Consider the following 144,179-nt stretch of genomic DNA (forward strand, 5'->3'; position numbering starts at 1 on the left):
TTATACCGAAATCAAATATAGTGAAAGCAGGGGTTATAATGTGGGGGAGGGACATACAAAGCTACAATGAAATAATCTTATAAATGAGTTAGAAAAAAATGCACGAAAGAAAAAAAAACATTTAAATACATATTTAAGGGTTCATTTTCCTAACATCACATTATCTGACCTTTCCTGCTTGTCTCATACATATACTAGATATTGCAAATAAGGGAAAGCATGGGACTTATGTTTCTTTGGGCTTTGATTACTTCATGTAATATATTTTTTTCCAAGCCTTTCCATTTCCTAACAAATGGGGAAATGTCATTTTTTCTGATGGAGGCATAGAATTCCATTGTGTATATATATACCACCTTTTCTTGATCCATTCATCTACTGAGGGGCATCTGGGTTGGTTCCAGAACTTAACTATGGTAAATAATGCTGCAATAAACATAGTTGTGCCGGTAGCTTTAGTGTGGTCTTGTTTGTAAACATTTGGGTAAATGCCCAAAAGTGGGATTGCTGGGTCATAGGGGAGCTCTATGTGAAGTCTTTTCAGGAACATCTATACTGCTTTCCAAAGTGGTTGAACAAGTTTACACTCCCACCAACAATGAAGTAAGGTTCCTATCTGTCCACATCCCCTCCAGGATCTGTTGTTTTTAGAGTTCTTGGTTATAGCCATTCTAACTGGGGTGAGGTGGTACCTCAATGTTGTTTTGATTTGCATTTCTTTTATGGCTAGGGAGGTGAGCATTTCTTCATGTGTCTATTGGCCATCCTTCTCTCTTCTTCAGAGAAGTTTCTATTCAAGCCATTAGCCCACTTATTTATTGGGCAGTTGTTTCTTTGAGGATTTGTTGTTAGGGGGTTTAATTTTTTGAGTTCCAAGTATATTTTAGATATGAGACCCTTGTCCGTTACATGGCTAGTGAAGATCTTCTCCCAATCTGTGGGCTCTCTATTGATCTTGCTAGCTATGTCCTTTGCCATGCAAAAGCTCTGCAACTTTATGCAATCCCATTTATCCAATCTTTCTTTGATTTGTTGTGATTCCAGTCTCTATTAAGAAAATTTCGGCCAGAGCCAAGGAGGCCTAGAGATTCTCCTATTTCGTCCTGTAATGTTTTCTTAGTGTCTGCTTTGATTCTGAGGTCTTTGATCCATTTGGAGTTGATTCTGGTGCAGGGTGATATATAAGGATCTAGTTTAGTTTTCTCCAAGTAGTTAACCAATTTTGCCAGCACCATTTACTGAAGAGGCTGTCTTTCTTCCATTCTAATATTTTAGCTTCCTTATCCAAGATTAGTTGGCATAGGTCTGTAGGTTCATTTCTGGGTTTTCAATTCTATTCCATTGGTCCTGAGGTCTCTTCTTATGCCAGTACCAAGCTGTTTTGATTACTATAGCTTTATAGTAGAGCTTGAAATTTGGTATTGATATTCCTCCAGCAGTATTCTTTCCGTTGAGGAGCGTTTTTGCTATTCAGGGTCTTTTATTGTTCCACATGAATTTTTGGATTGCGCTTCTATTTCCTTGAAGAATGAGGTTGGAATTTTGATAGGTATCGCATTGAATTTGTAGATAGCCTTGGGAAGTATTGCTATTTTCACGATGTTAATCTTTACAATCCAGGACCATAGGAGGTTTTGCCATTTTCTAAGTTCTGTTTTTATTTTCTTTTTCAAGGTTTTAAGTTTTCACATTGGACGTCCTTCACTTCTTTGGTTAAGTTAATTCCTAGGTATTTTATATTTTGAGGGGCTATTACAAATGGAGTTAATTTCCTAATTTCAGCCACACTTTTCTCATTGTTGGCATACAGAAAAGCCATTGATTTTGGGGGGTTAATTTTATAACCTGCTACTTTGCCAAAGGTTTGAATCAGCTTGAGTAATTTGGGAGTGGGGTCTACGGCATTCTTTAAATACAAGATCATGTTATCTGCAAAGAGGGAGAGTTTTATTTCTTCTTTCCCTATTCAGATCAACTTTATGTTTACATCTTGTCTTATTGCTGTAGCTAGACATTCTAATACCAGAATGAATAGAAGTGGAGAGAGTGGACATCCTTGTCTTGTTCCTCAGTAAAGAGAAAATGGCTTTAGTTTTTCACCATTAAGTATAAGGCTGGCTGTAGGTTTGTCATATACAGCCTTTACTGTATTGAGGAATGTTCAATGGATTCCTAATTTTTCCAAAATCTTCATCATAAAGGGGTCTTGGATCTTGTTGGACCTTTTTTCTGCATCTATTGAGATAACCATGTGGTTCTTATCCTTGCTCCTCTTGATGTGATGAATAATATTAATTGATTTCCGTATATTGAACCAGCTTTGCATCCCTGCAATGAATCCTGTTTGATCTCGGTGTATGATTTTTTGGATGAATTGTTGAAGTCGATTGGCCAAAATTTTGTTGAGAAGTTTTGCGTCAATGTTCATCAAAGAACTGGGTCTATAGTTCTCTTTCTTTGATGAGTCCCTGCCTGGTTTTGGGATGAGGGTTATGATGGCTTCATAGAATGTGTTCGGTAGTGAACTTTCTCTTTCAATATCATTGAAGATTTGGAGGAGTATTGGTGTGAGCTCTGCTTTGAAGGCCTTGTAGAGTTCTGCTGTAAAACTATCTGGTCCTGGACTTTTCTTAGCTGGCAAGTGTCTTATTGCTGTTTCTATTTCAATGCCTGATATGGGCCTGTTAAGCTGGTTTAACTCATCTTGGTTTAGTTTTGGCATGTCAATATTTGCTAGGAAAAGGTCCATTTCTGTCAAGTTCTCAAACTTATTAGCATAAAGTTTTGAGAAGTATTCCCTCATAATGTTCTGAATCTTGTTTTTTTTCGTGTTGATGTTTCCATTCTCTTCTCTAAGTTTATTTATTAGGATGTGTTCTTTTCTTTTTTTGATAAGATTTGCTAAGATTTGTCAATTTTGTTAATTTTTTCGAAGAACCAACTCTTTCTGTTGTTCATTCTTTCTATAGTTTTTTTGGATTCTAATTCATTCAATTTTAATTATTTCTTTCCATCTACTGGATTGGGGTTTTCTTGCTGCTCTTTTTCAAGTAGGTTCAGATGGCTCATTAAATTGTTGGTTTCCGATCTCTCCAATTTGTTAATGTAGGAGCTCAGAGCTATAAACATGACTCTGATTACTGCCTTTTCTGTTTCCCTGAGGAGCTGGTAATTTATGTGCTCATTTATGTTGAATAGCATGAGCATTTGAATTTCCTTTCTAATCTCTTCCTTGACCCACTCATGATTCAGCAGTGTACTGTTCAGCCTCCATGTTTTATCAGACTTTCTTTGGTGGATTTTGGTTTTGAGTTCTAATTTTATTCCCTTGTGCTCCGCGAGAATGCAGGGTATAATGTCAATGTTTCTGAATTTGGACAAGTTTGCTTTGTTTCCTGAAATGTGGTCTATTTTAGAAAATGTTACATGAGGTGCTGAGAAAAACGTGTATTCTGATGCTGCTGGGTGAAATATTCGGTAGATGTCTGTTATATCTAGTTGATCTATGCAGTTGTATAGAAGAACAGCGGTTTCTCTGTTGAGTTTTTGCCGAGTTGATCTATCTAGTGCGGAGATCGGTCTGTTAAAATCCCCAACAATTATTGTCTTTGGATCTATGTGTGATTTGTGGGAAAATAGTGTTTCTTGGATAAATTTGGGTGCTCCGTTGTTTGGCGAATATATATTTAGAATTGTAATATCCGCCTGAAGGAGAGATCCCTTAATTAGTATTTAGCCATCTTCTTTATCTCTTCTCACAAATTTTAATTTGAAGTTTATTTTATCTGATATTAGTATTGCAACTACCGTTTGTTTATGGCTGCTGTTTACTTGGTAGATTTTGTTCCAGCCTTTAACATTGAAAATGTGTTTGTTTTTATGGGCAAGATGTGACTCCTGAAGGCAGCAGATAGAAGGACCTTGTTTTTTAATCCAACTAGACAGTCTATGCCACTTAATTGGAGAGTTAAGTCCGTTAATGTTAAGATACAGGACTAAGAGGCATTTGGGAGTTCCTGCCATGTTATCCACTTTCTTGGGGGTTGCGAAAACTGGGTGCCTCCTATGGTTCTTGGATTCTCACTTTGGGTGCAATTTCTTGATCTTTATTGTGTTCTTGTTGGTGTTCTATGTGTAGGACGTCTTTAAGAAACTTTTATAGGGCTGTTTTGGTGGAGATGTATTGTTTCAATTTTTCTTTGCTATGGAAGGCTTTTATTTGGCCTTAAATTATGAAGGAGAGTTTAGCTGGGTACAGAATTCTTGGTTGATAGTTGTTTGTTTTTAAGGCATGGCATACATCATTCCAGGCTCTTCTTGCGTTGATTGTCTCTGCTGAAAAATCTGAGGTGATTCGAATTGGTTTCCCTTTATAGGTGATTAATCTTTTCTCCTTGACAGCTTTAAGGATCTTTTCCTTGTTCTGAGTTGATCCGGTGTGGATTATAATGTGGCGGTGGGATGTCCTATTCTGTTCTGGTCTATTTGGGGTTCTAAAAGCTTCTTGTACTTGAATAGGCCTATCTTTTTGCATTTTTGGGAAGTTCTCTGCTAGGATCCTGTTTAACAAATTTCCTAGACCATTAACTTCTGTTTCTAGGTGATCCTCTACACCCATTATCCTTAGATTAGGTTTTCTGATGATGTCTTCCAAGTGTTGGATAGATCTCTCATATTTTTTGGATTTCTCTTGGATGGTTGTAAGTTCTTTCTCTATAATGTCTAGGCTGTCTTCAGTACCCGAGATTCGATCTTCTGCCTGGTTTAAACTGCTGTTGAGAATTTCTACTTTGTTTTTTATTTCTTTTCCTTCTAATTGGTCAGCTTTGATGGCTTCAAGTTCTTTGTTGAAGTTTTGCTTTAGATATTGTATGAACTTCTTTACTTCCTTAATTTGGTGTTCAGTGTTTATTCTCAGATTGTTTATGGTTTCCTTGGACTCCCATTCCTTCTGTTGGGTTCCATTCAGCATTCCCTTTGTGGTCTCCCTGACTTTCTTCAGCTTTTTTTTAATGGATCCAATGAATGCCTTTAGTGATCTTTGTGTATTCTCATCCTGCTTTCTCAATTCCTGTATTACTCTTTGATTAACTTCCTCCCTTTCATGCCATTCTTGTAGTTCTCTTTGAGTGTTCTTAGCTGTCTCACACCATTCCTCCCTTTCTCTTTGAGTATTCTTAAGCTGCTCATGCAAATCCTGTATCAGTTTTTGAGTAGCTTCCTCACACTTATGATATTCCTGTATAGACTTTAGGATTGCCTCCTTTCCTTCTCTATCACGCTCATACAGAGTCCTTTTTATGTTTTCAATCTTTTCATTTATCATGTTTGCCAGCAGTGTTTGTAGAGCTATTTGGGAAATCTCCTCTGGATTATTCATTATCTCTTCTGTCCCCTGATTATCATGAGTGTGAGTTGAGGTACCCATACTTGCCATTTTTCTTGTGTTTCTCTGGCTTACTCTGCCCATTTGGGATGAAATTAACACCAGTTTTGTGCTAGAACACTCTCTTTAGGCAAGCATTAACCAAAGTCTGTATTTGCACAGTCAATAGTCTGCAGGTACATTCTAGTTCAACAGATACATCTATTCAACATCAAACAACTATATATTAATGGGCTACGAACTGCAAAGAAGAATTTGGTAAACTAGAAATTATTAGGTTTAGGAAGCGATGTGCGTAAAAAATAGTAGTAGAGTGATGTGGGAAGGCACAGGGAGAGTTAACTAAGTCCTAATCTCAAATAGGTTGGATAGGATGTAAGTAGAGAGAGAGAAAGAAAAGAAAAGGAACAAAAAGAGACCAGAAGAAATAGTAAGGTAAAAATTAGATATATTTTACAGAATTGAAAACAAACTATTCAGAGAACAACATGAATATAATGAGAGAAGGGGAGGGATATAAAGGACATGTGAAAAACTTAAAAACAAAATACTTAAAATATTATAAAGCTATAAAGATGTTGTACTGCTATTAAGGAATTTAAGTCTAAGAGGTTTTGAATTGAGTAATAAATTTGTGGATTAAGTGAGTATACAATTGGGGATAAGGTCTAATAATCGAATACGGGTTTATCTGAGGATGTGCAGAGCAGCAATTAACTCACATAAAGAAGAACGAAAGAGAAGAAAAGGTGAAAAGGATAAAAATGTAAGAAAAAAGATCAGAAGGTCAGTAGAGCTAAACAAAAAACAAAACAAAACAAAAACAGAAACATAAAAAAGAAAGAAAAACGCACACACACTTATACCCCTAAAATAAAATTTTAAGAGGAAAAAAAATTACTAGAAAACAATTTTTTTCTAAAAAGGTAAAAATTAAAGATTAAAAATTTTTTTTAGAAAACAAAATTATAAAAGGTACAAAAAAAAGTTCTTTGATTTTTTTGGGAGGGGTGGGAAAAATCCTGTGTCTCCCTTGTGTCCATAACCAGCCTCTTGTTGTAGTCTCTGGTCTGCTTGTGTTCCTGTGGCTTGGTTGGTTACTTAAGTCAGTTTCTTTGAACAGGCAGAAAAATGCTCTGTGATCCTCCTCCCAGGTTAGTTCAATGGGAGGGAGATCTGCTTTGAGTATCACAAAAGAGGAAGATGGCTTTTTTCTCGAGTTTGGAGATGCTGCGATGAGGCTAGGTTCTGGGTAGAGTTGAGGCCTTTCAGCAAACAGTAGCTTTTCCTGGGGGCTGGTTTGTGAGAAACTCACGGATCCCAGCCTGGAGCCACTCTCACGGTTTCTGTTTACTGAATTTCAATTGATTGTCGATGCTGCTAAAGGGAGGGGCAGCCTCTGGCTCTGATTACCCAGTGAAGAAAGCCACTCCTGGAGCTGGCGCCCGAGCTGGGTGACTTTTCCCTGGGTAGAGCTTAGTCTGGTAGGACAAGTTAGGCTCTTGTGACCTGCTAGATGACTCTAGATTTATTCCAAGACCTGAGTTGGAGCTAGCAGCTCTGCCGAGCTTTGTCAGTATCCAAGATGGAGATCTCCATTACTGGGGGTGGTGGAGGGCTGGCCTTCCCTCCTCTGCTCCCTGAGAAGGAGTGAGGACGTTAGGCTTATACTCACGCTGAGTCTTGGTTCCTGGGTCGTCTCTGGTCTGCGAACTGCAGGATGAAATTTCTTCTTGTTGGTTCTTCCTGGTGTTGAGTAGAATCTGCTCACCTGCCGGGTCTGGCTCCTTCGTCCCGGACTCTCTGTGATTCAGGTATGGTGGCTGCAGTTTCTGCCGCCACCCTTGGGATTTCTTTAGATGATGTACAGTCAGATGCCTTTTCTTGAGAATACGAAAGTGAGGGATACAATTTTAAGTGTGGGGTTAGAAATGCAGCTAAGTGATAAAGAGCTCGCTCAGCATGCATGAATACCAGGGTTTTAAACCTCAGTGACACATACTCAGAAAAAGCAGAAGCTGTGGTGTGGGTCAAGTGCCTAGCCTTGCGAATAAGAAGCTCAGAGACAGTACCAAGGCCCTAAGATCAAGCCCCAGGACTGTCAAAAACAATAGGCCAGATGCCAGTGCTCACACCTGGAATGCTAGCTTCTCAGGAGGCTGAGAGCTGAAGACCACTGTTCAAAGACAGCCTAGGCAAGGAAAGCCTATTAGACTCTTATATCCAGTGAACCACCAAAAAACCCATGTAGCGCTGTGGCTCAAGTGGTATAGTGTTCGTCTTGAGCTGATGGGTTCAGGGACAATGCCACACTTGAGTTCGAGACACACAATTGGAAAAAAGTGAGGCTTAATCAAAGAAATTTTCCTATTTGCTAATTACGAGAACATTCTTTGGAAAATGAACACTGATGGACACCAGAATAGAACTAGAGCTGCAGGCTCAAGTGTAGCAGATCCATATGCCCAGCCTCTCAGACTCTAGCATTGTAACCTTGTGTCCTACTGGGTTCTGAAAGGTCCAATGTTGAAAGGTTTAATATGTTCCTCAAACCCTTTGTGATAAGCAGTTGACTTGTATTGTCAATGTCATTGCAATTCTGAACCAAGCCGAACACCAGTAGCTCAGTCCCGTCACCCTAGCTCAGGAGACTGAGGTGCCAGGATCACAGGGTGAAGCCAGCGAGGGCAGAAAAGTCTATGACACTAAGATTTCCACTTATGAAAGGTCAGATGTTCAAGAGCTTCCTTAGTTTCCTTTGGTGATGAGAAGTACTTGTACTCTAAATGTTTTTAGAGTTCTTGAGCTATAGAAGCAGGAAAGAAACATTATTGACCTATCCTGGGTTCAAATGAAGTTCTCAGGACCCAAACCCTAGCTATGTTTGCAGGAAGAACTGCAGTGTAACACTGTAATTGAAGGCAGAAAACAGTTTCAAAGCCAAGCTAGATGAAGAGAGTAGGCCTACAGGATTAGGAGGCAGAATGTGTACTCATCATGGAAGGGAGCTGCAAAATCACTTCATTCATTCCAGGAACAGCCACCAATGGGGGGAAACCTGAAACAATTGTTAGAGTTAAACTAGGGTAAGGCTTTTCTCTGCCTCTTCAAACAATGACTAATTAACCTTCCTCAGTCAGGTGATGGGAACCTCAGCCTACCTTTAATTTACTAATAGAGAGCCAGTTTAGTAGGTAAGAGGGGAGGAACAGAGTAGAAAAACACTGCTCTCTGGTCTTAAGGAGTGGGTTTTTCACTCTCCATCTGTCTGATTTGAAGGCCCTTCTTCTATCTCTGCCAGTACTTTCTCCTTCCTTCATTCTCCACGTCATTAATTCAAATCTCCAATCCCTGAGTTAGAACCTAGGTCTGCCTGTTTGACTCTGGGGCCGTTGGCTGCCTGAGAAGTGGAAAAGAGACAGTCTTCCTGCCCTGTGGTCGTGTGAAGGCGATGCTGGTGTCCTGGCACACTGCAGAAGGCCTCATGACTGGGAATTGTTCCCTTCTTTCCTCCTGACATCCAAGACCAGATTCATCTATCATCTTTCTATCTATCTATTGAATCTATCTATGGATCTATGTATTTGTGTATGTATGTATGTATGTATGTATGTATGTATGTATGTGCCTATATCTATCTATCTACCCACCTATCTAGATATCTCTTTGCCAGTTCTTGGGTTGAAATAAAAGCCAGGACATTAATCTCTAGCACTCTACTACTTGAGCCACAGCACCTATTCTGACTTTTTTTGTGTATGTGCTCCCAAGGAATCGTACCCAAGGCTTCTTGCATGCTAGGCAAGCACTCTCTCAGTAATCCACATTCCCAGCGTCCTCATCTTTTCCTTAATGGTAGTTTTTACATAAGTATGCTCCCATTTTACGTCCCCAAGTTTAATTTTCTGAATACTGGTTACTTCTATGAAACCTGATCTTCTCTTCCCCTGTCTGATTTGTGACTATTCTTGCATTGGTCCCATACTAAAATGTAAATAAAGGCTGCTGAGAGCTTCAGGATGCATCATATAAGGACACATGCCTGGAACCCTGGAAGAGAAAAGCTATGGGCCTGAAATGAAGACAATGATGCGGTATGTGCAAGGAGTATATCTGAAAAATAATCCAGTAAATAAAAGGAGACGAATTGCATATGGTCTGTTTGCACTCAGGGAGGTAATATACACACATAATTGCATCGGGCAGTGATACATAAACTTGGCCTTCTCTTTTTGAAATTTTTTTGTGGCCATCCCAGGGCTTGAAATCAGGGCCCAATGCATTCCAGAGCTGTTTTTCACAAGGCTGAGGCTTTACCACCACCACAGATACACTTCCACCCATCTGGTCATTAATTGGACATAAGCGCCTCCCAGGCTTTCGTGCCTGATCTAGCCTCTGTCTCCTGCTCAGCTTTCTCTCTCAAAGCTGGAGCTCTACCCTCTGGGCCATTGCTCCACTTCTGGTTTTCTGGTGGTTTATTGGAGTTAAGAGTCTCACAGACTTCCTGCTCAGGCTGACTTTGAACGGCGATCTCCCAAGAGGCTTCAAGGTGCTTTCCTTAGGGATTCACCGAGTAGCCCCTCCACACAAGCCCTTAATCTAAATTTTAAGAGGCACTAGAGAAAAAGAGATACATGAAGATGCTTCTAGTGTGTTCTAGATACTTAAGGTTAGAGACACACAACACTCATAATTATTAGATCATTTTATAGGCAAAAGGTGCAATGTAGACAGTATGAGGATTGCTCCAGCTATCGGTCCTCTCATCCTGAGACAGTAAATTCACTGCAGCTCAATGCTAAGTGACAGGGCTATCATGTCCTGTGGACATTTGCTGCCAAATCCTGTGATACTCACTTCTCAATTTTGGCTTCAAACCTGTGACCAGAGAAGATGAGGAGAGAAAATCCTTCTCAGTGAAAGCAGCTATAAAGAATAATGTATAGTTAATTTATAAATTCAAGCCATTGGAATGACCCTGTTAAGAAGTCAGATTGTCTAGATTAAAAAATGAAGAAGAAAAGAAAGAAGGTGCCAGCGGGCTGGGTGCCGGTGGCTCACGCCTGTAATCCTAGCTACTCAGGAGGCTGAGATCTGAGGATCGCGTGTCAAAGCCAGCCCGGGCAGGAGAGACCGTGAGACTCCGCTCTCCAATAAACCACCAGAAAACCGGAAGTGTCGCTGTAGCTCAAGTGGTAGAGCACTCGCCTTGAGCTGAAGAGATGAGGGACAGCGCCCAGGCCCGAGTTCAAGCCCCACGGCCGACAAAAAAAAAAAAAAAAAGAAGGTGCCAGCGGCTTCTCACTTTAATACCAGCTCTTCAGCGGCTGAGATGTAGAGAATCTGAGTTTGAATCCAGCCAGCATAGGAAAGTCCATGACACTGTTATTTCTAAGATATCACAGAAAAACCCAGAGGTGGGGCTGTAATTCAAGGTTAATGCACTACCCTTGAGCCAAAGGAGCTCAGGGACAATGCTCGGCTCATAGTTCAACCTCGGACATGCCACCTCAAAAAGAGCCTGTACTTCCATGTGTTTGGGTATGTATGGATGTATTCCTATAGGTGAATTTCCAGAGTAGCTATGATGAACATCACCAAGCTAGGAAATTTTTATTCAAGAAAATGATTTCATAACAGAGACTGCATTCATGTAAGTGCATGTTCCAGGGCTCCCTTCACTGTTCTCAGTGTAGCTTGAGGATTTCTCTGCATCCCAGGCCTGTTGAAAGAAGTCTCTCTCATTGTCTGGACAGGCAGACAAAAGCCTCACTCCTGTACAGCTGTGTAACAAACATCTCTATCCAGGTCAGATAGTGAGAATAATTTTGGGCGGGCTCTAAAAGTCAGGAGAAAAAGGTCTCTTTGTACCCAAAACTATCTCTCTCCCCAGTGCTCTGGTTTGACAGGAAGTCTTCATTTGTGCCACCTCCTGTGGCAGGCCAAGTTCTGTGCACTTATCCTGCCTTTGGAGACTATATTCCAGTATTTAGATACAGTGCTCAATATAATTCAGGATACGTTCTGGCAGACAACCAGGGCACTGAACCTCACGAAATGTTTCATTGAGGGCGATGATGGGCATATGATGCCTCTCTTAGGTTTCTAGAAGCTTGGAAAATCTAAGCACGTATCTGATATCACAAAGCTTCCTGTCATTTAGGGCTGGTGAATCTCATCAGGTTTTGAAACTTTTGACCTCTCCCAGTTGGTCCTGGGTGGCTAGGTTTGGGGGATGAACACAGGGCTGGGGTGCTGACCATGAGCTCAGTGAAGTAACCCACTGCTTTACCATTTTGTGTAACAGCATCACTTCTAGTCTGTGTGTGTGTGTGTGTGCTTGCACATGTGCTCTGGTTCAAATACCATTCCTGGAAGTTGAATTCAGAACCTGAGCTCTGTACCTGAGCACTGTAACTAGTTTCTCTTGTACAAGGATAGCCCTCTTCCACCCCTCTTCCACTTGAGCCAGAGCCACTTCAGGCTTTTTTTTTTTTTTTTTTTTTTAGTGATGTGGTCCTGAGAAATCAAACCCAGGGTTTTATATATGAAAAGAACTCTACTCCAAAGGCATATTCCCAGCCCTCTACTTCAGGTTTGTTAGTTTGTTTCTGTCTTTTTGTTGTTGTTGTAGGAGTTGAAGTCTGGGCCTGGGTGCTGTCTCTGAGCTCTTCAGCTCAATCTTATGCTCTACCATTTGAGCCAAAGCACCATTTCAGTTTTTCTGGTGGTCCATCGTTGCTTAGTGTCTCAAGGACTTTCCTGCTCAGGCTAGCTTTGAACCATGATCCTCAGATCTCATCCTCCTGAGTAGCTAGTATGACATCCATGAGCGACAAGCATCCAGCTTCAACTTCAGGTTACTTAGTGGTGAATTGGAGATGATAGTCTCATGGGACCTTTTGTGTCTGAGATAGTTTGGAACCCAGATCCTCAGATCTCAGCTTCCTGAGCAGGCAGGATGACAACCTCAGCTATCAACCCCTAGGTGGCACTCTGCCGCAAGAGGGTCCTTGGCTCCACGTGGTGGAGTGCTAGCCCAAGTGGTAAGGGGCAGCACTCAGGCCCCTAGTTCAAGGTTCATGACTGAGAAAAAACAAAACAAAAAAATTGAAGAGACAACTCATTACTTTTCAGTAATACATAATTTTTTCTCTGACATGGGGACATATCTGAGCCTCAATATTATTGTCTGCATAATCATCTCAGTTGTGGAGCTCTTACAAGGACCTGATGAAAGAATGCACCCTGTGAAGAACACAGCACATGGCACTCTTTGCATGACTCAGCACACAGCATCCTGTGAAAGACTCAGCACACAGCACAATGCAGGACTCAGCACACTGCACTTTGTGAAGGACTCAGCACATAGCACCATGTGCAGGACTCAGCACAGAGCACCTTATGAAGGACTCAGCACATAGCTCTATTCAACAAGCTGCCATTAGAATTAGGGTGCTCTCATCAGTATCACCATTCTTTGAGGAACATTTCACAAACCACACAAGTTCACATCTAATGGTTATTGGGGTGTTGTTTTTCTTGTTGGGGGGGGTTAGCCATGGGGCTTGAACTCCAAGCATAGGGTACTGTTCTAATACCATTTGCTCAAGGTTAGACCTCTACCACTTCAAGCCATATTTCAAAGAGTCTAGCAGACTTCCTGCCAAGTTTTAAACACACCGAGTAGTCGGGATGTTGGTGGTAAGCCAGGGTAAACCAGGATGACAGGGCTAACCCATGGAGCTGGGTTGCAACAGTTTACATCTGGCCAAGTCAGGTTAGGTGGCAGCTGTCAGCACCAGACTACTAGCTTTCTCTGTGATGAGGTCCTGTCTTTCTCTAGTTGCAGTTGAACATTCTACCTTTTTGTGGCGTCAGTCCTGGGGCTTGAGTAAGGGCTTTGACACTGTCCCTAAGCATTTGTGCTCCAGGCTAGCATTCAATTGATTGAAAGATATCAGAATGCCGCTGACTGGCTCTTTCGGGAAGACGGAGGACACCTAGTGGAGATAACTGGAACAGGTGGGGAGATGGCAAACAGACAACTCACACACAAGAGGAGTGAATGCTGAGTGTGATTTATTGCAGAGGATAACAAGCTTTTATAGATAAAGGTCTCCATGAGAAAGGGCAAAAGGTTACATAAGCTTGCTGCAAGGCTTTGTTCTTGGGTGGTTACCAGCTGGTCGCCTGATCTTGTATTTTGTATGACGAGCTATGATGATAGGCACTTGTTTCAGGCGTTTCCTCTATTTTTAAGAAATACAATTGGTTTCGAGATGTTTATCACCTATTAACCATTAACCAGAGCATATGGGCACGGTGCTGGACAGAAAGTCATGAACTCTAGTACTTTATTGTTACTTTTGTTGAGTTTTGTACTTTATGCATTTCAAATCTTTTCTAAGCAATTGTGCTTCTTTGCCATTCTTTTAGAGGGTCCCCAATTTGTGGCCAAAACTCATGATATTCAGTATACTTAGTTAAATCTGGCCATATATCAAATTCAAGCTCATAGTGTCTTCTCTGTAACCCTTTCACATAATCGTTTACTCTTCTCCATAGAGGCCTTAACTGTCTCATAAGATCTTTTTTATGTCTTCTTTGATTGTAAGCACCAAGGAGGCCTAGATCTACCAAGTCTCTCAGTAAATGGAAGAGAGTAATGGGAAGTTTTTTTTCTTAAGTAGTTTACCCAACGGTTGCCATCCTTATCATACACACCTGTAAAAGGCTATGGATCTGGGGGAAGTCTTTAGGGTCCTCTAGATAATGGAGGATCCTACCATTTTCCTCTGGAAAGCCATTTCCACCTTCCATCTACCAACCTTTTAGGAATCTTATTTAGCTTTTGGTCTAAATATCCCTCTACATAGTTCTTATCTACAGGATATCTATATGGGTCTATTGTATATGCTTCAGGATTAAAGGGAAGTCTCCAATAGCCATATACACTTTCTGCTCTAGCCGTGCCTACAGCTTCTTGTAAATCTCTTACAAACAATTCCTTCTGCTGAAGTGACGTCATGAAACCCCCAATACTTTTATATTTACTTATGACTTGTCTAATAGCCTCCATAAGAGGGGCTTTCAGGGTAGCACTTAACTCTGGTGAGTTAGTCATATTCTCAGGACACTCATCGGATGGTGGGGTCGTCATCACTTCCAAGAAAGAGCCCTGAATAAGGGAACGTTGAACATGAGAAAGTAGAACAAGCAGCAGGAACAGTAAAAGATTAATAGGCACTCCTATACAGCGAAGAAAAGAAAAACAGGACCAGGAACATATCTTTCCCAGGGCCTTGCAAGCCTTTCCAGGAGGTAGGCCTCTTTGAAGCCCCATTCTCTGAGGTAGACTTCTATGAAGTCCCATTCTCAGAGGTAAGCTTCTGTGAGGCCCCATTCTCAGATCTGATAGCAGGTGTTCCATGCTAAGCAGACTCCACTGGAGTAGGCGTGGCAGCAGAACTTCTGAGTTTTCTGTTTATATCACACTGAGGTATCGAACTCAGGGCTTCGTGCTTACTAGGCGAGCACTCAACCACCAGGCCCCAAGAGTGAATGAGGCATAGATAGAGATTGGTGTATATAAATATTATATACATAAAAAGATGTCTGTCTATTATTAATTTATATATTAATTTATATATTAATTACTACCAATTATTAGGTATTAAATTATGTCTCCATTTAATGATGTGTCCCAGTAAACAATTAATAAAACATTAATTAAAATTACTCAATATCCTATTATTGTTTATCACATATGTACATACATCATACATATAATCACATATTTTATAGAATGAGACAGATGTCTATATATTATTAAATTGTGCATTAGCTGTTATTACTAATAATTAGGTATTTATGTTTCCATGCAATTTTTATTCTGTTAATGCTTAATAAAATATTAAACTTAATGCATATCCTCTAATTATTGTGTCTATTTTATCCTAGAATGATTCATTACTAATTCAATCTTTTTTTCATTTATTGTAGTGACAATTCTTCCACTTATGACATTTTTTCCATTTATGACATCCTATTACATAGCTTATAAATTTGCATCTGAATTATACATCCTACATATAACCAAGTACTTTCAAAGAAAAAGAAAACATGTGTCACGCTTGGCTTCTCACTCCACAATTACATTTTTGGCAGTGCTGGGATCTAAACTCAGGGCCTAGAAGGTTCAATTCATGGATGAGTGACTGTCAGCACAGCAGCCTCTAGCCAATTCAGCTGCCAGGCCTTTCCTACACCCTGAGATCGAGCTCCAGATGTTGACCCCATGTGGAGCTTAGTATAGTTATTCATTTTATTTTTGTTTTATTCATTTATTTACCATTTATTTTATTGACTGTTATTACACATGAAATATTTATTACATTTATTACATGGGATATAGATTTGCCTATATATGAAACTTCACACCTGACACTCAGGAGTTTCACAGAAAAGGAAAAAAAATAAGTCACCATGGGCTTCTTAATCCACGATTCAATTTTTGTGAGTGCTGGCAACTGAATTCACAGCCTACAAGACCCAATTCATGAATGGGTGAGTATCAACACACCAGCCTGGGGCATATGGAGCTGACAAGCATTTCCAGTACCTGAGATCGAGCCCTAGGCATTGACAAAATAAGAACAGATTGACATGAAGATGGTAGTACACAAATAAATACAGATATTTATAGAGTGCCAGAGATGTCTATACATTCTTCAGTTACATAGACCACATTTCTACCAATTCTTGGGTATTTATTATGCCTCCATGTAATTAATATTATTGTTTTCATCCTTAATGAAATATTAATTAATTCAACCACGGTTTGGAAACTATTGCGTCCATGTAATTAATAGTATTCTTTGAATGTGTCAAAAAATACTCATTAAAATCCAATGGCCTCATAAAATCACTCTGTCTCATTGTACGGTAGTATTCAGAATCAACCAAATCCACCTTGCCATTCATAGTCTTCCATCAATATTCCTATGAATAAGAACGAGACTCTTAGGATTTCCCTCCATTTGTAGGGGACAGGAAGGGGCTTCTAACACAGGACCTATGTTGACCTGTTGGCTTATGGCTTTCCGGGTAGCCCGCCAGCCTTCAGCAATGCCAGGTTATCAACATTTTTCTGCCGTGTCATTCAGACACAGGATGGTCATCTTGCAAACCAAACAAATGTAAAACTGGCAGCCATCTACAAGTTGCCAGTTGTTTTTTTTTTTTTTTTTTTTCTGTGTCGCATTAATTTATTTTTTCCTGTCAACATTTGGGGCCCAGGAACCCAGGTTCAGCTGTGGGTCCAGAGGCTTCACCCCAGCCTAGAGTGATCAAATCTGAGGCAGAATTACCATGACCTGAGTTCAAGCCCTGTGCTTGACAAAATAAATAGAAATAAATAAGTACATACATTGATACATTAAAAATATTTAAAATATTATGAGGCTCCTTGTCTTGGAATTCATGCCCATTTATCTGCCAGCCCTAGGATTTGAACCCAGGCTCTGGGTAAATATGCAGCACTGTGGGGGATGGGGAAGTTCACCGTGCTGGAAGACAAAAGGCAGGCCTGTTCCTAGGGCCTGAATTCAAGTCCTAACACTCTAAAGACTAATATGTGTATACATTTTAAATATATGATTTATATTTACATACAAGTTTACTGCATAATGTGATTAGTGCAGTTATTCATATTATTTGTGTGAGAGGGATCTTCTCTGTTCTGCAGGCTGCTGCCCTTTTCAAGCTCTGCCTACCAGCTGGTGTGTGTTCAGAAAGCACAAATGGGAAAGGTCTGGCTTTTACCACCCAATTTCTGAAGGCTCTGATACACTACCCAGAGACCGGTGCTGTATCACACTCTGGAAGAGAGCACTCAAGGCTCAAGCAGTCTGGGGGCAACACATGGGACCATTTCTTTATGTGGGCTTGAACTGAGGATCTGGGACCTGTCTCTGAATTTTTGTGCTCAATGCTGGTGCTCTATCACTTGAACCACAGCTCCACTTCTAACTTTTTGGTGGTTCCATGGACAGTAGAGCCTCACTGGCTTTCCAGCTTATGGCTGGCTTAGAACTTTGATCCTCAGATCTCTGCCTCCCAAGTAGCCAGGATGTCAGGCACAAGCCTGAGCCAGAGGTGACAGGCACCAGAGCTTTTCTTTTGAGCTTCTGTTTATCTCATGTCAACTAGCAAGCCTTAGTTAAAATAGTCATTTACAGGGGATCAAGTTCCTCTCCTAGGTCAGTTAATCCAAGGAGGTAAAGTGTTTTTGGAAAAGGCTACTCTGACTTGGCCTAGGTGAGTGTGTGTGTGAGAGTATGAGTTTCGGGGATTCTTACCCCCATGTCTGCAGTGCCTCATCCTCCCAGTGGTGAGTAAATCCAGGATCCCCATCCCAAGGAGGAAAAGTAGGTGATGGTACTTAAGGTCATATCAAGAGGGATGATCTAAATACTATCCTGCAGCTCAAGCCGGGAGAGATAATAGACAGAAGGAGAGGTTTAGAGGAACATCAAGGGAAGCCCCTTACCTTTGGATTCAAGTACCAGAGAGAAGATTGAATCCATCCTTTTTGGTAGTAACATAACAGGTGCCCACCATTCATTTATTTTATTTTTTGTGAGTCCTAGGGCTTGGGTTCAGGGCCTCGGTGTCATCCCTGAGCTTCTTTTACTCAAGGCTGAGGCTCTACCACTTGAGCCACAGCACCACATCTGGCTTTTTTTTCTGGTGGGGGGAGGTGATTTATGGGAGATAAGAATATCACAGACTCTCTTGCCTGGGCTGGCTCTGAGTCATGACCATCAGACCTCAGCCACCAGCACCTGTTCACCACCATCCATTTATAATCCCCTGGGTCCAGTCCCAGGGCACCCACACTGCACCCTGCATGTTTTGAGAAAGCAGACATAGGCGGGTTTGATACTTCAACAGCCTACCTACGTTTGAGCATTTTTCTGGGTCAGTCTGATAGCGGCTTCTTTCTTATCCACAGCAATGACTTGGCTCTGTCACAAGAACAAATGTCCCCCAGGAGGTGTCAGGCCTGGGGTCTTTCCTCTGCACACTGCCCCCTCTCCCCAAAATGACACAAAGTGAAAGTAGACATAGAGTGAATTCATTTTCTTATCATCAGGGTCTGGCCCAATATGTGGTGGTGAGGATCAGAGGCCCGGGATCGTGCTTTGCAGTTGGAAAACGCGATCCCTCTTCATCCACTTTGGTTAGCAGAGAATAGTGGAGAAGGACTCAGCAGACAGACTGACAATGAATAGCCATCATGGTCTAGCCTGGGCACAGAGGGGCATACTTCAGGGAGCTAGTTCAACAGGCTGAGCAAGGCAGATCCTGACCCACAGCCCACCTCCTGTGAGAGAGAGAGAGAGAGAGACAGAGAAAGGGAGACAAAGAGAGAGAGAGAGACAGAGACAGAGACAGAGAGAGGAAGTTAAAAGTACACTTAAGCCATGTGCCGGTGGTACAGGCCTATAATGGTAACTACAGAGGAGGCTGAGATATGAGGATCATGGTTCATAGCCAGCACAGGCAGGAACACCTTTGAGACTCTTATCTCCAAAGAACCACCAGAAAACCTGGAGTAGTGCTGTGGTACAAGTGGTAGAACGCTAGACTTGATCTTAGGGGTTCAGGGACAGCACCCAGGCCCAGATTTCAAGCCCCTGACTGACAAGAAGTGTACTTCCTACCACAAGAATTGGACTGATTAGCACCCATAGTCTTAGGGAGCATGGAGAGAAGTCAGGCCGAGCTTCCTGTAAGCTGGGGGAAATGAGTAGGCCATCCAGCTTCTCCGTGCCTCGTTTTCCCCAGCAAAACTGAACACAGTGAAGGATCCCTTTCCTCATGGGGATAGAGTAAGGATGAAAGACAGCCATGTTTAGTTTCATAATCCCATACCTGTTGCACGATAAATAACTGGCCCCTTCTGAGCCCTTTCCAGCTATCTTCTTGTCATATGCTCACAGAATTGCCAAGAACTGAGCATGGCGCAACATGTCTACCATCCCAACTGCAGATGACCACGCATGGTGGCCCATGCCTGTCACAGGAGAACCGTGATCCAGCCCAGCCTGAGCATATATTGAGTCGCTATCTTGGAAATGATCAAGAAAGAAAAATTTAGCTCCCATTGTAGAAGACCTGACTGGAAAACCTAGGCCTTGAGTTCAAACTCTAATATACCAAAAAGAATCAGAGGCCTGGTGCCAGAGGCTCATGCCTATAATCCTTTCTACTCAGGAGACTGAGATCTGGAAATCACAGGTCAAGATTTAAAATAGGGTTGGCTCTCCCCTCAGACGTCATGATCAGAAGACCCAGAGTCTGACCGACGTCAATACACTCCATACTAACAGGACTCACATCCTTACTAAATGCTGGTCACACTCTCTGTCCCCCTGGGGACCCACCCCCTGTGGGCCCCACCCTCAGGTCCTCCCAAGCTCCCTCTGCCACCACCAGGCCCAAGTGAGTAGACAGTTCCAGGGCACAAAGATCCCTTGGTCTTATAATTTAATGGTGTTGAGTCCCCTTCAAGCGTCTCACCCTTCCAGGCCCCCAGACTTCAGCCACAAAGCCCATGCACCCCCCAAAAATTGTGGTTAGAAGTTACAAAAGGGCACAGTGCTCCTTGTTACAACCCACTTCCACACACACTCACTCACACACAAACATACAAACACACACACACACACACAAGGCCGGCACAGGTGGCTCCTGTCTGTCATCCTAGTTACTCAGGAAGGTGAGGTCTGAGGATCACTTTTAAAAGTCAGCCCTTGCAGGAAAGTCTGAGAGGCTCTTATCTACAGTGAACTACCAAATAGCCACAGAGGGAGCTGTGGCTACAGTGTCAGAGCACTAGCTTTGACCACAAAAGGTCAGGAAAACCACCTAGGCCTTGAGTTCAAGGCCCAGTTCTTGTACCTTTAAACACACACAGACACAGTTACAGACAGACAGACAGACAGACAGACAGACAGACACACACACACACACACACACACACACACACACACACACACACACACACACACACACACACACACAGATAGCCCAAGGGTTCAGCAGTCCCTGAAAACAGAACCATGAACTCATTCCATTAGGATCATATCCCACCCCGAAGAAGGTGGCACTACTGACCTCAGACCCACTGAAGACAAAACATTGAGCCTCTCATATATCTGGAATGTCTCATAGACAAGCATGGCATTTCATACCGTACACACTGCTATGCAGAAAACTTAGCCACCTCTTTTTCTGTTGTTGGTCATGGGGTTTGAACTCTGGGACAGGTCACTGTCCCTCAGCTTTTCAGCTGAAGGTGAGCACTCTCCCACTTAAGCCACAGCACCACTTCCTCTTATCTGGTGATCCATTGGACATCAAGTCTCACAGGCTTTTCTGCCCAACCTGGCTCTGAACCATGGTCTTCACATCTCAGCCTTCTGAGTAGCTAGGATGACAGCTGTGAGCCACTGGCGACTTCCGGTTTCAGCCACCTTCACATTCCCAGAGGAAAACCATCTTATAAGGCCACAAACTTCTTGCAACCCTTCACTTCAGATTTTGTCACCAAGCATCCAAATCCATCTTTATTGGAGAGAATACAGACACAGCAATCCCACCTCTGCACCCATTCGCCCACTCCCTGCATGCCACAAGCCATGTCCTCTTGAAGCTGTGGCTTCAAGCTGGGGTAAACTTGGGGAGTTCTTAGAAATGTCTGTACAGTGGGGCGAGCACCTGGTCTCCCAACCATAGCACCCCCCTCTTCTTCCCTCCCACACCTGAACCATCCTTTGCAGGCCAACATGTTTTACTTTGTTTCTTTTTTCAGTTGTGGGGCTTGAACCCTAGACCTGGGTGCTGTCCCTGAGCATTTCAGCTCAAGGCAAGCACTTTACTACTTAAGCCATAACACAACAACACTTCTGCTTTTCTGGTGGTTCATTGGAGATAAGAGCTTCAGGGTTTTTCCTGCCCAGGCTGGCTTTGACCCTGATCCTCAGATCTCACCTCCTGAGTACCTAGGATGACAATCATGAGCTAGTGCCACCTGGCCAAAGATACTTTTCCATGCCTCTCATCCTATCCCCTCAGGAGACTGAGATCTGATGACCACAGTTGGATGCCACCCTTGGCAACAAAGTCCATGAGAACTCTTTATCTCGAATTATAAACACCCAAACCAGTTGGAAGTGGAGCTGTGTCTCAAATGGTAGAGTGCTAGATTAGAGTATAAATGACAAGGGATAGGACCCAGTCCCTAGTTTCAAGCTTTGCTAGCAAAGACCCACCCAACAAAGGGAAGCAGGTGGGCATATGAGAGCTGAAAGCTCACACATAATACTCAAGACTCCCAGAACAGACCCCATCCTGCTCTGATTCTCTAGATTATATGTCCTACATCATGGTAATCTTAGATGGAACTTACCAAGCACCAAGTTAGGATATTCAAATACAACCGCATATTCAGGATCCCTTGACCTTATCAAAGACGCAAGATCTCTCACTGTCCTGCCTCTTCACTGGGTAGGGAGGTGAGGTCTAGTTATCCAACCACAGGATGTGGGAATGAAAGGATTTCTTGGTCAAGGCATGCAGATTCAAGGGCTCCAGGTCCCTCCCTCTCAGGAAGGAGAAAAGGGCTGATCTATTCCCGGAATGTTCCTGGGTTGTGAGTATCCTCAAAGACACAACCCTGCTCAGAGACCAGTGCCTCTGGTTTTCCCACCAGCCTCTATCCAAACCTGCCCCACCTTCAGTCTGCCCTCTCTGAACCTCAGATCTGCCACCTAGACTAAAGGCTGAGCCACCAAAGAGACCCATCTCTGCCTCTGAGAAAGGCAATCACGGGGTCCTAGCGCCCCATAGAGCAAGTCTGGGGCAACAAGGGTCCTTACTCCCACCCTCATTCCCTGGCTGTCTTGTGCTAGTGGCCAGCTTACTTCTGTCTCTGGAGGAGGAAAGAACAAGGTGGGTTGTCAACTTCAGATTGAGCCCTGGAAAGTCCCAGTCCCCAAGGATGTACTGCACAGGCATCCTGCAGTGGATGATAGCCAGGTGGTCAATGGAGAACCCATTGTGCCAGGACTCTTAATAGCAGTGTGGCTGGGTCAAAGGCCCTATCACTTTTGGTCTAGGTTGTCAGGCAAAGTCATGGCTCCAATGTCCTGACATTCCTGACCTGTGATCGTCCTCCCTCTTCATCTTCCTGCTTATCCTGCCCCCCCCCCCCGATACTCCCTCACACCAATACCTCCCTAGCCCTTGGGCAGCTTGTTCTTATGTGACCAGAAAATAAACTCATTGGCGCCAGGGATGATTGAAACCTGGTGACCCATCCTGAGTCCTCCCGAGGCTGCTTCCTTCTGCAGTCGGCTACCACACAGCTCCTGGATGTCAGAAAGTTGCTGAGGTGTCAGTAGCTTGGTCCTACATACTGGCTTTAGGCTCTTAAATTGTCCCCACATAGGTTGTGAATGGTTTGCTCCCTTGATCCAGGGACTCCAAACCAAGGCTCACATGTTCTCCCTTCTTCCTTCCTTTCCTCGTTTTCTCCATCTAGCCTTCCCTCCTCTTTCTCTCTTTCCTTCCTTTCTCTCATTCCTGGGCCTTGAACTCAGAGCCTAAGTGCTGTCCCTGAGCCTTTTTACTCAAGGCCAACAGACTACGGCTTGAGCCACACATCCACTTCTGGTTTTACTTTTTGCTAGTTAGTTAGAGATAAGAGTCTTACAGGCTTTCCTGCCTGGGCCTCAAGCATCAATCCTCCCATCACAGCCTCCTATGTAGCTAGGATGACAGGCATGAAGCACCGGCATCCAGCTCAAACCAAGGTTTCTTCCTGTGCTGTGGAACCAGCACTGGAAACTCTCATTGTCTATGACCCCTCCAGAGCCTGGCACACACTGTAATTCTTTGTTGGATAAATAAATGACCATCTGTCTACAAAAATACTACAGAAAAGTCCCATCCCATTCGTGAAAGCATCCTGGTGAACGAGGCAAAGCTTGATGTAGCTCTCCCACAGTTCTCCCTCCTCCCTCTTCCCACTATCCTGGTGCCACCAAACTTAACTGTTTTGGCTCTGAAGACATGATCCAGGGTGTACTCGCTGGATTCCGGAGCCTCTGGGATGCCTATCTTCTCAAAGATCTCTGGCCAGCGGCTGACCAGCTCTGTGGCACTCAATTCCTCACTCAGGTGTGAATGAGGTTGCCATGAGCTGAAGGCCAGCCTCAAGGGGCCTACTCTTCAACCGCTGGGGCCAGCCAGGATGGCCAACCATATCTGAACCCCCAAGTTTCATGTTACAGAGGAAGGATCCTTGAGGCATCTTGGGTTTCTAAATCTCCCAGAGTCCAGTGCAGGTGCTGAGAATCCTGTCTACTCTCAGCTGGCAGGCTAGGGATGGTGAGGTCACAATCTCTGCTCCCCATGACATCCTCAGTGTTATGTCTAGGTCACAGGACCCCCACCAAGAAGACCACCGAGAGTCAGACTCTACAGCTGTTTTATTTAAACGGGCTGCAGCTCAGGCCTTGTCCTACACTCTGACACAGCGGAGCCCAGGAGGACAGCCCCAAGCTAAGTATTTACAGGTCTTATGAAGGCACACAACTAGGTGCTTTAGCACCACGTGTTGCTCTGCTCTGAAACAAGGAACAAATGGTCACTGCCTCAAGTATTTTAACCTTCACTCAACTCTGGGGGTCACACTAGAGAGAGTTAGAGGAGAATCAACAGGAGCTGAATAAAAGCATTCAAGGCACGACGTTCATAGCAGGAGACCATCTGGCTTGGGAACTCTACTTGTGATGCTTTGAATGTCATTGATTGTTGGCTGAAACGGTCTGTCTAATTTGACCCATAATCCCAGGCGTTAGTGGAAATTGCCAGCTTCAAGAAAAAAACATGGAAAAGGTGACATTTCAGTTGCCCCAATCAAACTTAAAGGGTTCCAAGGTTAGTGGTCCCTTTTCTTTCCAGACAGCCCACAGCAGTTTACAGAAACGCATTCAGTAATCCCTAGCTAACTGCCATGTCCTGATACCAAGCAGGCTCCAGCAGGGGGAAATGAACTTGCCTACCACTGCCCAGCTGGAAACAGCACAGGCAGGACACAGATTAGAGTCTGCAGGACTCCAGGGAGGACTTCCTACCAGTGCACTCCCCCGGGAGGGAATCCACACCACCAGTGGGGTCCCAGAGCCCCTTGCCCAGATGCCCATGGTCACCGTCAATGCCCTGGGTAAGGTTGTCCTCTCATCCTCGGTAGTGGTGAATCATCTGCAATGTCCCACCGTTCACCATTTCCCAGACCCTTCTAGCTTCACAGCCCCTGCCCTACTCCCCCCTCCATCTCATTCCCTAATTACATTTGGCAGACACATTCCCAACCCTTGAATTCGCTCCAACTATACAAACGAGAGCAGACTGTCTGGCTGGAAGAGTGCGGCTGTGGTCACACTCATCTCACAAGCCTTCAGGCTTAAGGCAGAAGGTGTCCACTTTGGTCTGAGGGTCACACAGGCCTCCTAGGGGAGACCCACGCAGGCCCAGCAGCTACTGTGGGCTATAGGAAAGGGGGAAGAGAGAGGTGGAAAGGAACATCTACTGAAATCTTCCGCAAAGGAGCCATGAAACAGTGAAGGTGAAAACAAAAATTATGGCTGGTCTCACACTTGGCATTGAAAAAAGAACAACAAATACACACACAAATCCAGAACAGTGACTGTAGACTCATCCATGAAGCACCTGCAATTTGCCAACTGATCACTCACCTAAGCACAGTCAGGCTCTCTCTCTCTCTCTCTCTCTCTCTCTCTCTCTCTCTCTCCCCTCTCTCTCTCTCTCTCTCTCTCTCTCTCTCTCTCTCTCTCTCTCTCTCTCTCTCTCTCTCTCTCTCTTTCATGCACACACACACATATACATAGACTCAGAGTAGTGCCCATCCTGAGTTTGTTGGTTCCTCATCTGGGACAATGTACAAGCTGGAGCACGGGAGTTTCCTTGTTAGAACCAAGGACTCAACCCAAGGAAGCACCGCTCTAATGATGCTGAACCATCCTCCCTCTCCCTATATCCAGGGCCAGACACTTTCCCTTGGGAATAGCCAGCCTGACTCCCCATTCACCAGAACCCTAGGCCAGGACTCTAGGTAAAGGAGTCCTAAGACAGGAGGTTCTTCAGAGCATGGACTGAAAATAAGCAGGAAGTCATGGTGCCCCCAGAGAAGTGTCTGAACCGGGGTAGGGGCAGTGTTGGGGAAATGGATGGGGTCCTAAAAGCTACATACATGGATGAACTTTCTACTTCCAGCTAGATGCTTCTGGGTGACTTGGTGGATTCTTGGGGAGGATGAGGAAACCAGATGGACCTGGAGCACCAGCAGATGATGGCAGAGCTGGGAAATGTGATCACCCTGTGAAAGATGTTGACAGCTGGACTGGAGGGGCACAGGCAGGGTGTATGTGTGTTTGAGGGGCGTGTTCTTCCCAGACATTCACCTTCTATCTGACCCCTAGTGCCCCCACCTCCCTAGTGGGCCCTTCTGGGACTCTCCTCAGGGGAAAGTGTGACCGAGCACAAAAGACAAAGGGTCACACAGAAGGGGGGGCTATCTTCTGCATCCAACACTCCCCACCCCCAGAAAAAAGGAAAAATCTCAAGAAGGCAGGTGTGGAGGTGCTGCTCCCCACCTCTGACTAAAGCCACCAGGTTCCCCCAAAGGAGAGGAAAGGTGCAGATGCATAGCTCTGTGGCTCCCACTGCTCTAGGCAAGGGGCTAAGTGGCGCCTCCTCTTCCCTCATCCCTGCATCTGCCCTTTTCCTGGGACACTGGCCACTAGGGATTGGGGTAGGATCCCAGGATCAACATCAACTCCCCTACCCCCCCCACACACACTCCTGGAACGCATTTGTGGCAAAGTCAGGGCTGGCCTGCCTGGTGCTGGGGAGGGGCGTTTGGGACACAAGAAAGGAGGCAGGAGTCAGGGGTCTGAGTCCGTGGGGGGTGGGAGCTAGGGGGAGGTCGAAAGTTGCAGACCCGCGGGGTTTCAACTGGGGACCGAGACCCGGTCAGGGCAGCAAGGAGGCCAGGGGTGCACCATTGCTGGATGGCAACAAGAGGCGCTATGGGTCCAAGCTGGCAGCAACCTGTTTCAAACGCGGTGTCATAGGGAGGTCAGGAGAAGGGGCCGGGGCAGGGCCGGGCAGTTGGCAGGGCTGAGCTCGCCCCCTCCACAGCTGAGCTCCTGGTGCAGGGGCCTTGGACTCAGGGCCTACCTGGCCTCTGAGCCTCCCTGGGGCTGTGAGAGGTATGTGCCTGCTGTGCTGGCTTTGTGTCCTCTGTGCTCCAGGCCCAGACCTGTGCTCCTACAGCAGTGGAGGCCAGTCATGATGCTGCCACCCCTGGTGCATGTGCCTGCTCTTCTCTGTTCTCTCTCTGCCCCCACTTCTCACCCAGGCTGCCCAGCCCCTGCTGCGCAAGTATGCCAGCTCCCGTGTGCCACTGGCTGCAGCAACTATGTGCCCCTTCAGCCACGCCCTGTCCTACCCTCAGTCACACCCCTCCCAACCTCGGCCATGCCCCCGCCCTGGCTTTGTGCTGCTCTGACTCTGCCCTAAGGCTACCAGGCTATGGCAGAAGCAGCCTCACCTCAGCTCAGGGTTTCCCCCCATCCCCAGCAGCTGCCTGGGGGAACTGAAGATTCCCCTCAGCCAAACCACTGGGGGAGACTCTTCTCCATCCACCCCACACACGAAGCAGGTGCAAGGTAACGTTCCTTTTGTGTGTGTGTGTGTGTGTGTGTGTGTGCGTGTGTGTGTGTGTGTGTGATTGTTCTCTCAAGGACTCAGAGCATTTAATCTTTTGGGATGACAGCACACAGCACACTTTTTAAAAATGCACAAGGGACCCTGTGTAATGGATTCAGCACAATGTGCCTTTTGAAGGAGTCAGCACATAGCAACTTTTGGGATCCTCATGGTAATTTAATTACCAATAAGATGACAGGCCATTTTGACCTCACAAAACTTAAATATCATAATATTATGACATTATATGTCATAGTGACATTATAGACATATTGCGAATTCCTATTCTGTGATTTCATTCTATTACAAGCTAACAATATTGGTGGATATCAGAAATCCATTGTGACCTCAAAGTCATTGTGACATGAAAATCCCTTTGTGACATCACAGTGCCATTGTGATATCATTAACCTGTTCTGACATCACAAACCTGACCTGTCCATTGTGACCTCATCACCAATGTGCCATCACAAAGCCATTGTGATATCTCATTGCTATTGTGACATTACAATCACGTTATTGCCTCCCAAACCCATTATGACATCTTTAGCACCTTTGGAAAAACACATGGCCTTTGTGACATCACAGTCCCTTTGTGTATCCATATCCTCATTGTGAAATATCAATTGAGATCAGATAAGCCATTGTGACATCACAAAGCATTTACAATATAATCATTGATGTGATATCACATTGTCATTATGACAACATCAGGTCATTGTGACATCAAAAATCTGTAATGACATCATACCACTATGACACCCCATTGTCATTGTGACAACATTTATACATTATGAAGGCCTATTATGTGATTTCGATGCATTTCAAATGTGGGTTCATATCAAAAACACATTTTGACTTCATAACCATTGTGACTTGACAATTCTTTTGTGATATAATATTGCCATTGTGATATCTCTAAACAACTGTGACAACTCAAGCATGTCCTATCCTAAGTTTAGTGACATGTTACCACTGTGTTAGACCGATTGAGAGCTCAATCTATTTTCGACCTCATATTATTTCAGGTATGACATTAAATATTATATACTGTGAAATTAAGAAATATTGTGACATCAAACTGCTAGATGTAATGACCATTGTGTCACATTGTCACATCACAAATCTGTTCTGACTTAATCACATTTGTGCCAACAAATGACTTTGGAATCCTCAAAATAACATTCTAAACTCATGTACTTATTATGAGTTAATGACAATTGAGGCCTGGAATGCCATTTTCACATCACCAAACTACTGCGACATCACAAAACTATTTTGAACTCATCACTATTATGACATCACCAACTAATTGTGATATAACAACACTCTTATGACATTATAATTTGACACATATTGCAATTGTGATATTACTGAACCCTCATGCTTTCTTTTTTTTCTTTTTTTTTTGGGGGGGGTCCGGTCGTGGGGCCTGAACTCTGGGCCTGGGCGCTGTCCCTCAGCTCTTCAGTTCAAGGCTAACACTCTACCACTTGAGCTACAGCGCCACTTCCGGCTTTTTTCTTTTTGCTTATGTGGTGCTGAGGAATCGAACCCAGGGCCTCGAGCGTGCAAGGCAAGCACTCTATCACTGAGCCACCTTCCCAGCCCAACCCTCATGCTTTCACGAACCTATTATGATCTCATCACATCTTAGAAAATTATGGCCTTTGAGACATCAAGCTCCTTCTCTGAACTTGTATCATTGTGAACTTGTAGCAATTGAAAATTGAAATAAGATGTGATATTGCAAACTAGTTTTGACATCACTAACCCATTTTTATATCATGAACACTTTGACAACCAGTACCTGTTAGGAAACTTAGCACTTTTGACAAAAAAACATGACCTTTGTTTCATCACAGTTCATTTGTTTATGTCATGGTGACTTCATCCTCATATCCTCACTATAAACTAATGGCAATTAAGATCTGACATGCCATTGTGACATTGTGACATCATAACCAGTGCGACATCAGACTGTCATTATGACACCATCAGCTCATTGTGACATCACCAAGCTATAGTGACATCATAGCATTTTGACATCGCATTGCCATTTTGCTGACATAGACACATTGTGAACGTTTATCTCCTGATTTCATTCTATTTCAAATGTGGCATATCAGTTGATATCAGAAACACATTGTGACCTCATAACCATTGTAAGATAATAAACCCTGTGTGACATAATAACCAGTTTGACATTATATTGTTGTTATGACACTTTTAGCTTATGGTGGCATCACAAAATAATGACAGTATAGCATTTGGCATTGTCATTGTGAAATCATTGTCAGATTATGAATGGCAAATCTGTGATTTCATTGTATTTGAAATGTGGTATGTGGGTTGATATGAGAAACTCATGGTGATGTCATAACCATTGTCACATCAAAATCCCTTTTTGACATAAATTTGGCAATGTGACATCACACTAGCAATGTGATGCTAGTAAGGCATCGTGATATTACAATGGTCATGAACTCACAATGGATTTCTGGTATCAACCGACATGCCACATTAGAAATAGAATCAAATAACATAATAGGCAAACACAACGTGTCTATGACATCAGAATGACGATGTGATGTTACAATGCTATGATGTCATTGTAGTTTTACATGCCAAAATGAGCTGATGGTGTCATAATGGCAACATGATGCCACAATTATGATTATGTCAGAAAGGATTTGTTATGTTTCAATGGTATATCTGATGTCAATTTTCATTAGTTCCCCATGAGGATATGGATACAAAAAGGTTCTGTGATGTCTCAGAGGCCATGTGTGTTTTCAAAGGTGGTAAGAGATCATAATAGGTTTGGGATGGCACAATGTGATCCATAATGTCACAATGGAAATGAGATATGCCATTGGGTTTTTGATGTCACAGTGGTGATGAGGTCACAATGGTTTTGCGATGTCACAGTTTGTTTGTAATATCAGAATGATATATCAAATTTCAATGACATAATTCAATATGAGGATACCAGGTGATAGAAGAAGCTCCATAGTATGAGGTCATACTATGTGAAAACCCAATGGGACTGTGTTTTCACAATGACAATGTGATATCTCACCATCATGTTATAAGAATGTTTTGATGTCACAATTGGTGACGCAATATTGATGAGGAGATCGGAATAGATTTGAGATGTCCCAAGGGGTTGGTGATGGCACAATGGCATGTGGGATCTCAATTGTCCTTAACACACCATGAGTATATGAGTTTGGGAAAGGATTATGATGTCAGCAAAGCATATGTAGTCAAAAAGATGAAGAACTAACAGGTCTGAGATGTCACAAAGTGACACAATGGTTATGATGTCCAGCGGTGTGATATCATGATGTTACACTGGATTTTAGATATCTCATGTCATATCTGAAATACGAAGTCGAACTCACTAATATATCACAATGGCATGTCACAAAATTATGAGAACAGGAGAGGTATTTGATGTCACAGTGGGTTAGTGATATAACAAAGGCAATGTGCTGTGACAAAGAGATTTAGATGTCACAAAGGTTATGAGTTCACAATGGTTTCCTGATAACGCAGATGGCACATTTGAGATAGAATGAAATCAAAGAATAGGCATTCAAAATGGGTCTATGACATGGAAATGACAATGTGATGTCAAGGAAGCAATGTTTGACAGTATATGTACTCATTACCTTGCTCATGTAACTGTAATCCTTCTGTACACTGTATTTACAATAAAAAAAACTCACAGAAGAAAAAAACAAAAATATGGTATGTGTCATTGGGGTTTGGTGATGTCACAATGAATGGTGGTGTCATGATGACAATGTGATTTCACAGTGATAATTATTGCACAAAGTATTTGTGATGATACAATGCTACGAGTGATAAGAATTTTCATTAGTTCACTATGAAGATATGAGTACACAAAGGGTCTATGATGCCACAGAGGTCATGTTTTCTTTTTTCTTTTTTTCATGTTTTTTTTTATTGTGAAAAATACTGTACAGAGGGGTTAAAATTACATGGGCAAGATAATGAGTACATTTCTTATCAAGCATTGTAGCTTCCTCCTTTGTTTCATTTTCCCATCCTCCCCCTGCCCCCCCCACCCAATCCTCCCCACTCCCCCCTCCCCCCTCACACGAAAGTTGAAAAGTTCGTTTTCGACATAACGACTTGTACATTTCAAGAGTTCACAATAGCTTTGTGATATTACAATGTGATTGTGAAGGCACAACAGCAATGTGATATCACAATGGTTTTGTGATGTCACAGTGTGATAAGGTCACAATGAGTTTGTGATGTCACTATGACTTTGTAATATCACAATGACATGTACAATTTGAATTTCTACTAGTTCACAATGAGGATACAATTTCAAAGAAAGAATCTTAAGCTCCAAAGACCATTAGTTTTTAGTCATAACTTGTGCGATATGCTGCCATTAGGATATTTTAGGTCTTTAGTAAGCTTATAATCTGTTTTCAAACTCATAATAATCCAGGTATGAAATACGATATCAGAAATTAACTCTGACATGAACATTGTGACGTCACATTGATAGACATCAAGACCATGGTGTTACATTGTGAACTCACAAATTTGTTAGGGCTTCATCACATTTGTGCCAACACATGACTTTGGAGACAACACAGTCCCTTTGTGAACTCATATCTTCATTGCGAATTAATGACATTTGAGATCCTGCATGCCATTGTGACATTTCCAACCAATTGTGACAGCACAAACCTATTATAGTAGAAACACATTGTGATATCATAGCCATTGTGGTAGCGCAATCCCTTCATGACCGCACATTTCCATAGTGATATCACTAACCCAATATGAAATTGCAATCCTCTCATACCCAATCCAGGTATGAAATGTGATAACCGAACAGTGTGACATCTTGATCATGGTGACATCACACTGATAGGTGTTATTAGCATTTGGTCATATTCTGACAACACACACACCTGTTAGGACTTCATCACTTTTGTGACAATGCATGCCTTTGGAGACATCAGAGTCCCTTTGTGAGCTTATATACTCATTGTGGTTAATGACAATTGAAATCACATGTGTCATTTTGATATCACCAACCCATGGTGACATCACACACATATTGTAAACTCATCACGTGTGGCATCACCAATTGTGATATCAAGACATTATTAAGTCATCATATTGCAACATCATATTGCCATTGTGATGTCACTGTTCCACTGTGTTTTCAAAAACCTATTGTGTCTTCATAGCTTTTTAGAAAATTCATAGCCTTTTATACTTCAGTCTTCTTTTGTGAACTCATATCCTCATTGTGAAATAGTAGCAACTGAAATTGGACATGTGATTATGAGATGTGACTTCACAAAATTATTTAACTTCATCACCAATGTGACATCACAAACCCATTGTGAGCTTTCATTGCCATTTGACATTACTATAACATTGTGACATCCCAAACCTATTAGGACCTCTTAGCACCTTTGAAGAAACACATGGCCTTTGTGACATCACAGTCCCTTTGTGTAACTATCCCCTCTTTATGAACTGACAATTGATATCAAACATGCCATTGTAACATCAAGAACCCTTTGTGACATCATCAGTGTGACATAGTATTGTCATTATGGCAGCATCAACTACTTTTGACATCACAAATCTACAATAACAAAATAGCATTATGAGATCACATTGCCATTGTGATGTTATAAAAATATTATGAATGCCTGTTTTTAATCTTTTATTTTTTCAGTCGTGGGGCTTGAACTCTGGGCTTGGATGCTGTCCCTGTTCTTCAGCTCAAGGCGAGCACTCTATAACTTGAGCCACAGAGCCACTTCTGGTTTTCTACTGGTTTTCATTGGAGATAAGAGTCTCATAGACTTTCCTGCCTGAGCTGGCTTTGAACTGTGATCCTCAGATCTTAGACTCCTGAGTAGCTAGGTTTACAGGCATGAGCCACCGGCGCCTGGCTTTTTCATTCTATTTCAAATTTGACATGTGTGTTGATATCAGAAAAATAATGTGACCTCATAACCATTGTAACATCATAAATCAAAAGTGACATCAAATTGTCATTATGACACCATCAGGTCATTGTGACATCACCAAACAACAATGGCATCATAGAATTATAAATCACAGTGACATTGTTATGACTTAACAGTGTGAAGGCCTATTCTGTGAATTCACTGTTTCAGAAACCCCTTTTGACCATATAACCATTGTGATATCACAATCCTTTGTGACATCACATTGCCATTGTGATATCATTAACCTGCTGTGCCGTCACAACCAGTCTTGTCCTTGTAAGTTTTGTGACATGCTGCCATCATCATAACGTAGCGCTTTGTGAGCTCATAATCTGTTTTCAATCTCATATTTCTGGTATGACATGTGATATCAGAAATCCTTTATGACATCATACTGCCAGATGTCATGACCATTGTGTCATATTGTGACATCACAAAGCTGTTAGAACGGCATCACATTTGTGACAACACATGCCTTTGGAGACATTACAGTCCCTTTTTGAACTCATATATTCATTGTCAATTAATACAATTGACATATCCCATGCCACTCTGACATCATGAACCTATTGTGACATCACAAACTTATTGTGACCTCATCACGAGAATGGTATTAACAACTAATTGTGGTATCAAAGCATTATTTTGACATGATATTGTGGTATGGGCATTGTTATTTCACTGTCCCATTGTGTTTTTACAAACCTATTATGGCCACATCATATCTTAAAAGATTCACGGCCTTTGAGACTTCAAGCTCTTTCTGTGAACTCATGTACTTATTACCTCTAAGGCAAGGAGACAAACCATTGAGTCACATTTAATATAATAAACCAATTTACACTAGAAAGGAGACTGTGATTTCCTTATCCTGGACTGGATAACTAGGTCCAAGAGCAGCCTTGACCATCAAACCTCAGACCTCCAATGGGCAGCCCCGCCCTATCTTAATTGGTCTGCAAACCACCAGCCAAAAATTTATGATCTTCAAAGCTCCAAACCTCAATGGGCAAGGCTTTTAACTTTTCCATTACTCCCTCCTTCATTACAGACCTGTCATTCCTTTCTGGTCTTTCTCTTTTTCCCTTCCACCACTTTCTTCTTCTCTTCAGGCCTCTCCAGTCTCCATAGGCCTGCACTACTCTGCCCTAATGACCACTTTTCTGCTTCCTCTCTTCTCAGGTTTTTCCCTTCGTGCTGTATTACCACTTTCTTCCATCCGGTTAGCTCTCATTTTTATCTCCTCTTCCAGTGCTCTGAAAATGCAACTTATATATAGGTTGTACCCCTCCTCACTCCAACGGGTCTTCTGCCTAACAGTTTTCAACCGTCACTTTCCAAACTGCCCAATGTTCAATCACTTCTTTTCTTTTTTTTTTTTTTTGGATCCGGTCATGAGGCCTGAACTCTGGGCCTGGGCGCTGTCCCTCAGCTCTTCAGCTCAAGGCTAGCGCTCTACCACTTGAGCCACAGAGCCACTTCCGGCTTTTTGCTTTTTGCTTATGTGGTGCTGAGGAATCGAACCCAGGGCCTCTGGCTTGCAAGGCAAGCACTCTACCACTGAGCCACCTTCCCAGCCCTTCAATCACTTCTTGACAGCTCACCATGTGAGGCTTGACATCTCCACCTTTGGTGGATTTCCCCACACTCTCTGGTGGGCCAGACCAAGAATTTACAAAGATTAATGGCTCCCACAGATAATTCTGGCTCCACTGGTTATTACAGTATCCTCATAGTGAATTAGAAGAAATTGAAATTGTATATGTCATTGTTATATTACAAACTTGATGAGACATCACTAACCCATTGTGACCTCATCAGTGCGGTGACATCACAAACTCATTGTGATATCACATTGCCATTGTGCCAATATGATCACATTGTGACAACCCAAACCTATTATAACCTCAGAAGCTTTGATAGAAAGCATGGCCTTTGTGACATCACAGGCCATTTGTGTACCCATACCCTCATTTTGAGCTAATGACAATTGAGGTCATACATGCCATTTTAACATCGCAAAAACTTTGTGACATCATTACCAGTGTAACATCACATTGTCATTATGACAACATCAGCCAATTGTGACATCATAAAACAATGACATCATAGCATTATGACATCACATGGTCATTGTGATGTTACAGACACATTGGAATGCCTATTCTGTGATTCCATTCTATTTCAAATGTGGCAGGTAGGTTGATATCAGAAATATATTGTGACCACATAATTATTATGACATCACAATACCTTGATGACACCACATTGCCATTATGATATCACTAACCCACTGTTACATCACAAAACTGTCCTATTCTCATAAATTTTTTGACATGCTGCCAGTGTGATCTCTTTGGCATCACTGAGTTCATAAATTGTTTAACTCATACTTCAGGTATGACATGTGATATTAGAAATCCACTGTGACATCACACTGCCAGATGTCATGACCACTGAGTCACATTGTGAATCACAAGCCTGTTAAGACCCATTACACTTGTGCCAACATATGCCTTTGGATACATCATTATCCCTTATGAACTTACATATTCATTGTCAATTAGAGATCTGGCATGAGATTGTGAGATCACCATCCCATTGTGAAATCACAAACCTATGTGACCGCATCACCTGTATGGATCACCATTTCTGACTTCAAAACAATACTATCTCATTTAATGGTAACATCACATTGCCAATGGGATATCTCTGTCCCATTGCATTTTCACCAACCTATTATGTCCTCATAATATTTTTCAAAATTTATGGCCTTTCTGACTTCTAGCTCCTTATGTTAATTTGTATCTTCATTGTGATCTAGTAGAATAAAATTGGACTTATAGTGGTGATATTACAATTTCATTGTGACATCACTATCCAAGTGTGACCTTATCACCACTGTGACATCACAAACCCATTGTGACATCATATTGCCACAGTGATATCACGATCACCTTGTGATATCCCAAACCTGTTGTGATCTCTTAGCACCTTTGAAAAAGCACATGGTGTTTGTAACAACACAGTCCCTTTGGGTAACCATATTCTCATTGTGAACAAAAGACAACTGACATCAGACATGCCATTGTACCATTACAAACGCTTTGTGACATCATCTACATAGTGAGATCACATTGTTGTTAGGATACCATCAGCCCATTGTGACATCCCAAAATGACAATGACATCATAGCATTATGACATCACATTTACATTGTGAGGTCATAGAGACAATGTGATTGCCTATTCTGTGATTTCATTCTTTCTCAAATGTGGCATATAGGTTGATTTCAGAAACCCATTGTGACGACATCACCATTGCGACATTGCATTCCCTTTGTGACCTCATATTGATATTGTGATATCATTAATGCAATGTAACATCACAAACCTGTCTTGTCTTCATAAATTTCGCAACAAGCGACTACCTTGATATGGGCTGGAGCCCCAGAGCTAATTGCAGACTCAACTATGAAACCTCATACCTCCAAAAAGCAGCCCAGCCATTTGTTAACTGGTCTTCAAACAACCAACCCCCAAAATAATAATCTCCAAAGCTCCACACTTCAAAGGACAAGGCTTTTTCCTTTCTTTTCATCCTCCTTCTCTACAGACCTGTCCTACATTTCAGGTCTTTTCATTTTTTCCTTCCACCATTCCCTTCTTCTCTTCAGGTTGCTGTACTCTTGACAGGCCTTCCCTGCCCTGTCCAGGTGGCCAGTTGCCATCCTTCACCTCCTGCTCTTCCTCAATTTCCTCTCCTCCCAGGTCTTTATCCTCCTGCAGTCTCATCACTTCTTTCCTTCCAGGCCTTTCCCCTTTTTCTTCCCCCTTCTGCTGCTCTGAACATGCAACCTACATATAGGCTGTACCCTGCCCCCACTAAAATATGTTTCCTGCATTACAGTTTTCAATCATCACTTCCCAAATGTCCATGCCCAATAACTTCTTGGCAGCTAACCATGTGGGGCTTAACATCCTATCTCTTCAGCAGCATGTCCTGCCCACTCCAGCAACATGCACCCCCCTCTCTGGTGGTCCAGACCAGGAGTTCATGATGATTATCTGTTCACGTGGATTATAGGGGTACTGCTGGTTATTACAGTGTCCTCATGGGGAACTAATAGCGACTAAAATTGGACAAATAATTGTGATATTACAAACACATGACCTACCTAACCCATTGTGACCTCAAAACCACTGTGACATCATGAACCCATTGTGACATCACATTGCTGTTTAGACACCAGGATCACATTGTGACATCTCAAATCTATTATGACCTCTTATAACCTTTGAAAAAATACATATCTTTGTGACATAACAGTGCCTTTGTGTACCCAAACCCCACTGTGAAATATTGATAATTGAGAATCAGACATGACATTTTAACATCAAAAAGTTTGTGAAGTCATCACAACTGTGACATCACATTGTCGTTGTGATACCATCTGCTCATTGTGAAATCACAAAACTAAAATATGATAAAATTATAATTTCACATTGTCATTGTGATATCATCGACACATTATGAATGCCTTTTCTGTGATTTCATTCGACTTCAAATGTGGCATATAGGTGGATATCATAAACAAATCATGAACTCATAATCATTATGACATCAAAACCCCTTTGCAAATCACATTGCCATTGTGATATCACTAACAGACCGTGACATCACAAACCTATCCTGTCATCATAACTTTTGTGACATGCCTTTTATTCCCTCATAATCTGTTGGTGACCTCATTAGATTTCACATATGACATTTGATATCACAAATTCCCAGTGACATCATGATCATGGTGACACCACACTGCCAGATGTCATAACCATTGTATCAAATTCTGACATCACAAACCTTTTAGGATTTCAATATGCGACAACACAAACTTTTGGAGAAAACACAGTCCCTTTGTGAACTCATATACTCATTGTAAGTTAAAGACAATTGAGAACCATCATGTCATTGTGACATGGCCAGCACATTGTGACATCACCAATCTTTTGTGACTTCATCACCCATGTGGCATCATCAACTATTTGTGACACCAAAACAATATTCTGACATGATGTATGAGTTGACATTGCCATGGTGATATCACTGTCCCACTGTGTTTTCAAAAACCTAATATGACCTCACAATATTTAAAAAGATTCATGTCACTTAGGACTTCACGCTCCTTCTGTGAACTTGTATGCACATTGTGAAATAGTAGCAATTCAAATTGGACATGTGTTTGAGATATTACAAAATCATTATAGCATCAAAAACCCATTGTGACCTCATCACAACTGTGAATCATAAAGCTATCATGACCCCTAAGTACATTTGAAAACACATAAGGCATTTGTGACATCACAGTCCCTTTGTGTACCCATATCCTCAATTTGAACACATGACAATTGAATTCATATATGCCACTGTAACTGTGACCCCATCAGCAGTGTGACAACACATATTCATTATGACAGCATCACCTCCTTGCAACATCACCCATTTACAATGACCTCACAGCATTATGACATTATACTGTCATTGTGATGTTATAGACACATTGTAAATGCCTATTCTCTTATTTCATTCTATTTTAAATGTGGCATGTGGGTTGATATCAGAAAATCATTGTGATCTCATAGATATATGGCATCACAATCACTTTGTGACATCACAGTGCCATGGTGATATCACTAACACACTGTGACATCATAAACATGCCCTGTCCTCATTAGTCTTCTGACGTGCTACAACTGTGATGTCTTAGGCCCTTTATGAGCTCGTAATCTGTTTTCAAACATAATATTTCAGTTATGATATGTAATATCAGAAATCCACTGTGACATCATGACCATTGTGACATCATACTGACAGATATCATGACCATTGTGTCACACTATGACATCACAATCCTCCTAGGACTTCATCACATTTGTGACAACCATGCCTTTGGAGATACCACAGTCCATTTGTGAACTCATACTCTCTGTGATTTCATGACAACTGAGAAACTTTATGCCATTTGGATATCACCAACCAATTGTGACATCATAGACCTACTGTGACCCCTTACCTGTATGGCATCACCAACTAATTGCAACATCAAAACTTTTTGTGAAGTCACAATGTGACACGATGTTCATGACATCTGTCAGTTTGATGTCACAATGGTGATGATGTCACAGTGGATTTTTGGTATCTCATGTCACACATGAAATATGAAGGTGGAAACAAATTATGAGGGCAAAGGTGGAAACAAATTATGAGGGCAAAAAGTTCTAAGATATCACAATGTCAGCATTTCACAGAAGTTATGAGGATAGGAGAGGTTTGTGATGTTACATGGTATTAGTTATATCACAATGGCACTGTGATGTCACAACGTGATTATGATGTCAAAATGGTTATGTAGGCACAAAAATGTGTTTCTGATATCAACTCTCATGCCACATTTGAAATACAATGAAATCACAGAATAGGCATTCACAATGTGCTTATGAGGTCACAATGACAATTGTTATAATGCGATTATGTCATTGAGTTTGGTGATGTCACAATGAGCTGATGCTCTCATAATGAAAATGTGATGTCACACTGTTGAGGATGTCACAAACAATTTTTGATGTTAAAATGGCATGTCTGATCTCAATTGTCATTACTTAACAACAAGGATATGGGGACACAAAGCGACTGTAATGTTGAAAAGGCCATGTGAGTTTTCAAAGGATCTAAGAGGTCATAATAGATTTGAGGTATCACAATGAAATCATGATGTCACAATGACAATATTGTCACAATGGGTTTTTGATGTCATGCTAATGATGATGTCAAAATGGGTTTGTGATGTCACAATGAGTTTGTAATATCACAATCAAATTTCCAATTTCTATTGCTACTAGTTCACAAGGAGGATACTGTAATAATCAGCAGGGCCCCAGTAATCTATAGGGTCTGATAATCAGCGTGGTCCCATCTCCTGGCCAGCTTGAAAAGACAGGGTATTCTGTGGGAAGGGCTGATACATTAATCACCAAGTGTTGAGCAGTTAAGAAGTGATTGGGCTGTGGGGAGTTTGGGATGTGACAGTTGAAAACTGTTAGCAGTTGGAGTGGAGAAAGGGTACAGACTTTATATATGCTGCTTGTTCAGAGCAATGGAAGGGGAGATAAAAATTGAAAAGTCCTGGAAGGAAGGAAGTGGTGTGATAGCAGAAGGGGAAAGACCTGGGAGGAGAGGAAGTTGAGGGAGAGCAGGAGGTGAAGGATGGCAACTGACGACCCAGGCCTGTGGAGAGTAGAGAGGCCTGAACAGAAGAAGGAATTGGTAGAAGAGAAAATGGGAAAGACTTCAAAGGAAGTATAGGTCTGTAGCGAAGAAGAGACAAAGGCAAAGGGAAAAAAGGCTTGCCCTTTGATGTTTGGAGCTTTGGATATCATAATTTTGGGGGTTGGTGGTTTGGAGAACATTTATTATATTAAATGTATCCCGATGTATTCTCTTGAACAATAGAGGTCCGAATTTTTGGAGACCCCATGGAGATTAATCCGTTTGGGTGGCATCAGGCCTTGGCCCCAGGGGAAAATTCCCATAGTTGAGAGTGTCAGCTTTCAGGGCCTTGAGTGATTGTCTCCAGAGGACCAACATGGACAAAAGTCATATAGGTACCTCTAGGGGTGCGTCTGGGCAAGCTTGCCAGCCTGTTTTTGGGACCCCCTCTAGAGATCATTTGTGGCTTTCTTGGAAAGCCATTTGGGAACTCCCTGAGAGGTCATATGGGGCTTCCTTGGGAAGCCATCTGGAACCTCCTTGAGAGGTTATGTAGAGCTTCCGTGGGAAGCCTTCTGGAACTTCATCAAGAGTGCATCTGCAACTTCCTTGAGAAGCTATCTGAGACCTATCCTGGAGGTCATCTTGGGCCTTCTCCAGTGGCCATCTTGGACTTTCTTCAGAGGTCATCTGGGGCTTCCTCAGGAGGCCACCTGAGACCTATTCAAAAGTATTCATTGGGGATTCCTTAAGCGGCAATTTAGGACGACCTCCTGAGGTCATGTGGAGCTTCTGTGGGAGGTCATCTTGGGTTACCTTGATGAAAAATATGACTGTCTTCAGATGTCATCTGGGACTTCCCAGAGAAGCTATATGGGACCTTCTCTGGAGGTAATCTGTCGCGCTCTCAAGAGGGTTATCTGGTACCTCCTCTGGAGTCCGTATGTGGCCTCCTTGAGTGGCCATCTGGGAGCTACACATGAGGTAATCTCATCCTCATTGAAAAGACATCTGGAAACTCCTTTGGAGGTCAACTGACACTTCCTTGGGAAGCCATTTGGAACCTCCATGAGAGGTCATCTAGGGCCTTCTAGAGAGGATACATGAGACATCCTCCAGAGTTCATCTGCAGCATCCTCAAGAGGCAATCTGGGATGTTCTCTCTGTCAACTGGGATCTCTGTAGAGGTCAAAATTGAGTGGTGTGGGACATGTGTGTTAAGTGTCTGTGGTTCTTGGTCTGTGTGTGTATGCTAATAGTTCCATCTGTGTCCTGTATGTACCTCTGTTTACTCCTTTTCTCAGGATGGCAGAACAAGCCTAAAGTTGTCATATCCAAACACTATTCTCCCCCAGGGTTACAGAATCCTTCAGAGGAAGATGCACTGATGTACTCTCTCCTATTCTTTGCCATCAGTACCTCTAATCTAAAGTCCTCCCATACCAAAAGTGGTTACTTGTACCAGCCTGAGGTGGTACAATGTGGTATGTTACCCTTATTACCTTTGAGACAGGAACATGGAGGAGATGGTGGGCAGGCCGCCTTTCTAATATATTTTCCCTTTACAACTAGTAACCTGTATAACTGGAAACATCAAAACCCATCCTTTTCAGAAAAAATAAAACCAGGGGCTCATTACCTCATTAGAGACAGCAATTTTCACACACTAGCACATCTGGGATGAGTGCCTCCAAATTTTACAGGTGTGTTTCACCTGGTAGAAAAGGGAGTGAATCCTGCTCAGTGACTCAAAGCTGGTCCTTGGACCACACAGTAGCCCCACTACTGAACCAGACTATTTGGCTTTTTCTTTTTGGTAGTTAGTTGGAGATATGAGCCTTAAAGTCTTTCCTGCCTTGGCTTTATGCCTCTATCTTTTTAACTCAGCCTCCTTAATAGCTAGGATGACAAGAGTGATGCTCCAGCATCCAGCTCAAGCCAAGGTTTCTTCATGTGCTGTGGAACCAGCACTGGAACCTTTCATCGTCTATAACCTCCCCACACACTGGAACTTGGCACACTGTAACTCGTGGTTGGATAAATAAATGAGCATCTGCCTATGACAATACTACAGAAATGTCCCATCCCATACAGGTAAGCATCCTGGGTGGGGGGGAACCTGATGTACCTCTCCCAGTTCTCCTTCTTCCCTCTTTCCACCCTCCTGGTGCCACCGCACTTAACTGTTTTGGCTCCAAGGATGTGAGCCACGATGTACTCGCTGGATTCTGGGGCCTCTGGGATGCCTATCTTCTCAAAGATCTCTGGCCAATGGCTGACGAGCTCTGTGGTACTCAATTCCCTACTCAAGTGTGAACAAGGTTGCCGTGAGGTGAAGGCCTGGCTCAAGGGGCCTCCTCTTCTCCCCCCGGGGCCAGCCAGGATGTTCTACCACATCCAGCCCCCAAGTTTCATGTTGAAGAGAAAGGATCCTCGAGGTGTCCCGGGTTTCTGAATCTCCCAGAGTCCAGTGCAGATGCTGGGAATCATCTCTGTTCACAACCGGCAGGCTAGGGATGGCGAGGTCACAATCGCTGCTCCCCACGGCATCCTCGACTGTGGTGGTCACCCTAGAGAGAGCCAGAGGAGAATCAACAGCTGCTGCATAAAGGCCGTCAAAGCACGAAATTCATAGCAGGAGACCATCTGGCTGGGGAACTCTGCCTGTGCTGCTTTGAACGTCCTTGTTTGGTGGCTGAAGTGGTCTATCTAATTTGACCCATAATCCCAGGTGTTAGTGGAAATTGCCAGCTTCAAGAAAAAAAACCCTGGAAAAGGTGGCATTTCAGTTGTCCCAATCAAACATAAAGGGTTCCAAAGTCAGTGGTCCCCTTTTCCTTCCAGACAGCCTACAGCATGTTATAGAAACTGGCACTCAGAGAGCCTTAGCTAACTGCCACGGCCTGATACCGAGCAAGCTCCAGGAGGGGAAACACACTTGCCTACCACTGCCCAGCTGGAAACGGCCTTAAAGGGATGCAGATTGGAGTGTGAAGGACTCCAGGGAGGACTGCCCACCGATGCACCTCCCCAGGAGGGAACACGCCACCACTGGGGGCCTGAAGCACCCTGCCCAGATGCCCATGAACACCGTCAATGCCCTGGGTAAGGTTGCCCCCTCATCCTCGGTCGTGGTGAACCGTCTAATATGTAACAACGTTCACCACTCCCCAGTCCCTCCTAGCTTCACAGCCCCTGCCCTACTCCCCCACATCTCAGTCCCTAATTATGTTTTGTAGACACATTCTCAATCCTTGAATTAGCTCCAACTATACACAGGAGAGCAAATGGTCTCGCTGGAAGAGTGCAGCTGTGGTCACACTGGTCTCACAAGCATTCAGGCTGAAGACAGAAGCACAGGTGTCCACTCTGGTCTGCGGTTCACATAGGCCTCTTAGGGGAGACCCAGCAGCTACTGTGGGATACAGGACAGAGGGAAGAGATAGGTGGAAAGGAACATCTACTGAAATCTTCCCCCAAAGGAGCCATGAAACGGTGAAGGAGAAAAAAAATATGGCTAGACTCATACTTGGCATTGATGAAAAAAGAACAACAAACACACACACAAATAAAAGGCTTTTGCTCTTTTTAGACATGATGACTTAAATATATTTTCATTTTTTCTCATCTCCCTGCTCTCCCAACACACACACATACAGACTGTGACAGAAGACTAATCCATGCAGTACCTGCAATTTGCCAACTGATCACTCACCTAAGCACAGTCTACTTGTATAAGGGAAAGATGTTCTCTCTCTCTCTCTCCTCTCTCTCTCTCTCTTGCACACTCACACACACAAACACACACACAAACAGACTCAGAGCAGTACCTCTCCTGAGATTGCTTGTTCCTCCTCTGGGACAAGGTGCAAGCTGGAGCACGGGGGTTCCATTGTCAGAACCAGGGGCTTGATCCAAGGAAGCACCGCTCTAATGATGAACCACCCTGCCTCTCCCTTTCTCCAGGGCCAGACCCTTTCCCTTGGGAACAACCAGCCTTGACTCACCATTCACCAAAACCTCAGGTCAGGATGCTGGGTGTTGTGCTGAGATTGGTGGCTCCTCAGAGCCAGGACTGAAAACAAGCAGGGGGTCATAGTGTCCCAGAGGTGTGTCTGACCTGGGGTGGGGGCAGTGTTGGGGAAATGGATGGGATCCTAAAGGCTACATACATGAATGGACTCCCTACTTCCAGCCTAGATGAGTCTGGGTGACTTGGTGGATTCTTGGGGAGGACTAGGAGACCAGATGTACCTGGAACACCAGCAGATTCTGGCAGAGCTAGGAAATGTGATCACCCTGTGAGGACTGTTGACAGCTGGGATGGGGGGGAACAGGCCGAGTGTATGTGTGTGGGAAGGGGTGTGTTCCTCCCAGATATTCACCTTCTATCTGACTCCCAATGCCCTCACCTCCCTAGTGGGCTCTTCTGGGACCCTCCTCAAGGGAAAGGGTGACTGAGCACAAAAGATAAGGGCTCACACAGCAAGGAGGGCCTATCTTCTCCATCCAACACCCACCACCCCCAGCAAAAAGGAAAAAATCCAGAAAGGCAGGTGAGGTGCTGCTCCCCACCTCTGACTAAAGCCACCAGGTTCCCACCAGGGAGAAGAAGGGTGCAGATGCACAGCTGTGTTGCTCCCACTGCTCCAGGCCAGGGGCTCTGTGGCTCCTCCTTCTCACTCTTTCCTGCATCTTCCCGTTTCCTGGGACACTGACCACTAGGGATGGGGGTGGGATCCCCGAGTCGACACCCACCCTCACCCTCACCTGGGGAACATTTGTGGTAGGGCTATGGCAGACTGTGGGGTGCAACACAGGTGAGAGAAGGATGGGAGAGGGGAGGCAAGAGGCTTGGGTCCATGTCAGCAGGGGAAGAAGTGGGGCGGGAGGGTTCACAGGTTGTGGGCCCTTGGCAGCCACTCACCTGTGCTGCTGGGAGAAGCTGTAGGCAGTGGCTTTGTGTGCATGTGGGCCTGGAGTCCAAGGACTGAGGGCTGGGACCGGGTCAGGGCTGAAAACTGGCCAGGGGTGTGCCATCTCTTTTGGGCGACTGTGAGAGACAATGTGGGTCCAAGTTGAAAGCACTGTGTTTGACACACCATGCTGCTGGGAGGAGGCAATTGTATCTGTGGAAACATAGAGGAGCTGCACGAGGCCTCTGCTCCTCCTCCTCTTCCAAGGCCGACCCTGCCACCATCACCTCCGTGCTCACTACACCGGGACCTCAATCTCAGGGCTGCCATGACCACCGCGCCTCCTCGTGGCTGCCCGTGGCAGGGTGCCTGCTGTGCCAGCTCTATAGGCTCTGTGCTCCCCACCAGGACCTGTGCAAATGTTTGGGGAGGCCGCCAGATGATGAAACTGCTTGCCCTTATGCATGTGCTTGCTCTTTTCTCTCCTCTCTCTCTCTCTGCCCCCACTCTTCTCCTGGGCCACCTTGTGCCTGCCCCCTCCCCCAGTGCTTTCCCCCATGCTCCTGGGCACTGCTGCCATCTCAGTGAGCCCTGGCCCCTGCCCCCTCTTTCCCTTGGCCATGTCCACTTTTCCACTAAGCCCCTCCTTCCACCCTTGGCTGCAAGCCCAGCCCTGATTAGGCCCTAAGCCTTCCAGGCCATGGCAATTGCAGCCTCACCACAGCACAGCACTCCCCCCCAACGCCAGTCCCTTCCCTGGGAATTGATTCTTTCTTAGCCCCCCTGGTGGAGGAGACTCTCCTCCATCTCACACCAACCAGGTACACAGTGACCCTCGTGTGTGTGTGTGTGTGTGTGTGTGTGTGCGTGTGTGTGTGATTGTGTGTGTGTGTGTGATTGTGTGCGTGTGTGTGTGTGTGAGACTGTTGGGGATGGATAACAACCTCTCAAGGACTCAGAACATAGCACCCTTTGAGATGACTCAGCACACAGCACACTTCAAAAAACAGCATAAAGCACCCTGTGTAAAGGATTCAGCACACAGCTCCCTTTGAAGGACTCAACATATAGTACCTTGTGTAGAGTACTCAGCACACAGCACAGCACACTTTGAAGGAGGGAGTCCATAGCCCGCAGTGTAAAGGACTCAGCACATGGCATGCTTTGATAAACTCAGCGTGTAGCACTCTTTCCCAGGGACTCAGTACATAACACCCTGTGTTAAGAGCACACACAGCCCCCTTTGAAGGGCTGAGTATGTAGCACCCTGTGTAAAACAGTTCACACCACCCTTCAAAAGACTCAGCACATAGCACAATTTTGAAGTACTCAGCACATACCACCCTGTGGAAGGACTCAGCACATACCACACTGACAAAGGATTCACCACACAGCACCATTTGAAGGACGGTACAGAGAACCCTGTGTAAAGGACTTGGCACACAACACTTGAAAAATTCTCCTCATCCCTCTCTTCTCAAGGGTTCAGTACATAGCAGCAGCCTTTGGGATGAATTAGCACACCACACCTTTTGAAGGACTCAGCACACAGTACGTTATGTAATGGACTCAGCACATAGCACCCTTTGGGATGACTCAGCAAACAACACCTTTTTGAGGACTCAGCACAAAACCCCAATGTGGAAAAGCCCCAGCAAACAGCACCCTGTGAAGGACTCAGCACATAGCTGTATGTCAGAGTTCAGCTGTCATTAGAATTAGGGTGCTTTCTTCAGTATCACCATTCTTCAGAAACACTTCACAAATCCTACTAGTTTACATTAGCCAACCTGTGTTTTATGGGGGAGAGTCAACTGGGGGTCTTGAACGCAAAGCTTGGGGTCCCTTTCCCTGAGCTCTTTGGTTCAATGCTAGAGCTCTTCCACTTGGAGTCATAGCTTCAATTTTGTTTTTTTGGGTTGTTCTTTGACAGGTCTTATGGTGATCAGGAAGGGAAGGCCAAGTTGGGGTGTCTGTGGGCAAAGGCTCTTAGCTCGGCCTGGAACTGACCTCTCCTTTCCTTGTGCCCCTGGGTGCTGGGCCTCCTGGAGCTCTCATGGCCTAGGGGGAACAGACCTGCTCTGGCATGCATCAGCACTCAGCGTGAATAAAAGTCAGCTTGGCCCTGGTCACTTCCCAAAATTGAAGTCTAGAGAACAATGGCATGGGGCTGCATATCCCTCATCTGGCCACCAGGGGGCAGGGGTCGCCTACCAGAGTTGTGTTTACTCTTCCTTCCCTGGGGCTCCCACCAAAGTCCTTGAGACTCTTACTTACAAGTAACCATCAAAAGGCAAGTGGGGCTGTGGCTCAGGTCGCAGAACATTAGCCTTGAGCAAGAAAACTCAGGGACACAATAACCTCCCAAAAAATAAAATATTTAGGAATTAACCTAACCAAAGATGTAAAAGAACTATTTAATGAAAACTATAAAAAGTTAAAGAAAGAAATTGCAGAAGACACTAGGAAATAGAAAGACCTCCCATGCTCTTGGATAGGCCGACTTAATATGGTAAAGATGGTAATATTCCAAAACTAATATACAAATTCAATGCAATTCCTATTAAAATCCCAATGACGTACATCACTGAAATACAGAAAACAGTCCAAAAATTCATATGGAACAACAAAAGACCTAGAAAAAAGAACCTGGGGGAAGGTAGGGAGAGAAGGGATGGTAGGGGGAAAACAATGGAGGGGGTAACAATGTTCAAGAGGAAATGTACTCATTACCTCACTCGTGTTACTGTAACCCTCTGTATAGCATCTTTACAATAAAAAAAATAAATAAAAGTAAAATGACATACAGTGAAAAAAAATAGAAAACTCAGGGATAGAGCCTAGGTATCGCGTTGAATTTGTAGATAGCCTTGGGAAGTATTGCCATTTTCACGATGTTAATCTTTCCAATCCAGGAGCATGAGAGGTTTTGCCATTTTCTAAGTTCTGTTTTGATTTCATTTTTCAATATTTTAAAGTTTTCATCATAGAGGTCCTTCACTTCTTTAGTTAATTCCTAGGTATTTTATTTTTTGGGGGGGCTATTACAAATGGAGTTGCTTTCCTAATTTCAGCCACACTTTTCTCATTGTTGGCATACAGAAAAGCCATTGATTTTGGGGGGTTAATTTTATACCCTGATACTTTGTCAAAGTTTTGAATCAGCTTGAGTAATTTGGGAGTGGAGTCTATGTGATTCTTTAAATACAAGATCATGTCATCCGCAACGAGGGAGAGTTTTATTTCTTCTTTCCCTATTTGGATCCCCTTTATTTTTGCATCTTGTCTTATTGCTGTAGCTAGGCATTCTAATACTAGATTGAAGAGAAGTGGAGAGAGTGGATATCCTTGTCTTGTTCCTGTGCTAAGAGGAAATGGCTTTAGTTTTTTACATTTAAGTATAATGCTGGCTGTAGGTTTGTCATATACAGCCTTTATTGTATTGAGGAATGTTCCATGGATTCCTAATTTTTCCAAAACCTTCATCATAAAGGGGTGTTGGATCTTGTCGAATGCTTTTTCTGGATCTATTGAGATAACCATGTGGTTCTTATTCTTGCTCCTGTTGATGTGATGAATATTATTAATTGATTTGCGTATATTGAACCCGCTTTGCGTCCCTGAAATGAATCCTGTTTGATCTCACACCCTGGCCTTGGCCATGCTTTGGGTCAGCATGGCTCTGGCTTGATGGGAGGGCTCCAAGGAGGAAGATCCCAGAGCAATCACCCTGCCTCCTTCCACCCTTCTCACCCTGCTGCTTCTGCTCTTTGCCATAGACCTTCTTCCTGGAATCCATCCATGAGGTCATCACTGCCAACATTGTGATGAGTGGTGGGTCCAGCCTAACTCGGGGAAGTCAGAGGTGAAAGTCAGTCTGGGATTAGGAGCTTCTACCCTGTGTGTGGGCTGAAGTCAGGGCTGGCCTTTATTTCATCCTGAGCCTTGAAGTGGTGGAGAGATAGTGTAGACTCCAAATTGAATCAGGTAAGATCAGAATCTAGAGGACCACTTGTGTGAGGTAGGCTGTGGGGCTCACAGGGCCACTGCTCATGGTACTCCTCTCTCGGGACTCACCTCTCCCTCTCTCATCCCTAAATGTTAGAATAGAAAGTTCAACTAATTGGATCAAAGAGGGGGCAGAGGAGTATTTCTGTGTGAACAATACTTGTGCTTCATATTCGTCCTAGCCCCTACTTCCTATTTATCTGAGGAATGGCCATATGGGTTTGGGGGAGGGGAGGAATCATCCTAGCTGTGAATGTCGCTCAGTGGTAGATGGTTGCCTAGAATGACTGATACCCTGGGTTCAATTCCATCCAGAAAAAGCTTGAAGGGGAGGTGGGGCTCAACTGGTAGAGTGCCAGCCTTGACCATAAGAGCTCAAGGACAGTGGCCAGGCCCTGAGTTCAACACCCAGGACTGGAAGAACGAATCTTTGTTGGAGGCTTTTCTTCCCTTTGAAAACAATTTGTTGTTTGTGATAAGCATAACATGGGTCTCTTCCCTGGCCACCAATGTGCCATTAGATGTCCCTTGAATTTGGGTCGCAACCCAGCAGCCTTTGCCCTACCTGACCCACAGTTTATCCATCCCATCTCGTGGCAGATGAAGGCCTGAGAGAAGGCCATCTGGCCATCTACTTCTGGTGGCTGCCTAGGCTTTTGAAAGTCAGTATGTCATATAGAGTCATCATCCAGATCAGTCTACGGAAGAAAGGGAGAGAGCACTCCTTGCCCGAGCCCACGAGCTGCAGGCCACTCTTGATGTGGGGCATCAGCTGCAGGACGTGCTCCATGGGGGAGTTATCTACGGGGTCGGGAACACCAACCTCTTCTCTGGCAGTTTCCAAGGTGTCTTGAAGTTGCAAATCTTCAAAACCTTTCTGCTCCTCCCTCCTTTCGCTCACCACAGAGCCTGAGGTATTTGAAGCAGTGGTGATGGCAGGGGGCCTGCTGTCCGTGCTTTCCCCTGCAAGGAGCGACAGCAGCTTCTGCAGCTCTCTGTTCTCCATCTTCTCCTGGGAGAGCCAGCACATGTGCTCAGCTTTCTCCCAACACAGCTCATCCCGGACGAATGTCTGCTCTTTACACCCCATGAGGGACTCCTCCACAGTGCGGTTGTGTGCCAACAGCTCGCTGCATCGATGGTGGAGCTTATCTGCTGGACTATGGAAGTCCACCTCATCATGCAGGTCATGGACATAGCAGATTTTCTTCTTGGATGCCCACGTGTCCCACTTCCTATCCCTACGCCTGCTGTGGTGGCAGCTCATGGAGCGGGGGTCCTGTGGCTCCAGCTCTGTCTGGCACTGTGCTGCTGGGTGGGCTGGTCACCTGCAGCAGGGCCACCGCTCGTGTAGCAGGAGTTTCCCCCTGTGGATCTCAGCTTCCGAGAGCGCTTGCAGAGCCAAATCCCTCTCCGTCTGGGGGATGTCTCCAGCCTCTGCTTGGTCACGTCTGGGGGAGTTACCTCCTCACCTTTTGCTTCTCCAGGGCTCATGGCTTTCCCTTCCCTAGGGAAAGCCAGGAAGCCCAGCTGGGCCTGCAGGCACTCCTCCTGTGCTCTGGTTGCTTCCCAGCACTTGAGCATGTCCTGCCACTTTGGGCGCACCACCTGCCCCCCCTAGTTGGTTTGGCCTTGCACTTGCTTCAGGTGATCCATCAGCTTGGTCTGCTTCTGCAGGTGCTGCTACAGGGCCTCCTTCTCAGAGTTCAGCCGCTTATTGGAGGCAATGTGCTGCTGACAGGTGGCTCTGAGCTCCTGCAGCTGGGCCAGGGATTGCTCCTGCTGCTCCTGCAGCTCCCAAGCCACATGGCTCTCTCTCTTGGACACCTCTTTCCATTCCTCTATCTTCTCCTCTATCTAGCTGTTCCCACAGATGTTTCTTCACCTGATGCTCTGAGTTCAGGATTCTGGTGAGCTCCTCCATCTCTCTGATCACCCTGTGGAGAGCATCCCACAGCAGGGCCAGCTATTCCTCTGGCTATGGGTCACACACACATGCGCATCATGGGGGTCTCAGGGATCTCCTGTCGACTGTGAGCCTTATCCTCCAGTCTCCATAGTTGTTCCACTGCTCCGCATTCTAGAGACAGAGCTTCTGGTTTTCCTTGACCTGGATATGACCTAGTTCCCCCAGGTTTTTCAACTCCATCTGCGTGTGGTAGGCCTGGGCCTGCAACTGTTGCTCAGCCTGAGATGGCTCTATCAGCTTCCTTCTCAGTTCCCCCAGCTCATTCTCTAGGTCCAGCACCTGCCTCTCCCTTCTCTCCTTCTTCTCTGTCAGTTGGTTCACCTGGTCAGTCAGCCACTGAGCCTCCTCCTTCCATGAGGAACTCTCAATGCACAGGTTCTCTGTGAAGGTGTCTCTCTCCAGATTTTCTGAGGTCACCATACAGCTCAGGTTATCCAGTAGTGTCTTCAGTACCTCCCGCCCCACCAGCACTTGTTGGAACTTGCAGATTCTGTTTTTCCTGTTACTCTTCTGTGTCCAGAGTGCTTCCAGTTTCTCCTGCAACACTGTGTTCATTTGCTCCAGGTCATTGAAGCTTCTGGTCTTTTCCTCGAGCTGAAGTGTCACATCATTCAGCTGTTCAAAGAACATTTCGATCTCCTTCTGTGCAGCAGTGACGGCAGAAGCGGCCATCTTGAACTCCACCATGCGCCACTCTGCGGCCTGCAGGTGGCAGGTGAGAACTTCTTGCTCCATTTCTCTGTCATTGGCCCACCTGCTTCACTTAGGCCGTTGCAGATTGTAAATCACTTTCTGCAGAAACCAACCTCTGTATGGGTGGCTTGTGGATCTCTAGCTCTGTTTTTGGTTCTTCGTGCACCTCAGCTATCTTGTCCCTCTCTTTCTCCAGTCGATCCTGCAGGTCTGTCTTTTCCTGCTTCAGTGGTTGGATCTTGGCACAGAGTGCCTGGTTTTCCTCCTTTGCTGCAGTCCAGGGTGGGCACCATGTGTCGCTAGCGCCTCTGCAGATCCTTGGTGGTATCGCAACCCTTGATATTCTTGTCCCTGTTGGCTGTGACTTTTTCCAAAGGCAGGGGAGACCCCCAGTCAGCATCACCTTTGGCTGGACCCTCCGATAAATCACCCTCCCCAGTTGCGTTTGTTTTGGGGCTCCCTCCCTTTATCATGTTCGGTGTTTTTTGAATGTTGCAAGTCTAAGGGGAGGATTCTTCTGCCAGTGTTCTGGCAGTAGTTTCTTGCCCGCAGCTCTCTCATGGAGTCTTGTTGTTTCAGACATCTGAGCACTGGAATGGGAAAGGTGGGCTGGCCACATTCCTAGGCTCTGGGAAATCCTCTATTCTCCCACTCACTGACAAGGACGTCAATTTCCTACTCTACTCCAAAGTTGCCTCATGTCTCTAGCTCACCACTCAGCCACCTCTACCTTCCTCAACTGCTGGTGGTGGTTTCAACCAACAGAGGGAATCTTGATGCTTGGCAACATGGAATGTGGGGTGGCCACCATTCTTGTAGCCCATTGGTCAGAAAGAGCAATGAAAGAATGAAGTGTGGCTGGAATCCTGTGATGTAGGCAGCATGGTCAGTGTCAAGATGACAGATGCTCCCCCAGCTCCTTTCCCAGGGAACTCTTTCCAATTCTGTTGGGGACAAGAGGATGACCTGCTTTAGCTGGATGGCTGCACAGATTGTTGTGTATGTCTGTTTGTTGCCAGTCCCGGACCTTGAACTCAGGATCTGGGCACAGTCTGTGAGCTGCTTTTGCTCAAGGCTAGCCCTCTACCACAAGAGCTACACTGCTCTACTTCTGTCTTTGTTGGCACTGAAGTTGGACAGGGGTCTCAAGGACTTTCCTGTCTAGGGTGGATTTGACCATGATCCTCCCATCACAGACTTGTAAGTATCAAGGAGGACTGCTGAGAGCCACTGGTGCCTGCCTAATCATTAATCTTGCTGTTCTTGGACAGACAAGTGAGTTCCCTATCCACAGGTTAAAATGGTGGGAACTGGAGCCCACAGTTCAAATCCTGGTCCTGCCACCTCCAAATGGCAGGAGATCCTTAGAAACTCATTACTATCTATATGAATACCAATGGAATGTGATGTATGTTATGACTGAATGGACAGTTCTTGAATGATTCTAGGATAAAATTATACACAATTTTAGTAAAGGATATTGATCGATTTTAATCAATACTTTATGTAGCATTTAAACAATCACATTCATTAAATGTAGGCAGAAATCTGGGCCTGAATTCTGTCCTTCAGCTCTTCAGCTCAAGGCTAGTGCTCTACCACTTGAGCTACAGCGATATTTCCAGTTGTCTGGTGGTTTATTGGAGATCAGAATTTCAGCATCTTTCATGCCCGGGCTGGCTTTGAACCACGATCCTCAAGTCTCAGCCTCCAGAGTAGTTAGGATTACAAGCGTGAGCCACTGGTGCCCGGCTCCAAATAACCCTCTTTACAGGACTCATCATGCAGCACCCTGTGAAAGACACAGCACCCAGCACCCAATACAGATCTAAGCACCCTGCACCCTGCGAAGGACTCAGCACATAGCATCCTTTGCAGGACTCAGCACACAGCACCCCGTGAGGGCCCCAACACCCCAGGACATACTAATCACATAGATGAATCCCACAAGCTGTCATCAGTATTAGGATGCTTTCATCAGTATCACCATTCTTTCAGAAACACATCACAAACTGCACAAAGTTCACATCTAATGGTTCAGAGGAGTATTTTTGGGGGGAGGGGAGTCAGCCACAGGGATTACACTAAAATGTTGGGGGTACTGTCCAAAGATCTTTTCCTCAAGGCTAGATATCTATCACTTTGATCCACAATCAGAGTTTCACACAAATCCTGCCAGGGCTGTTTTTTAAACCCACCAGTGTCAGATCTCAGCCCCCGAGAATCTTGGATTACAGGAGTGAGCAAGCCAGCAGCATCTGGTTCTGTGGGGCTGAGTTGCAGTCATATACCTCTGACTAAGTCAGGTTAGATGGTAGCTGTCAGCACCACTACTGGCTTGCTCTGTGATGAGGTATTTGAAGTCCTATCCTTATAGAGTTGCAGTCACAACATTCAATCTTTTTTTCATGCCCATCCTGGACCTTGAGTAAGAGTCTAGACATAGTCTCTAAGCTTTTATGCTCAAAGCTAATGCTCAACTGCTTGAGCGAGAGCACAACTTCTGGATTTTTATGTGCATGTGGTAGTGAGGAATCGAATCCAGGGCTTTGTGTGTACTAGCCATCATTATACCACTGAGCCCAAGGAGTGACAAATGTATGAACAGATAAATGTGTAGATTGGCATATATGTATATGTATATATATATATATATATGTGTGTGTGTGTGTGTGTGTGTGTGTGTGTGTGTGTATGTGTGTATGTGTGTGTGTGTATGTGTGTGTGTGTGTTTATGTATATACACACACACACATATATATATATATATGTATAAAACAAGAGAAAGGTGTCTGTATAGTATGAAATTACATATATTATATTACTACCCATTATTGACATTCAAATTATTCCTTCCACTTTTAAGTATCATGGTTGAATACATAATAAAGTATTAACTGACAATTAGTCAATGTAATATAATTGTTGTGTATAATTTTATAGTATACTCATACACTAATTACTAATTTGTTACTTTTATAAAATTCCATTCATATGTATGTACATGGGCATGGGTTTCTTAGAATCTCATGCCAATACTTAGTGGCAGTCCAGGGATTCGACCTCCAGGCCTAAGTTAGGTTTTGGCTATGGCTTCCCTAATAGCCAGCCAAATATCAACATGCAATGTCATGTACACTTTCAGGGCCTTGTTATTTACACGCAGAATGGTCACAACGCAAAGGAAAAAAATGTAAAACCACCTTGTTGAATTTCTCCATTTTATCCTTCTCCTTTTTATTTTAGTTCTTGAAAACCCCGACATTTGAACTTGGGTCCTAGGATCCCAGGGTAGCTGTGGCAGAGATGCCAAGACCTGAGTTTAAGCCCCTTGCTTAGCAAAAATAAAATAAAATAAAATAAGGCCCTGGCTTGGAATTTGCACCATTTTTCTGGCAGGCCTGGGATTTGAACTCAGCATCTGGGTATCTCTGTGGCTCTGTGGGTGAAGGGTAAGCTCACCGTCCTTGAAGATAAGAAATTCTGACGAGTTCCCAGGGCCCGAATTGAAGCCCCAGCACTGGAAAAATTCATACATTAGTTTAGTGAGTATGACGTTTATTACACTTATTCATTTAGTATTATTATACATATAACATTTTATTTATTATATCATATCACACAGGATATATTTGCATATGAAGTATACATCATTATGAGACCCAGGACATTTTTTCAGAAAATAATGTGTCTAATGTGGCTTCTTAATACATGAATAAATTTTTGGCAATGCTAGGATTTCAACTCACAGCCTACAATGCTCAATCCATAACTGTGGTCACAGTCTTAGCACACCAACCTCTGCCATGGAAGATATAAATCCAATACTTTTTGTGTGGCTTTCTAAAATAGAATCATGAATTAATTGCAAATTTAATTCTTTTTATAACATTCCACTAAGATTCACATAAATAGGAATGAGTTTGTCAGGGTCTCTCTCCATTTGTGTGTGGCAGTCCTGACATTCGTACTCCAGGCCTAGGAAGTTTATTTGCATGCAAACCATTGGAATGACACTGAAGATTTCAGATTGTCACGATTAAAAAAAGAACAACAAGAAGAAAAGAAAGTCAGGTGGCAGTGGCTCCTGTATGTAATCCTAGCTCCTCAGGAGGCTGAGATGTAGAGAATGCCAATTTAAATTCAGCTAGGGCAGGAAAGTCCACAACACTCTTATTTCTAAGAGATCACAGGAAAATATCCTCATGGGTTGTGGCTGTGGCTCAAGGGCTGAGAGCTACCCTTGAGAAAGAGGAGATCAGTAATAGGGCCTAGGCTCATATTTCAACCTCAGTCTTGCCAAAGGGAAAAAAAAGAAGGCAGTAACTCCATGTCTCTCTGTATTTATGGATTATGTATGATGGGCATTCAGCAGATTGCCCATGACCAGACCCCCAACCTGGGCAAGCTGGGACAATCCCTCAGAGAGTACTAAGCATGAGCCAGTAGCGTGAACAAAGCATCCTTCTCTGCCATTTAATAACTGAAGCCCAGAAGGCTTGCCTTGGCTGGGGTATGCAATGGGTACATTATGTTCTGGCAGAGGTGTCTCATTGGGACATCTAGCAGCCACCCGCTGCCTCCAGGGAGACCATTGTTCCTAGGCTGTAGCAGTTGTGAAAAGTTCTTGCTCCATATTCCATATCCCTCTGTAGGACGTGAGCCTAGATCTCTGAGGCCTAGTGGCTATCACTCATTCATCATTCCTCATTGCCGAGTCTCACACTGGTCCCAAATTCTGGCAAAGATATGAAATGGCCAGCGATTTCTGTGCTGAAAAGAGTATGCCAATGAATTCCACCCTCATAGTTCCTGTTAGAAGTAATCCCTTGTCTGTGAATGTGGCTAAATGGTGGAGTGCTTACCAAGCAAACATGAAGCTCTGGGTTGGATTCCTCAGTACCACATAAACAGAAAAAGCCAAAAGTGGCACTGTGGCTTAAGTGATAGAATGTACCCTTGAGCAAAAGCAGCTCAGGAACATGCCCAGACTCTGAGTTCAAGCCACAACACTGGCAAAAAAAATATGAGTTTGGTGAGACATACACTTCTGGAACTCAGAGGAAGGCCGAGGTTATAGCTAAGAGGTAGAGGGCAGGTGGTGGTGGCTCACCCTTGTAATATTAGCACTCAGGATGCTGAGATCTGAAGATTATAACTGCAAGCAAGTGCAGGCAGGAGTCTATATGAGACTCTTTTCTCCAATTAAGCACCAAAAAAAACAGAGCTGTGGTTCAAGTAGTAGAATGCTAGCCTCGAGCATAAAAACTTAGGGATAGCATCCAGGCCATGAATTCATACCCCAGGACTGGCACACACACACACACACACACACACACACACACACACACACACACACACACACACACACACACACACACACACACACAACTGGAAATTCTACTTACGCATCAAAAAGAATATAGTACCATTTTTATCTCTCATTTCTCATGTCATCTGCCTGGTATCTCATTGGCATCTTATTGTCCCTGTTCTGCACTAACTGACACATGCAGACTGGTGTAAAAGATCTTCAGGGTTATGGGATAACCATAGATTACTGAGTATGAGTTCTCTGCTTATTCTCTTTGTCTATTCATGCCTTTGAGTAGTGATTGTACAGATTCATTTGTAACATTTGCTACACAGAAAAGAGATGAACCATACATATATATGTATGTATATATATGATTATATACATACACACATTTATGCATACATGGATATATGCACACATATGGATATATATTAAATACTTGAGTACATTTTATGTTTTCAAAAATTATGGAGCTAACAGAAATCACATGAATTTTCCTTCCTTTTCAATTTTTTCAAAACATAAAGAATTTTCTCTCTTTTGAATACCTAATTTTTAATAAAATATCACCATCTTGATTTGTCAGTGGCCTTGAAATTAGATGTTCAAATAAGACAAAATTATTTAGGCTTTTTAGTGGAAGAAAGGAATATTATTAGGATTCTATTCAGGGATTCTCTGCTTGCTAGATAGGATTTTGTCTGTATAGCACCAAGCAGCTCAACTACTTCTGTCATACTTCTAGTCCATTTTATTTATTTGAGCTCTTGAACTTTTTGCCCTAACCCTCCCCTCCCACCTCTACAACTACACTCCCCTCTCCTCCCTTCCCCTCTTCCCTGCATATATTGTAAAGATCCTTTTTCAACATAGAGTCTTGTGCATCTCATTGTTACAATGTGTCAGCCTATATCACTATTTAACTATTTTGTTTTTCCCTTCCCCTCCCCAAGCTAGAGAATGGTGTATACAAGATGCAGGGCACAGATATTAAATACAGTGAAAACAGGGGTTACACCATGCGGGAGGAACATAAAAAGAAAAAAAAACACATGGTAGATTATAAACCCTATCTTTGGGTTCCTTTCGTTTAACAACATCTTATCTGGTCTTATGTACATAGCTTTTGAACTTTTATGCTTGTCCAAGACATATAATAGTTATTGCAAATAAAGGAAACCATAGGAACTATGTTTCTTTGGGTTTGGCTTACTCCACTTGATATAATTTTTTCCAAGACTCCACTTAGAGCTCCCATATGATCCAGCAATCCAATTTTTGGCATTTGCCCAAATGTTCACAAACAAGACCATACTAAGCTACCGGCAAACTATGTTTATTGCAGCATTATTTACCATAGCTAAGATATGGAACCAACCCAGATGCCCCTCAGTAGATGAATGGATCAAGAAAATGTGACACACACACACATACACACACACACACACACACACACACACACACACACACACACACAATGGAATTCTATGCCTCCAATCAGGGAGAATGACATCGCCCTATTTGCTAGGAAATGGAAAGACACAGAAAAAATTGTATTAAGTGAAATAAGCCAGGCTCATATAACCATAGGTTCTATGGTTAATCTTACTTGAAGTAACTAGTACATGGTACCATATGACCATATTAGAAGATGTTATGTGAAATGAACCCCAAGATAGAGACACAAATGATTTTTATTCCATGAGATTCTTATCTCTATATAATCCCACAAGTAAAGTTGGAAAGGGAGCTGTCGTTCAAATACAGAGCACCACCCTTGAGGGAAAATGCCTAAGTAACAAGGTAAGGTCCTGAGTTTAAACCATAATATCAGCACTCAAAAAAGTTGATTTCTTTTCCTTGAGGTTTTTATTAAATTGCTCAGAAAATAATCAACGTTGTATTTATGTTTAGCATTACTTTTGAAATCATGTTATATTTATTTCTGCTATTCATTATTTTCTTAAATTTTACTTACACATTAATATCCAGTAATGATAAGTGATGATTACTGTTTCACAAGTTTTTATGGCAGTTGAATACATGGATGAGAGGTGCATACAAGGAGTTTGGACTGAAAATAGATATTTCCAAGCTTTCACATAAAGAACATAGTTGAAGGAGCTGTGGGCATGTATGAGATAAACTGAAGAAACCAGCAAGGGAAGATAAGGTATGATTTTGGAAAGCACACAATTTTGGAAGAAAAAAAAAACAAGGAAAATATGTGGCTTTTGGTAAGAACTTTTTAACCCACCTACACATTTGATTCCTTATTTCTAGTGGAAGCATTTCAGTTAACTTAATTTTACAAAGTTAAACATGATTGACATTTAATACTAACTGGTCTCTGTCTCAGGTAAGCAATTATTCTAGCCAGGTGCCAGGGGTCATGGCTATCATCTTAGTTACTCAGCGAGCTGAGACCTCTAGATCCTCGTATAAAGCAGTCTGGAGAGGAAAATTGGTGAGACCTTTTTGTTCAATTAACCATGAGAAAATTGGAAGTGGCACTGTGGCTCAAAGTGGCAACACTAATCTTGAGTAATAAATCTCAGAGTCAGAACCCAGGCCCTGAGTTCAAGCTCTCTGAAATTATTCTTAAAATACATATTCTCAGTAATTCTTTAACTTGTCTAGAAGACTGTTTTAAACTTAGAGATTTTTTATTTCATGTTCTCAGAATATATTTTTAAGATGTTCAGAGAAAAATTATTTATAGTAAGAACTGGTTTGTATTGCTTTGTATTACGTATTGTTTCTACACCAATAGATAAACTGGAATGTAGATGGCTAAACCCCTCCTCCCCCCACCAAAGTTGTAAAGTTCATTTTTCGACATAATGATTTGTACATATCAATGATGCAATGGGTCCACCTGTATTCCTAGTTAAACGATTTGTTTTTGCCCTTCCTCTCCACAAATTATACAAACATCAAATACAGTGAAAGCAGGGGTTATACCATGGGGGAGGGACATACAAAGCAAAATAGAAATCATCTTATAAATATGTTAGAAACAGTTTCATGAAAGAAAAAAAACTTATCTTGGGGTTCATTCAACTAACATCAACTTCATTTGACCTTTTCTGCTTGACTTAGACATGTACTAGTTATTGCAAATAAGGGAAGCCGTGGGACCTATGTTTCATTGGGTCTGGCATACTTCACTTAATATAATTTTTTCCAAGTCTTTCCATTTCCTAATAAATGGGCAATGTCATTCTTTCTGATGGAGACATAGAATTCCATTGTGTATATATACCACATTTTCTTGATCCATTCATCTACTGAGGGGCATCTGGGTTGGTTCCATATCATAGCTATGGTAAATAATTCTGCAATAAACAGGTGTGCTGGTAGCTTTACTATGGTCTTGTTTGTGATCATGTGGGTTAATGCCTCAAAGTGGGATTGCTAGGTCATAGGGGAGCTCTATGTGGAGTCTTTTCAGGAACCTCCATACTGCTTTCCACAGTGGTTGAACAAGTTTACACTCCCACCAAAAATGTAGTAAGGCTCCCTTCTGTCTACATCCCCTCCAGCATCTGTTGTTATTAGAGTTCTTGATTATAGCCATTCTAACTGGTGTGAGGTGGTACCTCAATGTTTTTATTTGCAAATCTTTTATGGCTAGAGAGGTTGAGCATTTCTTCATGTGTTTATTGGCCATCCTTCTTTCCTCTTCAGAGAAGTTTCTCTTTAAGTCTTTAGCCCACTTATTAATTGGGCATTTGTTTCTTGGAAGATTTGTTGTTGGGGGATTTAATTTTTTGAGGTTCAGGTATATTTTAGGTATATTTTAGATATATTTTAGATATTTTAGATATGAGTTGCAGGTATATTTTAGATTTGTCCATTGTATGGCTAGTGCAGATCTTCTCCCAATCCGTCGGCTTTCTAGTAATTTTGCTAGCTATGTCCTTTGCCATGAAGAAGCTCTGCTATTTCATGCAATCCAATTTGTCCCATTAGTCTTTGATTTTTTTTTTTTTATTTCTGGGTCTCTATTAAGAAAATTTTGGCCTGTGCCAAGGAGAAGTTGGGTTTCTCCTATTCCGTCCTGTAATGTTTTCAGAGTAAGACTTGAAACTTTGAGAGTTTCAGATATTACAGGAAGATCTTTGATTCACGTTGAACTGATGTGAGTAGATTGAGCTGTTGCATATATTTGTGTGTGTGTGTGTGTGTGTGTGTAAGGCGAGTAATATTTATCATTGAAATCAAGGATAAGGAACTTGGTTACTTTTTCTGAGATATACATTATGGTGTTTCTTTGTTGGAGGTAGGCTTGCCTTTGCCTGATGTGTACATTCTAGCTCAATTTTTCAATTAAAGTTTCTTAATTATTATTGAACATATAGTGCTCTGATATTGCTTTGCCTTTAGTCTGCCACCTAGGATCTTTTTTCCTCTTAAATACTAACATTCAATATAAATTTTACCTCCTGACTGATTTTCCCCTTTAATTTGCATTTTGAAATAACTATGATAATATCTTTGATCTCTGTATTCATGAAGAAAAACCATTTTGAATTCTCTGTTTAATGTAATAACTCCTGGACAGATTTTTTTGCACCAAGACCTTAAATTTTCTTTTGTAGTTTTATTTTAAAATAGCCCTCCTCCATGTTTTTAGCATGGGTAGACAAAGAATTCCCACAATGTCTCACAACATTTATCTTTCACTTTCTCTATGCTTGCTTGTCCCTGCTAAATTTTTCTGAATGCCTGTATTAGCTACCCCAATCCCTGCAAAGCTGTTGCTGCTACCCAATTTCCTGCCACTACAACTCAGCAATTACAGTCACAATTACCCTTTCCCTGGTACTCCCTTTCTATGCTACTCATTTTGCTACCCATAATTCTTCATTATGGTTCCAGCCACCTGATCCCTGACAACCCTGTCTCTGCCACCACATTCCTAAACAAAGCAAGGCAAGAGTAGGCACAGATAGTCGACTTGGGTACTCATCTTGCACGCAAAATGGGATGTTATTCCTCAGGTATTTTCATGAGGGACTAACTAGTGGTGGAAAGAAAAGAGGTTACTCAAAGGAGACTAAAATCCAAGTATATCAACTTATAACTTCTTGCTAAGAAAAGAAGGCCCTAAAGTGAAAGTTAATGAGAAAAGAAAATTTGACAAAAATATTGGGGATGATATAAAAGTTTAGCTTAGTCTCTTGTGCCAGTGATCTTAACTAATTTATGATATAGATATGTAACTAGTTTGCATTTTAAAAAGTATATGAAGATGCACATTTATGTAGTACTTATATTAATTTATGAAACAGTTGCATATGATCATGTTAATGATATTCAATAGTTTATGCTTTATTATATGCTCATTACTCTGCCTTTGGCAATATGAATTGAGCTCTCTAAAAATAAATGGAATTTCATTGTCAAATACTACAAGGAGATTACTGAGGCTAATACCAAAACGAAAGCTGGTACAAGAAAACTGAACAAAGCTACAAGTTCGAAGGGAAGGGTTCAGTGGTAAGGGCTATGATAAAAGAGAAATTCTTCACCATAGACTCTTGGAAGAAAAGAATGTGTCTTGTTGAATTACTAGCTTTTTAAACATTCTTAGAAAGCAGAACATGATTTTTGATTCTTGCTTTTTGGAACCTCTTTAATGAGTGGTTAAACAAAAAATTATCGAAATGACTGAAAATCCACTGACATGAATTATTAGATTGATATTATACTCAAAGTTGCCTTGAGATACAGGCACTATGGATTCCTTTTCTATTAAATTAATGGAATAAGTTTCCTTTTGAATGGTTGTACAGTCCATGACACTTGTTCCAAAACAAGAAAAGATACTGTAGAGAAAAAAAGAGGAATGAGAGGTAAGGCTGCTGAAATTAGCATATTTCCCATTTGGACTTTACTGGGTTGTTACTACAAAGAATTAGAATTTCACCTTAAGATAATTTCAAAATGGATATGCTAAAGGATAACTCTGAAATGTAATATTTAATGCTGTTGGATTACTTGAAGACAAAGGTTTACAGAAAACTGTAATGTACCAATAAACACCTAGAAAAAATATAATTTAAAAATTCACCTGTTCAAAGAAAACCCTGGCAGGAAAGTCTATGAGTCACTTATCTCCAAATAGGAAGTGGCCCTGTGGCTCAATTGGGAGAGGGCTCCCCTTGAGCTCAAAAATTCAGGGATATGTTAATACCCAGACCCTGAGTTCAAGCCCCATGACTGACAAGAAGAAATTTTAAAGAATTAAACCATTAGGGCTGGAAGGAGACTCAGTGATAGAATGTTTGTCTTGCATGCATGAGGTCCTGGGTTCAATTCCTCAGCACCACATAAGCAGAAAAAAATGGAAGTGGCACTGTGTCTGAAGTAGTAGTGCACTAGCCTTGAGATGAACAGCTCAGGGACAGCACCCAGACATAGAGGTCAGGCCCCCCTACCAACAACAACAACAACAATAAAAATTAAAGCATTGAACAGCCTGAAGATGTTGTCCAGAATTATGAACGCAGCATTATCCGTTTACATGACTTAGTGAATTAAAACCTAGTTTACCAGGGGAGATGGTGTGCATTTTTTGTGTGTGCCAAAGCCTTCAAAATTATTTTGTACTTTCCCAGGGAGGGAGAAAGGAAGAAATGGGGGGGGGGGCGGAGGGAGGTTTTTGGTGGACATGCCTTTTGATTCACTGATTGTTTTCTGGAGCCCAATTCAGAGAAATTCTGCTTGCAATCCTAGTTGCATGGGTAATGAAGAAGCCATGTCCTGGATGTGGTTTTGTCCTGTCCTTGGCCTGGTTCTAACCACCACTGGATAATCCACGTCGCACTTCTGGACCAAGATGGCTTGAAGAATACTGATCCATTGGGCAGATGGACCTAACCACAGCCAGAATAGGCAGAAAATGCAATTCCGAGGGCAGCACTGGAAATCTACACCAGGCAGAGATTTTTTAATATATATTTTAACGTAAAAATACTGTACAGAGGACTCAGAGTTACAGGACCAGGTAATGAGTACATATCTTTTAAAGCATTGTTATCTCCTCCTTTGTTTTTCCCCTGCCATGTTTTCCCTCCCCACATCTCCAACTCCTCCCTGATCGACCCCTGCCTGACATTGTAAATTCATTTTCGACAGTGTCCTGTACATCTCATTGTCACAATGGGTCAATCTGCATCCCCATTTAAGTATGCTGCTATTTCCCTTCCACTCTCCAAATTATATATATATATATATATATATATATATATGCTATATATAGTATATAGCTATATATATCTATCTATATCTATATATATATTTGCTATATATGCTATATAGCTATATCTATCTATCTATATCTATATATCTATCTATTTATGATCCAGAACACTTGAATCAAATACAGTGAAAACAGGGGAATTCCGTGGGGGGATGAACTTACAAAAGAATCACATAGTGCATTATAAGCATATTAAAAACCAAAGAAAGAAAGGAAAACCACTTGTGATTCTGACTTGGGGTAAATTTCGCTTGTATGTTCATATGTTCTTAGCCTTTGATCTTCTCTGCTTGTCCTAGTCATGTTCTAATCCTTGCAAACAAAGGTAAAACAAGGTAAACCATGGGTCCTATATTTCTTTGGGTCTGGCTTACTTCACTTAATATAATTTTTTTGCCAAGACTTTCCATTTCCTAACATATGGAACAATGTCATTCTTTCTGATGGAAGCATAGAATTCCAGTGTGTGTGTGTGTGTGTGTGTGTGTGTGTGTGTGTGTGTGTGTGTGTGTGTGTGTGTGTGTGTACACCACATTTTCTTGATCCATTCATCTGCTGAGGTGCATTGGGGTTGGTTCCATATCATAGCTATGGTGAATAATACTGCAATAAACATGGTTGTGTTGGTAGCTTTGTGATCATTTGGGTAAGTGCCCAAAAGTGGGTTTGCTGGGTCATTGGGAAGCTCTACAAGGAGTCTTTTGAAGAAATTCCTTACTGGTTTCCAAAGTGGTTAAACAAGTTTACACTTCTACCAATAATGCTGTAGGGTTTCCTTTTAGCCACATCCCCACCAGCATCTGTCATTATTACATTTCTTGATTATAGCCATTCTAACTGGAGTGAAGTAAAATTTCAATGTTTTGATTTGCATTTCTTTTATGACTAGAAAAGTTGAGTATATCTTCAAGGGTCTAATGGACATTTTTTATTTCATCTTCAGAGAAGTCTCTCCTTAAGTCTTCAGCCCACTTAATTATTGGGCAGTTGTTCCTTTGAGGATTTGTTGTTGGAAGATTTATGATTTTGTGTTCTAAGTATATTTTAGATATAAGACTTTGTCTGTTTTATGACCCATGAAGAACTTCTCCCAGTAAGTGGGCTTTCTATCGATCTTTCTATCTATGAGCTTTACCTTGCAGAAGTTCTGCTGTTTCATGCAATCCCATTTCTCCAACATTTCTTTGATTTGTTTTGTTTCTGGTTCTCTAGTAAGAACATTTTGGCCTGTGCTAAAGAGCCCTAGAGTTTCTCTTATCTTTCATGTAATGTTTTCACGGTGTCTGCTTTTATTTTGAGGTCTTTGATCCATTTGGACTTGATTCTCATGCAGACTGATATATATATATATATATATATATATATATATATATATATATATATATATATATGGATCTAGCTTTAGTTTTCCACAGGTGTTTAACCAATTTTGCCAACACCATTTACTGAAAAGGCTGTCTTTCTTCCATTCTATTTTTTAGCTCCTTTGTAAAAGACTAAGAGGCTATAGGTCACTTGGTTCTTTTCTGAGTCTTCTGTCCTATTCCATTGGTCCTCAGGACTGTTCTTGTGCCAGTACCCAGATGTTCTTATTACTATGGCTTTTCGCTTTAGTTTGAAATTTGGATATTGCTCCAGTACTGTTCTTTTCTCTAAGGATTGACGAACCTACAGCCAGCATTATACTTAATGATGAAAAGTTAAAGTCATTTCTCATAAATTCAGGAAAGAGATAAGGATGTCTGCTCTCTCCACTCCTCTTGAACTTAGTATAAGAATGCTAGGTGGGATAATAAGACAAGATGCAAACTTAAAGGAAATCCAAACAGGTAAAGATGAAGTAAAACATACAAGATGACCAATGGAATAGAATTGAAAACCCAGAAATGAACTTACAGTCCCATAGGCATCTAATTTTCAATAAGGGAGCTAAAAAAATAGAATGGAAGAAAGACAGGCACTTCAGCCAATGGTGCTGGCAAAATTGGTTAACTACTTGTAGAAAACTAAAACTAGATCCTTATTTATCACCCTGCAGCAGAATCAACTCTAAATTGATCAAAGACCTCAGAGTCAAAGCAGACACTCTGAAAATATTACAAGAAGGAATAGCAGAAACTCTAGGTCTCCTTGGCACAGTCTGAAATTTTCTTAATAGAGATCCAGAAACACAAAAAAATCAAAGACAAATGGGACAAATGGGATTGCATGCAATTGCAAAGCTTCTGCATGGCAAAGGACATAGCTAGCAAGATCACTAGAAAGCCCATGGATTGGGAGAACATTTTCACTAGCCATACAATGGACAAGGGTCTCATATCTAAAATATACCTGGAACTCAAAAAATTAAATCCCCCAACAACAAATCTTCAAAGAAACAACTGCCCAATAAATAAGTGGTCTAAATACTTAACGAGAAATTTCACTGAAGAGGAATGAAGGATGGCCAATAAACACATGTAGAAATGCTGTTTAGTAGTGAAAGAAATGCAAATCAAAACAGCATTGAAATACCACCTCATCCAGTTAGAATGGCTATAATCAAGAACTCTAATAACAACAGACGATGGAGGGAATGTGGACAGAAGGGAGCCTTACTGCACTATTGGTGACAGTGTAAACTTGTTCAACCACTTTGGAAAGCAATATGGACTCCACATAGAGCTCCCCTATGACCCATCAATCCTACTTTCTGGCATTTACCCAAATGTTCACAAACAAGACCACACTAAAGCTTCCAGCAAGACTATGTTTATTGCATCATTATTTACCATAGCTAAGATATGGAACCAATCCAGATGCCCTTCAGTAGATGAATGGATCAAGAAAATGTAGTATATATACACAACAGAATTCTATGCCTCCATCAGAAAGAATGACATTGCCCCATTTGTTAGGAAATAGAAAGACATGGAAAAAATTATATTAAGTGAAGTAAGCCAGACCCAAAGAAACATAGGTCCCATGGTCTTCCTTATTTGCAGTAACTAGAATATGTCTGAGTCAATAAGAATAGGTCAGATAAGTTGATGTTAGGGAAATGAAAGCTAAGATATGTATTCAATTTTTTTTCTTTCATGGGGTTGTTTCTAACACATTTATAAGTTTATTTCTTTGTTGCTTTATATGTCCCTCCCCCATGGTATAACCCCTGTTTAACTGTTTTGATGTCGGTATAATTTCTGGAACGGAATGGCAAAAACCAACAGTTTAACTATGGATACAGGTGGACCCATTGCAACAATAAGATGTACAAGTCATTATGTCGAAATTGAACTTTACAACTTTGGTGGGGGGAAGGAGGATTGGGTGGGAGGAAGGGAGGTAGATGGAAAGGGATGGATAAGGGAAACAAATTAGAATGCTACAATGCTTGACAGGAAATGTACTCATTATCTTGCCCAGGTAATTTTAATCCTTCTGTACAGTATTTTCACAAGAAAAAATAATAAATTAAAAAAAAGAAAACAAGAAGAAAAAAAAAACATGAAGATGACATGATCTTGTATTTAATGGACTCCATGGACTCCACTCCCAAGTTACTTGAGATGATCAGAAACTCTGGCGAACTAGCAGAAAATAATTTTTTCTCAATAAAACCAACCAAGAAAGGAATAAAAATAAACAATAAAGGAATATACAGTTGGAAATTTGGGTTAATTTTGTCATTATGTTTTGAGAAGTCAAGTTTCCTATAGAAATGCAACTCATATATAATCCTCTGTTGTGTTTTATATGTTGTCTTAATTACAGATCATTTCTAGATGCAAAAGAGCTCATGATTCCGAACCAAAAATTTGAAAGAGTAAGCATCATTCTGTTAAATTCCAAAGAAATGATGAAGGATTACAAAAGTTTAGGCCTGGAGAAATAGGAAAGTTCATTTTATGTAGGACTTTTTAGACCTGGCTAAATTAGAATTTAGATTTAAAATAGATATTGTTGTTTGTAATTTAATATTCTATAGGATACTACAAAATTATTTTCAAGTAAAAGATTTAATTTACAAATTCACAAATGATTCTGGCATTCTAATTGTCTAGAGTAGTCTTTCAAATGAGATATAATAAGAAATTAGTTAATAGATAATTCCAACAGTTCATGTGTAAAATGATAATGTGAATAATCTAGACAAATAGAAAACAAATTGATTGTATTAATTTATAAATATAGAAACAGAGCAATCTTTTGAGACTTTGGTGTAACATGGTATGAAGAGTAATTGGGTGACATCTTTTTTTTCTACCTATGCATATCACAGGAAGAAATTTCCTTAATTATGTACCTCTGTATACAATGAGACAAATGCTACGTTTGAGGTTTGTTTTTATTTTGTTTTTGTTGTTTGGTTTGTCATAGGGCTTAACCTCTGGGCTCGGGCACTGTCCCTGAGCCTGTTTTTGCTCAAGGCTATTGCTCTACCACTTGAACCTCAGTGCCAGTTGGGTCTGGCTTTTCCTTATGAGTTTATTGGAGATAAGAATCCAAGGAAATTTCTTACCTGGGTGGGCTTTCAACCATAATCTTGAAATCTTAATATTAAGATATACAGATCTCTTGAATATCTATGATAGATTATATATATATATATATATATAATAAAATAAATAAAAATAAAAATAAAAATAAATAATATTTGCAAGTGTTCTGATCTCAAGAAAACCACTGCGGGGAAAATGATATAGGAAAGTTTAGTGTAGTATTCTTTCCACAATAGGAAGGACATGACATTAGCAGAAGTGTAGTATTTTTTCACAATAGTGACAAAGCAGTCATGATGTGAATTTAGGAAATTTTAAAGCACACCTTACAAGTTGTAAATTGTTGGGCTAGGATGACTTTACGGCATAAAAACTTGGGATTGATTGTTATAGAAATAATAGCTTACTCTGATGAACAAATGTTTAGTCTTACGGAATTATTTTTTGGAAGTGACACTGTGGCTCAAGCGGTAGAGCGCTCACCGTGAGCTGGAGAGCACAGGGACAGCGCCCAAGCCCAGAGTTCAAGCCCCATGACTGACCAAAAAAAAAAAGAAAGGAATTAATTATTATAGATACTTCATAGTTTATCCTCTACAAGAACGTGTCTATTTTTTCTGTTGGCTTTTAAATATGTAATGCCTCATTGAAAACAGCATCTATTGCAGAATTAAATAAAATGCAAACAGGTACTATTTTGAATGTCTCTGGTATGGCATGTTCAGAATTTGAAAATGAGTAGTTAGTAGTCTTAGGAATGTTGAGGAACAGATATATTCTGTCTTCTTAACAATTAGTCAGTTTTCAGTTAGGAGTTTCCATAGAATTGAACTGTTTTCTGTTTTAGTATGAGACAATACTAAAATAATGTTTTTTCAAAGTAATGGCAAGTATATTCTGAAAATATTGTATAGTTTGATAACATTCCAGTTGATGTCCCTCTGATAAAGAAAGAGCTAATTCAAGTTAGCAGCCAAAATGTTCATTTTTTAAAAAGGTAATACACATAGAATAATATTTACTATACCAATACAGTGAAATTATATTTTATGTAGCTCATTTTTAACTTAATTTTATTAAGGTCATATATAGAAAGGGTTGCAGTAATTGTAAGGTATTGAATACATAACATGTCAAAATTTTTACCCCCTCCCTCATTTTTCTCACACTTTTCTTTACCCCAATACCCCTCACATGTTGTAATGTAAATTTCCAACATGTTGTCCTGTGAGTATGGCTATTGCATTGGTTTACCTTTTGTCCTTTGTCTCGCCATTTTATTGTTCTGCTTCCCTTGCCAAATGAAGACAAATGTATATAGAATACACAGGATACTAAATCAAATACAACAGTGGACAAACCATAGGGGAAAACACAAAAGAAAAAAGAAATCACATAGTATATTGAAAACAACATCCACAAAGAAAAACCTCTCTTTCCATATCTAGCAGATTATTTTGCTCAGCATCATTTTATATGGTCGTTTATACCTAGCTATTGAGCCATTCTACTCATCTGCTGGGACTATTTCCTATTTATTATTAAATATTATTATTAATAACTATTTCCTAGTTATTACAAATGAGGGAAACCATGGAATCTGTTTCTTTGTGTCTTGCTTATTTTTCTTTGTAGGATTTTTCCAAGTCTTTCCAATTCCTTATTAATAGGAAGCAGAGAATTACTCCGTATATATATAAAACACATTTGGTCAATTCGTTCATCTACTGAGTGGCATATTGGTTGAAAACATGATTGCATGTAAATATCACTTAAGGCCATTCAAAAATGACAGATTCCACCACACCAGATATAGTAATATCATGATTTCTAAGTAAGATAATATTTTATGGTGGTACAAGTGTTGAGATATAGGATGAGTCTAATGTATATCTTGCACTGAATTAGGCAGGAAGATATCCAATATCATGTAGGACTAAAGTGGTAGTGACAATATATTTCCCTTGAGAAAGATATAGGAGGCTGCCAGAAGTATGAAGTAGTTCAGGTAATTTTGAAGAATTTAGAAATGCAAGCTCAATTATGTCTCTTTATATAATAATTATGTAAGTGGAAGGGCAAAAGAAGGGTAAGAGAAGAAAATAACTGACAGCAAATCATTGTCCCAAGTTAGAGAATAAAAAGACATAATCTATAACTTCCAAGTTAAAGAGAGACCAATATAATACGTCCCACTTAATTTAGGTACATGCAAAATATTTACTTGGCTTTTCCCTAGTTAATGCTCCAAAATAAATGAACATTTATAAGAAAAGTTATGTGATTGCAATTGCTTCAACTTGAACACTAATTGTGATCAGTCCTTTTTTTCTCACTTTGTACTTGGAAAATTGTCCCTAAGTTGATGATGTTGTGGCTGATTAGATTCAGAGTTAGGGGCTTCTACTTGTACAATTAGCCCAGAATAGTTTAAAGCAGTTTTCCACCCAAGATATCCAACTAACATTGTCTGAACCTGTACTTTGAACACACACTCACACCTGAGCACATTATTTGAAATTATAATTCAGCTTTCCTTGGCACATTCTACTTTGTGCCTTTGTCTTCTTTGCATATGCCTTTTGAGTTCATAGTTGCTCTATTTCCATTTCATCTATACAAACTGCTCAGAACATTGTTCAACTACCACTTCTTATTTGTACAGGCCCAGTCTATGTATGAAGGTACTTTGTCCATGTTAAGCAATAGGGTAATACTAAATCTCCGAGAAGAAAAGTTCCACAATATAACCCTATGCCCACATTAAAGGATGTAGAATTTAAAGCATTTTCAGACAAACAGTGATATTAGAATTGAAAGGCTCCTTAGGGACATTTTCCTGGAGTTCATTAGTTTACCCAGGAGAAATATAAATTATCCACAAAATTTGGAGCTAATTAGTAAGCATCCGAATTAACATTAGATCCTAGATGTTGTGTTAATACAAGGTAAGATTGTATTATTGTTAAATCAGAATCCTTCACTCCTTGACAATGTGTATGAGAAAGTGAAAGAAAGACATTAAATCAAAATATCTTATCTTTTTACTTATTTAATCCTAGTGGTGAGAGTAATGTCTGAACGTTTTATAAGAACATTTTCCTACATATAAGAATTTGTGTCAGATTTGTTCACACAGCATGGAGATATACCTAACAAGAATTAGATTTCAATAGTCTATATGGAAGTTATGATGTGTCAATGGCTATTGAGGCATTTTCTGTTCTAAAGAGGAATCAATTCCAGGAGTCTTCAGTCACATCAGTAAAGCTGTATGTTCAACCTAATACTTGGTTTTACTTGTCCTACATTTATAATGAGTAAGCTGATAAGATATCAAAACATATCTGAATATTTTTCAATAAAATCCCAAACTGATATGGATAGATGGATCACTAATTGGAACTGTAGGACAAATTAGGCTTGATTGTGCTGTAGTTCAATCTATGATCTCCTGGCTAAATAAAGTTTTCAAAAATATTCACAGAATATCACTAAGAAAAGTTAATGATATTTATATCTGTATAACATTTCTGAGGTCAGGATTTAAGCATTTGTTCCCAACCTTTAGAATCAATAGGATCTGTTAAATTAATGGATCCAGAATTTTATGTATTCACATTCATATCTCAACATTTTATCAATATGACTTTCACCAAAACACTGTTCTTATTGAACTTGTCTATGTTCTTTTACTTTTCAAATGCAAATAGTAGATTTCCTTCAATATCTTCCTGAAAATTCTTTCCTTCCCTTTCTTCTGTAAATCTGTGTTTATTACTTTTTTGTTTTCTTATTTATCGCTTTCCTCCTATCTTGTCCACACTGGTACTCACATTGTTCACACTTTCGTCAGAACTTTCCTTTTCCTCTTCCCTTTAATAATGTCCCTGATTTTATTATTAGTTTTCATATTCATGGTCGTGAATATTTTGATGATGTCCAAACATACCTATCTTTGCATCTCTTTAACATAAACCTTAGAACTATCAGTGAGTTTTTTTCCTCTAAATCCATCTTTTCCACCTGTAGTCCTTATCACCAAGAATGTAACTAACACAGTTAGGAGACAGAGATGTGGAAAAGCTTTAGATTTACTCTTACCCTACCTCGATCCATTAGATAAGATGAATGATCAAGATTTTCTCAGTTTCTGTCACTAATGTAATTTCTATGTACTCCTTTTTATGCCCCTGACACCAGCCTATTGCAAATACTCATCACCAGTCACTCAATCCTAAAACAATTCTTTACAAAGTATGCATTTTCCCCCATAGTCTTTTTTATATTGGTCCTCTCCATCACCAAATGACTCTCCTTGTGAAGAACTCAGACAAAAATTCTACTACCATTATTTACTCACAACATTGACTATTGGTCTTACATTTCTCATCTGTAAATGGATATAATCTACCAGAAATATTGAAGAATATATTTGTTGACTTCTAGAGCAAGGCAAAAGAAAGTAAACAGTCCTTACATTTCCTGCCTTAGCTTGTAAATAAGGAAAGAGTCAAATTCAGTTTGTTGGTACAAAGTCAGAAATAGTTTCATGCAGAAATAAAAATAAATTTTAACTCCTGCAGCTTGTGTCCTTTTATGGTAACCGCAGATATGTAAGTATTATTATGTAAATTTTGTCATGTATTTACAGCTGTAATGAAGAACATACTCTTAATATATCATTGGAAAAGTATCTATCTGAGAATGTTATTTGAACTAATCACACTAAGTTGAAATCTACATCGTAGCCAATCAAAATATGGAAATAAATGATTTTATTTATAAGCAAATAATACCACCAAGAATAGTGAGTATACCTTAGAAAGGCTGCTGGAATAACATTAGGGTTTTTACTGTCTCTGCCTGTTTATTTGATTGTATTTCTTGATATTGAAACTCTCCTCTTTTTATTCTGGTTTTGTTTTGTTTTTGGTTCGTCATGGGGCCTGGTCTCTGGGCCTGGCCCTGTCCCTAAGCTCTTCAGCTCAAGGCACGCGCTCTACCACTTGAGCCACAGTGCCACTTCTCGCTTTTTCTGCTTATGTGGTGCTGAGGAATCAAACCCAGAGCCTCATGTAGGCAAGGCCAGCACTCTGACACTGAGCCACCTTCCCAGCCTTCCTCTTGTTATTGTTATTGTATGTAATCCAACGCTGTTTATAACTAGCATTCAACGTGGGAAATTTAGCTTCCAAGATATCTAAAGTTTTTTTTTTCCTTTTCAATCACAACATCGTCATTATCAGGCTACACTGTGGTCATCATCCTCTCCACCCAAATTATTATTAGCATCATAAGTGCTAATTATTGAATGTCGGATATATGTCTATGATTTTACTATTATTTGTCTTTAGATTAATAATTTTCATGTTACCACTGTGCATGCATCCATATTGAAATTTTGAACAAATAAACAAAAAAACCATAAACCATATCAGGTAGCTTGACTATGTGCTTATAACAAATTATGGAATAGATTTTTTTGAAGCATTGCAAATTCCTAATCAGTATGAATTAACTTCCTCTCTCTCCTGAACTACAAACAAATATTGAAGAGTTTGGGCAGAACCTTTTCAAGTAATATACTGTAAATGTTACTACAATATCATGTGTATATCTAAAGTTCCCTTGAAAATAATAAACTCTACATTATATTGAAATATTAGTTATTTCATTCTAGGAAACATTTAGAAAAATTGACTGTACCTTTGAAATGAAAATGTCATAAATAGTAACATAAAAGTTTTAGAGGGAGTCTGTCATATATATATATATATATATATATAAATGTTATGTGTATAATAGTACATATTTAGAGATTATTTGTCATCAGAAATATATACATATATCTAAAGTTATTTGCAGAATGATATACATCATAGTGAAACAAACATCTTAAAACATAATTAAAATTAAAAAAAAAACTTCATGAAACCAAGTGCTGGTAACTCCACCCTTATAATACAAGGTATTCTGGGTTCTGAGATCTTAGAATTGTTTTCGAAACTAGCCCAGACAGAAAAGTACTTGTTAGATTCTTATCTCCAATTAACCAGTAAAAACAGGAATTAGCTCTTTTCCTCAAGTTGAAGAGTGCTGTCTTTGAGCATAAAAAGGCTTAGGGACAATGCCCAGGCCTTGCAAACAACACACACAGCAACTAATTGTATCAATTGTATCACATTAATTTCACAAAAGCATCTTTTAACTGCTGTGAACATTTCTTAGAAACATGAATACATACCCCTGGAAAATGTTAAGTTAAAAAGTATAGAATATTTACGTCTATGTTAAAGACATAACTATTTCAATTGTTTAAGATATTTCGGTAATGATTAGAATTTAAGAATAATGATAGGTAGGTCACATATTGGGACTGGTTTTTATTCTATTTTACAATAGTAATAAAATTATATTTATAATGATTATATAAAATTACTCTTGCTTGCTATTTGAATTATCATAAGTGATAAATATTTTTAAACGATTTCCAAAGCAAAGGAGTATCAATTCTTTTCTAATTTCAAAACAATTAAGAAAATGATTTCAAGGCTTTTTCACTCTAAGTCTGTATTTGTTTTCTTATTCTACTTTTCATATGTTAGTAGAAATTAAAATTCCAAAAATTTAATGGATATTGGCATTCAGGAACATCTTCACATACATTAATATTGGAGTTCCTTAAGTGGGATTGTTTTATTTCATTTGTTACTTTCAAAAATATATCAAGATGATTGTCTATTTTGTTCTTTTCACTGCTTTTGGCTCTTATCTTGAGAATATGTTTTTCCTAGCAAGGTAGAGATAAGCAATTGGATTAAACAAGTAACATATGACTTTCATAAAATGCAGATGCATAGATTTGTGTCTACTGTCATTTGCTAAAATTTCTTCCAGAAAAGTTACTCAATTACTTAGAAGTTTTTCCCCTTCCCCTCCACAAATTATACAGACATCAAATACAGTGAAAGCAGGGGTTATAGTGTGAGGGAGGGACATACAAAGTAACAAAGAAATAATCATATAAATGTGTTATAAACAATCGCATGAAAGAAAAAAACATTTGAATACATAACTTAGAGTTCATTTCCCTACCATCACCTTATCTGACCTTTTCTGCTTGACTCAGATATATACTACATATTGCAAATGAGGGAAACCATGGGAAAAAATAGGGATACAGGTGGACCTATTGCAACAATGAGATGTACAAGTCGTTATGTCAAAATATGAACTTTACAACTTTGGTGGGGTGGGGGTAACGGGGAGGATGGGGTAGGGCGGCGGGGGAGGATGGGAAGGGATGGGAAGGGGAAACAAAGGAGGAGGCTACAATGCTTGATAAGAAATGTACTCATTATCTTGCCCATGTAATTGTAACCCCTCTGTACAGTATTTTCACAATAAAAAAATAAAAAATAAGATAAATTTCTTAGAAGTGATGCATAATTCCTAGGTATCCCAGTTATCACATATACTTTTGGATTGAGTAACCTCAAACGGAAAAAATACCCTCCAAATAAACAGAAATCACATCTTTGTTTTAAATGCAGTAGTTTACAAAGAGTTTTTAGCCAACACCAAAAACATCTTTTTAGCTATTCTGCATTTTGTGTGAAGAAGTTTTAACAATAGTTTTTTTCCTGATATGCAATTCACTTACAATATATTGTTTCCTTTTATTGTATACATATTAGTCCTTTGGACGTGAATTGTACTTTCATAGGTCTCCAAAGCCTAATTTTCACAAACTTGCATTTCTTCAAATAGAAATGCTGTAAATTTTAGAACAGACATTAAAATAAATATAAAATTCAGTTACAGAAATTTGCCCAGCATACATCCTCTATAGTGTGTCTTTTCAAAATTTGTTTTTGGGGATCATTTCCAGGGTCTCACACATACTATTCAAGTTCACTGTCAATTAACTACATTCTCTGCCCAAAAAAGTTTTTTACTTCTGTTTAATACATTCATAGAAGTGTAATACCTGGATCCTATACAATTCCAGAAGTGTAATACCTGGATCCTATACAATTCTCTTTCATCTTTTGAAGACTTGAAAACTTGTTTGCTAAAATGATTGCAGTATTATACAAATCGATCACTATGAGAAGTATATCAATTTATCCACAAATACATTACTATATTTTGCGTCCTTTTTTATATTATGGTCATACTAGTGAGTTTTCTTTTTATTATTTCTTAGACACTAAAGAGAATCTTATTTCATATGCTCCTCCTATTGACTATTAATTTACATATGTTATTTAAAGAAATATTCTATTCAGGAAAAAATTTATATACAATTAGAAGACATAAAAATACTTAAGTTTAAGAATCATTGTAGCATTAACATTGTAGCATGAACCAATATGTGTACTCTATCTGTTGGATATGCTTTCATTTCTGTTATAGTGTCCCTTGAATTATGAAAGGTAATCACTTGATATAATCCAGTTCTTGCTTTTCTTTAGGCATTAATGTTTTCCATATCAAATGTTTAGAAACCTTTACTGATCAATATCATGAAATTTTACATTTATGTTTTATTGTTTTTTAAATCTCACATTTAGTTTGATAATCATTCTTTATAAGATTTGAGGTAGGCCAGGTGCCAGTGGCTCATGCCTGTAATACTAGTTACTAAGGAGGCTGAGATCTGAGGATCATGGTTTAAAGCCAGCCCGGGCACGAAAGTCCATGAGACTCTTTTCTCCAATAAACCACTAGAAAACAGGAAGTTTTGTTGTTGCTCCAGCGGTAGAGTGCTCACCGTGAGCTGAAGAGCACATGCACAGTGCCCATGCCCAGAGTTCAAACCCCATGACCAACATACAAACAAACAAACAAAGTATTGAGGTAGTAGTCTAAGATCATTCTTGAAATCTAGAGAGGCAATAGTGCCAATAAAACCATTTAAGATTCTGTTTTTATTTCATAAAGTCATAGCATCCTTTTCAAAAATCTGTGGACCATAAAACTAAGAAATTATTTTTGACAAATCTGTTACCTTCTTCTTTGTGTCTGTTCTTAAAGTAGAACTATGTTGTCTTCACTACTAAACATGGTAATACTATTCAAAGCTAGTATGAAGGCTCAAGCTACACCATTTTACAAGATTGCTCTGACTGACCTGTATTCCTTGAATTTACATACGAGATTATTGAGCAGGTGGACCAATATTCTACAGAGCTATCTAAATATATGATAGTCACTCATATTTTACAACTTGTGAAAATACAAACCCATGATATTATATATAGAAAATGTCTTTTGAGACTGCTCAATGCAACTAAAATTATTTTAGGAATGAGTTAAGATTTAGGTAACAGTACAGCATAATAAAGCTGAATGATAACGACTTGAGATGTACTGCAGAAGACAGTGAGAGGGGGAAGAATGGTGGACCACATAGGAGCTGTATGTCACTGGTATTGTTTCAAAAAACAGAAAGACTTCAGAGAAGAGAAGGAGAAAAATAAAGTGTCCTGAATCTAGTTTCTTTTTAATCCACCTGATAGTTTGGACTGAAAGTCAGATAACATGGGAAAAAATAGAAAATAAAGCATTGTATAGATCTGTTACAATGTAAAGAAGTTGTAATAGGAATATAATTAATTTCTAAAAAAATAAGAGAAAGAATAACAATAACAAGTGCTAACGTGGATAGAAGATGGATCACATTTTATCATATGTAATTTTGAAAAAAACATACTAGGAATGTAAATTTAAAAGTCATAATTTAGAATTCAATTTGTATTATAACTAGATAGTATAGCTCAGTGGTAAAACATTGGCCTAACATATGTGAAGCAATTGTGTGATCTCCCAAGCATTAGAAAGTACACACAAAGCACACACACAAAAAACCCAAATAAACACACACACACACATTTGTTATTATCATATTAAACAGAGGAAATTATCACAAATAGTAAAAGTATTTTAATGTATGAAATCACAATATTGCTCATACTATTTAAAAGTTTAGTAGAAATAAAATAGTCACAAGATACTTGGATTCTCATAGATTAAGTAAATTGAAAATTCAGAAATAAAAGATGAGAAATTTGCAAACAAGTTTTAAATAATAATCATTTTGAAATATGTGTCCTTTTATTTTGACAAAAGATTGATGTTGCTGGTGTTTTAACTCAAGATTTAGAATATGATAACCAGGTGCTCTATATCTTGCTAGGGATGACTATATCTCTAATCATTTCACTCTGGAAATTTTATGATAAGGTCTCATAGTTTCTCAGTCTCTCCTGAATTACAAACCCTATTTATACTTACCGTTGTAGTTAGAAAAATGGAAAGCACAAATCACTATGCCCAGCTCAAACATTTTTTTAAATTCAATTACAAATATTTCCAAATAATGACCAGGTAATAAAGCCTTTTTAAATAAAGTATGTGCTTCTTGAAAATACACTATTTGTTAAATGGGCAAATATGTTTAGAACTAAAGAAAATAAATTTATTTAAATTCACCAACCATATAAAATTTAAGAAAATAATTTTTAAATATTCACATGTTAAATATTTTGAAAGCAAACTAAATGTCTGAATAATTTACATGTGTTAAAATTATGCAAAACTAAATTAACTAATCCTAAAACTCAGAAAAAAGAATTACCCTAAAGAAACAATAGAAAATAATTAAGTTAAAAATTTGAAATTTACAAAATAAAATGACGTGTATTCTTTAGTTGACTTAAGTAACTGTAAACCCTCTGTATATCAATTTTATAATAAAAATGCATGAAAAAAGAAAGAACAGTACCCATTGGTCAATAGCCACAGGAAAAACATCAGTAGTTTTTTTGTGTGTGTGCAAAAAAATCAGTGGAAGAGATAACAATGTTTCTTCCATAATAAATGTACTCAATACCTTACTTATGTAACTGTATCCCTTCTGTACATTACCTTTACAATAAAATTAAATTGAAATTAAAAATAAACTAAATAACATACCAATTAAGAATTCATAGGGAGCATGGAAGGTGGCTCAGTGGTGGAGCCCTTGCCTTGCATGCTTGAGGCCCTGGGTTCGATTCCTCAGCAAACATAAACAGAAAAAAAGCTGGAAGTGGTGCTGTGGCTCAAGTGGTCACGTCCTAGCCTTGAACTAGCCTTGAGGAACAGCGCCCAGGCCCAGAGCTCAGGTTCCAGGACAGGAACCCCCCCCAAAAAAAACAGAATTACTAGAAGCCATTGGTTAAAAACTTTTTATAAAACTGCCCTAAGTACCCAAGTAATATAATTTGATGATACTATCTAAATACTTCAACTTCAGCAGAGAAGCCAAAAGTTTAAAAACTGTTACAAAGTAAAGTAATAAATCAGAATATATTACTATTAATAATAATCATAAGATGAATTTATAGTGGTAGTCAAATTTGTAAGAAATGAGGCAATTTGCCATTCGTTTGCACTTAATAAGTGAGAAAGAATTTTCTAGATCTTTTTAAATATATAATAAGTTTAATGAAGAAACTATTCTGTTACATCATATGATAATCAGAAGAAGCTGATATTAGAACAAAGAGCAGATTGTACTGTTTTGGATGTTAATGTATATACTTATTTTGGTTGTGGGAAATTGTGTTCAAATTGGGGTATTTTTTTGGTTAGACTGGTGTCATATCAGTGGTTATTTTTAGGATAGAGTTTCCCTTTCCGCAAGAATATGCACCTGATCTGTCTTTTTAGCCTTCCCATTATCAATGGCATACGAGTTGCACAACAACTTGTCTAGCTTCCTACCTTGAGTGGCTTGGATTCTGTAGTCCTTCCAATCTTAGCCTGTAGATAGTGCAGGATGGTGGAAATGATCCCATGCACCCAGCTATAGATTGAGAAGAAAGTCCACTAAACTTCCTGTTCTCAAGCCTCCACAGTAGTTAAGAGTTCAGATGGGAGCCCCTGGTACAAAGCAGTAAGAGTATTTCTTAAAGCAACTAGACATATATATGACTTATGCATGTGAACACCTCAGGACAAGAATAAAAGAGCAGTGAAGCATAGAGGACAGGCCCAATTTTAACTAGCTACTTGGAGACTGAATAAGCTTAGCTGGCTACTCTGGAGGCTGAGATATGAAGACCACTATTCAAAGCCAGTCCAATCATGAAAATAAATGCGATTATCTCCAAAAATTAGAAGTGGAACAATGGCTTAAGTGGTAAATCAATATCCTAGGTCACAGAAGCATAGAGATGATGAAAGAATGAGCACTTGCACATGCGCGTGCATGTATACATGTACATGTGTACACAAACACACACGCACAAACATAAGTATTGCAATGCGAAGTTCTTTTTCTTACCTTGCAGTACTCTATTTCCCTGTATTAGTTTACAAATTAACAAAATCAGCTAAGCACCTATTTACCTACAACTCATCATGTTTCTCTAAAGTCAACACTCTTTTTGGAAACATGATTTATTTGACCCAAATGTAAACTATTCAGGAGTTTGATTCTTCTGCCTCAATTCTGTAGAATTAGATGATTGTTTAGCTTCATCCTAGCAATATAATTTGAGAAACCCTACATCAAGCAACGTAATTCTTTCACTAGAAGGGAAGCCTCTTTCAAACAATTAATAATAGGTTTTCCTTCTTCTTGCTAGCATCTGTAGTTTTATTATCTTCATATATTTCATGATCTGTCCGTGTATGACAAAGACTGCTGAGAAAATGAAAAGACCCTTCGCAGCACTTATCATTTATATACCATTCATAGATATGAAGGTGTTTAAATATTACTCAAATTGCTTTGGAATAAATCATGTTCACATTGACTATCGTGAAAACTAAGGATTGGTTTCTCAGCACATTAGGTAAGAACTTGATTGAAAGAAACCAGAAAAGTGAGGAACAACTCAACATATACACTCAAATGAAACAAAACAACCCAAGAAAACAAATTAATTCAGTACTCTAAAACCTGCAGAAAATGACCTGACTTAAAAAAAAAAAATCAGCTATGACAAACTTATGAAAATCTTGACTACATTTGAGTCTACTCTTGTGAGGATAGAGGTTAAAGCGCAGACTGGACAGAAAGATCTTTACACAATGATATGTACCTATTATTCTAAATTCCAGGAAGAATAACATAACGTGGACTAAGCCCAAGATCATACACAAGTATCTGAAAAATAATCAGGATAATTTAGGGCTGGAGACGTGACAAAGTGGTAAGAACACTCATTTAGGGGGCACAAGACACTCAATTCAAAATCTAATATTATGGGTATTAAAGTAAAAAGCTGTGATTTTAAATAAGTGGTATAATTGTAAGATTTGAGTATTTGAGTGGAAAAATGCATGAGAGAGATAGAATATACCCATGGTACAATGCTTTCAATTTAAGTGAAAATGTTTTGTGGTACTTCAGACAAAATAGAGTTACCTCGCAAATGAGCATGGTTGTGCATTTGTGTGATGGAATTACTTTACTTACACAGGTGTAAATTAAATAGATTTTATTTGGGTAGATTGTGCTTCTTGAACTAAGAACCTGGATGATGTCCCTGAGATTTTTCTCTCAAAGCTACCACTCTACTACTTTGAGCCCAGTTCCAATTCTGATTTTCTTTTGGTTGTTTGGTGATAAGAGGCTCCTGGACATTCCTTCCCAGGATGGCTTCAAACCATGATCATCAGATCTCAGCCTCCCAAGCAACCAGGATGCCAGGCAATAGCCACCGATATTTTTCATAATTTAGTAAATTGTAAAGTTCTTGAAATTATTCATTATCATTATAACCTGTGTAATATGTGTGTGTTTGTATATATCAATGCATACAAATAGAAATACTTCAACATATTTTTGTATCTACAGTAGATTTATGAAATCATCCATTATAAAATAAAATGGAAACTAAAGTTAATAAGGAGCAAAACAAAGGAAATTATCACATGTCTTATTGGTGAATGGAATACGAATTGTTAAAATCACTTTGGGAAAACCATCTCTATGTTAACAAAATGGATAAGAGCTATTATTTCCAATCCATCTAATTGCCCATATTGTGCAACCTCACACATGAGTGTCAAAATCAAACCACACTTTTAGCCTTTGTTTTTAACTCACCTGTTACAAATTATGGGTTAGATGAAGTAATCAAATAAAGATTATAATAATATTATGTGAGGCTATGAATTAGAGCTGAAAATGATTTTAAATGTGATAATAGCTAATTAAATTGCATACTTCTTACTTTTACTCTGTCATGTACCTCATTCTCACATTAGGAAAATACATAGAAGGTTCTCACTAAATTATATGTACATTTATGATATAATGTATTGAAAGAATATGGGCACAGTGTGGTTTTAGGTTATTGAGACCTGTAGGGGGAAGTGTGTTTTTGAAGACTTGCAATACATTGGGATGAAGATGAAGGGAGGGATGTGCTTATTCTGGAAAACTGGCTAGAGGATTGTTCCCATAATGGTAGTGATGAATTCTTCCAAAAGGTTACAGTAAAATCCCTTTCACAACCATGTTCACTGCTCCACTATTCATCATAGCAAAGTTACGAAAACAGCTCAGATGCCCTTTGGAGGAGTGATGGTTGGAGAAAGTGTGGCACATATACACAATTGGATTGCACCTATCCATTTTGAAGACTGTTACATTATTTGAAATGAAATGGATAGATCTACAAATATATTAATGAGCTAAGTCAGAGCCAGACAAACCAAGAACCCATGTTATGTCTCATATTTGGAAGCTAGAACTTTATACAGGTTTACACAAAAATATTAACCAAAGCATGCTATTTGCAGAGGAGTATTTCAAAAGTGTATTTTCTTATAAAATTGAACTTTTAATCCAACAAAATATATGTCAGGAAACTATCACTTGGAAGGTGTGAGGGGAAGTCAAAAGGAAGGAATAAAGAGATTTATGGAGGAAGAGAGTGAAAGTATATTATTCAATGCAGATAGTATGAAACTAGAAAAAATTAAAGTGGGGTGAGTTTTGAAAGGGTGTGGAAAAGTTATATAAAGATCCATTATACTTAAAAAAACTGATTTGTTGAATGGAAATTCCATTGTCCAAGTATTTAAGATTATAAGAATATAATTAAAAACATTGGAGACATCTGATCTTAAATTCTATTTCCATCTCTTTTAAAAAATGAAATGTTTGCTCTATAAATTGATCAGAGGGATGAATTTCTTGGCTAGCTAGATCATTGCACATCTGTCTCTCTCTTCCTCTCTCCCCTTTCATGGTTCTCATCGGTAATATGATTGCTCCATAATTATCCTAATTTATTTTCCTTTTATATTTTTGGTTGCATCATTTCACTTTCTGCTCAGCCATTTCCCAAGTAATTTAAATGGAAGACATTATTTCCTATTTTCTCATTCCTAAAATAAGCTGCACATGAAGACACCACTGGTCCTCATTTTCAGTCTGTACCTTTGAATACGGAAGAAAACCTTTCCTCTGCTCTCTATCAATTCCCTACTCTCCAGTTAGAATAATTTAGAATAGTAAAAATGAAAAAGAGAAAATAAATAATAGTGAAAAAAACAGATGCCAAAAATTCACCGGATATTTCTGACCAGTCCATCCAATGTGAACTATTGGGGAAATACATGAACACCTCATACTCACTGGCACTCAAAGTCTCTGGCTAGGCAATTCTGATGAAGATGAGGAACAAGAAGAAAAAGTGAGAAATGGTGTCAATTGCAAGAGAAAAATGGAATAGGATCCAAGCAAATTTCTTTTTTGGTCTGCTGAAAATAATCGCCTTACTACAGTGCAGAGACTACTTTCCAAAAAGGCCACTCATGTGAATACTAGTGATGACGATGAGTACACCCCTCTTCATTGAGAAGCATTCAGTGGACACTTAGACACTGTCTATGAGTTGAGGGCTCAAGGTAGATATTCATGCAATAATTGTGAATGGTTGGACACCCCTGCACAGTACTTATACATGGAATAATAACAGAATGGCTTCTTTATTTCATCATGATGCAGCTACCAATGGCCAAACTAAAGGCCTCTTGACCCCCTTGCATCTTGCTGCTGGGAACAGAAATAGCAAAGTTATGCTAGATCTCCTTCTGTTGAAATATTATATCAAACCAGGTCTGAAGCACAACTTGGAAGAAACTGCATTTGATATTGCCAAAAGAATAAGTATGTATCACTACCTCTTTGAAGTTGTGGAAAGCTGTACAAATTGTTCTCCTAAGTCCTAATGGTTTGGGTAAATTTCTTAAATTTCAAAATTGCCAGTCCATCCTATGTGTCCATACAAAATATTTTCACAATACAAAGCAACAGCAATATCTTGCTTTAAAAATTCATGAATTCCATGGTATTCTTCCAAGTGAATTGCCTGACTTTGATGTCAATATACATTCAAGTTGTTTGTATACATCTATAATGATTTCTGTAGCGTTTGTGATTTTTTAATAAGAAATAATTTTAACTTATCTGTTGAAATGAGTAGTACAGAAACTAAAGATATTTCTGGTGCTTGCCTGAAAAAAGTATATTTTAAAATATTTAGTATTCTGTTTGTATAATATCCATATTCTAGTTCATTCTCTCCTAGATATAATACTTTGATTCGATAGTGTTTTATAATATATATGTTCATTAATGTGTCCTTTCAGATTGCATTCCATATAGAAAAGGTTTAAGATTCCTTTAATTCCTAGGTCCTTATAGAATTTTATTTCTTTGGGATAAAATGAAAATTGTTATCTAATTTCAAAACTTTTATAAAGGTTATGCAATGTAAAGACCTTTATAAAAAGGTGAAGATTGAATGGTGTAAAACTACCTTTTATTCCTATGAATTACATGTATTATTACACTTGTATATTTGTAATCAACTGTTTTTCATTTCTTCACAAATTTTCATATCATCCTTGTGCAAGAGCCATGTTAATCTATGTATTATAATTTGGGTGGATTTGCTGCTTAAGAATGTAGTTTCCTGTAAATTTAAGTAATTAATGATGCAATCTTAAGACAGGCATATATCCTTGGTTGCCTATTTGTAACAAGGAAACCTTATTGTTTCCTCAATTGCTATTCATCTTATTTCTGTAAAATTCTGTTTATGGTGGAAAAAACTTATATTGATAGGTCCACCTGTATCCATATTTAAAAAAAAATTTTCCCTTCCCCTCCACAAATTATACCAACATCAAATACAGTGAAAACAGGGGTTATACCATGTGGGAGGGACATACAAAGTAACAAAGAAATCATCTTATAAATAAGTTAGACATAATTACAGGAAAAAAATTTGAATTCTTATTTTGGGGGTCATTTCACCTAACATCAACTTATCTAACAATTTCTGCTTGTCTCAGACATACGCTAATAATTGCTAATAAGGGAAACCATGGGACCTATGTTATTTGGGCCTGGCTTACTTCACTTAATATCATTTTTTCCAAGTTTTCCATTTCCTAACAAATGGGGCAATATCATTCTTTCAGATAGAGACATAGAATTCCATTGTGTATATATACCACATTTTCTTGATCCATTCATCTACTGAGGGGCATCTGGGTTGGTTCCATATTTTAGCTATGGTAATGCTGCAATAAATATATTTGTGCTGGTAGCTTTTTTATGGTCTAGTTTGTGATCATTTGGGTAAATGCCCAAAAGTGTGATTGCTGGATCATAGGGAAGCTGTATGTGAAGTCTTTGGAGGAACCTCCATACTACTTTCCAAAGTGGTTGAAAAAGATTACACTCCCATTAACCATGCATTAAGGTTCCCTTTTGTCCACATCCCCTCCAGCATCTGTTCTTATTAGAGTTCTTGATTATAGCCATTCTAACTTGGGTGAGGTGATATATCAATGTTGATTGATTTGCATTTCTTTTATGGCTAGGGACGTTGAGCATTTCTGCATGCGTTTATTGGTCATCCTCCTTTCCTCTTCAGAGAAGTTTCTCTTTAAGTCTTTCGCCCACTTATTTATTGGGCAGTATTTTCTTTGAGTATTTGTGTTGGGGGATTTAATTTTTTGATTTCCAGGTCTGTTTTAGGTATGAAACCCTTGTCGGTTGTATGGCAAGAGAAGATCATCTCCGATTCCGTGGGCTTTCTATTGATCTTGCTAGTTATGTCCTTTGCCATGCAGAAGCTCTGCAATTGCATGCAATCCCATTTGTCCAACCTTTCTTTCATTTGTTTTGCTTCTGGGTTTATTTTCAGAAAATTTCAGCCTTTGTCAAGGAGACCTAGCCTTTCTACGATTCCATCCTGTAATGTTTAAAGAATATTTGCCTTCACTCCGAGGTCTTTGATCCATTTGGAGTTGATTCTGGTACAGGGTGATATATAAGGATCTAGCCTTAATTTTCTACAAGTGATTAACCAATTTTGCTAGTACCATTTACTGATCAGCCTGTCTTTCTTCGATTTTATCTTTTTAGATCCTTTATCAAATATTAGATGATTACGGGTCTGTAGGTTCATTTCTGGGTTTTCAATTCTAGTGCATTTGTTCCTGAGGTCTTTTCTTGTGCCAGTACAAAAGTGTTTAAATTACTATGGCTTTGTAGTAGAGTTTGAAATTTGGTATTGATATTCCTCCAACACTGTTCTTTCTGTTAAGGATCGCTTTTTGCAATTAGGTGTCTTTTGTTGTTCCATATGAATTTTTGGATTGCCTCTTCTATTTCCTTGAAGAAGGGGGTTGGAATATTGATAGGTATGGCATTGAACTTGTAGATAGCCTTGGGAAATATTGCTATTTCACAATGTTCATCCTTCCTATCGAGGAGCATGGGAGGTTTTGCCACTTTCTAAGTTCTGTTTTGATTTCCTTTTTCAGATTTTTAAAGTTTTCATAATAGAAGTCATTTCCTAGGTATTTTATTTTTGTGGGGCTATTACAAATGGAAAACATTTCTTGATTTGAGCCACGCTTTTCTCATTATTGGCATATAGGAAAGCCATTGATTTTTGAGGGTTAATTTCGTACCCTGCTATTTTGCCCAAGTTTTGAATTAGCTTGAGTAATTTGGGAGTGGAGTCCGTGGGATTCCTTAAGTACAAGATTATGTCATCTGCAAAGAGGGAGAATTTTACTTCTTCTTTCCCTATTTGCATCCCTTTTATTTTGGCATCTTGTCTTATTTCTGTAGCTAGGTATTCTAATACTAAATTGAAGAGAAGTTGAGAGTGGACATCCTTGTCTCATTCCTGTGTTAAGAGGAAATGGCTTTAGTTTTTCACCATTAATTATAATGCTGGCTGTAGGTTTTCCATATACAGCTTTTATTGTATTGAGGAATGTTCCATAGATTCCTAATTTTTCCAGAACCTTTATCATAAAGGAGTTTTCGATCTGGTCCAATGCTTTTTCTGCAGCTGTTGAGATAACCATGTGGTTTTAATCCTTGCTCTTGTTGATGTGATAAATTATAATTGATTTGTGTATATTGAACCAGTTTTGCATCCCTGAAATCAATCTTGTAGATTGTGGTGTATGATTTTTTGGATGAATTGTTGAATTTGATTGGCCAAACTTTTGTTGAAAATTTTGTATCAATGTTCATCAAAGAAATGGGTCTATAGTTCTCTTTCTTTGATGATTCCCTGCCTGGTTTTGGAATGAAGGTTATGATGGCTTCATAGAATGAGTTTGGTAGTGACCTTTCTCTTTCAATTTCATTAAAGAGTTGGAGGAGTATTGGTGTGAGCTCTGTTTTGAAGGTCTTGTACAATTCCGCTGTAAAATCCATCTGGTCCTGGGATTTTCTTAGATGGGAGGTCTCTTATCGCTGTGTCTAATTCAACGCTTGATATGGGCCCCTTAAGATGCTTTAACTCATCTTGTTTTAGTATTTGCATGTTGATAATTGCTAGCAAAAGGTCCATTTTTGCCAAGTTTTCAAACTTATTAGCATAAAGGTTTGAAAATATTCCCTTAAAATGTTCAGAATCTTGGTTGTTTCCGTGGTGATGTTTCCATTCTCATCTCTGAGTTTATTTATTTGGGTGTGTTCCTTCTTTTTCTGATAAGACTTTCTAAGGGTCTGTCAATTTTGTTAAATTTTTCAAAGAACCAACTCTTTGTTTTGTTGATTCTTTCTGTTTTTTGTTTATTCTAATTCGTTTAACTCTGATTTAATGTTAATTATTTCTTTCTATCTATTGAATTGGAGTTTATCTTGCTGCTCTTTGTCAAGGTGGTTCAGATGTCTCATTAATGATATCTCTAATTTGTTGGTGTAGGAACTCAGAGCTATAAACTTGCCTCTGAGTACTGCCTTTGCAGTGTCCCAGAGGAGCTGGTAATTTGTGTGTTCATTTTTGTTGAATATCATGGACATTTGAATTTCCTTTATAATCTCTTCCATGATCCCCTGTTTATTCAACAGTGTGTTGTTCAGCCTCCATGTGTTAAAAGACTTTTTTGGTGGCTTTTGGTGTTGAGTTCTAATTTTATTCCCTTGTGGTCTGACAGAATGCAAGGTGTAACTTCAGTGTTTCTGAATTTGGACAAGTTTGCTTTGTGAACTAAAGTGTGATCTCTTTTGGAAAATGTACCATGTGCTGCAGAGTAAAACGTGTATTTTGATGCTACTGGGTGAAATATTCATTCAGTAGATGTCTGTTAAATCTAGTTGATCTATGCAGTTGTTTAGATTTGTGGTTTCTCTGTTGATTTTTTTGCCGATTTGGTCTATATAGTGGGGATAGCGGTGTGTTAAAATTCTCAACAATTAATGCCTTTGGATCTATGTGAGATCTGAGGGAAAATAGTTTTTCTTGGATATATTTGGGGGCTCCATTGTTTGGCAATTCCATATTTAGAATTGTAATATCCTCCTGAAGTAGAGAACCCATAAGTCGTATGTAGCCACCTTCTTTAACTCTTTACACTAATTTTAATTTGAAGCATGTTTTATCTGATATTATTATTGCAACTCCTTCCTGTTTATGGCAGCCATTTGCTTGGTAAATTTTATTCTAGCCTTTCATTATCAAAATGTGTTTGTTTTTATGAGCAAGGTATGACTCTTAAAGGCAAGAGATAGAATTATCTTGCTTTTTAATCCAACTAGACAGACTATTTTGCTAAACTGGAGCTTTAAGTCCATTAATGTTGAGAGGTAGGACTGAGAGGTGTTTGGTAGCTTCTGCCATGCTATCCACCTCCGTGGGGGCTGTGGAAACTTGGTTCTTCCTATGGTTCTTGGATTCTTAGTTTGGGGGTGGTTTCTTAGCCATTATTGTGGTCTTGTTGGTTTTCTGTGTGTAGGCCATCTTTAAGTATTTTTTGTAGGGCTGGTTTGGTAGAGATATGTTTTTCTTTGCTATGGAAGGTTTTCATTTGACCTTCGGTTATGAAGGAGATTTTAGCTGGGTACAGTATTATTGGTTGAAAATTGTTTGTCTTTAGGGCATGGCATACAGCCTTCCAGGCTCTTCTTGCTTTAATTATCTCTGCTGAAAAATATGAGATGATTCTAATTGGTTTTCCTTTATAGGTGATTGATCTTTTCTGCTTGACATCTTTTAGGAAGTTATTCTTGGTCTGAATTGATCCTGTGTGGATTATAATGTGACAATGAGAAGTGCTGTTCTGGTCTGGTGTATTTGGGGTTCTACAACCATCTTGTATCTGAATAGGCCTATCTTTTTGTATGTTTGGGAAGTTCTCTGCTAGGATCCTGTTAAACAAATTTCCTAGACAATTAACTTCTGTCTCTAGGTGCTCCTCTGCACCAATTGTCCTCAGAGAAGGCCTTCTGATTGTCTATTCCAAATGTTGAATAGATCTATCATGTTTCTTCGATTTGTCTTGGATAGTTGTATGTTCTTTTTAATACCTAGGCTCTCTTCAATCCCTGAGATTCAATCTACTGCATGGCCTAACCTACTGTTAAGTCTTTCTACTTGTTTTTTTATTTCTTTTCCTTTTAATTGGTCACCTTTGTAGGCTTCAGATTCTTTGTTGGAACTTTGTTTTAGATCTTGTGTAAGCTTCTTTACTTCCTTAATTTGGTGTTCTGAAATCACTTAGTTGATTGGTTATGGTTTACTTGGACTCCCATTCCTGCTGTCGGGCTCCGCTCAGCATTCCCTTTGTGGTCTCTGAATTCTTTCAGATATCTGTTTATGGATTCCATGAATGCCTCTATTGATCTTTGTCTATTCTCATACTGCTGTCACAATTCCTGTGTTACTCTTTGATTAGCTTCCTCACGTTCATGCAATTCCTGTATTTCTCTTTGTCTTTTCTCAGCCTGCTCACGCAATTCCTGTCTCTCTTCGTCTGTTCTCTGCCTGCTCACACAATTCCTTTCTTTCTCTTTGACTGTTCTCAGCCTGCTCATGCAATTCCTTTATTTCTCTTTGTTCTCAACCTGTTCACGCAATTACTGTATCAATTGTTTGGTTTGCCTCCTCTCTCTCCCTATCACGTTCAAACTGAGTCCTTTGCAAGCTTTCAGTCTTTTCATTCACCACGTTGACCAGTAGTGTTTTTAGTTCTTTGCGGGAACTCTCCTCTGGATTATTCATTAACTGTTCTGTCACTGGATTATCATGAATGAGAGTTCAGATACCCACACTTGCCATTTTTCTCCTGTTTTCCGGCTTGTTCTGCACACTTGATATGAAAGTGAGACCAATTTTTTTCTAAAACACTATTGTAAGGCAAGCATCAACCAAAGTCCTGTAGTTGCACAGTCAAAATGGCTGTAGATACAACCTAGTTCAACAGATACAATCTATTCAACATCAAACAACTATGCATTAATGGGCTAAGAACAGCAAAGACGAATTTTTCAAATCAGAAATATTATGTTTACGGAGAAATGTGGGGAAAAATAGGATTAGAAGCATGTGGAGAGGTTAAAGTAAATTTAACCAAGTCCTAATCTCAGAGAGGGAAAGGGATTGGACAGAATGACAGGAGAGAAATTAAAAAGAAGAAAATCAAAAAAGAAAAATTTAAATTTAAAAAGTGAAATACTTAAAAATTATGTGACTTTAAAAAGTGATATTGAGAGAAGAAAAGGATAGGATGACAGGAGTGTTATGATAGAAAGGAGACATGAAAAACTAAAAAATAAAAATTCTTAGAAGTATTTACTTGAAAATTATATGTTATAAAGATATAATACTTCTATTAAAATGTTAAGCCTGTTTCTTGGTGTTTAGCCCCGAGGAAGGGCACCTGCCCAATGTGTGCAAGGCCCTGGGTTCGGTGCTCAGCCCTGGGGGAAAAAAAGACCAAAAAAATGTTAAGCCTAAAAGATTGTGAATTAAGTAATACATTTCTGGATTAATCATGTACACAATAGGGGATAAGTTCTAATAAACCATGATGGATATTTATCTGGGGATGAGTCAAAACAGCAGTTAAGTCACGCAAAAAAAAAGAAAGACAAAAAAATAAAAAAAAATTTAAAAAGGACCAAAGGTCAATAGCGATTTTTTTAAAAAGCAAACACACACACACACACACACACACACACACACACACACACACCCCTAAAATAAAAATTAGGAGAAGAAGAAAAAACAGAAAACAATTAAAAAATTTAAAAATATGGTACCAAAAAGAGTTCTTTAATTTTTTTTGGGGGGAGGGGTGAGGAATGGGAAGATCCTGTGTCTCCCCTTTGTCTGTAACCAGTCTCTTCGTGGAGTGTCTGGTCTGTTTGTGGTGTTTGGTTTTCCTGTGGCTTGATTGATTTCTTACATCAGTTTGCTTGAGCAGTCAATAAAATGCTCTGCTTTATCTAGGATTTTGTGATCCTCCTTCAGGCTAGTTCAGTGGGAGGGACATCTGCTTTGAGTATCACAAAAGAGAAAGATGGCTGTTGCCTCTAGTTTGGAGATGCTGTGATGAGGCTAAGTTCTGTTTAGGGTTGAGGCATTTCAGCAAACAGTATCTTTTCCCTGAGGGGCTAGCTCCTGAGACACTCCCAGAGCCCAGCCTGGATCCATTCTCAAGGTGTATGTTTACTGAATTTCAATTGATTGTCTAGGCTGCTGTAGGTAGGGGCAGCCTCTGGTTCTGTTAACCCACTGAAGATAGTCACTCCTCTGGGGGGGGCAGAACTCTCTCTGCTTGGGCTAGGTGACTTTCTCCTGAGTGGATCTGAGCCTGGAAGGTCAGGTCAGATTCCTGTGACCTGCTAAATGACTCTTTTGTTTTCTTCCAAGACCTGAGTTGGAGCTAGTTGCTTGGCCTGGCCATTCTCCGTATCAAAGGTGATGTCTGGTGGGGTCGGGGGAGGGGCAGCCTTCCCTCCTCTGCTCCATGAGAAGGAGTGAGGGTGTCAGGATTCTACTCAGACATGAGTCTTTGTTCCTGGGTATCACTGGTCTATGATCTGCAGGATGAATTTATCTGCTCCTTGTCAGTTCTTGTTGGTGTTAAGTAGAATCCTCTCACCCACTGCATATGGCGCTTTTGTCCTGGACTCTCTGTTGTAGATATGGTGGCTATGGGTGCCGTAGCTGCTGCCACAACCGTGGCTACTGTCAAGTGCTCAGACCTGTCTTCTTGCCTGGATCTTCCCTCTCTAGCCAAACAATGTGTACAGTGATGGCACACTTGGTGTGATTATCTAGGCTAGTACTGTTCACTGGAACACTAAAGCTGCTTTGTATGTGAGAGTTTGTTTAGCCTCCAGGTTCTCCTCTACCATCTTCCTCCAACCTCCATGAACCTCTTTATATTTTATGTTGATTTGTTATTATACAACAATTACTTTTAAATGTACATGTCGTATCTAAAGATAGCCATATGAATATTCTCATGCAGCTCTTATTTATCTGTTATGTACTTTCAGTATTATGATATTTCTCTCTCTCTTATACTCTCTCTCGTTTCCTCACTTTCTCTTTCATGCTTCATGTCTGCTACTTAGAATTTCTCGTGGTCTACTATTATCCTTCAGGATCCACTGGTTTGTGGGAACATGATAAAGACAATCAGTTACCCTTGACTTATTTAAGAGTTACAACAGTGATATGATGTTATTTGCCATTCTAAATGGTAAAACAACAGATCTAGGAATTCCTTTTCACTTTTATTACTATTATAAATTTTATCTCTCTAAGAATCATTGGGATGGATAAGATAATTTTAACCTGTGACCTAAAAGTACTTTTTCTTTTACAAACAACCTTTTGCTTTGAGTATCAGTGAGTAACTACATGTAATGAAACAAAGCTATCCTATGGAAAGTAGACTGAAGTTGTTCACAGGGATGAAAAACAAGATAATGGGGAAGTGAGTACAAAGGATACCCATCATAGAGCACAGATCCTCAGAGTAGTTTACCATGTACACTTTGTGAGAATGACAATGTGTTAGGAACTATAGATCAAATCAGTGAACACTTGATATATATGCAAATATATTTATATATGTTTATATATGCATATATGTATGTGCCCTTATATATGTACACATGTATGTTACCATACTCACAAATACACACATGCATATACCCATGTATAAATGCACACATGGAGAAAGACACATAGTTAAAGTCAACACAAGTTTCACTAGTTGTTGAATATGCCTTAGATGGAATGCTTGGAACCAAATATGTTGAAAACATATTTGTCTCTAAGAGTTCTTTTACCACTCCTCTTACCTCTTAAAACTGGTACGTTTTAAGACATGAGATTCGACTTGCAAAATGCAGTACAAGTGATAGCAAGTCATTCGGAAATCTCAGTAATAAAGGTCATATGGTGTCTCCCTGCTCCCCACGGAATGCTTGCTCTTGTAGACACTCTCAACAACCAAAGTAGCAGGAGAATATCCTATCAGTGTATATACTATCAGAGGGGGTTGGAGGGAGGATTTGGGTGATGTGAGAGGAAGGGATGGTAGGGGAAAAAACAAAGGATTGGGTAACAATGCTCAATAAGAAATGTACTCATTACCTTCCTTATGTAACTGTAACCCCTGTGTACAGTGTCTTTACAATAAAAATATATATTAAAAAGATACAAGGAAAACTTCTGTACTCATGGGAAGTTGTATTTATCACTCAATATCAGTAAGGTATTGGTTTTAGGACCACAGGCATATTAAAATTTTGGATCCTCAAACATTTTACTTGAACACAGTACATTATTTACATTAGAATGTGTCCACAACCTAGTTCAGTGTAATCGCTATGAAACGTTTTACTACATTTTATGTTTGAAATGGAAAATAAAAGTATTTGCACTATCAACAGAAACAATTTTTTTTCAACTTTTTTTTGTCTTTTTGTCTGCATTTTGGGGATGGAATTGGGAGAGCAGTTTTGAAAAGCTCAAATTTCATCACCAAGAGCTGTCTGCAAAATGTAAAAGGATCTAATATAGCGTCTTGAATAATATGGAACTCCAAGGAGAAGTACTTGAATTGAGACATTATCAGAAACTAACCACCCAAGGAATTTTTAGAAGCGCAGCTGCTAGATTTCTAATGGAAAGCTTTCATGACACTTTCTGAAACACAAGTCAGAACCTCATTGAAGTGTAGATGGTTTTGCCTCACCTTTCTGTCAAGCTCAGTCATTACCAATCAACATACAGCTAATATTGAATAATCCTCTAATAACAAAATGTTGATGGAATGTCCATCCAGTTTAGGTTAAGAGCGTTAACCTAGTAATGAACTAGATGGTAAGTAAATCTGAAACTGTTATAGGCTACAGAGGTTCAAGAAAAGGTAGGATCAATGGATACTACAGTATTTTTCCTGATAAGAGAATTTGAGGGCAAGTTATTTTATAATGATTCATGTTAGGGAACAAGATAACTTCAGAGGAAGAGTCAGAAAATTTGTAGGAATCAGGGCCATCTGAAACTCATTTCCAGAGTGCAAACTGATTAAAACTAGAGTATTTTTCTTTAGCATTAGAATTGGACTATCATTAGGGTGAAAGTTATGTTTCAGTTGCAGCTGTAGTTAGTGTTAGCATTAGGGCAATGGAAAGTTTAGGGTCAAACTCGAACTATCTTTGAATAACAAGTCATGTTAGAATTAGGATGAATGTGAAATAGGAAACTGCTAATTATATTAAGATTAGGATATGGTTAGTGTGAGAGTTAGCCTCAATATTCCAGTTAAGGTTAGAGTTACAAAATTAGCAAGATAATGGGTAAAACTACAAATTATTTTTAGAGAGGTGAGTTGAATCAAAGTTAGGATGAATAAATCTAATATATTTTTATGGCTTTTAGAATCCAAAGGCTATTAGTTCTATGGTTAGGGTTACTGTTCTAGTTCAGGTTAGACTTAGGCTTAGGTAAGGGTAAGCTATAAGGCAAAACTGAGATTTCTGCTAACATTTTCAAGTAAAATAAGTGTGAATTTTAACAAAAATTACAAAGTTTTCCTAATTTTACTATTCAGGGTTCAATAGGGTTGAATTTAGAGTTAGGTTTCTAGTAAGGTTTAGATATATAGTTAGGGTTAGGAACTAGAGTAAAATTTAAGTAAACCTGCAACTTCTTTTTGGAGATAGAGGAGTTCAGTAAAAGTTAAGATCGTGGAAACTATGATAGCTTTCATGATATGAAGACTTGAGGTTAATGTTTATAATAGGGTACGATTTCAGAGTCCAAGTCAGGGAATCTGTAGGATTTGGAGAAAAGGGCAAATAAATCATTTCAAAGACCATGAGTATCTGTTAGGATATATTTTCCATTAATTTTAGGATTGGGTTACTATTATCATCAAGGTTATTCTTAGAGTTCTGACCAGGATTAGAGTTAAGATTATGGAAATGGAAGGTTGAGAACTTGAGTGACTTACTTCCTTTGTGTCTGTATATGCACTATTCTAAGGCTTGGACTCAAGGCTTGGGTTCTATCCATGAACATTTTGCTGTAGGCTAGCATTCTACCACTTGAGCCATGATTCCACTTCCAGATTTCTTTGGCAGTGAATTGGAGATGAGAGTCTCACAGATTTTCCTATCCAAGCTGACATTGAATTAAGATCCCAAGATCTCTGCCTTCTGATTAATGATAGGATTAAACTCATGAGCTACCAGTGCCATGGAAAATGCCTGACTTTTACTGTTTTTACTTTTGTTCAAGATCAACATTGAATTCAATATTTGATAGCATTGTTCACTAGGTAACAAGCTGCCACTTGAGCCATATCTCCAAAAATGATTATCTTAAATAGCTGGAAATCATTAAATTTTCTTCAGTTGATATGAATCATTAGTGCTGTTCTAAAACTTATCCTAAACATTTATAGACCCTAGAGGTGATCTGAGCAGATTCTCATGGTTTGCTTCTAATTGCATAATATTTTAAGAATATGATTTTTTAATTATTATTTTAAGTAGCAAAGGAGTTATTAAACAAAGCAGTTTCTGCGTACAATATACCTAGATCAACACCAACCATTTCAACATTCGCATCTTTCCTCTATGCACCTCTTCCTTCACTCTTCTTAATATTGTAGGATATTTACTGGATTACTCTCTGCACTTCCCCCCTTTTCTCCTGGTCATTCTTGTACTTTTCCCCCTTCACCCCTGTTTTGACTAGCCACTTACATATGATGCAGCAACTCTAATCCTAGGCATTTACCTGAAAGATTACAAACCAGGATATAGCAACTATTTCAGCACAACAATGCTTACTGAATCAGCCCAGATACCCCTCAAGAGAGAAATGATTCAAGAAAATGTAATGCACACACACACACACACACACACACACACACACACACACACAGACACACAGACACACAGACACACACACACACACACACACACACACACACACACACACAAAGGAAATCCTACTTACCCTTCAGAAAGAGTATTGTACCCTTTGTATCTCTCATTTCTCATTTCTTCTGCCTGGTATCCAATTGTTGTCGTAATGTCCCTGTACTGCATTAAGTGACACATGCAAAGTGATGTAAAAGATTTTCAGAGATTTGGCTAGCCATAGATTCCTAAAATGAGTACTATGCTCATTCTCTTTGTTTATTCATGCCTTTGAGTAGTGATTGCACAGTTTCATTTGTACCATTTGCTACACAGAAAAGAGATGAACGCACATTCATGGATATACATACATACATGGATATATCCAGGCATATGGGTATATATTAAATACTTGAATTCATTTTATGTTTTTGAGAATTACTGAGCTAACAAAAATCACATGCATTTTACTTCCTAGTCAATTCTTTCAAAGCCTAAGTAACTTTGTCTCCTTTGAATACATAATTTTAAAGAGAATATCACCATCTCTAATCTTTCAGTGGCCTTGAAATTAGATGTTCCAATGGGAAAATGTTATTTAGCCAGTCCCAAATTGTGCCTTTTCCAAGTTATCAGATATTCAATCTATCACATGTCCAAATAATAGAGAATGGGAACAGGTCTATATTGAGCACTCGCAGTAGACAGCTCTCTGGACTTTCTCAGGAAGAGCTTTCTACCGTTGTGGGATGGATAAGGCTGGATAATATACAAACAGACATCATAGATTGAAAGTACAGATGTCCCTCAGTAGATGAATGGATCTAGAAAATGTGGTTTATATACACAATGGAATTCTATGCCTCCATAAGAAAGAATGACATTGCCCCATTTGTTAGAAAATGGAAAAACTTGGAAAAAATTATATTGAGTGAAGTACGCCAGGCCCAAAGAAACATAGGTCCCACGGTTTCCCTTATTTGCAATATCTAGTATATGTATGAGTCAAGTGGAAAAGGTCAGATAATGTGATGTTAGGAAAATGAACCCTTAGATATGTATTTTAATGTTATTTTCTTTCATGAAAGTGTTTCTAACGCATTTATAAGATTATCTCTTTATTGCTTTGTATGTCCCTCCCCCACAGTATGACCCCTGCTTTCACTATATTTGATGTCAGTATAACTTGTGGAAGAGATGGGGAAAAACCCGTGGTTTAAGGATACAGGTGGACCTGTTGCAACAATGAGAAGTACAAGTTGTCATGTCCAAAACGAGCTTTACAACGTCGGTGCGGGGGGGGGGGGGGGTAGGAGGGGAAGGAGAAGGATTGGGATTGGGGGGGAGGCGGGAGGCTGGGAAGGGATGTGAAGGGTAAACAAAGGAGGAGGCTGCAATGCTTGGCAAGAAATGTACACATTATCCTGCCCATGTAATTGTAACCCCTCTGTACAGTATGTTCACAAATAAAATTAAATTAAATTAAAAAAAAGAAAGTATTGTGCTAAGTTGACACCTGAGATACTGGATGTTTTAACTGCATAGTATTGGTTTTCATGAATCAGTTAATCAAATTCTTTACACCATATGATGTTACTAGACTGTGGAATGCATGTTTATTGCATTTACTTTGTATAACATATTTTGAAATTTGGTATAAAACGTTCACCATTTTTTTAATATGGATTACTCCTAGTTGTCAAGAGTGAGGAAATGCCCTGGAACTTTGTAATTTGAAGTCTTATGCTGCCATGTGTCATATCCTATTTTCCTTTTACAGAGTTGGTAAAAAATTATATGTAATTTAATTTATTTTATTTTATTTTGGGTCCGGTCGTGGGACCTGAACTCTTGGCCTGGGTACTGTCCCTCAGCTCTTCAGGTCAAGGCTGGCACTCTACCACATGAGCCATAGCGCCACTTCTGGCTTTTTTTCTGCTTGTGTGGTGCTGAGGAATTGAACCCAGGGCCTTAAGCATGCAAGGCGAGCGCTCTACCACTGAGCCAACTTCCCAGCCCTGTAATTTATTTTTATTTGTATTTATTATCTATTACAGAATTTGAACTCAGAGACTGGGCACTGCTCCTGAGGTCTTTTGCTCAAGGTTAGCTCTCTACAACTTCGAGCCACAGTGTCAATTTTAGTTTTCAGTGATTAATTGGTGATAGGTGTCCCAAGGGGACTTTTCTCAACCTGGCTTTGAACTGTGATCCTCATATACCAGCCTCCAGATTAACCAATATCACAGGCATGAGCTACCTCCACCCGGTTATACGTAATTTAAACTGTAGTTTTCTGAAGTCTTTCATCCTACACTGAATATTTTTTCTTACGAGCTTTCTAATAAATATGTAATCTATTCAATTTTGAAAAGTACTGTGTACCTCACACTTATTTGTGGCATTTCTGAAATCGAAGTTTCTCTGTTTGTCAGGGTGGATATTTTTGCCTGTAACAAGTACTATTGTTGAACACATAACATCTGGCTACTTACAGAACAAAGGATGTGAAGCTAGAGTAGCCAGATAAAGAACTTCCAGGACAATTCAATGCCAACTCATGTACTCTCTCTGTAGGTGAATAGGCAGCATAGAAAAGAAATTCTTATATTTGAAAGTGATTGACTGTGTGTGCACATAGGTGTTCACTTATTTATCTGTTATTATAGTTGTAGATATAGTCACTAATATAAAACAATATTTCATATATATATATATGCAATAACAGTTTCCAAAATCCAGGGAACCACCTCTATGGGCATCGCTTTCCTATGTTGCTCTCTGGGTAATAAGAATGAAACGTGGAATTGTCCTGTTGTAGAGAAATTACTCAGAGATTCAAACATTTTTCTTTTAATATGTTGCTTGTTCCTAACTCTAAGATTAGGAAGTCTGTTAAGATATATGTTATATTATAATAAATTTAATATATTATATATAATGTATAATTATTATAAATTATATTTCATATAAAACCTGAGAATATTATATATTTATTAGGAAAAATACGATAAACGTATCAGTCCATACTTTCCTAGCCATGATTAGCTTCAGTACAGTTAAGCACATTACATCTCAACAGGAAAATTCTACTGAAGTTCTGATCCCCTTGAGCTAGATAAGGAGAAATCCTGTAAAAGAAGCCTCTCCTCAATTATGAGAAAAGATATGTTTTGAAGTTTAGTTTAGTTTAGTTTTTTTATTTTTTGGCCAGTCATGTGACCTGAACTCTGGGCCTGGGCCCTGTCCCTCAACTCTTCAGCTCAAGGTTAGTGCTCTATCACTTGAGCCATAGCGCCACTTCTGGCTTTTTCAGCTTATGTGGTGCTGAGAAATCGAACCCAAGGCCTCATGCATACCAGACAAGCATTCTACCACCGAGACACTAATCCAGCCCAAGTTTGCAAGTTTTTGAGAAGAGGAATTTGGCATTTGCTTTACATCCTTGATTAGTCATGAATAGATATTATTTGGCTCCAAATTTTGTCTCCTTATAGGTTCCCTAAACAGTTACACATCAGCCTCATTCCATCACATATCGTTAAGTCCTTCTTTTATTTCTTTTTATCATTATTGTTTTGTTGTCATTGTATTGCTGATCCTGAAGCTTGAACTCATGGCCTAGACACTGTCCCTGAGCTAATTGCTAGTGTTCTACCACTTGAGCCGTGCACCACTTCTGGCTTTTTCTGTCTGGACATGCTTTGAATCATAATATTCAGATCTCAGCCTCCAGGGTAGCTAGGATTACAGGTGTGAGCCACCAGTGCCAAGCAAGTCCCTCTCTTTTAGATATTATTCTAAAAGCCTCCAATGCAAGGTCACTCCTAAGATAGTAAATGGAACTATGCCAATAGTTCCTTTAATTGTTCTCGCTGTGGTGTTTCTTTTACAAATTATATTGAAACTACTTCACTGTTCTCTTCCTAATCCATGATTCTAGATGTTTTAGTAATAATTAATTAAATTTAGCGACTATAAACCCTAAATCTCTCAATTATTAATTTCATTTAATTCTTTCAATATGATTATTTTTCAATACAAATATGAACTTATACTCACCTTCTTGAATCTACCCCTTGGCATGAGCTGTGCCTGGACCTATTCTACCTCAAATGCAAGAGGTTGGCAAAAGAATACCCTACAGCATTCCTGCCTAAGAGTGAGGACAAGTAGTTGCGTGCCTAAAAGAACCAATGCATTCCTGACATGGGAAGGGGTGGGAGAGACAAGAGCCTAGAGAGCAAACTGGCAGTCACAACATTTAACAACTTCTCCATTGGGGACACTGATCTCCTGCAAAGTGGCAGTGATATAACTCACCTAGTGAATTTTCATATATGAAGGAAGTTGTCATGTCTCACTACACAACTCACTTGTCAAAGAGAGGATCATTCTTTTGTGTCCTCCTTAGGCCCAGTCTCATTTTATCTCCATCTTAGACTTTGCCCAGACTCTATTCCTACCAGAAGGTCCGTGATGAGGAGGAATGTGTGATCTCTTGGCTTTTGATTAGCCCTATGGGAACTGAGGCCACTTTTAATTTTGTTCCTGTTCATTCTGACAAGCCTGTGGTGGGTGGTGGGAAAGCTCATTCTCTGAATTGTTCCCTATTACCAAATCTCTTCAGAGAAAGTCAAGGAATGACAGATTCTGCCTGAGGGAGTGAGTTTCTCCATTTCCAAAGAGGTCAATTAATATCTGATTATGAGGCCCACGTGGTGGTCCTTCCCCAGATCCTCCAAACAGGAGTGGATGTTACCTCAGACACCAAGCCATCCTCATAATTCTTCAGCTCATTCTCATGAAAATAAAGGTCACAGGAGTTGAGTTGAGAAACAAGGAGAATTGAGAGTAGCAGAAGAATCATTGGCATGGGGAGGAATTAGAAACACTGTGTGAAAAAAAGGGCTCAGAAAATCTAGGAACACTCACATCATTTGGGAATCACATCAGAGGATTCGGGAATAAAATTAATGAATTACTACCTAAATTAGTAACTCCACTGTTCTGACTACATTACAAGTGTTCTCTCAAAAGGTAGCTGTACTAATTTGATGAGGAAAAAGGAGCACATTGTTTCCTCACAAAGTTCTACTAAGTATCTTCTTCCATAACCCAGGTTGTTCTTACCCTGTACTTGTCGGTTACTTTCCTTTGCTGGATTCAATCAATGACACTTGAAAGTGTTATCATCTTCAGACATGTAATTACATTTTGTTTTAATCCATTTTTTATAATATAAAACAAATTTTTGGGGAAAACATGTCTATGCTATATTTTCTTCCATGCCATATTTATTTGATGTTATTAATAGTTTCATTTTTAAAACCTGAGGAAAATGTTTTGTTACTGTTAGCACTAATTAGTTGCACCTTTTTTTTGTATTTTTCCATATCTGCATATTTGTTATTAAGCTTCTAACATTGTCTTTTCCCCCTACTGTTGCCTTCTTAAAATTGCTTCAAATTATAAACTCTATATGATGATCTGTATGTGTTCACTGATATACTTAAATTTTTATCTAATATTCACATTTTATATGATATTTTCATCCTATTGTAACTGCTCTGAAATCAATATGGAAGTCAAAACGCAATGCCACAAAACCAGTGAAATTAAGATTAAGTATCTATCCAAAAATATGTAGCAATAATATAGTAGAAACATCCACTTCTCTTATATACCAAAACATGTTTATAGCTATGAAAGGTGCATTTTCTTTATTCTCTCTTTATGGAACATCCAGGTTGATTACACAGCTTGGTTGCTATGAATATTGCTGCCATGAACATATATGTTCATATTGATTTATATTCTTTCAGTATGTATCCAAGTTGCAATAATGGTCTTCAATATATTTGTCTTTTTTGTATCGTGTAAACTCCCATTATGATCCCCATATGGGTTTCACTAGTTTACAATGCCACACCACCAAACACAGTTCCTGATTTATTTCAACCTCTCCAGCAGTTTTTTTATTTGCGTGGTGATAGCTCTCCTGGTGTGTAAGATGGGATCTCAGTGAATTTCCCATTTATTTTACTATGTATTTCCTATGTGGATAAGAATCTCAAAGATTTCATTTATTTACTAAACATATTGGTATTTCGTTCTTGATCAGTGTCTTTCTTTGTCTTTTGGTATTTGATTAATTTTTAAGTTTTATAATATTTGTTTTTTTCCCATTCCAAATACTCACTTTAGTAAAAAGATTTTTTTTTCATTACAGTGGTGTATTGCTTGAATATATTGATTTTGTGAAGGCAAAGAGAATTTGATATTGTTCTCTCATTCAAATTATAAGCCTATAAAAATGAAGTGAACCTGATTAAATGAAGTTCTTTCTGCACATTTTCTCCGGTACAGATTTCTCTGATTTAAGAAATGTATATTTTATGTCATGCTGGATGCCTATCTAAGTCTGTGTTTGGATGATACAGTAAGAATTGCAGAATTCGACACATGGATTTTGGAGCAAAGGCTTACAGCTGGTAACTGGGCAATGATTCAGAAGACAGCTGAGGCTGAAGCTATGATCCCTTCTACCTGTGTTCAGTTCCCAATCTCTTGTAATACACCCCTCACTTCCCATACGGTGGTTTCTTTTTCTATCCAAAAGGTTTCTGGAGCTTCATGTTATTCTGGCCTCCTAGTAGGCCAACATGAGGGGGAGTGAAAGCAAGCAAGGCAGATATGGCAGAGGAAATTATTTTTTTAATTGTGTAAATACCATACAGAGAGGTTACAATTACATGGGCAATGTAATGAGTACATATATTATCAAGAATTGTGGCCTCCTCCTTTGATTCCCCTTCCCATCTCTTCCCAACTCACCACCCCCACCCCGTGGTCCCTCCTCAGACCCCCCCTCCCACTAAAGTTGTAAAGTTCGTTTTTCAACATAACGTCTTGCACATCTCATTGTTGCAATGGATCCACCTGTACCCCAATTTAAACAATTTGGTTTTTCACTTCCCCTGCACAAAGTATGCCAATATCAACTGCAGTGAATACAGGGGGCATACAGTGGGGGAGGGACATAAAAAGCAACAAAGAAATCATCTTATAAATATGATAGAAACAATCACAAGAAAGAAAAAAATGGAATTCTTATGTTGGGGTTCATTTCGCCTAACATCAACTTATCTGACAGTTTCTGCTTGTCTCAGACATGTACTAGTTATTGAAAATAAGAGAAACCATGAGACCTATGCTTCTTTGGGCCTGGCTTACTTCATGTAAAAATTTTTTTGGTCGGTTTTGGGGCTTGAAATCTGGGCCTGGGCACTGTCCCTCAATTCTTCAGCACAACTCTAACACTATCCCACTTAAGCCACAGTGTCTCGTGCAGCTTTTACTGCTTATGTGGGGCTGAGGAACCTAGGGCCTCATGCATGCAATGCAAGCACTCTACCACTCTACCACCTTCCCAGCCCTGGCAGAGGGTTTTTATCTGAAGATCCATCACACTTGGGAGCTTCTGGCTGAAAACTCCAGAAAGACAAAAGTGAAGAAACACTTAAGAGAAAATGTAAAACAGAAAGCCACAATGTTTAACCCTAAAACAAATTTCTAGGATAAGGAGACTCACGAATTGGTGTCACCTAAGGAGAAAACGGAAATATTCAGGAAGAATGAGAAGGAAGTGGGAGGTAATAGAGAAAAAGAGACCTAGACTACCTAGAGCTGGGACCTCAATGTGAGCTTAATTTTACTGGGGAAACCAACCCCAAGGACGCAATACCTTACAATTTTGATTACTCTCTCTCATGCTACAAAGCCTAATCCAGATCCACTTCCACTCAGCATAGTGTCCATTCTGGGAACCAGATTGAATGCTGGAGGTTCCCAGGGGATGCAAAGAGTGAAAACCATAGGGCTAAAGCTCAGAAAAGACACATGCCATCAATTCTCACATGTCATTTGTCAAAGTAAGTTCTACAAACAAGCCTGGTATCAATGGGGATGGGAATAGATATTGAGAGCACTATAATAATATCTACTATTATTATGATATAATAATCTAACATCTATTGTTTCATGAAAGGGAGAGAGATAGCTTTTCTCCCTTTTTAGGTGTATGGGACAGGGCATTCTATAGAATGTTTTTCAATTGGAGACTCTGTGAAGCTTTTCTCCCAAGATTGTGGCTATGAAGTTTTGGGAAGGAGAATTACAGTGGAAAAGTGAGTTCTCAAGCTGGGTACTGATGGCTGACACCTATATTCCGAGCCTGAGATCTGAGGATTATGATTTGAAGTCAGTCTGGGCAGGAAAATCCATGAGACTCATCGCCAATTAAACAAAAAGAGCCCGAATTGGATCTGTGGCTCAAATGTTAGAGCATTAGCTATGAGTGGGTGGGGGAGACAGAATCTTGACCCTGAATTCAAACCCAGGAGTGGGGGATGGGTGGAAATGTATTCTCAGTGCATGAAATCAAAGTTGTATGGTCCACATCACTATTGATGTTAACTTTGGGGTAGAGTTGATCAGTTTTATTCTGGAAATGATTTGTTCCACTCTTCTCTGTCCTGTATTCTTTAAAAGAAACAGCTTTGAGCAATCTATACCTAAGATGTGTGGATTGCACTGAAGCACTGGTTTCATTTTTGTTCTACTTACAAAATGATATATAAATAGTGTACAATGGAGTTTTAATTTAATATGTCGGTTTGTGAGTACATCTTGATCGATGTCATTAATTTGATCATTCTTCTCTATCTCACCCAACCCCACCCCTTACATTTACGTGGTCACATTTTCATACATGTACATTGAATATTATGACTGGATTTTCCCACTGCACCAGTTTGGCAAAGAAATTTCTTCCTTGTACAGGCAAGGAAGATGAACCTGAGGACTACATACCCAAGACAGCATAGCTATTACTTTGCATCAAGATTATTTCACTTACAAAATCTTCACCAAAAGAAGCATTATAAAAAAGAACATGGCCAGGAACTAGAAGCATCTATCTTTGTGTGTGTGTGTGTGTGTGTGTGTGTGTGTGTGTGTGTGTGTGTGTGTGTGTGTGTGTGTGTGTGTTGGTTCTGGTGCCTGAGTGCTGTCCCTGAGCTGCTTTGCTAACTGTTAGCACTCTACCACTTGAGCCACAGTACCACTTCCAACTTTATGGTAGTTAATTGGAGGTAAGAATCTCATGGACTTTCTATCCTGGCCTCATTTTAACCCACAACCTTCAGACCTCAGTTTCCTGAGTAGCTAGGATTGCTGCTATGAGCAACTGGCAGCTAGCAAAACATCTATTAGTTACACATGTGGAGCAATTTGGTCATTTGATACTGGTGACACTCAACTTTGCTAATTAGGAGGCAGAGATTTATAAGATTGATATCATGACCAGTTTTGACAAAAAAATTCGTAAAAAAACTACAAAAACAAAGAAAGTTAGATATAGTGTTAACTCACTATGTGGAAGCCATAGGTAAGAGATCATTGCTCAAGGGAGGCTTGACCTGAAAAATGATCTAAAGTGGTTAGAGCTTTAGCACCTTCGAGCACCAGTAGTGCCAAAGGAAAAAGAAAAGAAGAAAACAGAAAATGAAAGGAAAGGATAAAAAGGAACTATTTGCTCTTCATTCGTGGTTTCATTTCATTGGATACAAGAATTGAGAGTATTTTGTTAATTGTTTTAGGATTCAGGCCTGTCTAATATAAAAGCATTTATTTCAGGTAAATATTGTATTATTACTATTTATTAACTTATTATTAGACATTTAGGTTTGGAGATTGAAATCATGTTTTTGTATATATTAGTCCAGTTCTACAACTTAGCTGTACCCAAGCTCTCTTGTATAGATTTGAAAATTGTTTATGAATTCTTCAATAGTTAGCAATTCTACTTTTCATCTTATATTTTCTCTCCCACCTTTTCCCCTATGTATTTTAGTTTATGTGTTGAAAACTCCTCAATTTTATCTTCTAAATTTAGAATTTTGCTTTTGAGTTTACAGAGAAGTCAGTTATTTGTGACACCTTTTAAAATTATATACAGGTATATGTATTTCATATATATGATTGATTCTTATAGTTCATTGCAATAAGCAACATTTATCTGATCATGTGCACATAGCTATTGAGCCATTGTGATCCTCTCCTAAGAATAGCTTCCCTTGTTCTTGCCATGTGAATGCTTAGAGTGCTGTTAATCATATCCAAGTGTAATTATTTGTCGTTTACTATCTATTAGATAAACTTGTGGATGTATGGGCATATCTAGTTATTAGAAATGAGGAAAACCATGCACCATATATTTGATTGGATCCCCCCAGTCTTTCCATTTCTTCAGAATTTGGTAATGACATTCTTTCCCATGGAAGCACAATACAACAGAATTGAAGATCCAGAAATGAATCCCCTCCTATAAGCACATAATCTTTGATAAGGAAGTGAGAAACACAGGATGGAAGAAAAACAGCCTCTTCAAAAAATTGGTTTAACTGGCTGTACACAGAAAACTGAAATTAGATCATATTATATCCTCCTGCAGCAGAATCAATTCCAAATTGATTGAAGAGCTCAATGTAAATCCAGATGCCTTAGGAATCTTACAGGAAGAGTTAGGGGAAACATGAGGGCTCCTTGGCATTGGTCAAAATTTCCAAAGTAAGTCTGGATAAATGGGATTACATCAAACCAAATCAATCATTTGTCAGGCTCAAAAGCAATGAAAAAAAGAGATAGTGTAGCACAGATTTATTAGGGAGCAAACCTACAGATGAGAGCCTCAGCCAATGGTAAACCCTTTCTCCCTTTTCTAACTAGGTTAATTATTCTGGGTTTACATGAATATAAGTATTTTCTGATGGGGATTAGTCAGAAAACAACTAATGCTAAGACAGAGATAGTATGTGAAATGAGTTGTAACTGGAGAAAGGGAGGGATTAAGGCACGGGTGTCTAGTTCAAAGACTTGGCTTGGTGCCAGCTAAGTAAGGTATAGCTGCACAAGGGAAAGGGAGCAAAACAGGAGTGGTTATAAACAAAAGCACTGGTCTGAAGCGTCAAAATAAGGACCGCAGTCTGTGTGGACAAAACAGTCTCTAACAATAAGTTTTTTTAAAATTAACAAGCACGATTTTAAATTTTTGCAGACTGGGATGGTATAAAGTCACAGGCAATTTCTCCTATGTCAGGTAATCCAATCTACTCTTTCACATATTACCCAGTAGCCAGGTTTCAACACAAATGACTACAATGAGACTGTACAAATGAGGCTGTGACTTTTCCCTCTTATGAATCAAAATTCTGTCAAATGATTTATGTCTTCCAGATGTTTACACATTTCTCATGATCTTTTTTACTATTTTGTCTTCATTATTGATAATCATAGTACATTTTGTTGTTGTCTTGTGTGTATATGTCATTTTTAGGGCTTGAACTTGATCTTTAATGATCTCCCTTGTATTTTTTGCTCATGGCTGATGATACTCTATCCTTGAGTCACATGCTCACCTTCTGCTTCTTGCTGGATAATTGGAGATAAGTTTTCACATTTTTGTATGTTTGGACTGACATTGAACTAAAATATTCAGGTCTCAGCCCCCTGAGTTCTAGGATTGTACATATGAATGGTTAACACCAATCTTTGCTTTACTATTATTTTAATTATGTGATAGAGGAAAGTGGAAGTATATTTGTGTTAAGTGTGCAATTTTCAAATACAAGTTTGAATCAACTTGATATAATATAACTGTTATCAATTTTACCAGTTAAATCATGAATAATACACATTACCACAGAAATTTAATTGAAAACAAAAGGCATAATTGTTTTCTTAAAACAGTCAATGAAACCATAAATTACTTTCACTTTACAAATCATGTTTTATTTAACTTAAATTAGGTGGACCCATTGCAACAATGAGATGTACAAGTCGTTATGTCCAAAAATGAACTTTACAACTTTGGTGTGGGGGTGTAACGGGGAGGATTGGGGGGGCAGGGGGACGATGGGAAGGGGAAACAAAGGAGGAGGCTAGGATTGGTAAGAAATGTACTTATTATCTTGCCCGTGTAATTGTAACCCCTCTGTACAGTATTTTCACAATAAAAAATAATATAAAAAAAGAAAAAGAAATAAACTGCAAAAAATTTGGACAGGGTGCTAATATACATATTTTTCCATCATCACCTAACACATCTTCCTTCTTCCTTCCTAGGAAACACACTCAATCAATAAAAGGCATAGATATTTGGCTCTTGACCTTAGAAATGGAAGCAGAATGTTATGGATGTCTGAGATGATCATTAATAGTGTTTTACATAGTAATGTCACATGCAACAACCTATGAGTCCTGCAGGTCTTAACACTACTTCCTTAGTGATGTAATAGGATGTCAGCTTTATTGGACGTAGTATTGTTTTCCACTTCTTTCCTACCACCTGACCTAAATTATAATACATATTAACAGAAAGAAAAAGTAATGCCATCTTAAGAAAGTCCCATTGGAACAAGACGTTATGTCGAAAAGGGAACTTTACAACTTTGTGGGGGGATGGGGGGATCGGTGGGCAGGGATGGTAAGGGGAAACAAAGGAGGAGGCAGCAATACTTCATAAGAAATGTACTCATTACCTTGCTCATGTAATTGTAACCCATCTGTACTGTATTTTCACACAAAAACTATTAATATGAAAAGAAAAGTCATTTAGGGCTCGGGGAATATGGCTTCATTGCATGAAACCCTGGGTTCAATTCCTCAGCACCACATAAACAGAAAAAGAAACACTGGAAGTGGTGCTTTTCCTCAAGTGGTAGACTTCTAGCTCAAGAACAGTTCACGGTCCCTGAGTGCAAGCCCCAGGACAGGCAAAAGAGTCATTTAGCTAGTAAATGCAAAATAAAGAACCCATACTTGGAATATATTATTGCTGCTTCCAAGTGATACCTAACAATAGTCCTTAATTCATGTACTTTACTTATATTAGAATACTGTGTTGAAGAAAAAAATGTTTTGTTAATAGGTCATGGCAGTTAATGCCAGGAATGTGCTTGGATGTCAGGTGAAGTTTAATTCTGGAAATTGAAAGATTCCAGGATTTTGTGTGCTCAGTGCTAATCAGAAAGGGAAAGGTAATTTAAGTGAGATTTAGAGATCTTTGTGGCCAGTCATGGCACCAAAAATGCAGATGCTAGTTAACATTTGTGACAGAAGAGAAGGAATAACTCCAAATGGAAGGAATAAATTATAGTAACTAAGGTATAGCAGAAACCGTTCTAGGGAACCATTTTTGGTTATTGAAGAACTAATTATAAACTAGGTTTATTCCTCATTGCTTTTATTATTCTAATCACTTAGGCTCTTCTTAATCTCTGTGTGATAAGTTGTATATCCTTCTATGCTGCTCTTTCATACCTGATCTCCTTTGCTTTCTAAAAATATCATCTTTCTCTATTTCTCTATGAACAATTTCTGATACTAAATCCACATATGCAGACATCAGACGATGCTAATGTAAGAGTCCCATAGCTCATGAGTCATTGATGTAACAACATGGAAAAAGAGGGCATATTTATTGCTACCTCAATTTTGTGAAAAGCTGAAATGTAACATCATTTGATTCAAATTTCCATTCTTTGTCTACATAGTGTCATTAAGTGCACATAAATGTAAATATAAGCCAGGTGCTGGTGGCTCATGCCTGTAATGCAAGCTACTCAGGAGGTTGAGACCAGAGGATTGTGGTTCAAAGCCAGCCTGGTCAGGAAAATCCATGAGACCCTTATCTTCAATTAACCACCAGAAATCTGGAAGTGGTGCTGTAACTCAAGTGGAAGAGCACTGGACTTGAGCTGAAGAGCAGAGGGACAGCACCCAGGATCAGAGTTCAAGCCACATGACGAACAGAACAGGTGTAAATATGACTTTACGTTTCCTCAAAAGGAACAACAAAGTCAATAGTAATCTTCCCAAGCAGAGAAAGTAATTGCAAAATGACTTTACACTGGCAAAAATGTTTCAAGTTTAAAAGTCGATAATCCTGGAAAGATAAAACATAAGAATATAAGGAAGTCTGGGAAGTTCAGGTTGCATCAAGCCTAGGCAGAACAGTCTTTGTGACATTATCTAAAATTAACCAGCCAAAAGCTACATTGGAAGAATGGCTCAAGTAATTGAATACTAGTTATGAGCAAGATTGCTGAATAAGAGCTTGAGTTTTTTTCATACACACATACAAGCATGCATATACACACAGAGGCACTTATATGTGTAAACACACATAAGAAACAACTTTCAGAATGTGTAGAAAAGTCAGAAAATATATCGTGAGTAAGACTAGAACAAGTAATAATTTTTAATATTAGAAAGTCCTCAAGTGAACTTTCCCCAAAAAAGGTTGAGACTATTATATAGGTAGGGACCAGAGATAATAAGATAGTCAACTACTTATTATTAAAGTGGTCAGTTCCATGGAGGAACGAATCAGAGACCCCTGCAGGTGCATCTGAAAATGTTCATAACCTGTGTCAAATGTTAGAACGTCTTTGAAAATTGTACGTAAAGAGTTTAAGCACTTAGTCTAGTGGATAAGATTATCAGAGAAGTTCAGAATTGCTAGCCTGTTTCTAGATTAAATAAATCATCACACTATGGCAGGGCAATGTGATACAAGCCTGGAAATTTAGCACTCAGACTAAGACAGGAGATTAGAGAATGAAATTATGTAGCGATATCTTCCCTGGAACAGGTAGTATAATTTTCTCTCAATAAAACAAACCTAACAACAAGAAAGAAATATACAGTTTGAAGTTTGGGCTAATTTTGTCACTATGTTTTGAGAAGTCAAGTTTCCTTTTGAAATGCAACTCATATATCATCCTCAGTTGTGTTTTAAATGCTCTCTTCATTTCAGAAAATGCCTAGATGCAAAATGGCTCATGATTCCCAACTAAAAATTTGAGAAAGTAAGTATCATTCTGTTGGATTCCAAAGAAATGATGAAGGATTACAAAAACTTAAGCCTGGAGAAATGGCAAAGCTCATCTAATGTAGGACTTTGTAGACCTGGCTAAATTAGAATTTACATTTAAAATAAATTTTTTGTTTGTAATTTCATATTTGATAGGATACTACAAAATGGTTTTCAAGTAGAAGGTTTAATTTAGAAATGCACAAATGATTCTGGCATTCTATTTGCCTGGAATATTCTTTCAACTGAGGTATAAATAGAACTTAATAGATAATACCAACAGTTCATGTATAACATGATAATGTGAATAATCTAGACAGTTGCCAACAAATGGATGCTATTAATTTATAAATTTAGAAAAAGCAATTTTTTGAGACATTGGTGTAACATGGTGTGAAGAGAATAATTGTGTTATATCTTTTTTTCTTCTACCTATACATAACACAGGAAGAAATTTCCTTAATTACGGACTTCTGTATACAATTAGAAAAATGCTAGGTTTGAGGTTTGTTTTTATTTTGTTTTTTGTTGTTTATTTTGTCCTAGGGCTTGACCTCTGGGTCTGGGCACTGTCCCTGATCCTGTTTTTGCTCAAGGCTACACCTCTTCCACTTGAAATTCAATGCCACTTTTGACTGGCTTTTCCTGAGCAATTTACTGGAGATAAGAATCTAAGAAAACTTCTTTCCTGGGTGAGCTTTGAACCATAATCTTCAGATCTTAATATTCAAATATTCAGATCTCCCGAATATCTATGATAGATAAAATGATAATAATTGTCGGGCAAGTGGGCAGCAAAAATGGTGCTGAGAGGGAGTTGAGTAGGCAGAATCCGATTTGTTTATATTCAGTGGGTAAATAGCTCCTGGAAGCTTAGGTGCATGATAGGGTGTGACCTTTACAGTGATTAGTTGGTTCTTTTTCCTCCCCATGCCACCCAGTCTTTTTTGCTTTTAAAAAGTGCTTGCTGTGTGTTAATAAACGAGTTCCTGCTTGACTTGACTCCCTGCTGTGTCTGATTGTCTCCTGGGTTAAGGGAAGCTTGGGAACAGGGAAGCGGCGCACTTACCTTTCCTCAGACCCTGTCCATCTTTCATGGGATGAAGACCCAACATCAGAAGCCCAACTTGGGCACGAAAGAAAAATATACCGGCTGAGGCTAAGCGGTCTCTCAGGGTAAGTAAAACCCTTAGTATGGGTAATGCTATTTCACAGAAGAAGAAGGAGGAGGCAACATTAAGCCTAGAGGGAGTAAAGGGGGACTTGGGAAGTGAGAAGGTAAAGGAATGGGTCAAATTCGACTGAGAATGCACTGAAACATGCACAGTGGAAGTCAAAACAAGGATGAAGGTTACCCCCTCTGACTTGGGTGCCCTGACTTTCCTAGGCTTCCACCCTATTCCTCCGATTGGGCCAGAGATTGTGCCTTAGGAGACCTGTGAGAAGGACCTGCAAGACCCAGATCCATACTGACCTTCCATTGAGGGGCTGAGGGCTGTAGAAGAAACCTACTCGGAGGCCTGCCCTGTAAAGGAAGTCCCACCTGGGAGCCCAGAACCTGGGCCACAGGATTCACTTCCCCAACATATGCAGTCAATCTTTCACCAGGAGCTAACAGGCCCTTGGAATGGTATCCATGGGAAGCTAAGGATCTTAAAGAGATCTGCAAGGTAGTGGCGGTGAATGGCCTGAACTCTCCTTGGGTCCATACCCAATTACAGGACATTGCTTATCACCCATGTGTCCCTAAGGACTGGCTGGATGTGGCCAAAGCCATCTTCACCTGTTCTCAGTTTATTAAATGGTGTGCTTTCTTTAAGGAGCCATGCAGATTGTGGGCGGAGAATAACTGGCAGGTTCAAGCCGCAATACCTATTACTTATGCAGTTTTAACACGGATGGGGGCAGGGTGCTCCACTGGGGTCCAACAGGCCACAATACCTGTCCCGTACTATGACCAGGTGAGGCAGGAAGGACTTGCTGTGTGGTACAAACTGGATGATGGGCCCACTGTGTCACCCATAGCAGGAGTGAGACAAAAACCTGGTGAGCCTCTACTTGAGTTTATAGCCCTAGTCCAACAGAGTATTAATTGCAAGCTGCCGGCAAGGAACCTCCGAGATCAGTTTTTAAAGCTACTGGTCTGGGAAGGGATATATGCAGACCACATCATGGCCTATGTGGGATTGAGAGAGAATTCCCTGAGCAGATGGGTGGTGGCCTCGCAGAATATGGGAACACAACCGCATCATTCCTAATCTCTACCTTTATCCTTACAGGCTCAGACATCTGCAATGACTGAGCCTATTACCCAGGCACTGGCAGCCCAGGGCCAAGGAACCCCAAGACCACTGGGGAGAGGGACTTGTTTTAAATGTGGGCAGGAGGGGTACTTTAAGAAGGACTGTTCACAACAATCCCCCACCAACCAACCCGGGGGGCCCAAACTGACCCCTACATTCTGCCCCAGGTGCAGGAAGGGGCTGGGAAAGTAGCTCAGTGGTAGGGTGCTTGCCTTGCATGCATGAAACCCTGGATTCAATTTCTCAGCAACACATAAGCAGAAAAAGCCACAAGTGGCGCTGTAGCTCAAGTGGTAGAGTGCTCACCTTGAGATGAAGAGCTGAGGGACATTGCCCCGCCCCAGCGTTCAAGCTCCACGACCATCAAGATAAATATATATATATATATACATATATATACATATATGTATATATATATATATATATACATATATATATATGAATATTGGTGATGCTGGAGCAGGAATTCCCTATAATCTCCAAGGCCAAGCAATTATAGAAAGAAATCACCAATGACTTAAGGAGCAATTATAATTATTAAAACAAAAAGAGGTGTTAGCCTCCATATACAGTTACAGATAGCTTTTTTACCATTAACATTTTAAATTTTTCAACAGGGGCAACTGAATCCAGATTTCAGAAGCACTGGGGACAACTAAACCCTAAGCCCTAAGTGAAAGTCATGTGGAAGGACCTCCCTGACAAATCAATTGAGATGACCTGACCCCCTAGTTACTATGGGCAGGGGATTTGGATGTGTTTTTTCCATAGGGGAGACAGCCCCTTTGGGTAGAGCTGGTCAGATCTGGTTGAGTCAGCTAGAGTAGCAGTTGAAGCACATTTCCTTCTCATAGAGATGTGACCCACAGGAACATCTGCCTAGCTTGACAGCCATGAGCTGTCCAAGCTCCCTACATGCCTTACTGCCTGTCACCAAGCAGTGCCTGTCACAAGTGCTTACATCAATTCCCACTATGTGATTGGCCCAGAAGGACTCAGGAGGTTGGGAAAGCTGGGGTGTTAAATCCCTCCCACTTGCACAAGAGTAAATGAGACCTTCTTAAGCCTATTCTCCCAGTGTGTGTTCCTTGTGGGCCTCATTCACGCTTACCCCCTGCAGGACATCTAGCCCTATAAGTGGCGCCCAATGTGGGGATCAAGTGTTTTCGGCAGACGGACGGTCTAATGCAAGGTAAGTGCCTCCATGGGCAACCTTCCCCCTGCAGCATGAGAGCCTCAATTACGAGCGTTTGTTGCCCTGCTTCAGAGTAGGCGGTTAAAAGTATCACAAAAGGAAGCAAGTTTAATATGGGAAATAGTAAATGAATTATGTCTGTGGTTTGACTCCGGGGCCATTTGGGATCCAGACAGCTGGACCTGCTCCTTCAGGCGGCTCATAAAAAAGAAATCTGAGAAGGCACTGAGCTACCCCCAAAATTTACCCCATTGAAGTAGCCATTCAAGCCTGTCTATTGGGGAGAGAAGAAGGAGAAACTCTGCAGGCATTTAAGGCCTCACTGCGAAAAGAAACAGCATACAGAAAATGGTGAAGCTGTTCAAGCACTCCCATATTCTTGGGAAGGCAGCAAACAATTCCAGTAAGAATGCAGATGACCAACAACTGCCACCATCATGTGACCCAGAGGGCCAGCCAGCTATGCTTGTAAAACCCCTCTCCCACACTTTGGGTCCCAGGAAACCTGCTCAAGCACTTCCTTTGGCCATTTAGGCTAGCCTGGGAACTCCCCTCAGGGAACTTTGTATCCTTGGGCCTTCATATCCAACTTTGCCCAAGAAAGAAAACCCGTTGTTCCCCCTATAATACAACAGTTGTTTGCGGGCCCCACAACTACCATGGCAATGGCAGCCAAGCCTATGGATGAATCCCAGTTCGTGTTCCCTGTAAACTTCCACCGAACCACTGCACCACCTAACTAATGGTACCCCCATAGCCCAAAAGTGCTTGACAAATATTGGACCGCTGTTAAGGAAGATGGGTTGCACTCCCCATATGCTAAACAGATGCTCGAAACCATTAGCATTGATCTGAGTTGCCCCATTGATTGGAAGAACTTAATGTGCACAGCATCATCTTCAGGGGCCTTCCTTTTATGGAAGGCTGCTTTTTATGATGAATGTGAACAACAAAGCACATGAAATGTCACTGCTGGAGGATATGATGCAACCATGGCAGACCCTGATTGCTTAAAAGGGGAGGGAGTGTATGGGTCTCCCATTGCACAAGTAGTGGCATCTCCGCAGTACTTTGACCCAGTACTCCTCTGTGCATTGTGGGTTGACTCCTTGGTCCTTTCGAAAGAAGGGAACAAACAACTAAAAACCCTCATACAACATCGCAATGAGCCTTTCACTGACTTCGTTGCCAGTGTTCTAGAAGCAGTAGCCCAGAAGTTATCCCACGCTGGAGCCGGAGAAGCACTAACCAAGACCCTAATATGGGAAGGGGCCACACAGGAATGCAGAAAAGCCATTGTCCCTGAACAAAATGGGGAGATCACTGATTGCATCCTAGCCACCAAAAATTTGGGGACATCAACTCATGCTAGGACTACCCGTGCACAGGCTTCCACCTCTATGACCGCCAGTGCGTGCGCCCACTAATGGCGCAATGGGAAATTGACCTTGTTGGGGATGTGGCATAACTGGTCATTTTATTTTTATTTTTTTAATTTTAATTTTTTTATTATGAAAGTACTGTACAGAGGGGTTACAATTACATGGGCAAGACAATGAGTACATTTCGTATCAAGCATTGTAGCCTCCTCCTTTGTATCTCCATCTCTTCCCTTCACATCCTCCCCCCACCCCTCCCACTCAATCCTCCCCACTACCTCCCCACACCCGCACCAAAGTTGTAAAGTTCATTTTTCACCAAAACGACTTGTACATCTCATTGTTGCAATGGGTCCACCTGTATCACTATTTAAACGATTTGTATTTCCCCTTCCCCTCAACAAATTATACCGACATCAAGTACAACGAAAGCAGGGGTTATACTGTGGGGGAGGGAAATACAAAGCAATAAAGAAATAATCTTCTAAATGTGTTAGAAACAATCACCTGAAAGAAAAAAAAAACACTTGAATACATATCTTAGGGTTCATTTCATTAACATCACCTTATCTGACATTTTCTGCTTGATTCAGAAATATATTAGATATTGCAAATAAAGGAAACCATGTTTCATTGGGCCTGGCTTACTTCATTTAATATAATTTTTTCCAAGCATTTACATTTCCTAACAAATGGGGCAATGCCATTCTTTCTGATAGAGGCATAGAATTCCATTGTGTATATATACCATTTTTTGATCCATTCATCTACTGAGGGGAATCTGGGTTGGTTCCAGATCTTAGATATAGTAAATAGTGCTGTAATAAACATAGCCGTGCTGGTAGCTTTAGTGTGGTCTTGTTTGTAAACATTTGGGCAAATGCCCAAAAGTGGGATTGCTGGGTCATAGGGGAGCTCCATACTGCTTTCCAAAGTGGTTGAACAAGTTTACACTCCCACCAACAATGAAGTAAAGTTCCCTTCTGTCCACATCCCCTCCAGCATCTGTTGTTGTTAGAGTTCTTGATTTTTGCCATTCTAACTGGATTGAGGTGGTATCTCAATGTTCTTTTAATTTGCATTTCTTTTATGGCTAGCGATGTTGAGCATTTCTTCATGTGTCTATTGGCTATCCTTCTTTCTTCTTCTCCAATCCAGGAGCATAGGAGTTTTTGCCATTTTCAAAGTTCTGTATTGATTTCCTTTTCCAAGTTTTTAAAGTTTTCATCATAGACGTCCTTCACTTCTTTTGTTAAGTTAATTCTTAGGTATTTTATTTTTGTGGGGCTATTCGGAATGCAGTTGCTTTCCTAATCTCAGCCACACGTTTCTCATTGTTGGCATACAGAAAAGCAATTGATTTTGGGGGGTTATGTTTATACCCTGTTACTTTGCCAAAGTTTTGAATCAGCTTGAAGGATTTGGGAGAGGAGTCCGTGGGATTCTTTAAATAAAAGATCATGTCATCTGAAAAGATGGACAGTTTTACATCATCTTTCTCTATTTGAATCCTTTTTATGCTTTTATCTTGTCTTATTGCTGTAGCTAGGCATTCTAATAGTAGATGGAAGAGAAGTTTAGAGTGTGGACATCCTTGTCTTGTTCCTGAGTTAAGAGGAAATGGCTTTTGTTTTTCACCATTAAGTATAATGCTGGCTGTAGATTTGTCAGATACAGCCTTTATTGTATTGAGGAATATTCCATGGATTCCTAATTTTTCCAAGGCCTTCATCATAAAGGGGTGTTGGATCTTGTGAACTGCATTTTCTGCATCTATTGAGATAACCATGTGTTTCTTATCCTTGCTCCTGTTGATGTGATGAACAATATTAATTGATTTGCGTATATTGAACCAGCTTTGCATCCCTGAAATGAATCCTGTTTGATCGTGGTGTATGATTTTTTGGATGGATTGTTGATGCTGTTTGGCCAAAATTTGTTGAGAAGTTTGCATCAATGTTCATCAAAGAAATGGGTCTATAGTTCTTTTTCTTTGATGAGTCCCTGTGTGCTTTTGGGTTGAGGGTTATGATGGCTTCATAGAATGTGTTCAGTAGTGAACTGTCTCTTTCAATTTCATTGAAGATTTGGAGGAGTATTGGTGTGAGCTCTGCTTTGAAGGCCTTGTAGAATTCCACTGTAAAACCATCGTGTCCTGGACTTTTCTTAGATGGGAGGTCTCTTATTGCTGTTTCTATTTAAATGCTTGATATGGGCCTGTTAATATAGGTTAACACAACTTGATTTAGTTTTGGCATGTCAATATTTGCTAGGAAAAGGTCCATTTCTGCCATGTTCTCAAACTTATTAGCATAACGTTTTGAGAAGTATTCCCTTAAAATGTTCTGAATCTTGGTTGTTTCTGTGGTGATGTTTCAATTCTCATCTCTGAGTTTATTTATTTGGGTGTGTTCTCCTCTTTTTCTCATAAGATATTCTAAGAGTCTGTCAAATTTATTTTTTTTGAAGAACCAACTCTTTGTTTTGTTGATTCTTTCTACATTTTTTTTGGATTCTAAATCATTTAATTCTGTTATAATTTCAATTATTTCTTTCTGTTTACTGAATTGGGGTTTATCTTGGTGCTCTTTTTCAAGAAGGTTCAGATCAACTAGATTTAACAGTCATCTACTGAATATTTCACCCAGAAGCATCAGAATACACATTTTTCTCAGCAGCACATGGAATATTTTCTAAAATAGACCACATTTTAGGCCACAAAGCAAACTTGTCCAAATTTGAAACATTGAAGTTATACCTTGCATTCTCTCTGACCACAAGGGAATAAAATTAGAACTCGACACAAAAAGCCACCAAAGAAAGTCCGGTAACATATGGAGGCTGTACAACACACTGTGAATCACGACTGGGTCATGGAAGAGATTAGAAAGGAAATTGAAATGTTCATGATATTCAACAAAAATGAGCACACAAATTACCAGCTCCTCTGGGAACTGGTCATTTTAAAAAGGATTTCCCTTCACTCCGGGGTTCACACAAAAGAAAGCAACCTCCTTCCGTATGTCCTAAATGTAAAAAGGGTTTTTGGGCGTCCTCTGAATGCCACTCTAAGACTCAGCCTTTAAACTAAATATGGGGTAGTCCTCAGCCCCTACCCCAAGAGCACAAAAACTACAACCACCACCTCAAGTGAAATGGACTTTTCCTATCCAAAATGGAAAAATCTAGAATGGAACTTAAGGTTAAAGAACAAAATTTAAGGGCATCATTGATACGGGGGCTAAATGTACAGTCCTTAGGAAAAAAGAAGTCGAAGGGTTGGGGTGGAACCTAATTCCTGGCCCCTGCATACAAGGTGTCGGTGGAAAAACAGATTCCCTCCATGTCCAGTGGCCTGTATTATGGAAAGACTGTGATGGGGTCACCGGGGCTTTTAAACCTCTTGTTGCCCCTGGCCTTCCATGCAATATTTGGGGAAGAGATGTCCTCACTAATATGGGTATTGTGATAACAGCAGATGATAAGGCTTTTTATGAAGACATCATAACCAATCAAGCCATTAGTCACCCACAGTACCCCCAATTCTAATGGCTACTGTTGTAGGGCCAGAGCCATTTCCACTCCAATGGGATACCACCAAACCCATTTGGGTAGAACAGTGGCCTATTTTCCCTGAAAAGCTCCCTCATTTTCACACTGTAGTGGAGGAGCAACTAGAAAAGGGACATATAGAACAAAGCATCAGTCCCCTCCCATTTTTATTATCCAAAAAAAGAGCTCACGAAAATGGAGACTTCTTCATGACCTACATTCCATTAATATTCATATGAAAAAGAAAGTAATGCTTCAACCTGGACTCCCACATCTTTCTGCAATACCCAATGATTGGCACATTGCCATTATTGACACCCAGGACTACTTTTTTCCATCCACCTACATCCCAAAGATAAAAATATTTTGCCTTCTCAGTTTGGGAACCTCACTGTCAGTTACCCAAACATTGATATCAATGGAAAGTTCTCCCTCAAGGAATGAAAAATAGCCCTACTCTATGTCAGATGTATGTTGCCCATGCTATTAGACCTTTGCTTTCAAAATGCTTTTGTGTCCATTACATGGATGACATTTTATAGCACATAAAGAGGCTACCACCATTCAAGCCTGTTTAACACAACTCAAAGAAAATAGGCCTCCATATTTCCCCCGAAAAAATTCGACTTAAAGCCCCTTACGCCTATCTTGGATACTATTTAAATCAAACAATTACCCCAAATGGGTCTAATATTGTCATTAAGTCCCAATATACTTTAACTGAATTACAACAATTATGTGGACATATCAATTGGGTACGCAATTTTATGCGCCTCCCTACCCAAGAGCTCCAAACTTTATTTCAATTGCTTCAGGGACCCTCTGACACAACTTCCCTTTGTATACTTTCCCCTGATGCTCAACAAGTTTTACAAGTCACTGATCAATTATGGTCAACACCCTTGGTGTTTTTAGATACCACCGACGAAATCACCCTGATTATATTAACTCATAATTGACTAATGGCAGCGCTGACTCAAACTTGTGGTGTGTTACAATGGGTAAACCTTGACACTTCCCAATTACCAAACAATAGCACACCCATTACCATGCTATGCAACTTAGCCATCAAAGGCGTGGAACGATGCCATCAAACATACGGCCGATTCTCCAACCGTCTTATCTGGCCCATTCGAAAAACAGTCTTTAATTTCCTGACAACGGAAGAGGAATTAGCCTTACAAGTCATCCATTACTAGTTTAACATTGATAATCATATGCCCAAGAACCCCTTTTTAAAGTTACACAAGAACTACCACTTTCATGTAAATGCTGTACTCGTCCCAAGGGGCAACCTATCCCTCAAGCTGTTGTGCTTCTTACCGATATTAGCAAAACTGTTAATGGATTTTACAATGCTAATACTAAAAAATACATGATTCAACAACATTCCCTGTCCATTCAAGCTGCTGAGGTACTGGCCATTTTACTCGCCCTTACATCTTTTCCCAGAGAACCTCTTAATATATTTTCTGATAGTTTATATGCTGTACAAACTGCTGTCGTTCTTCCTGGAGCTTTATTAAGAGATGATGGTCATGATATAACATGAATAATGTGTAAACTGCAAACTGTACTAGACAACCATGCCCAACCCTGTTACATTCAACACATTAGATTTCATACTAACTTCCCCGGACCCCTAGCTCCTGGTAATGAAGCCATTGATCGTGCTATCACACCAACTGTATTACTCACCAATTTGCCCATGGACCAGGCCTGAACGTTGCATAGTCGCTTTCATTTACTATTATCAAACAATTATTTCCTGATTTGACACACCAACAACGCAAGCACATGATTCGGTCCTGCTCCTCCTGTGCACTTCCTTTACCCTTAGGATCACTTCAACCCATGAAAACAAATCCGTGAGGCCTTAGGCCCAATGGCACATGGCAAATGGACATAAACCTTATCCCCCAGTTCGGCAAACAAAAATACGTCCATGTATGCATAGATTTATTCTCAAGCTTTCTAACAGCTTTAGCCTTAACAGGTGAAACAAGACACGCCATAAAGTCACTTCTACATGCCATTACAATTATGGGCGTTCCTTGGACCTTTAAAACAGACAATGGCCCTGCTTACACCTCCAAATATTTTCATGAATTTCGTACCCTTTGGAACATCACACACCAGACAGGTATTCCATATAACCCACAAGGCCAAGCAATTGTTGAACGGAGTCATAAAGAAATTAAGACCCTTCTTTTAAAAGAAAAGGGGAAACTGGAGGGGCTAGGGCATAAAGATCCCCAAATACAATTAAATTATTGCCTTATACTAAAAAACGTTTTAACATTCACACCCACCACAGGTGCGTCCCCCGAGGCCCTGCATTCGGGACTCATGAAAACTCCTACTCCAGTCCCTTTGGTTAGATGGAGGGACCCCATCACAAGAAAATGGGAGGGCCCTGCTCCCTTAATGGCACAAGGGAGAGGATTTGCTTGTATCTTTCCAGACATGGTGATAAACCTGCAGCTGGAGTTGTCCGACCAACCGTCACCACCTACGAATGAGATGCGTTGACTACGCTTGAACAGCCCGAGGAGTAGGAGATGCAAACCTCAAGCTAGAGCCCATGCCATCACTTGGGGAGACCTAAAGGAATTGGTAGAACAAGCCCAGACTATGGCCCCAGACCCTAACTCAGGGCATGGTACTCTATTCCTCCTAATGTGTGCCATTATTACAGCCAATTCTCAATCTGCTACAGGACCAGGTAAAATAACGTTAATGTCTAGCCCCCAAATCTTGATGATAGTAGGGGAAGATACCACCATCGTCCCTCAAATGCTTTCTTCCAGTGGCACGGTTGGCCTTCCTTTCTCGGCAGCTGCCCTATGGCACCAAAAAACAAACCTTACTTTTGGATGGAAGGGAGCCATCTCTTTTTGTTTTTCAGACGAGACTGTAAAACAGTTTGATGGCTGTACCATCCCCCTCTCAACAGTAACTCATGGGACAGGATGGTGGAACTACACGGAACCCTAACCAATTTGTCCCACGGGAAAAAATTGTACTCAGGCTATTGACATAACTTTTCATATGCAGTTATGCCCATGCAGGGACTTTGATAGCTTTGGCAATGTTCCCATTCCTCTTGAGGAATTAGTGATTAGCCTTTGTGCCAGTTCCTGGCAAGGCAGAGTATTTGGGGACCTCACATTGTCCCTCTACCTGGCTATATACAACCAATCTGAAAAAAATCCCAAACCTCAAAATCTAAAGGAGTTTTAGAACTCGTCAGGGGGACGATTGGGAGACTTAGTACTCCCCATGCCAGTCGTTTGCTCATCATATTCCTACCTGGATTTGTTCCCTTTCCTATTGGCCAATACTTGTCGCTGTAACCACTCTGCATGCAACCAGGTGTCAGGAATGGTAGTGGTTAGAGCCCTGTTCTTTTTTTGTCTAGGAGACAACTTCTCCGCTACTTGCACTCTCAGCAATCACTGGCAACCCAATGACTCATATCACATTGTAGGTTTGGTATGTGTTCCCGCATTTATTGTTCTGGCTACTAATGACTCTCAGTTTTCTCAGGTTCAATTAGTTCATCCACGCCCTAAAAGAGATCATTACAATCATGTCGGCGATCATCACTACAGTGGCTTCAGCTACTACGACCGCTATATCACTGTCCCAAAGCGTGTCCACCGTGCAAGAGATAAACCAGCTCATCCCTCAACTGTCATCCATAGAATTACAACATTTGCACGTTGCCAATCATCTTAACGGAAGCCTCCTTGTGCTCCACCAACAAATAGACTTGCTCCAAAAAGAGATTATGTTTCTTCGATTACAAGGAGGACTATGTAATGCTATGACTACTTCTGTTTGTCAGCTTTCCACTCCAGCGCCCAATGTCACCAAACTTAGTAACTACATCAAAGGCCCTTGGTGCCTTAAGTACTTAAACTTCACCCACCTCCTGCTGCATGATATTACCCACCTAAACCAAACCACCATACAGCTTATTTGCGCTGCCTCATTTTTAGAAGATGTGCTTAAAAAGTTACAACAATGGTTTTCACCATCCTCTCTGGTCACCTGGGGAGGCCTTGCACTATTAGAGCTTATTCTCCTGGGAATTATTCAACGCTTACACTCCCGGCAAAAATATCTCCAATGACGGGTCACCATAATGACGGTCCTTTTAAAAGAAAAGGGGAAATTTGTGGGTAGAGTCGGTCAGATCTGGTTGAGTCAGCTAGAGTAGCACTTGAAGCACACTTCCTGCACTTCCTGCTCATAGAGATGTGACCCAAAGGCACTTCTGCCTAGCTTGACAGCCATGAGCTGTCCATGCTCCCTACATGCCCCCGGGGAGAAATCAGTGCCTGTCACCAAGCAGTGCCTGTCACAACTGCCTTACATCAACTCCCCTCGAAGTGATTGGCAGGGAAGGAAAGGACTCAGGAGGTTGGAAAGCTGGGGCTACAAAACTTCCCCCCTTCTCCCACCTACCCCCCCCCCCCCGTCGCCACCTTGAGGAAGAATAAAGGAGACCTGCTTAAGCCTATTCTCCCAGTGTTTGTTCCTTGTAGGCATCATTCACACTTACCTCCTGCCAGAGATCTAGCCCTACACATTCCATTTGGATCCCTGCTAGGATCCTTAAGTTTTTACCCATTTTCTCTATACAGGATGCCCAAGGATAAACAAACCAACAAGGAAAGAAAAGTGGCTATGGTGGCCGAAGCATGTGTTTAGCTAATTATTTTAATGTTACTTGCTCTCATTGTTCTTTTACTAAATTGCTTGTATAGTGGCATTACTTGAATCCATATGCTTCCTGTAAACATGTCTAAAACTTGGTATGATTTAGGCCTTTATTTCATTAGCTGCCTCTGCAGCAGTAGCTGCTATGGCACTAATACAGAATGTTAATCATAATAATTTTTCTTTAGATCTTTTTAAACCCCACAGGAAAATAGCAGGATTAGAACAAGCCCCACGTCTGGACTTTGAAGTGGCAAAGACTGCTATCCCATCCCTGACTAATGTTAAAGGACTGCTAATGATATTGCTTGGCCTAGTAATGCTTTTGCTGATGGTTTTTCTATGCCTTCTTTACATTATCCGTGCAGTGCAAATCTCTTATGAGTTTAGCCAGCTAGTTCATAAGATCAAGCTCCAAGTGAATGAATTTCCCCCGAGAGGAACCACAGCAAGAGACAGGTAAGAGGGGGTGTCAGTCTGACCAACCTAAGACAAGCATTCAGCTTCTCTCTGAAGAAGTTCTCAATGATAGGTAAGGCAGACAAGCAAATCCACCCAACCTAAGACAGGCTGGTTCACTTCTTTAAACAAAGATGGGGTGTTGGGAGCTGACAGTAAAGCTCAAAGGTCATTTTGGCCCCTGTGCTCGCTTAAAGGCACATACAAGGAACTGGCTTACTTAAAAGACACCAGGTGCCTGGGATTGCTTTGCTATGTCTGCAGAGTTTGTTTTAAATTTCCTTGTTTTTCTGGACGATAGTAGAACGTCCTGAATGTGGGGACCCACTAGGATTCACCGTGCAGCATGTGTGGAACTCCCAATACCCAAGCTGCTCTCATGTTGTGAACAGTACAACCTTACAAGATAAGGACATTTATATATGTCCCAGAAGTAATCGAGCTGCTTCAGATATTTCTACCTGTAGTGGGGCTGATGTTTATTATTGTGCTAGGTGGGGTTGTGAGGTAACTGGGACAGGCTCTGGAATCCTGCACAAGGACCCTCCCTATCCTTGTCTGGCGAATCTTGCCCCCCAGACTTGCCTGGAACCCCCTGTACGGTCAATGCTATTCTTACCAATGTAATCCTGTTAAAATAACCTTTACAGAGGAGGGAAAAGGATAACTAACTGGGAGGTGGGGATGTCATTAAAACAAAAAAGGGGGAATCTGTGGGACACATGGGCAGCAAAGATTGTGCTGAGAGTTGAGTGGGCAGAACCCGATTTGTTTATGTTTAGGGCATAAACAGCTCATGGAAGCTTAGGTGCATGATAAGGTGTGACCTTTACAGTAATTGGTTGGTTCCTTTTCCTCTCCAGGCCAACCGGTCTTTTTGCTTTTGAAAAGGGCTTGCTGTGTGTTAATAAACAAGTTACTTTCACTTGACTCCCCGCTGTGTCTGATTGTTTCTCGGGTTAAGGGAGGCTGGGGAATGGGCTAGCGGCGCACTTATGTTGCCTGGGACCACGTCCATTTTCGTGGGATGGATGAAGACCCAACAAATAACATATAATAAAGTAAATGTAAAATAAAAATAAAAAAATAATATTTGCAAATGTTCTGATCTCAAGAATACCACTGGGGGGGGATGATGCAGTAATATTTAGTGTACTGTTCTTTGCAAATTTGGGAGGGCATCACAGCAGAAGTGCAGTATTTTTTCACAATAGTGATAAGCTGGTCATGATGTAAATTTAGGGAAATTTATGGCGTACCTTACAAGTTGGAAACTGTTGGGCTAGGATGACTTTATGGCATAAAACCTTAGCATTGATTGTCAAAGAAATACTAGCTTAAACCGGGCACCTGTGGCTCATGCCTGTAATCCTAGCTACTGAGGATGCTGAGATCTGAGGATCACGGTTCAAAGCCAGCCCGGGGAGAAAAGCCTGTGAGACTCTTTTATTTTTCTAATTTTTATTTTCTTATTGTGAAAATACTGTACAGAGAGGTCACAATTAGATGGGCAAGATTGTGAGCATATTTCTTATCAAGCATTGTAGCCTCCTGCTTTGTTTACCATTCCCATCCCTTCCCATCCTCCCCCCCAACCAAAACCTCTCTCCCACAAGTTGTAAAGTTCATTTTCGACATGACAACTTGTACTTCTCATTGTTGCAACAGGTCCACCTGTATCCTTATGTAAACGACTTGTTTTTCCCCTTCTCCTCCACAAATTATACCGACATCAAATACAGTGAAAGCAGGGGTTATACTGTGGGGGAGGGACATACAAAGCAACAAAGAAATAATCTTATAATTGCATTAGAAACAAATGTATGAAAGAAAAAAAACATTTAAAATACATATCTTAGGGTTCATTTTCCTAACATCACCTTATCTGACCTTTTCTGCTTGTCTCATACATATATTAGATATTGCAAATAAGGGAAATCATGGGACCTATGTTTCTTTGGGCCTGGCTTACATCACTTAATATAATTTTTTCCAAGTCTTTCCATTTCCTAACAAATTGGGCAATGTCATTCTTTCTGATGGAGGCATAGAATTCCATTGTCTATATATACCAAATTTTCTTGATCCTTTCATCTACTGAGGGGCATCTGGGTTGGTTCCAGATCTTCGCTATGGTAAATAATGCTGCGGTAAACATAATTATGCTGGTAGCTTTAGTGTGGTCTTATTTGTAAAGATTTGGGTAAATACCCAAAGTGGGACTGAGGGGTCATAGGGGAGCTCTATGTGGAGTCTTTTGAGGACCTCCATACTACTTTCCAAAGTGGTTGATCAAGTTTACTCTCCCACCAACAATGAAGTAAGGTTCCCTTCTGTCCACATCCCCTCCAGCATCTGTTGTTATTAGAGTTTTTGATTTTTGCCATTCTAACTGGGGTGAGGTGGTATCTCAATGTTGTTTTAATTTGCATTTCTTTTATGGCTAGGGAGGTTGAGCATTTCTTCATGTGTCTATTGGTCATCCTTCTTTCTTCTTCAGAGAAGTTCCTCTTTAAGTCTTTAGCCTACTTATTTATTGGGCAGTTGTTTCATTGAGGATTAGTTGTTGGGGGATTTAATTTTTTGAGTTCTAAGTGTATTTTAGATATGAGACCCCTGTCTGTTGTATTTCTAGTGAAGAATTTCTCCCAATTCGTGGGCTTTCTATTGATCTTGCTAGCTATGTCCTTTGCCATGCAGAAGCTCTGCAACTCCATGCAATCCCATTTGTCCAAGCTTTCTTTTATTTGTTGTGTTTCCGGGTCTCTATTAAGAAAATTTCGTCCTGCTCCAAGGAGACCTAGGGTTTCTCCTATTCCATCCTGAAAGTAGAAAATATCAACAGAAGGTTAGACCATGCAGAAAATCGAATCTCAAGGACTGAAGACAGCCTAGACATTATAAAGAAAGAACATACAACCATCCAAGACAAATCCAAGAAATATGAGAGATCTATCCAACACTTGAAAGACACCATCAGAAGGCCTAAAATAAGGATAATGGGTGTAGAGGAGCACCTAGAAACAGAAGTTAATGGTATAGGAAATTTGTTTAACAGGATCCTAGCAGAGAACTTCCCAAACTTGCAAAATGTTAGGCCTATTCAAATATCAGAAGCTATTAGAACTCCAAATAGACCACATCAGAATAGGACATCCCACCATAACATTATAATCCACACTGGATGAATTCAGAATTAGGAAAAGATCCGTAAAGCTGTCAAGGAGAAAAGATTAATCACCTATAAAGGGAAACCAATTAGAATCACCTCAGATTTCTCAGCAGAGACAATCAAAGCAAGAAGAGCCTGGAATGATGTATGCCATGCCCTAAAAACAAATAACTATCAAGCAAGAATACTGTACCCATCTAAATTCTCCTTCATAACTGAAAGCCAAATAAAAAGCTTCCATAGCAAAGAAAAATTGAAACAATACATCTCCAACAAACCAGCCCTACAAAAGATTCTTAAAGAGGTCCTACACATAGAAAACCAGCAAGACCACAATAAAGGCCAAGAAACTATACCCAAACTGAGAATCCAAGAACCATAGGAAGGACCCAGTTTTCGCAGCACCCAAGAAGGTGGATAACATGACAGGAACTCCTAAATAACTCTCAGTCCTATCTCTTAACATTAACAGACTTAACTCTCCAATTAACCACATAGAATATCTAGTTGGTTTAAAAAACAAGATCTTTCTATCTGCTGCCTTCAAGAGTCACATCTTGCCTGTAAAAACAAACACATTCTCAATGTTAAGGCTGGAACAAAATCTACCAAGCAAACAGCCACCATAAACACGCCAGAGTTGCAATCCTAATATCAGATAAAATAGACTTCAAATTAAAATTCGTGCGAAGAAATAAAGAAGGTTGCTACATAAAAACTAAGGGATCTCTCCATCAGGAGGATATTACAAATCTAAATATCTATTCGCCAAACAACAGAGCACATAAATTTATCCAAAAAACACTACTTTCCCTCAAATTCCACATAGATCCAAAGACATTAATTGTTGGGGATTTTAACACACCACTCTCCCCACTAGATAGATCAACTCGGCAAAAACTCAACAGAGAAACCGCATATCTAAACAACTGCTTAGATCAACTAGATTTAACAGACATCTACCGAATATTTCCCCCAAAAGCATCAGAATACTCATTTTTCTCAGCAGCACATGGAACATTTTCTGAAATAGACCACATTTTCGGCCACAAAGCAAACTTGTCCTTATTCAGAAACATTGAAGTTATACCTTGTATACCTTTCATTCTCTCAGACCAGAAGGGAATAAAATTAGAACTCAACACCAAAAGCCACCTAAGATAGTCCAATAACACATTGAGGCTGAGCAACACACTGCTGAATCACGAGTGGGTCATAGAAGAGATTAGAAAGGAAATTCAAATGTTCATGCTATTAAAAAAAATGAGCACACAAATTACCAGCTCCTCTGGGACATATTAAAGGCAGTACTCAGAGGCAAGTTTATAGCTGTGAGGTCCTACATCAACAAATTGGAGAGATGTGAAACCAACAATTTAATGAGACATCTGAACCTCCTTGAAAAAGAGCAACAAGATAAACCCCAATGAAGTAGAGAGAACGAAATAATTAAAATTAAATCAGAATTAAATGAATTAGAATCCAAAACAACTACAGAAAGAATCAACAAAACAAATAGTTGGTTCTCTGAAAAAATTAACAAAATTGACAGACCCTTAGCACATCTTATCAGAAAAGGAAGAGAACACACCAAAATAAATAAACTCAGAGATGAGAATGGAAACATCACCACAGAAACAACCAAGATTTAGCGTGTTTTAAGGGAATACTTCTCAAAACTTTATGCTAATAAGTTTGAGAACTTGGCAGAAATGGACCTTTTCCTAGCAAATATTAACATGGCAAAATAAACCAAGATGAGTTAAACCATCTTTTTTTTTTTTTGCAAAAATTAAACATTTATTGAGCACATGTTTGTTTAGTAAAAGCAACACATACTTTCTCCAGAAAAGATGAGTCAAATCCCTTTAAACTGAAGGAATAATTCTCTGTTCTTCCCAGGTTAGACCCAAATCTACATTTTTATACTCTGTAATAACTTTCAAATAATACATACACACACAAAATAACTGAAGGAAGAGACTCACATTATTCCAAAATCAAAATAGTTTAAGGTAACAAGCAGTTAAAGGGCATGTCACAGTGTACACAACCCCGTCGGCAACTTTAGAACTACTGCTACTCGAAAGAGTTAAACCATCTTAACAGGCCCATATTAAGCATTGAAATAGAAACAGCAATGAGAGACCTCCCAGCTAAGAAAAGTCCAGGAGCAGATGGTTTTACAGTGGAATTCTACAAGGCCTTCAAAGCAGAGCTCACACCAATACTCCTCCAACTCTTCAATGAAATTGAAAGAGAAAGTTCACTACCGAACACATTCTATGAAGCCATCATAGCCCTCATCTCAAAACCAAGAAGGAACTCATCAAAGAAAGAGAACTATGGACACATTTCTTTGATGGACATTGATGCAAAACTTCTCAACAAAATTTTGGCCAATCGAGTTCAACAATTCATCCAAAAAATCATACACCACGATCAAACAGGATTCATTTCAGGGATGCAAAGCTGGTTCAATATACGCAAATCAATTAATATTATTCATCACATCAACAGGAGCAAGAATAAGAACCACATGGTTATCTCAATAGATGCAGAAAAAGCATTCGACAAGATCCAACACCCCTTTATGATGAACGTTTTGGAAAAATTAGGAATCCATGGAACATTCCTCAATACAATAAAGGCTGTATATTACAAACCTACAGCCAGCATTACACTTAAATGTAAAAAACTAAAGCCATTTCCTCTTAGCACAGGAACAAGACAAGGATATCCACTCTCTCCACTTCTCTTCAATCTGGTATTAGAATGCCTAGCTACAGCAATAAGACAAGATGCAAAAATAAAGGGGATCCAGAGGAGTTCCGGGAAGATGGCGGAGGAGAAGCTGGAATCTGAACAAGCTCTCGCATAGAAAGCAGTTTTAGAGTTCCAGTGAACAGTCCTAAGCCAGAGAATCACACCAAGTGTGCCATCACAGGACAGAGAGTTAGACAAGAGAGGGGAAGCCAAGACAAGGAGACACATCTGAGCGCCTGCCAGCAGCCGCCGCGGCGGTGGCAGGGTCGCAGCGGTGACCGCAGCCGCGGCCATACCTGAGCGCCCACACAGAGAGTCCGGGACGAAGGAGCCAGACGCAGCGGGCGAGAGGATTCTACTCAACACCAGCAAGAATCGACAAGGAGCGGACAACTTCATCCTGCACTTTGCAGACCAGAGACGACCCAGGATCCAAGACTCGGCGTGAGTAGAAGCCCGACTTCCTCACTCCTTCTCAGGGAGCAGAGGAGGGAAGGCCACCCCTCTCCCCCCAGCACCGGTGATCTCCATCTTGGATACCGACAAAGCTCAGAGGAGCAGCTAGCTCCAACTCAGGCCTTGGAATAAAACGAGTCATTTAACAGGTCACAAGAACTTAACGGCGAAGTGACCTGCCAGACTCAGCTCCATCCAGGGAAAAGTCACCCAGCTCAGGCACCAGCCATTGGAGTGACTCTCCTCACTGGGTAACCAGAGCCAGAGGCTGCCCCTCCTTCTAGCAGCCTCCACAATCAATTGAAAAACAGAAACCCTGAGAATGGCTCCAGGGTGGGCTCTGTGAATTTTTCACAAAATAGCCCCAGGGAAAAGCTACTGTTTGTTGAAAGGCCTCAACTCTACCAGATCCTAGCCTCATCACCCCTCTTTTGTGATTCTCAAAGCAGATCACCCTCCCATTAAACTAACCTGGGAGGGGGATCTCAAAATCTTGGGTAAAGCAGAGCATTTTTCTGCCTGTTGGAACAAACTGACTTAAGAAACCAATCAAGCCACAGGACCTCAAGCTGACCAGAGACTCCAACAAGAGGCTGGTTACAGACAAAAGGGAGATACAGGATTCTTCCCACCCCTCCCAAAAAAATCAAAAAAAAAAATCAAAGAACTTTTTTTTCTTCTTTCCTTTTTTTTTTTTGGTAACTTATATATATAATATTTTTTTTCCTTTTCTAAAACTTTTATTAATCTTTAATTTTTGCCTTTTTTGAAAAAATAATTGTTTTCCAGTAACTTTTTTTCCCTCTTATAATTTTTATTTTAGGAATACGTGAATGTACGATTTCCTTTCTTTTCTTTTCTTCTCTCTCTTTTTCTTTCTTTCTTAAATATCTTTTTATTTTTTGTCTAGCTCTACTGAACTTCTGATCTTTTTTTTTCTCCCTTTCTTATCCTTTTCACCTTTTCCTTTCTTTTGTTCTTCTGTATGTGACTTAACTCTTGTCCTGCACATCCTCAGATAAACCCATAGTTAACTAGTAGACCCTATCCCCCATTGTGTACACACTTAATCCACAAATTTATTACTCAATCCAAAACCTCTGAGACTTAAATTCCTTAATAGCAGTACTACCTCTTTATACCTATATAATATTTTAAGCATTTTTTAAGTTTTTCACATCTCCTCTATCTCCCTCCTGTTTTCTCATTATATTCACATTCCTCTCTAAATAGATGGTCTTTCAATCTCCATAACTATATTAATTTTTAAGTTTCTAATTTTTTTTTCTGGTCTCTTTTCATTTCCCTTTACCTTTCTTCTTTTTCTCTCCCTCTCTACTTGCATCTTACCCAACCTATTTCCTGCATTGAGATTAGGACATAGTTAAAACTCCCTGTGCCTCCCCACACCAATCTATTCCTAATTTTTACCCACATCTCTCCCTAACCCTAAAAATTTCTGGTTTTCCAAATTCTTCTATGCGGTTCGAAGGCCATTAACATATAGTTGTTTCATTTTGAATAGATGTATCTGTTGAACTAGATTGTATCTGTAGACTATTGACTGTATAAATGCAAACATTGGTTGATGGTTGCCTTAAGATAGTGTTCTAGCACAAAACTGGTGCTATTTTCATCTCAAATGGGCAGAATAAGCCGAAAAAACACAAGAAAAATGGCAAATCCGGGTATCTCAATTCCCAATCTTGATAATCAGGGGTCAGATCAGATAATGAACAATCCAGAGGAGAGTTCCCAAATAGCTCTACAAACACTGGTGGCAAATATGATAAATGAGAAGTTTGACAACTTACAAAGGACTCTGTATGAGCGTGATAGGGAGAGAGAGGAGGCATCCCAAAAGTTTATACAGGAATATCATAAGCATGAGGAAGCTACTCAAAAAATGATACAGGATTTGCGTGAACAACTTGAGAATACTCAAAGAGAAAGGGAGGAATGGCGTGAGCAGGCTGAGAACACTCAAAGAGAACTGCAGGAATCCCACGAACGGGAGGAAAGAGAACTGCAGGAATCCCACAAACGGGAGGAAGCTAATCAAAGAGTAATTCAGGAATTGAGAGACCAGGTAGAGAACACACAAAGATCAGTAAAGGCATTCATGGAATCCATTAACAAAGAGCTGAAGGAAATCAGGGAGACCACAAAGGGAAGGCTGAATGGAACCCAACAGAAGGAATGGGAGTCCAAAGAAACCATAACCAATCAACTAAGTGATTTGAGAACAAACACTGACCACCAAATTAAGGAAGTAAAGAAATTCATACAAGACCTAAAACAGAGCTTCAACAAAGAACTTGAAGCCATCAAAGCTGACCAATTAGAAGGAAAAGAGATAAAAAACAAAGTAGAGAGTCTTGACAGCAGGTTAGACCATGCAGAAGATCGAATCTCAGGGATTGAAGACAGCCTAGATATTATAGAGAAAGAACATACAACCATCCAAGACAAGTCCAAGAAGTATGATAGATCTATCCAACACCTAGAAGACACCATCAGAAGGCCTAATCTAAGGATAATGGGTGTAGAGGAGCACCTAGAAACAGAAGTTAATGGTCTAGGAAATTTGTTTAACAGGATCCTAGCAGAGAACTTCCCAAACATACAAAAAGATAGGCCTATTCAGATACAAGAAGCTTTTAGAACCCCAAATAGACCAGACCAGAATAGGACATCCCACCGTCACATTATAATACACACAGGATCAACTCAGAACAAGGAAAAGATCCTTAAAGCTGTCAAGGAGAAAAGGTTAATCACCTATAAAGGGAAACCAATTAGAATCACCTCAGATTTCTCAGCAGAGACAATCAAAGCAAGAAGAGCCTGGAATGATGTATGCCATGCCCTAAAAACAAACAACTATCAACCAAGAATACTGTACCCAGCTAAACTCTCCTTCATAACTGAAGGCCAAATAAAAACCTTCCATAGCAAAGAAAAATTGAAACAAAACATCTCCACCAAACCAGCCCTACAAAAGATTCTTAAAGATGTCCTACACATAGAAAACCAACAAGACCGCAACAAAGGCCAAGAAACTGCACCCAAACTGAGAATCCAAGAACCATAGGAAGAACCTAGTTTTCGCAGCCCCCAAGAAGGTGGATAACTTGGCAGAAACTCCCAAATACCTCTCAGTCCTATCTCTTAATGTTAACGGACTGAACTCTCCAATTAAGCGACATAGACTGTCTAGTTGGATTAAAAAACAAGATCCTTCTATCTGCTGCCTGCAGGAGTCACATCTTGCCCGTAAAAACAAACACATTTTCAATGTTAAAGGCTGGAACAAAATCTACCAAGCAAACGGCCCCCATAAACAGGCGGGAGTTGCAATTTAATATCAGATAAAATAGACTTCAAATTAAAATTTGTGAGAAGAGATAAAGAAGGTCGCTACATACTAATTAAAGGATCTCTCCTTCAGGAGGATATTACAATTCTAAATATCTATTCGCCAAACAATGGAGCACCCAAATTTATCAAAGAAACACTACTTTCCCTCAAATCCCATATAGATCCAAAGACATTAATTGTTGGGGATTTTAACACACCACTCTCCCCACTAGATAGATCAACTCGGCAAAAACTCAACAAAGAAACCGCAGATCTAAACAGCTGCATAGATCAACTAGACTTAACAGACATCTACGGAACATTTCACCCAGCAGCATCAGAATACACGTTTTTCTCAGCAGCACATGGAACGTTTTCTAAAATAGACCACATTTTAGGCCACAAAGCAAACTTGTCTAAATTCAGAAACATTGAAGTTATACCTTGCATTCTCTCTGACCACAAGGGAATAAAATTAGAACTCAACACCAAAAGCCACCAAAGAAAGTCCAGTATCACATGGAGGCTGAACAACACACTGCTGAATCAAGAGTGGGTCATGGAAGAGATTAGAAAGGAAATTCAAATGTTCATGCTATTCAACAAAAATGAACACACAAATTACCAGCTCCTCTGCGACACAGCAAAGGCAGTACTCAGAGGCAAGTTTAGAGCTCTGAGCTCCTACATCAACAAATTGGAGAAATCTGAAACTAGCAATTTAATGACACATCTAAACCTCCTTGAAAAAGAGCAGCAAGATAAACCCCAATCCAGTAGACGGAAAGAAATAATCAAAATTAAATCAGAATTAAATGAATTAGAATCCAAAAAAACTATAGAAAGAATCAACAAAACAAAGAGTTGGTTCTTCGAAAAACTTAACAAAATTGACAGACCCTTAGCAAATCTTATCAGAAAAAGAAGAGAACACACCCAAATTAATAAACTCAGAGATGAGAATGGAAACATCACCACGGAAACAACCAAGATTCAGAACATTATAAGGGAATACTTCTCAAAACTTTATGCTAATAAGTTTGAGAACTTGACAGAAATGGACCTTTTCCTAGCAAATATTGACATGCCAAAACTAAACCAAGATGAGGTAAAGCAGCTTAACAGGCCCATATCAAGCATTGAAATAGAAACAGCAATAAGAGACCTCCCAGCTTAGAAAAGTCCAGGACCAGATGGTTTTACAGCGGAATTTTACAAGGCCTTCAAAGCAGAGCTCACACCAATTCTCCTCCAACTCTTCAATGAAATTGAAAGAGAAAGCTCACTACCGAACACATTCTATGAAGCCATCATAACCCTCATCCCAAAACCAGGCAGGGACTCATCAAAGAAAGAGAAATATAGACCCATTTCTTTGATGAACATTGATGCAAAACTTCTCAACAAAATTTTGGCCAAACAACTTCAACAATTCATCCAAAAAATCATACACCACGATCAAACAGGATTCATTTCAGGGATGCAAAGCTGGTTCAACATACGCAAATCAATTAATATTATTCATCACATCAACAGGAGCAAGAATAAGAACCACATGGATATCTCAATAGATGCAGAAAAAGCATTCGACAAGATCCAACACCCCTTTATGATGAAGGTTTTGGAAAAATTAGGAATCCATGGAACATTCCTCAATACGATAAAGGCTGTATATGACAAACCTACAGCCAGCATTATACTCAATGGTGAAAAACTAAAGCCATTTCCTCTTAACTCAGGAACAAGACAAGGATGCCCACTCTCTCCACTTCTCTTCAATCTAGTATTAGAATGCCTAGCTACAGCAATAAGACAAGATGCAGACATAAAGGGGATCCAAATAGGGAAAGAAGAAATAAAACTCTCCCTCTTTGCAGATGACATGATCTTGTATTTAAAGAATCCCACAGACTCCACTCCCAAATTACTCAAGCTGATTCAAAACTTTGGCAAAGTAGCAGGTTATAAAATTAACCCCCCAAAATCAATGGCTTTTCTGTATGCCAACAATGAGAAAAGTGTGGCTGAAATTAGGAAAGCAACTCCATTTGTAATAGCCCCACAAATCTAAAATACCTAGGAATTAACTTAACTAAAGAAGTGAAGGACCTCTATGATGAAAACTTTAAAATCTTGAAAAAGAAAATCAACACAGAACTTAAAAAATGGCAAAACCTCCCATGCTCCTGGATTGGAAAGATTAACATCGTGAAAATGGCAATACTTCCCAAGGCTATCTACAAATTCAACGCAATACCTATCAAAATTCCACCCTCATTCTTCAAGGAAATAGAAGAGGCAATCCAAAAATTCATATGGAACAATAAAAGACCCTGAATAGCAAAAACGCTCCTGAATGGAAAGAACACTGCTGGAGGAATATCAATACCAAACTTCAAACTCTACTATAAAGCCATAGTAATCAAAACAGCTTGGTATTGGCATAAGAACAGACCTCAGGACAAATGGAATAGAATTGAAAACCCAGAAATGAACCCACAGACCTATAGCCATCTAATCTTCGATAAGGGAGCTAAAACAATAGAATGGAAGAAAGACAACCTCTTCAGTAAATGGTGCTGGCAAAATTGGTTAACTACATGTAGAAAACTTAAGCTAGATCCTTATATATCACCCTGCACCAGAATCAACTCCAAATGGATCAAAGACCTTGAACTCAAAGCAAACACTCTGAAACCATTACAGGATGGAATAGGAGAAACCCTAGGTCTCCTTGGCTCAGGGCGAAATTTTCTGAATAGAGACCCGGAAACACAACAAACCAAAGAAAGGTTGGACAAATGGGATTGCATAAAGTTGCAGAGCTTCTGCAGGGCAAATGACATAGCTAGCAAGATCAATAGAAAGCCCACGGATTGGGAGAAGATCTTTACTAGCCATACAACGGACAAGGGTCTCATATCTAAAATATACTTGGAACTCAAAAAATTAAACCCCCCAACAACAAATTCTCAAAGAAACAACTGCCCAATAAATAAGTGGGCGAAAGACTTAAAGAGAAACTTCTCTGAAGAAGAAAGAAGGATGGCCAATAGACACATGAAGAAATGTTCAACATCACTAGCCATAAAAGAAATGCAAATCAAAACAACATTGAGATATCACCTCACTCCAGTTAGAACGGCAAAAATCAAGAACTCTAACAACAACAGATGCTGGAGGGGATGTAGACAGAAAGGAACCTTACTTCATTGTTGGTGGGAATGTAAACTTGTTCAACCACTTTGGAAAGCAGTATGGAGGTTCCTCAAAAGACTCCACATAGAGCTCCCCTATGACCCAGCAATCCCACTTTTGGGCATTTACCCTAATGCTTACAAACAAGACCACACTAAAGCTACCAGCACAACTATGTTTATTGCAGCATTATTTACCATAGCTAAGATATGGAACCAACCCAGATGCCCCTCAGTAGATGAATGGATCAAGAAAATGTGGTATATATACACAATGGAATTCTATGCCTCCATCAGAAAGAATGACATTGCCCCATTTGTTAGGAAATGGAAAAACTTGGAAAAAATTATATTAAGTGAAGTAAGCCAGGCCCAAAGAAACGTAGGTCCCATGGTTTCCCTTATTTGTAATATCTAGTATATGTATGAGTCAAGCGGAAAAGGTCAGATAATGTGATGTCAGGAAAATGAACCCTTAGATGTGTATTTTAATGTTTTTTTCTTTCATGCATGTGTTTCTAACACATTTATAAAATTATCTCTTTGTTGCTTTGTATGTCCCTCCCCCACAGTGTAACCCTTGCTTTCACTATATTTGATGTCAGTATAACTTGTGGAGGAGATGGGGAAAAACCAGTTGTTTAAGGATACAGGTGGACCTGTTGCAACAATGAGAAGTACAAGTTGTCATGTCCAAAATGAACTTTACAACGTTGGTGTGTGTGTTGGGGGGGGGGGGGCTGGGGGGGGAGGAAGGAGAAGGATTGGTATTGGGGGGAGGGGGGAGGCTGGGAAGGGATGTGAAGGGTAAACAAAGGAGGAGGCTGCAATGCTTGGTAAGAAATGTACACATTATCCTGCCCATGTAACTGTAACTCCTCTGTACAGTATGTTCACAAATAAAATTAAATTAAAATAAAAAAAAAACTAAAAAAAAAAAAAAAAAAAGGGGATCCAAATAGGGAAAGAAGAAATAAAACTCTCCCTCTTTGCAGATGACATGATCTTGTATTTAAAGAATCCCATAGACTCTACTCCCAAATTACACAAGCTGATTCAAAACTTTGGCAAAGTAGCAGGTTATAAAATTAACCCCCCAAAATCAGTGGCTTTTCTGTATGCCAACAATGAGAAAAGTGTGGCTGAAATTAGGAAAGCAACTCCATTTGTAATAGCCCCACAAATCTAAAATACCTAGGAATTAACTTAACTAAAGAAGTGAAGGACCTCTATGATGAAAACTTTAAAATCTTGAAAAAGGAAATCAACACAGAACTTAAAAAATGGCAAAACCTCCCATGCTCCTGGATTGGAAAGATTAACATCGTGAAAATGGCAATACTTCCCAAGGCTATCTACAAATTCAACGCAATACCTATCAAAATTCCACCCTCATTCTTCAAGGAAATAGAAGAGGCAATCCAAAAATTCATATGGAACAATAAAAGACCCCGAATAGCAAAAACGCTCCTCAACGGAAAGAACACTGCTGGAGGAATATCAATACCAAATTTCAAACTCTACTCTAAAGCCATAGTAATCAAAACAGCTTGGTACTGGCATAAGAACAGACCTCAGGATCAATGGAATAAAATTGAAAACCCAGAAATTAACCTATAGACCTATAACCATCTAATCTTTGATAAGGGAGCTAAAAAATAGAATGGAAGAGAGCAGTTTCTTCTGTAAATGGTGCTGGCAAAATTGGTTAACTTGTAGAAAACTAAAGCTATATCCTTATATATCATCCTGCACCAGAATCAACTCGAAATGGATCAAAGACCTCCGACTCAAAGCCTTTGAGACTCTTATCTCCAATTAACAACTAGAAAAACAGAAATGGTGCTGTGGCTCAAGCGGTAGAGCACTTGCCTTGAGCTGAAGAGTGAAAGGATAATGCTCAAGCCCAGAGTTCAAGCCCCACGACCGACAAAAAAGAAAGAAAGAAAGTAAAAAAGAAAGAATGAATGAAAGAAAGAAAGAAAAGCTTACTCTGATGAACAACTGTTTACTCTTCTGTTATTAATTATTATAGATAGTTCATAGGTCACAGGTTTATCTTCTAACAGAATGTAGCTCTTTTTTCTGTTGACTTTTAAATACATAACATCCCATTGGAAACTGTATCTATTGCAGAATTAAATAAAAAGCAAACAGATACTGTTTTACATGTCTCTGGTATGGCATGTTCAGAATTTTAGAATTAGTATTTAATAGTCATAGGCATATTGAAGAAAACTTATATTCTGTTCTCTTAACAATTATTCAGTTTTAAAAGTTAGGAGTTTCCATAGAATTGAACTGTTTACTGTTTTACTATAAGACAATACTAAAATTATGATTTTTCAAAATAATGACAAATATATTGTGAAAATATTGTATACTTTGATAACATTCAAGTTGATGACCCTCTGATAGAGAAAGGGATAACAGAATAATATTTACTATACAAATACAGTGAAATTATATTTTATGTAGCTTATTTTTAATTTAATTTTACAGTCAAGGTGATATATAGAACGGGTTGCAATAATTGTAAGGTAGTGAATACATAACATGTCGAACTTTTTACCCCCTCCCTCACTTTTCTCACAGTTTTTCTTCACCCATATACCCCTCACAAGTTGTAATGTAAATTTCCAACATGTTGTCTTGTGAGTATTGCTATTGATTTGGTTTGCCCTTTGTTCTTTGTCTCGAAATTTTGTTGTTCCTCTTCCCTCTTGCCAAATTAAGATAAATGTATACACAATGACACATGATACTGAAATCAAATACTGCAGGGAACAAACCATTGGGGAAAACGCAAAAGAATAAAAGAAATCACATAGTACATTAAAAAACAACAACCACAAAAAAACCTCTGTTTCCATATCTAGGAGGTCATTTTGCTCAGCATCATTTTATGCATATCCATTGAGCCATTCTGCTTATTTGCTAGGACTATCCTAGATATTTCCTACTTATTACAACTGAGAGAAACTATGGAATATCTTCCTTTGTGTCTTGTTTATTTTACTTAGTAGGATTTTTCCATGTCTTTCCATTTGGAATTGGAGGCATAGAATTCCGCTGCATATATACCACATTTTGTCAATTATTCATTTACTGAGTGACATATTGGTTTAAAACATGATTGCATGTAACTATTACTTAGGGTCATTCAAAAATGACAGATGCCACCTCCCCAGACATTCTAAAATCATGATTTCTATGTACAATAGGATTTCATGGTGGTAAAATGGTTGAGATATCTGGATGAATCTAATGCATATCTTGCACTGAATTGGGCAGAAAGATATCCAGTATCATATAGGGTAAAAATGGTAGTGACAAAATATTCCCTTGAGAAAGATATAGAAGGCTGCCAGCAGTAGTAAGTAGTTCAGATAATTTTGAAGCATTGAGAAATGCAATTTCCAGTATGTGTGTTTAAATAAAAAGTATGTAAGTGGAAGGGCAAAAGAATGGAAGAGAAGAAAATAACCGACAGCAGATCATTTTCCCAAGTTAGAGTATAAAAAGACATAATCATTAACTTCCAAGTTAAAAAGAGAACAATATCATACCTCCCATTCAATTTAGATTCTTGAAAATATTTGCTTGGCTTTTTCCTACTTTAATGCTCCAAAATAAATGAAGACTTATAAGAAAAGTTATGTGATGTCAATTACTTCACCCTGAACACTAACTGTGTTTTGCCCTCTTTTCTCAATTTGAATTTGGAAAATAGTCCCTAAGTTGATGATGTTTTGGCTGATTATAGTCAGAGTCAGGAGCTTCTACATGTACAATTATCTCAGCATAGTTTAAAGCAGATTCCCCCTCCCCCCCCCCAAGATATCCAACTACATTGTCTGAAGCTGTACTTTGAACACACCCTGACACCTGAGCTCATAATTTGAAATTACACTTCAGCATTTCCTTGGCACATTCTACGTTGTGCCGTTGTCTTTTTTGCACATTCCTTTTGAGTTCTGAGTTGCTCTATTTCCATTTCATCTGTACAAACTGCTAAGAACATTGTTCAACTACCACTTCTTGTTGCACATGCCCAGTCTATGTATGAAGGTACTTTGTCCATGTTAAACAATAGGGTAGTACTCACTCTCTCAGGAGAAAAGTTCCACAGTATAACACTATGCCCATATTAGAGGATATAGAAATTAAATAATTTTGAGACAGTGATATTAGAATTGAAAGGATCCTTAGGGACATTTTCTTGGAGCTCATTAGTTTTCACAGGAGAAATATAAAAATTCACAAAGTCTGGAACTAATTAGAAAGTATCGAATTAACACTAGATCCTAGATGTTGTGTTAGTACTAGTCACAATTGTATTATTTTTACATCAGAATCCTTCCCTACTTGCAAATGCGTATGAGAAAATGAAAGAAAGGCATTAAAGCAAAATGATATATCTTTCTATGCATTTAATCTTACTGGTGAAGGTAATGTCTGAACTCTTCCATTCAATAAAGTTTGAAGTTTATAAGAGAACTTCCTACATATAAGAATTTCTGGCAGGTTGATTGACATGGTTATTTCAGCATGGAGATATCCCTAACAAGAACTAGAGTTAAATAGAGTATATGACAGTTATGATGTGTCAATGCCTACTGAAGCATTTTCTATTCTAAAGAAAAATCAATTCCAGGAGTCTTCAGTCACATCAGTAAAGCTGTATGTTCAACCTAATACTTGGTGTTTCTTTTCCTACATTTATAATGAATAGGCTGA

Source organism: Dipodomys spectabilis, unplaced genomic scaffold (genome assembly GCF_019054845.1).
Source record: "Dipodomys spectabilis isolate Male_0828 unplaced genomic scaffold, ASM1905484v1 ptg000228l, whole genome shotgun sequence".
NCBI classification, from domain to species: domain Eukaryota; kingdom Metazoa; phylum Chordata; class Mammalia; order Rodentia; family Heteromyidae; genus Dipodomys; species Dipodomys spectabilis.